Source organism: Toxotes jaculatrix, chromosome 1 (genome assembly GCF_017976425.1).
Source record: "Toxotes jaculatrix isolate fToxJac2 chromosome 1, fToxJac2.pri, whole genome shotgun sequence".
Classification (NCBI taxonomy): Eukaryota; Metazoa; Chordata; class Actinopteri; family Toxotidae; genus Toxotes; species Toxotes jaculatrix.
Window position 1 is genome coordinate 20,304,857 of NC_054394.1, and position 139,743 is coordinate 20,444,599.

General features: G+C 39.4%; 4 protein-coding genes across 5 annotated transcripts; 2 read left to right on the plus strand and 2 right to left on the minus strand.

The window, feature by feature from the left end:
• The first annotated feature begins 55,470 nt into the window (after window positions 1-55,470).
• On the plus strand, window positions 55,471-56,703 carry saa (serum amyloid A). Its single transcript, XM_041037337.1, has 4 exons — window positions 55,471-55,614; window positions 55,720-55,819; window positions 55,977-56,115; window positions 56,524-56,703. The coding sequence occupies exons 2-4, from the start codon at window positions 55,732-55,734 to the stop codon at window positions 56,660-56,662; spliced, it is 366 nt and encodes a 121-aa protein (XP_040893271.1). The 5' UTR covers window positions 55,471-55,614; window positions 55,720-55,731; the 3' UTR covers window positions 56,663-56,703.
• Window positions 56,704-59,177: 2,474 nt separating this feature from the next.
• apba2b (amyloid beta (A4) precursor protein-binding, family A, member 2b) lies at window positions 59,178-116,088 on the plus strand. 2 transcript variants are annotated; one of them, XM_041044622.1, is made up of 14 exons: window positions 59,178-59,238; window positions 74,827-74,877; window positions 93,015-93,497; window positions 93,782-94,836; window positions 97,889-97,969; window positions 99,429-99,468; window positions 100,000-100,145; window positions 106,577-106,663; window positions 109,008-109,193; window positions 111,098-111,277; window positions 112,848-113,060; window positions 113,222-113,341; window positions 113,913-114,053; window positions 114,732-116,088. In XM_041044622.1, exons 3-14 carry the CDS (start codon window positions 93,035-93,037, stop codon window positions 114,801-114,803), a joined length of 2,784 nt encoding a protein of 927 aa, XP_040900556.1. In that variant the 5' UTR covers window positions 59,178-59,238; window positions 74,827-74,877; window positions 93,015-93,034; the 3' UTR covers window positions 114,804-116,088. The 2 variants fall into 2 exon arrangements, with proteins under 2 accessions (XP_040900556.1, XP_040900548.1); XM_041044614.1 differs by lacking the exon at window positions 59,178-59,238 and adding an exon at window positions 59,492-59,661.
• A 1,115-nt stretch (window positions 116,089-117,203) lies between these two features.
• sord (sorbitol dehydrogenase) lies at window positions 117,204-120,714 on the minus strand. The gene is made up of 9 exons (XM_041035900.1): window positions 120,545-120,714; window positions 120,414-120,447; window positions 119,880-120,044; window positions 119,356-119,515; window positions 119,079-119,197; window positions 118,572-118,637; window positions 118,273-118,451; window positions 117,916-118,037; window positions 117,204-117,712 (listed from the first exon to the last, which is right to left on the minus strand). Exons 1-9 carry the CDS (start codon window positions 120,596-120,598, stop codon window positions 117,547-117,549), a joined length of 1,065 nt encoding a protein of 354 aa, XP_040891834.1. The 5' UTR covers window positions 120,599-120,714; the 3' UTR covers window positions 117,204-117,546.
• A 623-nt stretch (window positions 120,715-121,337) lies between these two features.
• terb2 (telomere repeat binding bouquet formation protein 2) lies at window positions 121,338-123,240 on the minus strand. Its single transcript, XM_041042282.1, has 7 exons — window positions 123,169-123,240; window positions 122,689-122,770; window positions 122,443-122,582; window positions 121,931-121,992; window positions 121,789-121,856; window positions 121,598-121,686; window positions 121,338-121,450 (listed from the first exon to the last, which is right to left on the minus strand). Exons 1-7 carry the CDS (start codon window positions 123,230-123,232, stop codon window positions 121,338-121,340), a joined length of 618 nt encoding a protein of 205 aa, XP_040898216.1. The 5' UTR covers window positions 123,233-123,240.
• Between the last annotated feature and the right edge of the window lie 16,503 nt (window positions 123,241-139,743).

The following is a 139,743-nucleotide window of genomic DNA, read 5'->3' on the forward strand; positions in this document are numbered from 1 at the left end:
ACGAGTGACAAATTGTTAGCGGTGTTATTCATTGCCCCCACTTCAGCATGTCTAATCTTCAGTAAGAATAACAATAACATAAAATCAAGCACAGCACAGTTCAAGTTCACAAAAAACTGAATTTTATAATTTCTTGAATTTACTCTTTTCCACATAAAGCTGTATATAAGATATCGATTTTAGTGTTCTGTAATACTGCCTGACAAATGTATTTAAATGTTTGTACTTTGCAGTTTGTATATTCCAAACTTATCAAATTGCAATTTTGCATAGACTTTTTTTTTTAAAGATGTCATATTAAGGTAAAGCTTATCTATTCATAACCAAACCTTTGATTTATACAAACAGACTTGTTAAGAAGTTCCAAGATTCAACTGCTTTGATAAATGAGGAAAATACCCATAAAACACTGCCTTGAGGGCATCATTGCAGGGTGGACATTTTACACCATGTAGGGAAGCTACAAGATTAGATTTCCAATCAGAAATGGCTCTTAAAATGCGATACTATCTCCACATCATGGATCATTTCCATATGCCTCCATCTACACCCTCCCTGACACCTACTTGATGGCTTTATTTTCTCCTCGACCTCGCACAGAATCTGGAGAGCTGGCAGCCTCCACCCCAGGCTTATTCCTCTTCCCCTGCAAAGAGAAGGAGACAGAGACAGAGAACAACGGGGGGAGACAGATCTTAGAGCCATGTCTTGATCGTTGTTTATAAAAGCAGCTTTGCGACTGAAGTGCTCATTATAAAGTCTTTAGAACAGCATCAGGTTCCAACACATGCTGTAAAATATGATGAATGAGAGAAGAGCAGCAAATTGGTTTGATGCCAGGACCACAGCCGGCTTCTGAGGATCAAAACGTGACAAGGGACCACTTAACTACAATGAGATGCAAAAACACACTCTCACACTCTCACATGCATGACGCATGCCGGAACATGTTTTTACACACAAACAAAAGGAAAGCAGACATGACCACAACGCAGAGTAAGCTTTAAGTCAGAAACTAAACGTTTATGAAACCCCAAGGAGCTGCCATATCATGGGTTATTACACCTGCAATGACTGTGTTTATGGCTGTGCTTTAAGGGGTTATGGCATAGCTACAGAGCCTATGCACATCACCACTGTAGCTAGTATTGCAGTGTTGTTATCACTGAAGTATAAATCCAGCTTAAGGAGACAGAAACCATGACATCCAAGACATTGTAAAAATTCAGTCATGCATGTAGAAAAAAATTTTTTTTACAAGTCAGAAACCCAAATGCAGTCTTCTCAAAGCAGACAAGTGTCCATACCAGCGCTCTTCTAGGGAGAAACAGGATTATTTGGAGGGTAAGAAAACATAAGAAAATTCTAGATAGGCAGCATAAATGTCTAGTGTAATATATTTACAGCTTTCTTTACTTACACTCTGCAAATTTTTACCACTTAATGGATAGTGCTTTCAGCAGAGCAATATACAGTAGTTACAGTTATTGAACTCTATATTTATTGAACTCTCAAGGGTGATAACACTGAGCTCTTTCCAGCTGAGTCACACAGACCCTTTACTCTTACATAATGTTTTCTTTTTTCATCATAACGTCACAACAAGGACATGAAGAGCACATACGCCATAAAATGTTCACTAAATAGATAAGACCTCACTTTATTTCTCAACCTGCTGTGAAACAAAATTAGACATAGCATGTTTTGAAGTGAGGTTTTCTCCATAATCAAGGAAACAACATTTTGGACTTGATCCCGTTTGGAGATCTCAGCTACACTACCATCTGTTGCTGTAGATAATTATCTACCTCATCAACTTGACTTAGTTTCATTTACATATGACATATTTTGATAAAATATGCTGTACTTTGCACATGACTCTTCTGCATTAGTTATCAGTAAGAAATATCACATCAAACCAGACAGATTAAAAAAATTAAAAGTTGAAACTCCTCTTAAAAGACATTTACCAGAAAAAAATAAAAAGTTGAGTAGAAGGGTAGATTTACTTTTTGGATGTAATAAAAATAGAAGGGAGATTAGACGATGCTTTTATTAACAACTGTAACACTTACAGTATGTACAAGCCACGGGTGGTAATAGTGGAGTTACTTTAACAGATGCGCTATTTTAACAAAACAGTGTAATGTTCACATCCTATACCTACTCGTGATGGTTTCCTTTACATCATAGGACATTGTATTCATACCAGAACAGAGCTTAGAGTTTCCAGTTCACCTGACCTGCATGTTTTGGGATTGTTGAGAGAAACTGGAGAGACCAACACACATACAAAGAGAACATACAAATTTAAAAGCCTTCAGCTGAGCAGAGGGTTCAACCCCAGGATCATCATGTTGAAAGTGAAAGTGCTAATCTCCTGGCCACTCTGCGGCCACGTTGGAGAAAACATCTCAAAATGAGGACAGTCTGACATCATGATTTGCCAAGCTGATGAGCTGAAATGTGTTCGTCTAATTATTTATGAAAGTGAGCAGAGTCACTGAAGAGCGCCTGTCACAGATTTGCAAAAAAAAATTAAAAATTAAAAAATTAAAAATTGACAATTTGATTGTATTAAAACAATGAAAACAACAGTATAAACCTGATCATGACATCATAATACCTTATAGGAGTAGAAGTGGAAACCATGTTATGTTATGTTATGTTATGTTACGTTATGTGAATGAGATCTTGACAAGAACCCACAAAGATTCTGTGACAAAGCTGTAAGAAAATGAAAACATTGAAAATGAGGTAATACACCTGAAACAGATTCAGGGGGACAGCAGAAGAGTTTTGGTACAACGTTGTTCAAAGGCTCTGGGTGGAATCAGGCACTTAACATGCAGTATTGATACATTTTAATGTAACTTCATCAATATTGAATATCTGTCTGAAAACCTTAGAACAGATGATCCCAGATGTAGACCAACTAGACTATGAGTTTATAGTTTCCTCTCACCGGTCACTTGTCAATGTGACTGCTCCAAAAACAACTCCTACATGTTTTCTGACCAAACACCTCTGTGGTTACGGTTTGGTCGAGTTCAGGAAACTAAAACTAAAAATGTCACATTGCTGTTGATGCCACCATTCACGTTTTCTGAATATTACAATGTCAAGCTACTTCAAAGCTTTGCAAGAGGGTGGTAGTTACTCCAATCACTAACAAGACATTACTTTTCAGGAAAACATAAAAAATACAAGTAGGCTGTACAAGTAAGTGTTTCCGCAAACTACCAATTCTGTTGTTTTTGTGGTGAGGACAGTCTCTATGACATTTGCTATTTTCTGCTCATTGTCTTGTCCTTAGAAAGTGTATTGTTGGAAACAAATGCTTATAGTTTATTTTTACATGACATTTCTTTTTTATATCAGACATTGATGGAGGATTTCTTTTAGGTTAGTTCCCTTATATTCGATTTTAAACTCCATGATGAATGCAACACTTGCACTCAATAAATGATTTTAAGCAGCATGCAGCCTGGAGGCTTTCAAACATAGCACAGTTGCTGATTGTTTATCTGAACACAGCTTTCAGTGTCCTGCAGACAGGTGGCCTCTTTATGCATCCTACTGTATCTATCTCTAGTGCATCCACATTTCACTCTATTATTTATCATGTCACATCTCGTACGTCAAGCTTGGTGCAAACATTTTCAATAGAGAACAAAGACTGGGGCCTGACCTGAGCTCTACCTACCTCCAGTCACTACACTGTAAATACACACATACTGTACAGTGTATACACACAGTGCAGAATAACACTAGATTCAGAGACTCAGAGAAGGATAGATTTCTAGCAGTCAAGAATATGCTATCAAGTGCAGCTCATCTATCATTAAAGACAATCATAAAATCTTCAGGAGGCTGGAGAGGAGAGGGTGGAGAAGGTACAATGTCGAGAGAGTGTGGGAGGATGTGAGAAACAGAGAGGAAGAGTGAGAGGACGGGGAGAAACAGGAGCAACTGAGTACGATGACAGAGTAGAGGGGCAAGTGAGAAACAGAAAAGACAGGATAGAGGAGGTTGGAAACAGAATTCAGAATAACGAAGGTGCAACAGCTGTGGAGAGGGAGTTAAAGATGCCACATGAGATGCTGCAGATGTGAAAGGGACAGAGGGGGATTCCTTGTTCAGAGCAATGTGGCTCTGCTTTCCTCTGGAGCGGAGCCTCTGGAGCATCCTCCTAAGTCCTGCTGTCATCATGTTTGTCACACACCTGGATGTTCAGCAGCACCTTCTCCTCCAGCCTGTCTGTATGCCTCTGTGCCTGTTTCTGCCTCTGACTCCCCCCTCCTCCTCCTCCTCCTCCTCCCACTCTCCTCCCCTCTCCACTCCCATAAAACAACCAATGGAATGAGACCAGTTCCAGACAGCTTCATCTCTCCTGGAGCAAATGCTTCTCTATGAATCTTTTTCTTTTATGGCCAGACATGTACCATTTGTATTTATGTGATTCATCATGAGAGTAAATGACTTATCTGTTGAATATTGTGAACACACAAAACTTGACGTTACCAACCCTGTCTCCTAGATATTACATTTATATAGTGCAAATTCTATTTCCGGGCAGCACGGTGGTGCAGTGGTTAGCACTGTCGCCTCACAGCAAGAGGGTTTCAGGTTCGAACCCCGGTCTGGGCCCTTCTGTGTGGAGTTTGCATGCTCTCCCTGTGCTACTCTAAATTGCTCGTACGTGTGTGGTTGTCTGTCTTTGCGACCAGTCCGGGGTGTACTCGGACTGGTCGCAAAGACCATAGTCAGCTGGGATAGGCTCCAGCTCCCCCGCGACCCTGACAGAGGATTAAGTAGTAGAAAATGAATAATTCGATTTCCCAATCACCATTTGTACAGAATTTCTACCTGGATTAAGGTCGCTGGAAACAATTAGACCAGGAAAGATCACAGTTTCAGTTAAATGTTAATAAGTAAACTCAGCCTGCCTCATGCTTCAAGTCAGTGTTGGTTTTTTCCATATTTAATCAAGACCACAATCTCTCCTGTGCTGTGAATGCTCTATCTAAGTATCTAAACATAACCATAAAAATGTAACAATGTCTTGGTTGCTATGAGCAGAAGAGCAGATATTGTGGAGAAAACAAATAAATATGTTGTGAGTGAACATTTTGCAATCTCCCAGATACAGTAATTAACAAAATTTCCTCATTATATTCCCTTCAAAACATATTTGCTGTTGCAACCTAGTAGTAATCTGATGTTTTGTTTCCCTCTTGGTTGTTTGCTATAGAAATATATGCAGTGCGTGTTTGCTTTGCCAAACTTGATAGTAAATTTTAAATCTTTGTGTTTTGGACTGTTTATCGGGCAAAACAAACAATAAGGAAATGCTCTGGGAGACTGTGATGGATGTTTTTCACCATTTTCTGACATTTTACAATCAAAATGATTCATCAAGGAAATAATCAGAATTTTAATAGATGATGAGAATAATCATTAGTCAGTATTACTGACATTTTATTATATTCTCACTTCACATTATATCTATTCTATTCTTTTTTTTTTTTACGTGTGCGTGTTTATTTATTTAACCTTTAGGTGTGACACAAGAAACGAACAAAAGATAATGATATGCAAGATAAAAAAAACAGAGACAAGGACTATGAAGGGGAAACTACAGTGGCAGCAGAGATGCGAAAAGAGAGAGACAATCTTGGAAAAAGAAATCAGTGACATTCTGACAAGGACAAGGAGATAAAGTGACAAAGGGACAAATACAAACCAGACCAGTCGGTATAAAAGGAAAAGGAGGGTGACACAAAAACAAAGACAGAGACACAGATAACTTTGAGGGTAAACAAAGATTGGTTTGTTTGTCAGGTTCAGTGGGTTTTTTTTACTTCAAAGAAATTATAGTAATTTTAAGGAGCACTTGACACACTTTAGAAATCTCATAAAAGATCGTAAATGTTAGGAAATTATGCCATTTAGCTTAGCTGTTTTTCCTCTGAATAGCCCAGTTAACTTCTGTATGTTTGTAACTGCTGTGCTGCAGTCACTCCTCAAAGAGAAAGACAGACAGAGATGAGAGAGCGGGACAAAAGGGAGGCAGGGAGGAAAGCAGGACAGGGTGTAGGAAATGCCAGGAGATCAGAATATATAGGAGGAATTACAGTTGCTCCAACAGCAGCCAATGGCTCTGAGTGATGCTCATTAGCATATGAATCATTAGCACAGCGCTGGAGGCTGGAGGCACGAAGCCATGATGCACAAAGCTCAGAGCGCACAAAGCCATGTTTACAGAGTGCACTAAGGTTTCTGATCATGTTTACTGTCATGGCCAAACATACAGCCTCTCTATGGCTCCGCTGCCAGAGAGCACAAAAAGAAAAACAGTATTCAACAGTAACAACAATAACACATAGCAGGATATCACTGAACACATTCAATTCAAGGTCACAGGATCATCAAAAGAAAACCTGACTGCCCACACACTGGACAATTTAGCTTGGATGCTGTGGTGTTGTTCAGAAATGAAAGAAAAGAACTGTAAACTGCAAAATGTAAAGTTCTGGAGACATGTGTTTTCCTGAGAGCTTTGCCCTCAGTTATAGAGCTGGGTATTGAACCACAACATTTTTTTTCTTTTTCTTTTTCTTTTTTTTTTTCAACCAGCAGCAACATGTCTGTAGAGCTGATTATCAAAAACTTAAAGAAGGCTGACAGTGACTTTCTGAGTTTGTTTATTATTTTTTGGATTTAAATCATATTGCCAAATATTTATCATGTGGGAGCTCAGATTCTTTTGTTAAATGAAAATTGGGTTTTGAAGAAAAGTATGAAAAAAACTACTTTTTTGGTTTGGGGATATAACTGACTATTATTTTCATTATCAATTAATCAGGGACACAGTTAACATCTTGATTATTCAGTTAATGGTTTGATTAATTATTAGGTCGATGCAGAAAATAGAGCAAAAATTGCTATAGGAATTTCCTGAAGCCCAAGCTGATGTACAACATCTTGTTTTGTCATAAATTAAAACACAAGCAATACATCTTCATATTGGTGAATCAATACCAAAACTCAGATATCGTATCAGCACTAATATAAAAAGAATTCAATCTGTACCCAGCCATCTTATATAACAAAATATAAGATGGCTGCATAGAGGACAGAACGTGTTTTATAGTGACACTGTTTTATGTGAAATAAAAAACAATTACTTAATGATTATTTATTAGTAATTTTTCAGTAATATCAATTGTTGTAAGTTATCATGTCAAACATGAACATTTATTTAAAGTGTACAAAGACATTTCTGCATGGACGACATTGAGGACAGTGAGCTAAAGTCTTTTGTTTTAACCTGATTAATAAATTACAACTCGACAGCGAGTGATGTAAATTTAACGAGTCTTATTAAATGATAATTTTGCCTTTGTCACAAGCAGAATTCAGCCAACAAAGAAAACGATTAACATTACATGATCAGCTGCCCCAGTATCACATCTAAAAGGCTTGCATGATCTTCAGCACCTACTGCTCTTGCTGTTTTTTTGTATTCTATTTATTCTTTGCAGCTGTGAGATGTTGGCATGTTTCAATGCTTGCCCATGGTCACAAAACAGAAAACTTTTAGTATGGACTTGGTCACAAAAAATTCCCCAAAATGTTGTGGTTCACGGGGGACACTTAATTTGGGAATGTGTGAAATTAAAGCACAGTAACTTACCAGTTTACGCTGACACCAGGTGCAGACGCCACATAGAGCAACCAGCCAAACGGCACATACTACGAATGCAACAGACACCAGGAATACACTGAGAGACACTGAGCCTGAGGGAGAGAGCCAAAGACAGAAAAGAGAGAGACAGAGACACATAGAGAGGAGGGTATTAGTGCATTTCATGTAACGCTTGCCCTCCTGAGGTTTAAAGCCTAGTGCAGCGTTGAAACAAAACAAAACTCCCCAATTTTATGGGAATGTGAAGGTATAATCAGGAGCGACGCTTTGCAATGTGCCTTCCTTCCTTCTTTCCTTCCCTTCTCCATTCATCTATGTCATCTGGCATCTGTCATTCGTAAGACACAGAGAGAAATGAAACAAGAGCGAGGGGCCAAAGACATAAAGGCAGAGAAATTGCTTCATGCTCATGTTCCCTGCATGTATCAATAGGAGATGCACACATGCCAGGAAGAGATAATATCACGGGGCCAGAAGCCATGCAATTACCAGCTTCCGTTTTCCCTCTCCTATCTCGTAAATCCTTCGGCAACTTTGTTCCATGCTTGACAGATGAAAACTTCTTCCAGATCGCTCTATTCCTCATCTCTGTTTCTTTCAATTACTGCCTCTCAACAGTGGCATTCATTCACTTGTCTGCCACCTTGTCTGCCAAGTAATTCAAAATGCAGTGGCACGCTGGCAAAACAATGTCGGCAAACAACGAGCTCATAACTGCTGCATCCTTTTTCTCTGCAATACAGTCCATCTTTTCTCAACCTGAAAAATTAATCTGACTGCAGATTCTCCCATTTATCCCTCTCTACCTGCGCACCTTCAACATTTCAAAATGTTTTGGGACCAATAAATTGAGGAAGTGGATTAGCGAAGACAACTTAATCTTCCTTTTTCACCCTCTTCCCACACAATCTCCTTTCCTCATCTCCTTGCGATGTATTACGCTGTTCCATACACGGGTATTCTGTAGAACACAGCTTTTCTATGTGTCTTCAGAAAACTACTTAAGGTTGAAAGTTGTGGTAGTTACTCCCACTAGATGCTGGCTCCTTATACAGACATTTCTAGGACATTTCTTACCTATTATCATCTGCCGTAACTGTGTTGGATTCAAACACGGCTAACTTCAAGGATACTTGTTTGGTTGCACATTGCTCCCTGTCTCTCTCTCCCCTCACTTTTCTTGTTATCTGACACTACTATCAACTTAATATAAAATGCACAACAAAACAATAGTGAAACAGAAAATCATAAACATAACATAAAAATCTGTTAATTTTGTTCATAAGAAAAGTCAAACGCTGCTTGAGCCACATGACAGCCAATGAATATTAGGAGAGGGGCCTAGAAAGTGATTTCTCATGGTTCTTTGACATTGTTTCACAAAATAAATAAATAAATAAATAAATAACTGACACAATCTAACATTGAATCTATCTTTGTATTTCTCCCAGAGGCTCTGCCAGTTTACATTCATGTTTGGGTTTTTATCATTGCATTTAGCGGTTTGATTAGAATTCCTCCAATTATTGAAGTGTCATCTTTTTATCCACCAGCCTCTCCAAGTCTTTTTGGCTATTTGATAAGGTATCAGATTTTAGATAGTGAAATATTAGGCATGGCAGAATATGGTGGCAATTAAGATCACGGGGTTGAATTTTTCCCTCCTCCTCATGCTCTGAGCCTTGCAGTCTGGAAGCAGATGGTGTGCTGTGGTAATATTGCAAAAGTGTTTAAATGATTAACAAATAAGTGGTCTCAGTCTTTCCAGTGTTTCCTTGTCAGTTTAGAGCAACACATACAGGAAAACAGAAAGCCAGCCTTTGGAGAAATAGCTAAAGAAGCTGAAATACTCTTTAGCTGGAGGGTACACAACTAGCTGCAAAGAAGAATGACTCCTTTCAGACCTTTTAGAATGGCTAGACCTCCGTCTGTGGACACAAACAAGTCTGACAGTTTTTCACTTGGTGTTGGTGGAGTGTTATTATCAGTGGACTTCATGATTTCAGTCACCAACCCACTAAAAAAGCGAATTTTTCACAGGTTTAATTAGGCAAATCATGATCAATAATGATAAACATGCAAGACAATCCTGTGGTTTTGTTACTTTTGTACTTTGCCTTCTGTAACTGAATCTCTACTTAATTGTTTTCATTGTTGACAGTGGATTCCTGGATCAAAGGCAGCGTGTGCACACATTTCAACAGGTGTGCAACAATATTACTGACCGCTGTCTTCGTCTTCATTGTTAAAACAACATGACACAATGAATTCTGTCAGTGCACAGTTTGTTTTGGCACACACAGATTAGCTGTGTGAGGCATGTCCTCAGTGATCAATACATGAATAATTTCCAGAAGAACTCTAGAACCTGTATTATAAAAACCACTGAGAACCAAATCAATCAATCTTTACAACTGGCTGATTTGGAAACACCAAATCAACCAATTGTAAAAATTGTGACTGTTAAATTAGCTATTGAGAATCAGCTGCCCCCTCTTGTTTGTCAGGGGCTAGATTCTTTCCTAGAACCATCCAACTGAGACAAGTGATTTTGGGAGGGAACTTAATTTCATGTATTGCTTGTTACTGTGGATAAATAGACCCTGTTTACACCTGTTGTTAACATGCAATCTCTGCAAGTGTCAGGATATCTTACCTGGATAAAGAAAAACACTTGTTAATTCAAAGCGTAGTACACTGAAATCAGAAGGCCATCGGTTCGGGCCAGACCACATCTGGAGACGGCCTGGCTCATACTGTGATCAGATCATAGCTGGAAAAGTAACTGCACTCTGTACAGGTTGACCACATGGGTCAGAGAAAAATCAGCAAGTAACTTACTCTTAAGCTACCTTGCAAAAAGCTACAGACAACCTCTTTTCCATCAAAGAAAAAATAAGAAGGACCCATAATGAAAGATCGCTTCCCTGGACCTGGGACTCGCCAGTGTGTTGAGAAGTTCCCCAGTCTCTCCAACCTCTTTTGCATATTGAGATCTAATCAAAGTGTGAGTGGGTATGAGAGAAATTTGAAAAGGTATTATCCAGATAACACAAGCAGCTACAGAATCCATTTTAATACCAGGTGGAAATATGATCCTAGTTAAATGATATCATGGCTGTTGACTGACTTCACTGACTTCATGTCATACACCACTCTGTGAGTTATGAAACTTTCCTGGAATAATTTAAACTCAGTGGGACTACAGTTCAGCACCATGGAGAGCGTCAATCCTCACTGGTCCTCCACCCACAGGTTAAAGTGAGAGTCGCACACCTGGTGAACAGGTTGGGCTGAGCTGGAACAAATGGAGCTCTGCAGCATGTTTGTTGTCCTGTTTGATCATCCAGTTTCTGTAGTAAATATGTACAATAAATATCAAGTCCACTGCAAGAATTGTCTGATTCCTGAGACTGATTTCATTTTGAAAATTCCTCTCTGTATCTGTATGTTTTCAGAAGCAAAAAGAAAGGTCAAAAAACCGTATAGAGTAACCTCATTGGTGTCATTCTTCTCCTGTATGATTACAGATGAGTGAGCTCTCACTTTACTATGATGGTCGGACGCAACATTCATATCACCTCAGCTGCCGAGCCCCACTAGCGATCTGTTTGAAGTCAATTTACTCAATTGGGGACAAGATCTTTGCCAAGAAGATGATCTCATACTCTCCAAAATCCAACACCCACTGCGACCTCGCTCACAAAATGACCTACTGAGCATCTGTTGCAGTAACTAGCCTCATTAAAATGTACTAATGACTGTCGAGAAGCTTTTTTTTTTTTTATAAAGGGCTCCACTGGGAACAATGGTCCAGTGGTAAGTAGTATGAATATTATAGTCAGTTTGAAACCTTAAAATGAGAATGACTGTAAAAGTATAAAATGACAAACAAAACACAGCTTCAAAACCACAGTCACATTTCAGAAAAGCTTATCTGTATTTATGAAAGTTAAAACATGTATTTCATGACTTTATTTTTCAAAAACAATCATTGTGTGTTGATACACTGCCTTTTAAAAGTACACGCTATGCTGATGGAATGAAGTAATGTCAGGTCATGGAAGGTTGAATAAATGTGGATTACCTCCAGATGCAGCACCAACTGTGTTGTGTTTGGTATCAAACTGGGTACCTCCCATGGCTCCAAGTGTAAACGAGAGTACTGCTGCTGTCACTCAGATGCTTTCTCTCTCTCTCTCCCTCTCTCGTTCTCTCTATGTATTTTGGAGTGAGTATACACATAATCTGATATTAATTAGTTAATAATCACTAAATGTAATGCAAAGACTATTTCATATTTAATTACAGGCAGAAGTGTAGTGCCATTCTCGGTATTCTCTTATTAATTGTTATTCTTGTCTCCCATCTTCCTGCTTGCAGTGTCTCTGTCAACATGCCATTATTTTCACTCATGTGGTAATTATATAATTCATAACCCAAATGATTAGAACTGCTCAGCTGAGAAATAGCCCTCATAAAACCGCCTTTTGCCCCCCATTCTCTGCCCCCACGCAGCCCCCTCGTCAAACCCCAGTCCCATGTCTATTATCCAGATTTTTTTTTTTAACTCACTGAATGCAATGGATATTATTTAAAGGTCCAAGTTTTTAAATAAAGAGAGAAAATGATCTGGTTAAGAAAACCTCAGACTCTGGTCTCCCTTCCGAGCATTATTCCAGTAATGATGGACTACTGAGTATAAACCAATGTATAAAGTTTTCTGGCATTTTGAACTCTAGACTATTAACTGTCAAGACATGACACATTAGGCTACAGTAAAACATTTTTAATCAACACACACAGTTTAATTCACCTCAGTTTGATAATATTGTGAGAATGTGCCTTGAGCAAGCTGCTCTAATACGTCATCTTGTTTGCCTGCTGTCATTTGCCACATTTTATCGACCACAGTTTAAATAAGCTTTTCTATTCTGTATTACCCTTTAATAAAGCACCTGTGGCAGCAAGTTTCACTTTCTCTAACGCAGACTCTGAACATATTCATCACCCTCTGTTTCTCGACTTACTCGCTGTTGAATGGTCTTGAAATTGACCTTCGTGGTGATGCTATTTGCTGTTAACGATTGATGATGATTTAGAAAACATATAAAAGGTTATATTCAAATTAAAGTGCAGCTTACAACACTTTCTTTATGACTCTTTCCATCATAACAAAGCAAATCACCGATAACTCAGTCTGCCTAATTATTGGCAAAAAAAACACTGATGTGACTAAACTCTTTGTGCTTAGGCATTTTCCGTAAGGTAGCCACCGGCTAAACCACTAGTGAATGTTGCTCCTTCAACCATGCATCACAAAATATAAAATATAAACTAAATTAAGACTATAAGGCCAAGCTGTAATGAACTGTAATTATCCTTTAAGGTGAGGCTCAAATAGTCTCACCCTCTCTTTCTCTCTGCCTCTCTCTCAAACACTCCCCCTCACTGTCCTTCCTAATTCAGTCCATGCTCTCTTCTCTTGTGGGCACCAGTATCTCTCTCTGTCAAATGTGCCCCTTACTCTCTCTGTGTCTCCTCTCTTCCACCTGCTGTGCTTATCTGTTTGTGCTCTGTTCACTCAGCCCCTGGTGTTGGCGCCTGGCACGACACAGAGAATAAGCACCATTAGTCACTGGAGACCTCCGGAGGAGCATCTCCTGCTGTAGGTCAGTACAACACGGAGAGGGCCGCTACCACGGGAGGTGACCCTTGACTGGCACAACAGACGCACTGCCAGAAGAGTGGCGACCAGTGGGAGGAACATGGGCATTCAATTATACAGTCAACCAAAGGGGAATGAAAGAGAAAAGCATGATTCTGTTTAAAAGACTAAGATTGTATCAAAGCTCAGTATTACTTCAGGCATCTCTGCTTTTTTTGGAGTGTTGGATGGATTGAGATACTGGGAAAAAATGGTGCTCAGCCGAAAATATCGATTGGCCAATTTTATCAGCCGATACTGGCCCATCACAGATATATCAGCACTGGCATGTATGTTGTCTGATGTTCACTGACTTGCACGTTACTACCTGTTGTTTGCTTCAGTGTCGGAATTTTTGATATAGATTTTTTTTACTCGCTAAATTCGGGTATAGACAAATCCAGTATCAGTCAGCCTCTGCTGTGAAGATGAGATTATTTACTCCTCATGACTCAGTATCAGTGGCAGAAGAGAAGGGAGAAAGCTGTGAGAAGTCTGGCAGGTAGAGCAGACAGCCGGCCCGGTCTTGAATTCCCAGCAGGTGTGTGTTTGTCTCACATGAAACCACCTGACTGTTGGCGGAGTTCGGTTTTGTTGAACCTTTCTGTCATGAGTACATGGTTAAGTTGTCAGTAAGTATTTATTAGTGTCATTTAATCATGACAAATATTGTTACCTGTGAAACCACTTTTACTATTAGCTTGATAATTACATTTCACAATGTACTGCAACCAGAGAAATAAACCTCCTTTATTTTACTACTTTTTTTGACCACCTATTGCAGATGCATTTGCTCAGACAGATCTATTCTTTAGTTCTACTTACACTTACACGTCACTTAACTCCCTCAGGATTTCTTGTTCACAGGAACTCAACAAATCTCTGTCCAAACACGCCGGTTGCCTGTGGGGGAAAGGGGGGGGTGTCTCATTCTTTTCTGGTGCTTTCCCTCAAAGTACAGCCTGAAGCATAACATTTTTACAGGTGACAGAAAAAAAAAGACTTCTCTTTGGATAATCAAAATAAATGCTTTGGTCACGATTGCATAGTGGGGGGGAATAAAATGTAGATGTCATGCACCAACTGATGCTTTGATCTGAGACTAATATCATAGACCTAAGGCTCTGCACATTGAGAAGTTTTGGAAAATTATTACATGTATACTTGAAAAATTACATGGCTGGGTGCTATATTGGTTAGCTCACAGACCATATACAACCTTGAAACTAACTGACAAATGGCTGCTAACCATTCATGGCGATGCATTCATCGCATGTTAGAGGTGCTGTTCCTCAAAATAAGCAACCTGCACCTCTATTTCCAGACAGTTCACTGGCCTTTTCTTTTTCTTAATGTTAGAAAGGGACCTAACTTTTTTGTTTCTGCTCCAAAACCACATGAAAAAAAAAAAAAAACACAGAAAAGACTGAATTAAAATGAATGGATTGGAAACAACAAAGAACAGCAGATGTAACAAAATTACAGAGGGTTTGTTTGCCTGTTTGGTTTGGTTAATTTAGACTATTGTGAAAGCAGTCATTCGAACTCCACTGTCCCTCTGGTTTCAGGCAAACTCTGTTACAGTTTGATTGTATAGTGAAAACAACACCAACCAACCACAGAATTTTTGTGATAGTAGATATATGATTTTAGTATAATTTTAAAAACTAAACTACAGTTCAATCTATTTGAGGATTGACAATCTTTCAAGAAGGCGTCTGTAGCGGCAGTGTATCCTCGGTGTTTATGCAACATAATATGGTAACCATGGAAACAGATGTGCATATCAACATGTAAGTGCAGGGATTTCGCTGATACATCAGAGGTATTAAAACAGAGGGGTGTTGTGCCCCTGTGCTACTCTGAGTGTTTTGGTAGTTCCTCATTTTAAAAAATGACTGAAATATGATCTCCATAATATTACAGTATGTGTGTTCTTCTGTTTTTTACCTGTATGCTCATGACATATGGAGTCCTGTTACAGTTTTGCATAATAATGCTCATAATTAATTATTTATTTGTGAGTTCTGAAAAGTTACATAAACACCTACGGTGCAATAAAGTGCAGGATGACTTGTTATCAGTCACTGCAATTATATTTTCCATGTAGTGCTGGCAGTCGCCAATACTGTCCAATCACTGAGCAATGAACAAGACTGTCCTATCGTAGAGAGAAGAAGCTGTCTTTTCTACCAAACAACATACATGTCTTCATGTGACATACAGCGCTTAACAAATTTATTAGACTACCACCCAGTGTAAGGTTTATGCCACAGCTGCCCTAAATTAATCAACAAAATTATTTTTTATGTTTCTGTAATGGTAAATACACCAGTATGTAGAAGCTCTTTTACCAAAATGATATTTTTGATGCTAAAATAATTATTTTTATCCATAAATTTTCAGATTGATTGTTTTACAAAAAAAAATGAAAAATATAGTAAACTACATTATTATTTCTTGATTAAAATGTCATTCTTCATTTTTCTTTTCTTTTTTTCGGTTATTATGTGTGAAAAAGGACTATTTAGTTGTTTCTGTTTATTTGCCAAATAAATAATAGCTTTTTTAGTTTTAAAAGTTTTTGAAAGACTTCTAAAATATTTATGTTTCTCGTCTTTATGAAAGGTGGTCTAATAAATTTGTTATGCACTGTACCTGTTCAAGTGACAAAGCCTTCTACTGACATAATCATGACAACAGGAACAAGGGAGGAAGTCAGATGATTATATTATATTAGATTACAGAGGATGTCAGGGTGGATGGGTGGGCCAACAAAATGTGGGTCAAGAGTTTAAGACCCCTGTTTGTTACCTGTTTCAACATTACACGGCAACAATCATTCCCTAACCTAACCTTAACCATTATTCCATTAACCTTAACCATCTTTATTAATTTAACCATGACCATGAAGGTCCCATAACCTTAGAAAAGCATTTCTTTCCTAACCAAGTTGTTTTTGTGCCTCAACCTAACCAAACCTAAACCATAATGTTGTCACATTAGGAAATGTGACAATTTTCCAAAGGTGATTTTTAATGGTTTTGGGGGGCATAGACATATTATGTGGTCCTGCTAGTCGGGGTTTCAGACCAGAAAATGCTGCTACTGCGTGTGTTGTTCTAGAGGGCATGGATGAACATCATATTTTGTCATTTGATTTCAAGGACTTGTTGAATAGGCAATAGGTGATGAGTTCATGATTATTCCTATTGCTTAATTAAGTCACGCTGAACACAAAACGGACCTGAACTGAAGGGCATTAGAGATATGAAAGTGACAACGGCGTGGGTGAGCTGTAGAATTCCTTACTGTGAATGTGTAGTGGAGGCACAATTTACCTTAATACAGTGCGACATGGCTGGAGGGTGTCATACACTGTAGTTCCATTTGTAAAAACAGGATTGCACTGAAGTATTTTTCATGTTTGTGAATGGGATATGATTGAGACAAATCCCTCTTGCATTCATATTGTTTTGAGGTAGTTTTTCCATTTCACCTGCCATTTGATTCCCCTCCTTTTTCAGGAAACCATACATTCCCTAATGCATGCCAGCAGCCTTCATTAACCTTCTGCCATACCATCATTGTGACTCTGTAACCCTGCATCTCATTCGACTGAAACGTCAAAAGCATTTGCTCTGTTGCCTGCTTCTTACCCAAGCGAAGCCCCACAGGGGATGGGCATCCAAAACACTGGCGACTTTCCAGTTTAAACAGTATTTTTTCATTTCAACACACAACATGTGGGCCTATCAAGAGAGATGTATGACTACTGCTGGGATCAAGCAAAGAGAGAAACCTCAGCCAGAACAAGTTTATCGCTACGGTGACTAAACACAGAGCACCATGTGTTTTGTTTCAGCACACGTGAACTGCAGCAAACAGGCTGTTGTTTGCTGTCTCAGAGGGGCGTACTGCTACACACCCATGACAGACTCATAACCTAATACACTTGACTGGCAGGTGCGTTTATCCAGGCAAAACATCTTAACAGTCTGCAGGCAGAGCCATCAAAGCGAGTTTCTGTAAAGACTGCGATCTGTTGTTCGTAATGAGGAGGATCCAGAGGTTTACTGTGTGCGACGAGGCAGGTTATGGGTGAATGGACACAGCTGAAGAGTCATTATGACTCACACAGAGATGCTGAAGAGTAGGAGAGAAAATGAATGCTGAGTTCTTAGGGAGAGGTTAAAAACTCTCATGAACTGGTGGACTGTATGAAAGACAAAAAGAAAAGCCTGCCTAAAACACAGTGAGAACGGACACAGCAAGCTGATTAAGTTTCACACAATCTAATTCAAGATCTCATATTGCAATTCCTAATATGCCGTAATCTGATAATGTATTATAATGCAGTTTATTACCGCATTTTTTATTTCAATCATTTAATAATCCATTAGTTCGTTATTTTCCTGTAGCAGCAAGTAAATAATAAGTATGCCGATAATGTATATTTGGATCATTGTCAACAAATCCCGTGAAAAGATCAAAATTGTCAAAGAACTGACACTCCCACTAACAAGTATTGTCTGCGTAGCCAAAACCTGATACAGCTTATTCCTCTGTACCACAGACCTCTATTGTTGTCCAAAAACTATTAAAAACACATCAGTGAGCCGCATTGTTGCTCCAGCTGACATGTTCCTTAATTACAATGAACACGGCCACTGTTTATTTTGAGTCAATCCCACACACAGCGTCCTGCTGCTGTAACTGCTCCCTATCACACCAAATTTGCAGCTGAAAACAGTCCCTGACAAATTCACTATTTTTTCCTGTTGAAGTATTGTGTTGTTGAAACAGTGTCCAGCTGTTTTAGAAATTCTATATGAAACTATATATTCATGACCTGGTTTTAAACATTAACGTCTTCAGTAAGAATGCATGAGTTTGGGGTTAACTGGGTAGGGAAGTCTGAAAGTACTAATGAGGTCTGGCCTTATTCCTTTATCTATACAAATAGTTAATTTTGATACATGGTGGTCTTGAAGATACTTCCAGTCATTTTGTAGGTGCCTCCAAAACCTCGAAAACACTTTTCATCAGCAGCAGATCGCCACACATAGTGAGAAGAAACTTTGAGAGGAACTATAACAATACTCACTCAGATACAGGTGAAATGAGAACAATAATCTGGATATTAGCTATCTTTAAATGTGCCTCTGCAGTTAAACAACAACAAGGTTTGAATCAGAATTAAAATTAAGCAGTGTGTGTAAACATTTACACTGATCCAATATTTGCCATCGGCATACTTATTAAAATACATTCTGTGAGAAAATATTATCACATATTATTAAGGGAAAATATTTGAATTTTGAACTCATTTTTCTTTTGGGCATAGTACAGTCTAGATGAACAGCTCTTCCCTAAAGCTTAGAAAAGTTACATAACCAAGCCTCTAATCTGGGCTATCATGCAAATGTAGGGCTGGAATCAGCAGCATTCACAGTAAATAAGACTGACTTAGTGGATTCATAATATGTGAATAATAACTGCATTGTCTCTGCAGTTGTTAGACATAAAATGCAACCCTGATCCTGTGAAAATAATCCTGAATGCATCTTTTTTCCTTTCTAAAATTAATTCTGTATGCAGTGTGACACCAACAAATAGCACAGGTAAGCATCTGCTGGTGCATTTTTGTCACCAAAAATTTTTTTTCATCTTTTTGAAAAATCACATAAACCTATTTCATCCCTGTTTTGTAACAGTGGATCGGCCAATTCTGTGCTTTCACACAGTTTCAACAAAATCATGTTTGATGAGTCTGAATTGGTGGCACACCAGCTACATCCTGCCCAAAATAAATGTTGGTTTGTTTTGTGGTTCGTGAATCTCTGTTGTTTGTTCATTCTGGCCAGCTCTGCTGCAGTTGCAGCTCGTGTGAGCACAATTCCCTGTTGCACTATTGCCTGATAGAGACACTGGCTTCGGCTCTTCCAACCCTGAAAATACAGACTCGTAAGCTGGCATGTTGCAACCTACTTGCCTGAGCTTGAGCTTATCATTCATCACAAAGGAAAGTAGTCCCATGAGCCCTTTTCACCGATGCAATTTCAGTCTGAAATCTTACAGAAATGTTCTGTATAGGAGCTGGAGCTCCAGCTGACTTACTGGGCAACATGATCCAGCAGTTTCCTCACTCCTGGGGCTGTGTCAAGAATAGCTGCTAACTAACCAGCCAATCTAATAACAACTCTCTGGAACAGCTGCTAATTTTAAAGCTAAGGTTTAGGAGTATTTCATGAAGCATTGTAAAACTAAGCATCCCCCCTTTTAATTGACTTCTGGAGATCTGATTATTATTAAAAATGTTTAACATATTTAGGATAAATCTTCTAATTTGAGCTGCTGAAGAACCTAAACTGTTACTGTCAAAGTTGTGATAGAAGTTACACAAGATAGTAAAAAAAAATTTCAGAAGAAATCACATTTGGCACCTTAGCATTGTCACATATACAAGGACTTCTAGTGGTAACAGGAAAACATTTTTCGAATATTGATCCTGGCAAAATTCTTAAGATCCCTTTTTAATGCCAGTGGGTATGAAACTGTAAGGTTCCCACATCAGGCACACAAAAAGTAACAGCTGCCATACGAGATATATTTTTCTTTTATATAGACAATAAATCTCAAAGCTCTATTGAGACACATTTCAATGTGTGACTTGTTCATGGAAACATTTGTTTGGCCCAGAAGAGGTTGTATTTTGAAAACCAGTCGAGCGAGTCTTTCATAAATTTCCTTTAAACTGGACAGACTCTGAAACAAGGGAGCCAGGATAAGATTAATAACACACATTAATGTCAAAGCATCTCCTGTTCCCTCTCCTTTTTCTGCTTCCAGTTCACACTCTTATTATTCTCTTGCTGTGTCCCAGTTCAGGAGCTGGATCCCCTGAAGTCCACATTTCTAGACAGAATATGTCAGGCCGACATGGCCTGTCCTATTTCAAAGACTCCCCCAAATGCTGCCCAAAAATGCAGCTATTTGATACAACCAGTATATCTTTTGCAGCCCTTAGTTTCCCACAATCCATTGTGCAGCTTTATCCATTGTTTCAATAAACATTTCATTAAACACAATCTGATCCTTGTGAGCTTGTAAAACCAGGAAAGGTCATGTGACTATACCCTATTTACAAGGTGTGAGTTTGACACAGACTCAGCTTTCTAGGATTGCAATGTCAGGAGAGAATGAACTTTTGGATTGTAAATAATAGTGCGAATTGCAGAATCTGCTATGAACTGCTTACTAAGTTATGTGAAAGGGTTTGATGAGTGAGGAAAATTCCAGATTTGTGGAGCCGAAAGCTATTACCAAGTTCTCAAATAAAAACACCATTATGCAAAATATACCAGCACCAAACAGCAGAGGATGCAAATAGAGAAAACTTTACAAACAAAACTGAATTTATGGACAAACAAGTGTAACACAAACACTGGTATTCTCTAATATGTCAGTCAGGGGCAAATATGTGCACCACCTGTACTTTTCTAAAAGCAGATCTGTGCACAAATACATCAAAGCCAATAAATAAGGTGACCCTGAAACTCAGAAATTCAATTTTGAAATTTTTACTATACAAATCCATTTGCAGCTGGTGTGGAGAGAGTGCCAGGAGACTGGCAGATAGGACTGAATAAATTTCACTGCAACAGCATGCAGAGAGCCAAGTTTGAATCTCTGGTGTGGAGAAAATCTGCCTAACAGGATGCCTCTGCTCCTCCTTCAGGCCACCAGCACACTTTATCTGGAAGAGCTTACTGTTGTTGTGTGAACAATTGTTCTCTGTGATGAGGATCCACATGTCATTCCACATGTGGCCCAAGCAAACATCTTTTTTCTATTCTGAATGTGGTCAGAGCTCGGGACCACGCTTCCACTGCAAGACTGGTGAACTAAAGGAAAGTTATGTTCTGTATGTGTGTGAAACATAATTTTTTTGTTAGTACTACCTACACAATTCCTATGACTGCCTCATTTATTTATACTGCTCTAGTGTTTTTCTTTTAATTCAATCCTAATTTAATTTCTCTGTCTTGTTTGTGTAATTCCTGGGTGTATAGTGTGGAGGGGGCTACAACTCCATTTCACTGTATAATCCTGAACCTTGAACCTTTGATGAAATACCACTCATACCCACTTATGTTCCTAAATTAATCTTGCTACCTGTAAACATTTTCTACTGGTATGTGTAAAATGTTAAATAATATTACATTTCATTGTTTTGTTTTACAAAATAATGTACAAGCTACACAATTATGGAACTGCCATGTCACTTTAAGGGTTTAAATTAAGGTTAAAAGTCTATGTGGGGGCTTAAAAATGGTGAGACATCGTTACTTTCATTAACCGATAATAAACTGTAAATAAATGTCCTTGCTTCAATTTGATTCTTTGAAGTATACTTTGAAATTGAGTTTCCGACCTGCTGATTATCTGGTGTGGCAAACTTTTATGTCTGTGGGTTAATATGCCCCAAAGTATGGCAATACCATACTTCAGAGACTGAAAACTGACTGTGGTGACAGAAGTTTAATGTCGGAACAGTCAAGGCAAAGAAATGAGAAAGATGGAGAGAGAGTTTACATTGGGTTCAGCCAGACACTCTGCCTGCAGTGCTCACACATTCTGAATATAAAATCTAGTCTAGGTTTTTTTTTTTTTTTTTTTTGCCTTGAAATAAAAGATCACTGCACACGGTCCCCATACATGTGCTGTCAATCATCCCTCCTCATCAGCAGATGGAGGAGCCAGACTACTGTTGATCTTCACGACAGAGCATCCAATTTGCTGCAAACCAGCAGGGGGCTGCATATAAATTTGATTTTTGCTCCTTAAAAGGCAGATTATATTTTAGCACAACCACTTATGATCAACAACTTCAACATTGCTGTGAACAATGTCTAGCATCATTAACCCCTATGAAAGACCAATTTAAAATATCTTGGATTAAACATTTTTTTCTTTCACTTTTTCCCCACAATACATTTTATAATTTTCCTTTGCCAATATAGTGTCTGCACCCTTAATTTCAGAGATGTGGATTTGTGCCAGGATTGAAATTCTAATCTTCTCAGTGTAACATCACTACATCGATAAGATCAGTCTTCCATCTCAGCTCTTCCGCTGTCTGTCCACTTCCTATCTGATCTGTCTCTTTCTCTGTATTGTGCCTTCTTTCCCAAAGTCACACACATACGCCTGCACACACATTTCACCTATTACGCAATATACTGTATGTTGAACATGTGACTCCAGAGAGCATCTCATGTAAGATGTGAAAACAGCAGTATATTAACAGCTGATGACTGGTGAAATAAGGCTACGTCCTCATTTACACCCTCAGCTAAACAAATGCTGCACTGTAAATGTTACAGAGCTGAGTGTGGATTTGTTATTAGGTTACCAAGTGGCACCTCCCTCCCCATAATAACCCTCTCTTATTACCAGACGCTACGGACAACCAGTAGGTCTGGACCATTATGAGCCCATGAAATGAGGCCAGTGTGCGGTCAAAAGTTCAAACTAAGAACAGTTTCCTTCTACCAATTCATATTGTTTGGTCAGCTATGAGACAAGGCCATCAGACCCAAACTACTGAGTGTTTCACAAGAACATGGGGTTCTGGTAAAACAGAGTAGAGCCTACAGCCTAGCAGCTCTGTGAGACTGTACTTTCACACAGAGGTGCGCTGAGCGAAATACTAACTTCACCACGCTCAGAGCAATGTTCTGTAAGATTTGCCACAAACCAAAATAAAAAGTGCAGCTGAGGCTGTTGAGAATGTCACTAGATTTGCTGGTATTTGGTCATAAAAATGAATATTTTGATATGATGAAGGCAAACATTGTACAAACATTTGTGCCAATCCCTACTCGTTGACTGATTGTGAAAAATACATGAAAAATTTGACCTGTTTGTAGTGCAACAGAACATGTCAGGAGATCACGAAGGTAAACGAGCAGGATTCATCTTCTGGGACCCATGGATGTCTGTGTAAAATGTGTTATCGCAATCCATTCAATAGCTGTTCAGATATTTCAGTCTGGACCGACTGATCTTTGGAGCCCTGGTGGACTGCATAATATAAATTTTCTTTTCTTACCCCATAAATCAACCCTGTCCTACAAAACTATATCCACCACACCGACCGAGAACCACTTGCCTATACTCTGCATCTACCTACTTCTCAACATCACTTAGTAGTTCCTAAACTCCCTACAGGTCTAAAAGAAGATGTCAGATTGAATGCATTCAGGCTGCAAAAGGGTTTAAGAAAACATGCACCTCCTGAAGTTTAACTCTGTCAACTTCTTGTCACCCACCTACTGTTTTTTTCAGTGGTAACGTAGCAACAACTGCTCAGTAGCATACTTACTAGCGCGTGCCCTGAAGCAGTGTGACTGGCATTTTTAAACCGTGCTCTCTGACTGTCACCTTAATCACATAAACATAACAGGAAGGCAGGAACAGAGTCAAGCAGAGCAGACTCCCAGACAAACCCCACAAACAGCAATACTACACTACTGCATACAGCCTAAACCAACCAAAGCTTTTTATTGAGGACATGGTACATGGTATGTTTACTTTGTTAGACTGAACTGAAGAATGTAAAGTCACGTAATGTCAGACAGACGGTGCAGTCTAGCTGTTGTGAAGGAGTTCAGGATCTTCAAGTGAGAGACATATGCATGCATTTAGTAGAGCCTGACCAATACTGTATTTTTGACAATGGTATAAAACATTGGTATTTGAGCATTCAAAAAATACACTGTGTCTGACACTCATTTTTAAGTATATCACTCTGTAATAAGCCACTGTTCAAAGGGTTTCAAGTCATAAATTACTAAATAGTTGTAGTAAATGTTTTATAGGTAATTATACACCATTAATAAGAACAACTTTTGGGCTGTTAGGGTGGATTAATATAGAATCACAGGTTTCTAATTCTAATTCTAATAAGCCAGCAGCAAAAGGCAGTACGTACTCTGCCATTATAGATGCTCTGCAACTCTTTTTCAAAAGTTTGGCCGGTGTTCCATTGGAGGGGACCTCCTGATTAACTAAAACTAAGTGTAAGGTTGGAGGAGGTTAAATAAGGGGACTAGTTTGGTCATTCAAGAATTGTGATCAAATTTGGGCCCTGGGGCTTTTTTGCACTGCAGTTTCTTGTTACTTACCAGCAAACACAAGCTGATAGTGATCTGTGATGAGCTAAAATTGACCAATAACACAGGCCATGCCAAAAACACACACATGAAGCATTTTATCTGCCATGTGCATCAGCCTAATGAGAGGGAGCTGGCACATGTTGCCGATAAAAGCACAGAGGTCCAGTCACCTCATGCAGACATGCAGCACAGACCTTATCAGTTCAGTCCTACAGTAATCAGCAACTGGTGGTGGCAGTCGCTGTTTCTGGCAGTGTCGTCACTTTAGGGTCCCCATGTGGAGTGTTTTATGACTTCATTACTGGCACTTAGACCTGAGAACAGTGTTAACCCTGCCCCACAGCACTATGATGGACTGCCAAGATGAGTGCCTTTGACAGGGAAGTCCATATGGACACACCTCCTTTAGCCCCTCTGTCTGGATGTCTCTCTTGGGGGGCTGACTGGGTGGTTCTGTCACTGCTCTTCTTATCACCACCTATGGGGTTTTAAGTCTACTGCCGGGTCTACCGTTTTTTTTCTTTTTTTTTCCAGTGAACTCTCCTGCTCACTGAGGAAAGACATATAAATGTCTACAATGTCACTCATGCATGAAGACAGACAGATGCAAGACGAAGACAGACACATAAACACACCTGGGTTGTGATATACAAGGACCTTTTGAGTTGGAAGCAGCTGTGCAGAAGACAGTGAGTTATCAGGAGCAATGTGTATGTGTGTGTGTGTGTCTGTTCAGGGCAACAAATCCTCCAACCTGAATGACCATATAGGTCATTTGTCTTTACCTTCTCATACAACCTATAGGAGGGTCTCCTGAAATAGCGGCCCTACATTGGCAGGCTTACTGAATTTTCATCGTTACGGTTACAAACCTAAACACAACTGTACCAATGATGGCGTGTCAGACCTTCACTGTCATGGCTAAAATAATAAAACTTTTGTAATGGTATGGTTAGGTTCAGGCACAAAAACTACTTGGTTGGGTTTAGGTTGGGATTACCACAGCCACCAGAGGTCACCTAACAACAAAACATAACTGAATTGTGAGAAGCTGCTTGCACAGACGACCTATGGGGGTCTTTTTGTTTTTTTGTTTTTTTGAGGAGGACAGACTTATTCAGGGATGTATGTGGGTGTGTGCTTCTTTGTGGATGTGCTAGTGAGTGGGCTGGACTGCAGACAGCCTCAGGACCAGTCAGGTCATCAGTCACATTGTGTTCTGTCTGTTTGACAAACGAAGGTCTTGCTCATGGAGGAGCTGTACTGTCGTCCGACGCTTTAGTTTGCACACATTAACAAGCACCCAGGACACCCTCATCATCCATTACAACAGGATCACTTTTAAAGATGGTCATGATTAGACATGGCAGAGCTTCAAGGTCAGAATCTGAGACAGGAACTGGACACACCACTTTTCTTCTGCTGACTCTGTGTCCTTATTACTGCCATACTATGTGCTTACTAGACAATGACAACATCAGAAAGACTCCCAAATAAGATAAAAATGATGTCTTAGCTTGTGAGATATGGCTTTAGGTCACAAGAAAAAATGTGCTTTGTTCTATTTTGAGGCAAGTAAAAACCTAGCTTTGGTGGAAGCAAAAATATGAAAAGAGAGAGGTGGGTTCATCCTTTGAAGAGTGGAAATCAAGTGTGTAACTCCTATCACAGATGGTTTGTTGTGTTAGACCCAAAACTCACAAAGTCTCCATAAAAAGTTGTGTTGTTCCAGATTTTCCATCCCCACTTGACACTAATCGGACCCACATTTGGCTCCAGTACTTGATGTTAATGCCTAAACCTTTATGTAGCTGACCTACAACGAACTCTTAGTAATTTGTGACCTGTCTGAACAATAATAGCTGATAGAAAGACTCTTCAGCCCACTCACTGGCTCAAAATATGAATTATACCAAAACAAAAGGTTACAGCTTTGGAGGTACCAGAGAGGAGAACATTTCTATTTGAGAAGTTTTACAAGGCGAAGTGTGGAGAAATCAATCCTCAACTTAACAGAAAGAGATTCGATGGAAGAGTGATCTCAGTTGCCAAAGACTGAAAAGTTTAAAGCTATTTCAACAAAACAGCGCTGCCTCATTAAAACATGACTGTTACCATGGAATATCTCTGGTACTGAATAGAAAAAAAATAAATCAAATGCCAAATTAGAATAAAACCATACTGCCAGCTTGTTCGCCATTAGAATCGAAGAAGCCACCTGGATGAACAGTGAAATGTCGTAAACTTAAGCACAACAGAGACAAATAGCAGTACTCCTGATGACTAGTAAATCTTCACATGTAAAATTGTTGGCGTGCTCCTTTAAAATTCAAGCATCGCTTCATTCAATCATTTCATACTGACTGCTGTGGAAGGGAGAGTCATTCTTCACATTTCTTTTAGCAGATTAATGGAGGTGAATCAACATATTTTATAATCAATGCACTGATGCAGAGAATGACTCCTTACACCCTTTGCACTTTGTCATTCTCATGAAATGTGGTGAGATTGTGAGTTTTGGGAATGTTTTATTAAGCTCATATTTTCACTGCCAGTGCATGGAAGTGACAAATCAATAGTTTACAAATAATAAAAACAACAACAACAACAATAACTATAATAATAAAGGACAAATAGGTGTGTTGTCCATTAATGGAAGCACTGAATATTCATCCACATGGTTAAACCACATTTAGGGGTTTGTCAGGCTTTAAAATTATTCGACTAGAAGGTGGCCATTTAAGACTAGTAGATCTCTCTTGCTCAGTACTTGGATCTCACACAAATCAACATACTTTCAGTATTTAATCTCCAAAGTAGAAAAGATGCTTTCTGTGGCAAAGGTCTGTGAGTTATTTTTAAATAGAGACCAGAGAAAACGTTTTTCTATGGTCAACTCACCTATTGGCATTTTATATTGGTTTTGCATTTATATTGCATTTCCCTGCATGGAGACTGTCCTTGGTTAAAAGCCACTTGGAGGCATGCCAGTAGGCATTTAAGTGAAAGTGTTGTTGCTTGAGATGGATGAACCCAGATGAGGACAAAAACATTTAGGCATTAGTGTCCCTTGTCTGTTTCAATTTTTAATCATTTCTTGATCTTAACAGTGAAACTTAAACACAATGTAATTAAAAAAACTAACAAACAAACAAACAAACAAAAGCTTAGGAGTATTAACTGGTAGATTTTTGTTTAAAATGCACTAATAAATTCTATGAAATTCAAATAACAATACTTCCAGATTTCTAAACCATAGTTCATATTTTAACCATGAAAAGCAAAAATCGTAATCCACATTTATACTTTGGTAAATAAAATCTATCGCAGAGATGTGTTCAAAAGCAGTTTGTCAAACTTTGCAGGGAAAGAGATAAAACTGTAGACAAGAAACAACCTGAAATAACTGTGAACTATGAAGAACAGAATAACTCAAATGTTACCTGCAACAACGATCAGTAAAAACTCCATATGTCAACTATATTCAGACACAGCAACACTTTGCTAATGTTTAATTAAAAACTAATTTGTATTCAACAGAAATTAAACCTACACTGCGCAGACTTGTACATAAAGAGATTTTCACATAAACGAGAGCATTAAGCCTTTTCTCTTAATGAATTATCACAAAGCATGCAAGTGAAGGTAAAGTTTGAAAATGCAACCGAGGCTCAACCACAACTGGACCAAGAGACTAAACGGCGGTTACTAATATAAACCTGATGTGGTAATGTGCCAGCACATTCACGTGGCTGTTTACTCTGCAGACCTCAAATTGCACTGAGAATGTTCAGTCAGTGAGGCTATGAACGAAAGAAGCTTTAAGAGCTTTAAATAATTTGAAAGGGGAGCAGAAACTGAGCAAGAGAACCCAACCAGATCACTCCTGAACTTGAGGACAAATAACCATGGTCTATGTAAAATCAAATCAATTTTGTGTATACTGCATAGCCCAAAATCACAAATTTGCTTCAAATGGCTTTACAATCCGTAGGAAAACAGAATCATAAATGACAACAGAAATTGAGGACGACCTGGAGACATTTCAAGAAGTCCATCCAGTCACCTGACTTCCAAAGACTGTCATACATTTGTATTTTAACATCCCCTAGATCCCACAATACTTTGTTTAGCATTTGAATAACATCCTGAGCATTATGTTATTCTTAGAGTCTTACCATTAAGACTAAGGCTAACAATGCAAAGTTTGTCCTAAGAGGGAGGGACACGAGTAGATAGTCCATTGTGCCCCTGAAATCAAAAGAATTTGTCCTCTCTTGGGAAATGTGTTCAGTGAATTTTATAGCAATTTGCCCATGAGATTCTGACACCTGTCAAAAAGTGGAAGGGATTTTGTGTTGATGGTAGTGCTACAGGTCACCTAAGCCATTAGGATTACTCGTCTGTGGATGATGACTATCCACAGGAACTGTAATAGAATTTATATTCATAAGTTTGAGAGACACCTTGCCATGGACCAAGGAGTTGGTCAAGGGGAAATTTGGCCTGATGGTGTCAGGTAATCGCCTATATATATGAGTGACATCCACTGAAAAGGCTGAATATCTGTTCAAAATTTTACACAGAGAAAATAGTTCTCAGCTAAAAAATATTAAAAAAAATAAAAAATAAAATAACAGCATGTGAGCATGTGCTGGACACACAGACTTCCCCACCAACTCACACTGAAGCACCCAGTGGTTATCCTTGGACTCTGCTACAAAAATCTATACATGACTAAGACGAGTTTCCTTTTTAGGTTTACTGTTTGAGAATCATGCAGCCTTGTCACAAAATGCAAAATGCTGAAAAGGCATTTAGCATCAACAGACTCTGATTCTGTGTTCTGATGATTAGAAGGGATGTAGCAGAGAGCAATGTTGTTGACTTTGGAAATGGTTGGTTTTGGTCTTACAGCAGAATTATAGGAGTGTGGGTGCAGCCTATTGAGAGCAATTTCACCTTATCAGTGTTGCAGAAAGTATAAGGTTTATTGTTGGAAGGCCTAAATCACTAAGGTGTTAGTGATGGAAGGTACTCACCGCTGCAATATATAACTGATGATGCATTTCCATTCACCTTCAGCCCATTTTTGTTTGAAATCCAAGCCAGGTTTCAGTGTAGGCACTGAACATACAGAACGAGCTTCATTACATCTACTGAAATTTATCAATGCTGTGCCATGAAAAACAACTCTTTAAAGATCTGAGAGGTTTCAGGGTTAGATATGCCTTAGCGCAACAGCCAACCTAACATATTTTTAGAAATCAGTAGGTGTTTCCAGTCCAGGATGGTGTATTGCAACTGTCAACAGTCTTGGAAATTTCACAGACTACACAAGTGGAGTGCACTGATTCCACGTTTGCAAATCTAATATCTGTGAAGATGCTTTTTTTCTTGCCCTCAGTCCACCTCTTTCTTTTTCTTGTTCACTTTGCTTCTCTCCTCTCAGACATCTGGATTTCACTTTGCTCAGTTGTATTTTGGATTCTGCTTACCTGAGACATGCCCTTTGAATGTGTGAGCCTTACTGAGTTATTTAATCTTGTCTAATCCCTAAAGAGGCTTGAACAGTTTAAGTGACATAACTGTGACTTAATGCTGTTTTCTTTTTTTTTTTTTTGCTATAAATAAGGATGAAATTTACCACATCGTGTTTGCTTGATCCTGACTTGGAGGGTGCTCTTAAAGACTGGCTTTGATATTGTATTCTGTTTAATCCATCAGTGCTATATTATTTCAAATTGTCCAGGAGTTTTGACCAGTGGTGTTTGTATTGACTGTATTTCTTGTCATGCACCAACACGGTTATATTCTATGTCTACACAAGCCCATTCTAAGATCTTAAACTATATTTCAGGCACTGAGGAGATATAAACAAGGAGGAATCTTCTAACATAACATAACACTGCTTGGCTGGTGTTGGCTGCTTAGCTTATATACTTTTTTTGTATTGAAGTTTAACTGGCGAGCACTGTCTTGGGTACCTAAACTCTGTGAGCATCCAGGACCTGCTTACAAACAGTGGGGAAGTACTACATAGTTGACATGGTAGTCGTTTCACATAACCTGTATCCCAACAAACTAATGTAACCTAGATAATTATTTGATTCTTTACCTTGGAATCAAGGTAAAGATTCCAAGGTAAGGAGTGTAATTAGTAGCCTAGTTAGATGGAAATGCTAATATTTGCAGCTTATGTTAGAGCAGATAAACACACTGTATAATCCATTACACTTTGCCCTTCTGCACTGGTTTCTAAAACCTGTGTGCTTTTGTTTTTTTAATTACTATTACAAATTGTATATCTTAAAATTATTGCTTTTATGTTCTTTAAATAAGTGTTTGAGTGGTGTGTTTTTCATGGAAAACTTTTGCAAATAGAAATGAACCGTCTGATACTTATGTTTAAATATATTTTAAAGTTTGATAGTGTGTGCAAACTGCATTAAGCATTCCCTATTTTTCAGACCTGCAATTTATTTTTTAACCTTGTGCACTCAAGCACATATTCATTTCATCTCCAGATGCTTTAACAGAGACCCAATTAATTGAATACTGCCGTTTAGGAGAAATCGGTCACCAGGGTGGTTACCTCTAATTAATCAGGTCGACAGCATGTAATTTGTCCAACCGACCATCAGTAATATGTCTGCTCCTGGTTTTCCTGTGGAATTAACAGATATTTTTCTAGGCTGCAACTACATTTGAATAATTAACTTCCTGTCCTTTCGATAAATATTGTTTTCTGTGATGAACACCCTCCACATTGGACACACACAAACACACACACAGACCTCATTTTTCCCAGCCTTTGCTGTAATAAAGCTCAATGAGCTGCCCACTAAGATCGTGTACACATAATACGGCTAATCAGATGTTCTTAGTCAAACAATACAGCATACTAGTATGAGCGCCATTCATTTTTGTGATTAATCAGCGTTATGAGCCGAACAGTGGCTCAGTGAGTAGTGTAACCTCAAAGCATGAGTCCTGGTCTTTGGTTCCTCCTGTGAGGGGTTCACATGTTCTTCTTGTGTTTGTGTGGGTTTCCTCTGGGTGCTCTGGTAACCTCCACATGTCACCTCTGCCTCATCAACTTTAGCACGTGCTTGTAAAATATCCACCTGCCAACTGCCAATACCATTTGACTCAAAATCCCACCCACTTGTGTCTGCAGAAAACCTATTTTTTTTGTCAGCCACTACACATTGCTGTATCATTATCTTTTATCTGTTTTTTGAGAAACTGGACACTGATATCATAGGTTTTACTAAAGTATAATAAAGGCAAATGAAAGTGAAACTTGAGCCATGCATCACTCTATTTCAAAGTAACCAGCCATGCAATGGCTCAAGTTTCACTCTATTTCAAAGTAACCAATTTGATTTTACTCACTTATCTCTGACCTGCCTGAATGTGAGTGTGAATGTGTTTCTTAGTGTGAGGATTTTATGAGCAACTCCACACTAGGAAGAAAAGCACTGCCACATCGGTAACTTTGTGACTACACCCAACATCACAGTTGGGTACCCTACACGTGATCAGCAGAAGGATTGCTTTGTGCCACAATCCACTGTAGAGCCAGCAAACACTGCCAAATCTTAGGGATTGTAATTTTACATCTCACTATTAGTTCACTCAGCTTAATCTTGGCACTTATGTCTTTTCAATGCACAATGACATGATTGCTGCCTGCAACATAACCTGAAAGCAAGCCATGATGGATGAAAGAGGTTTCACACAGCCAGCACTGTCCTGACTCATCTTTTTCTCCAATGGAAGATGACTGACAGCGACTTCTTCTGTTTTAAGTTGAAGTACACAGTTCACAAACAGTCTGTGCTACACTCTATCTTTTGTTTTTCAAATTTCCTTGTGCCATGCTGCTACTTGGGGCACACGGGTATCAGCCAATGCTACTCTGCACTCTGTGTGTTTCTCTTCGACATGTACTATTTATACGATACTGTATCATGTTTGAGATGCCACATTTTGAGTTGTCGTACAGTTACAGTAACACTTGAAAATCAAGATAACAACAAAGATATTAAGATCCATATTTAAACATCTTTGTAATAATGCATTTAATGTAAATGTAAAAATACATTTACCTAAAACTAGTCCTTTGTTTGGATCTGCTGATTTCTTTCCCTGAGTGTGTGGCTGTGTCTGAAATCACTCCTTCATTCACTACACTACAATAGGAGACTACAATTTTCAATCAACTGTGGGAACTTCATGGTGCATAAATTTCACATTTGAAATCCAGATATTCATAATGGCAGAAGGTAAAAATATAGTACTAGATATTTTGGACAAAGATGAGAATTACTGCTGTGCATCAAGTGTGTGCAGACAGCAGCCTGGGACTGAGGTAGTGATTGGTTCATTGTTTGCAGGTAGCAGCAGGCGATTGGTTATCCAGAGGACACCAGGCTATACAAGGAGCTAGACAGACCTGCTTATGTAGGGGTAAGACTGTCACTGCTCATCTCCCAGCTCAGCCACACTGACCTTCTTTGTTGCAGAAGTGTAATTATAAAATGTTTTATGTGTCACAGTGATGGCAGTTCTTTGTTGGGGAATAGTAGGAGTGGGGCTTCCACTTGAATTATCCTTATCCAGTCCATTTCTTAGTCAGAGTAAGTAAGTGCACGTTGTTTTCTTTGATGTTGTTAGGTAATTAATTTTCTGCATTATGTTCACTTTCTTTCTTATGTTGCCCACCCTGAAGCTTCTTCTGTACCAAACTAATACAGAATATATATGACATTATGAGATTGCTTAGAACAACCTTAAAGGTACTTGTATAAGAAAAAAGGTGAAAACTTTACGTTTAGCAGTTAAGTTGATCATGCCTTGTAGAAAAATTATGAAATATGAAGACTGGTAACGAGAAGGCACAAGATAAAGAAGAGTTTCATCCTGACTGGCTTTTCAGAATTTGGTTGCGTAAAATCATGACTTTGTACTACCCTGTAAATAATCAGTCATTATTAAAGGTAGACCGTTTGAATTGAGGTGGAATCCTTTGTCATGATTAATTTAATGCACTCTCTAATATGTCATCTCTAATTCATAAGAGAATCAAGATCTTCTCGCTGAGCTCTACTTTGCAACAGCCAGAGGGCACGACAATGGTAACCTAATGCACCCTTGCCATTAAGCCTATGAAGCTGCTGGATATTAGTTATGATCTTCTGTGTTCTTTAGAGCTGCGGGTGTGTCTGTGAAAATTCAGGCACAGGATTAACTCCATCCAGAAATAAAATGGCACTGACATTGAACATATAGGAACATAAAAGACAAGACTGACGTTAGCATTGCGTGAAAAAGCAGGGGTGCAACCAACAGCGTTGCAGTTTTTTTCTAAATAAATGACATTGATTGCCTCACATCAATTTTAGGTAGGCAGCTAGTTGGTGGCCCAGTAGCTGTCGAATGTTAATGACAGACACTACTGTTGAAAGCTTGCAGTTTTAAGCACATCTTATTGTGGTGTATAAAAGGAAAGTAAGGAAACTGTTTAAGATGAAAAGAATGTACTGTTGCAGTAACAGAATACATTTATCGAAAATGATAATAATAATTTTTTTCCCATTAGTTATTTTTCTAAATGATTCAGCCTAATTTTTTAAAAATTTGCATTCTTACCATGCCATGTTAATAAAATCATGCCTCATAATACTATAGACTGCTGTGCATGTATACATAATGTATGTGCTGTTTACACCTTTTTGGATCATATTTTATTGTCTATTGTCCATATTTTAATATACCAGTACCTGATTTAACAACTGTTTTTGGCTTTAGGTTATAAGGCCTATTGCAGGATGATGCATCAATATTTTGACACTGTGATCAAATCCCTCTTTAGAATCAGTGCTGCTTAACATTTACACCTAACACCTAAGCACATTTGACTGCTAATTTCTTTAAACTCTTACTTAAAAGTGAAATCTTTTGCTTTTAATTGAGGTTTCTCCAGCTTGCAGTTTGCATTTACTTATATGAATACTTCTTCCATCACGCTGAATATATCTTGTATACTAATTTTGTTTATGTCTGCATTGTTGTGCATGTGTGTGCCTGTGGATGTGTATAATTACTCAGACTCACAAGGTGACTCACCAAAGAGCCGGCAGAGCTAGCGAGATGAAGAGAAAGCAAGTAAAAAGAAGAGACAGCAGGATGGGGAGATGGGGTGGAGAAAGATTTGAGAGAAGGGAAGATAAATAATGACCTAGAAGCAGTTTCAAAATAAGAATGGAAACGTATAATCTTTCAAAGTTTGAAATGTCTCACAAATCTAACCGTGAACCGTGGCTGAGGAGAGCTTTGGTGAAGCCAAAATTATTACACTCTTAGCAGCGTATTAACTTGTAAGTGCATGTAGATACTGGTTTGTACAGTATTTATGTGGCTAAGCCAGCAATTACCACAGAGACTAAAAAAAACTACAACAGCACTAAGCTAAAAGTAGCTAAACTAATGCTCACAGGGCTCACAGCTATTTGTACTGTAACGTACTGTGAACAAACTAAGCAAAGAAGACCACTTGCAGAATGAAACATGTTTTTATAATGTCTCCTTTCTGTTTATTGTCATATACGCACACCAGCATGTGGTTACACTCCTGCCAATGGTTTCACACTGTTTCACTGATCTACAGGTTTCAAATAATGCACCAAGAAATACAGCAATGCACCATTTAAGGCAACAAAAAAGGAGAGCTCACCAAGAGCAAGTAAACATGAATATTAACAAGTTTCAGAATTTAAAAAAAAATGTTTTTCTCCAAATGATTTATGAGAAATTAAATGTATTTATCATGTTCAGTACAACTCATGGACTCATGCAATGTATTTTGGTGTGTAACACTGAATGTAGATATAAACTTTCTTCACATGAAACTCCACTCCTCCACTGCCACTTATTATAAATCACAAATATTTTACATTTCTAAAGTCCATTTTGCCAAGTATATCGTTTTCCTGAATTGTTTTTTTGGCTGACAAGATATGTAATCAAATACTCAAACCTAGAACACAATCAATAAACAAATAGGAAAATGTTTTTATTGCTTCTTGCAAAGAATTATTACATATTGGCTTCTCATCACGTTTTTCAGTTCAGTCCACACATTCATCTGCATTATAACACCAAGTAAACGTAATGCAGTGGACATACTTTACATCCACAGCAGAGAGGTCAGATGTAACAGAGCCTTTACAATGTACTTTTCTCCCTGTCAACTCATGTACAAAATGCTCAAACTAGGAATCAACCTAGGCAACGTCTTAAGTGTCTGTGTGTGTTGAAACCAAAATATATGATAAACGAACATGAACATAAAACTCGAGTGAATCAGAGCTTTGATCAACTGGATCTGGATGGATGATGTAACAAGTTGTAACTTGTTTTGGGGAATAGAGGGCAAAAGAAAAAGGATTACTGACTATTGAAGACTATGAGAGTCTTATTGAAACGCTAACTCTGAATCTACATCAGCTCAGAAGACACTGTTTCACTGCATTTCATTTTAAAGTCCACTGGTATTTACATATGTATGTTGGTGCATTTAGCTTGTTGGAAGTCTTGAACATATATGCAACTCTACAAGAGGGATATATAAAATGCTGTGCAGCTAAAGGAAAAGACAACAACCACCAGTTTATTTTGCCTCTTTACCTTTTGTCTGTCTCTCAGTTTATCCTCTATAGTGTCTCTATATCCAGTCTTCACGCTTTTTCCCATGTTATCCAGCACACTGTCCCTCTCACACAAGCCCATGCACACACATATTCACAGACACAGTTTCCTTGTCACACTGATTCTTTCTCTTTTGCTATTTATCTCTGCCCCTGTCTGTCTGATTTGTGCTCCTGTGATCCATGCAGGATGCCACTGTTTCATAATTCTGGGCCCCAGTGCCACAGCAATCTAGTATCAGACATTGCAAACACTGTGGAATACATAGATAGTGAGACACAAAGAGACAGACAGAGAGAGAGAGGGCAAAAAAAAATGATGAACAGAGAGATTGCAAAATGAAGGATTTTTTTGGCTGGCATAGTTTTAAGAAGATAAGCGACAAACTGTAATCTAATGACGTATTTTAGTTAATCTTCATAACAAATGTGTTGTCTGTCAGGGAAACTGACTGAGCATTTTTCAAATGTGACCTAACACAGCTTCCCTGCCTCAGTTCAAATTTTTATTTGCACTCAGGTGCACGTTTTCTGAGGACATTATAAACCTGACAGTGTCACAAAAATTCAGGGTTTGGTTTTGTATCCCCTGCATCCCTGCATATCCAATTTGGGAAAAGCCCATGTGGTCTCTTGATGGATCTTCTAAATTATTCAATGCATTTATTTATAAATAAACACTTACTGGCCCTGTACCCATCTGTCTAGTTTTCTCTCCTGTAACTCTCTAACCTCCAGCAACCAATCAATCCAACCTGGTGAACAACTATAAACCAACCCCTCAACGAGTCCAAGACCTTCTCTTTTTATGTGGCATTGCTCTGAGGATGGCAACAACAGTCTGCTTGCAGTTCTTTGTTGAGGAATAGAAGAAAGAGAAAAGAAGTGAATCCTTAATTTTGAGAAGCTGAAGTCAGAGAATATTTGGCATTTTCAGCCACACCAGCTGCAGTTCTCTTGGGATGATAATGTTGGTCTATCGGTCGGTCCCCTTTTGATCAAGACTGAACTATTTCTCAGCTACACTTTGCGTTTAGTGCTCTTAATTGAATGTTATCATATTAACACGCTCAAAGGTCCACTGTGCCTAAGCAGAGTCTTGCAAAGCCACTAGCATGGCTGCAGACACTTATTAGCACTTCCACTTTAGATGAACACATTACATTACACAACATGTTCACACCTAAACCTCACCTTGGGTCTGCCGTTATAATCAAAGAATCAAATCAAAGAATTACACTGTCCCTTATATAAATACTCCAGTAATACACAACAGTGTCCTGATTGTGAAAGTTGTGAAGTTAGAAGACAAGATAGCAAACTCACCAAGAAGAACATGTCATTATTAATTGCACATATATCCAGGCATAAAGTAGTGCTATAGCAATCCTGTAGTTCTTATAGTTCAGTAGTTGTAGTCATCCTTTCACGCTGAAGCCAAGCAGTGTCAAATTTATGTTAAATCCTGGTTAAGAGAAGGGTCACAAACACGTTTGTTCACATTTTGATCCTGATTTATGTGAGAGATCAGACTGTTCAAACTGATGTGTTAAACACACTTCTATCCTATCACACTGTGTCTGTCTGTCTGTAGAACTACGGCATATTTTGGGTCTCAGCTGGCCCGGCCTTGGGCTTTTTTTCCAATACTTTCATACTCTAGATAAATGCAGATACATTAACTCCTTAAGTTTCTTCAGACTACCTTGTCTTTCTTTATTTTTCCTTACTTAAAATCACTACTGCTTCGCCTACTCTCCTTTCTCCAAAATCTTCAATGGAGTGCCATCATTGCTCTCCACCCTCTTCCTTCCTCTCCATTTGCTGCCACTTTCATCACTATAATTGACGCATTTAAAATGTATGATAGATTTAGACATACAGGGAAAATAAAAACAATCCATTAAAAGCAGAGAGAAGGAAATTGAAGGAGAAAGGCGCAGAAGTGACACTGTAGCAGGGGAACATCAGCTTGACACTGATACACAAATTGATGTGGATATTGTCACACATCATTGCGAACACAGACACACATATGCATTAGCAAACACCCTCATTTACAAAGGGATGGGACCCTCCATTATGCTAACCTGTAAACAAACACACATGCTCATATTTCTCCATCTCATTCCCCTGCGGAGAGGACATTGTATAGATAGCTGACAACAAGAGTATGGCAATCACAATCATTACTGGCAGTGTGCTGGTGGTGGGCGTTTAGTTGTAATGGAAAATATTGCTGGCTTTTACTGGGAAGATGTACAGGTCACACCTGGCTTTTAAAAGCACTTCTATACGTGCATTTATACTTTAAATGTTAAATATAACCTTTCTATCTTTTCTGTGGCTCCACAAACACAAATCCACTCAATCCTGACTGGCCATACAAACAACAGACAACAAGAGCTATCCTCCGAGAGTGAGCGGACTACTGATGAGTGAAAGGAGGAGAGAATATATATTTGTAGTCAACAGTAACCTGGGGAATACACAGGTATTGCACAAATAACACATATATCAAAGGGAAAGCATAATGTGCTGTACAATCAGGAAGGAGATGTACAAGAAAACTGAAGAGACAGATGGGAGAAGTACATTTCAATGTAACCTGCTCAGAATTTTCTTAAAATAATTCACTGCCTCTGCTACAGCCTGTCCAGTCTGTTCTTTAGGAGCGAGACTGAGTCACTGCCATGCCCTCAGTGCCTCAGGAGAAGAATGCTGCTGCACATCTTCAGCTGCTGCTCAACAACCCTGAGACGGACACAGCGGCCGCACAGTGGCCAAGTGCTAAAGGCTGCAGCAGACATCATCCTCAAGGGCTCTGTCCAAGGCAAGCCACCTCATCCAGCAATGTAGACCACTGCTTTCATCAGTGGGGCAGAAACAAAAGTCGGGCTCAGCAGGCCTCAGAGCACAGTGAAACTGGCAGCTGAAGGCTGACAGGGGAAGTAGCTCAAATTGTCAGACACTATGGAGTGTGAATTGTCAGGTCAGACATTGTGCTTCTGCCTCAAACAGCAGAGAAAGGGAGGTGTTTGCATTCTTCAGCCACTTCAGCTGATTGTTTCATGGTAGGATGGGCCAGAGAGGGCAAACAGGGGGAAAGAGCCAAATGTTAGCTTCACTAGAGCTGAAACATTTAAGCTACCATTTGTTTAGGATTTAAATAATTTATAAAGTTGCAAGGCAATCTACAGCCATGTTAGCAACTCTATGAAGCTGTAGGTACAACAGTGCTTTGGGATAAATGCTAGCTTGAGCATGCTAACATGCTCACAATAACATTGCTAACATACAGGTGTAACATTTAAATATATTTAAAAGGTATAGCATGGTAAATGTTATACCTGTTAAGCAGGTATAACATTTACCATGGTCTCCATCTTAGTTTAGCACAAACTGCAGCTGAAAGATATTTCAGTCTGGACCAAAAGTGTGCTGACCAACAGAACAACATAACCATCCCTAGAGCCATGCAGCTGCTGTGGTGAAAAAATGCCAAATATGACAGAACATATTCTGATTCCAGCCTGTAAAATGTTAGGATTTTCTGCTTTTCACCATTTCATATAATTGCAAATTAAGTATTTTTGAGCAGTGCCTGTGTTTAAGTATGCTCACTTCCTGTGATGCATTAGTAAATCTCACTCCAAAACGAGCAATTTGAGGATTACACCTTGGGGATTCGTCACTATTTTCTGTTTATTTTATAAACAAAACAGTTAACTAATTAATCAAAAAAGAAGCAATAGATTAAATGATTCTAAAAACAATCAATGGTTGCAGCTCTAAACCTCACAAGTATATTGTATAATTTATTTATTACATTGGTCTGGAAAATATTGACTTAGAATTTATTGACCCCTACAGCTGGAAGCAAGATCAAACAGCAAACTGTGTGGAGTGATTTAGGTGATGACGTGACTCAGTTTGATTTTCAACAACCTCATACTGCAGAGGTAGTCAAGCATGTTTCTGCAGTTGCATGACCTGTGTTTTGATTCTGGTGCATAATGTAAGACATATTTGACATTGTTTCCAGAACAGCTACCTTGAAGAAGCAAAGACTTTCAACGGTCTAGTGAGCGGTACATTTATTTAGTCAGGTGCAAGAAAGGTTAATGTTGGCATTTCATCTCAGGAGAATACTTGTCAATCATTTATTGTACTCTCTAACTGAAAGTATACCTTTTAAAAGCAAATACCAACTGAGTCTCTTCAGAGCACAAAGATTGAAGGTTTCCACAAAAAGTATAACATTGGATTTTTTGGGGGAAAGTGCCAGAGCCAGCAGTGTGGTCAGTATGTGTACATCAAGCTGTGCTGCAGCAGGTATACACACTAACTCTCTCTGCAGGGTACTCAGCTCCTGATTATGACGGGTCTCCAGGACTCCCAGGACTCCACATGCTACCTGGACACTGGCCGATGCCGGCTTTACCCCTGGGTGATGCTGAGGTTAGGATGTCTGATGTGCATCAGACGAAGTAAAACCTAATTAACTGTGAACTAAACATTTGTTCTACATTTAATAGTCCCTGAGAGCATCTTTGCATTAGCTTATTTAATTATATTGCCTCTCTACTACCTGTAATGAATAATTTACCAGTCGAATATAAATGTTTTTGCTGGGAACTGGAATCCAAAACTGGATCACATGAAAGTGCAGGATATCATGCAGGCATCTGTGTTTGTTAGTAATCAAATGCCTTATCATGACATTTTAAATGAAACAGTAATGAAAAACTGGAGGGTGGATGGAGTGAGTAAGTGGAAGAAGTTGAGGGTTGGTACAGTAACAGAGGACTGAAAAGAAGAGGAAACAGAACAAAAGAGCAGAGAGGAAATGAAGGGCTGTGGGTGTGACAGTGACAGCAATGCAGCCTTTGAGATCATTGATGCTCCCTCATCGAGACTTTTACAAGTCCAAGACTGTGTTTGAATGTGTCTGTGCATGTACATGCTGACACTATTCTCTGTCAGTCCTGTATTGGCAGGAAGATCCTGTCTGTGCGTAGCTCTGTCTCACCATCTGTTCCTGGCTAGACTGCTGATATCTATTCTTATAATATCCTGTTCGCCTCTCTCCGTCTAGGTGGGGTTCACACATCTTGTATCTGGATTATTTCCTCTTCTTTGTCATCTATCCATCTATCCATCCATCCATCCATCCATCCATCCATCCATCCATCCATCCATCCATCCCTCTGGCCAGCAAAACATCCAGCAAGCTACCAATCCCCCACTTAAGCAATTAATTTTTGTGTCCTGTTCAATAATACAAGGAGAGCCAAGTTGTGCTCTTACTCTAGATGAGACAGTGCTCCCTCTGTCAAGCCTCCATTCTGGGCAGAAGAACAAACCACAAATAGCCCTCGGCCTCACTCATCCTGAGAGCCTTTCAGAGTCACATAAGACTACTGTGGGTTGTGACAGTTGAGGCCCAAAAAATATCTGTCTGTGCTATCCTATCCAAAATGAAGTAATCAGGCTTGTTGTTTCAGTCCATTCATAGCCTAGAGATCAACATAAACTGCTTATCAGAGGGTTTGTAAGAATCATGCCCTTATCCAAGAAGCCTCACTGTTCAATCAGCTGTTAGAAAAGCATGATGTCTGCAGTACTCCATGGAACAATTGGCAGTGTTTGCAAGTCACGTCTCTGTCGCCACAGAAGCAGCTCCTACTGGTTGGCTCACCTGTTCTGAAGTGGGGTGGGATCTGGAGGTGATAAACCTACACCTCTGCATATAGCTGGTCATTTCTCGCACAAGGGACAGTCCTCTCAGGAAGAACGATAGTCAGTCAGTTGTTTCAGTAAGTGCCCCAAAACAATATGTTTATGTTAAAGTGGCAAAGCCCTCTAGCATCCACAGGAATTAAGATGGGGATGTCGTTATAGACAAGTTGTTTTTGTGCCTATACCCTACCAAACTTAAAGACCTAATAACCATAACAAAACAGATTCATTTTTCAACAGCGATTTGTATGATGTTACCTACCAGTTCAGGCATCACATCAGAAATACCTTTTATATGTCTTTCTCTGCTCTTTTGTTCTGGACAAACAATGAATTTTGTCATTAAATTTGGAGGACTTGTCACAGAATTGCTTACGTCCCTTCTCATATGTACAACAAGTACAACCAACTCCATCAATGCCTTGGAGGAGAGACTGTACCAGTGCGTGTGTGTCAGTATCCCCATTTATATGATTCATTGCATAGAGACCACAAAGACATGTAAAAGACAGAGCTCTTGGAGACAGATTGGGGAGGCAATGTCATGCAACCAGGAGAAGTCTTTGATAGCAAGCTTTTCACCAGGCCTTCGGGAGTGGCCATTCAGATCAGGTATAAACCTTTTTTGCTTTTATACGTGGTTGGTTTTTACACACGCTGAACCCTTAACACGCAACACAACAAGAAATAGCTGGAAGACACCTGTGACACATGGTGGTCAACACCCTCCCTAGGCCAGGAGTGGGAGGAAGCAGAGAAAAAAGAGCAGGAGGAACTGGTCAAAAAAATAAAAAAAATCAAAATTACAATAAATGTAACAATAACATGAGCAGTATCTTCATGCATTTTACATGACATTGATTGTCTGAGAAAAAGTAGTGTTTGTGTGAAGATTCAACACTCTACAACTGTTCACACCCGTGCGTCAATGCTAAAAAAAAAAAAAATCAATATAAGCAAATAAGTCAATTCTATATACAGCAACATCTTTCTGTCTTGCTCTATCAGTCTTATTGAGACATCAGACTGTTCTAACTGCAAGAAATTGTATATAGTTGAACAAATTTAAAATGTGTTTAAATGCACTGTTATTGTTGTCAGCATTTTACCAAACAGAAGAGCTTGAAGAGCATCTTTTTCCATATCTGTAAACATAAATCAGCATCAAAAACAGGCACATCCAGCTTCTTGCTTCTTCCTTTCTTTCCTCTGTCTTTCTCCTCTTAATTGTTTCTGTGTACAGTGCGTGGAGACTAGTATTGCTTCAATGAGCTCACTGAATAAAAGGAATAGCGTATGTCTCTTTCTCTCTTTTGATTCCTTCTCAAGAGTACTCACTACTCAGAGGCATAGCGTAGATATTCCCTCAAAATCTACACTGTCTCTCTTTCTCTCGTCCTCTGTCTCCAATTATCTACCCTGTATTTCTCCACCAGGCCCCTATATCTGTCAGTAACATTTTCAACCCACACTGGTGGTACAGTGGCAGGCTACTTTCCTTGATGCAACCTCATCCTGATTCCAAAATCAACTCCGCCATCTCTGGCCATCTGTTTTCCTTACATGCTGCTACTTAGCAATAATTGTGAGACACACAGTAAAACCCAGACAAGATGGCAAACAGGGTCAAGTGAGACGAGAGGCAGAATTCAGGGAAATGCATAGAGCAATTAGGATGCTGTCTTTAATACGCACATGCTGCTGTAATAGAGTTATGTAAGAGCACGGGCTTGCGTCTAACCACATACCAAATTTAACATCCACACACACACAATACACAAATATACAGATACGCACACTTGCAAAACATTATTAGGATATGAACAGATATAGACAAAAAGACATAACACTCAGCTTTTCAGTGCTGTCAGTAGCTTTTTTCCCCCATCAACACTTCAAAACAAGTTTATTATCATGCATAACCTCCTTTTTTCACTTATGAAATATGACTAACAATAGGAAACTTAGGTATTTGATGCTAAGGTCTGGTGTTTTGTTGACCCATCATTACACCTCCAATTCTTTTTCCACAGTGCACTTCTTGTTGTACCATTAAGAGTCATAAAACTAAATACAGATTATGTTTCACTGACAGCAAAACTCATATGGCATAAGAGCATAATTTAACACAAAAAATGAAGCAATCAAGACATCGAAAAACTTTATACCTCTGGTATGAATATAAAAAGATAATTTTATGACATGAACAAATACAGATACAGATAGTAGCTTTGCACTGTTTGTCTAGAAAAATAGAGGGCACTACAATTTTGAGAAAAAATAAAAGCAACAGTCACCTCACATCTTGATGATTTTGGTGATTTTATTTACAAATAACGGAGTGACGAATCTGCTAACGTGTTTTGCTGTGAAGGCTTTTTTTTTTTTTTTAATTCCGTCAATTCAAATCGTATACCATGAGAGGAATCAATGTGACAGTTTTCTGAAACTATGAGGAATGTATTTGTCCAGCCCTGCTCACCACACACAAACCAATCTCTGTCCCTCTCTGTGACACACTGTGTCTTTATATTGCCCCCCTCCTGTCTGACTTTTCTATTCAGCCATCATTTTGATGTGATCTTCTATCATTCCCCTCTTTGGTTGTAAATATGTGTGCAGCTAAGTAGAACAGAGCAATATTTCCCCTTTCATGGCCTAACCGTCTGGTCTCTTGAGTCTGTAAATCTATGTGGCTTGCTTCCCTACACCATGAGTTAAACAGGGAATAAAAATCCCTTTGTCTCAGACTCTATTAATTACTGATCTGTCTCTCTCTTCTTTCCTGCAGTTTGTCTCAAACTACTAATAAGATTCCAGTTTTGAACCATAATTTTAATTAAACACTTCCCAATGAACGTGAATGTTGCTAATATTAAGCAATTACTTCTGACTGTTCACGTGCTGAATTAATAAGGATTCTCTTTTGCTCCTTGGATTGAGGCCTACTTGACACCTGACATTTATACCTAGCCTGTTCTGGCGAGATTACAACAACACTGCAGAAAGACCGCGACACAGAAACTGCAGAATACTACAGCCTGTGATCCACAATGCAGTCATTCCTCTCATTCATCACAAATTTTCCTGGAGATACAATTGGCTGTGCTCTTCGAAAGAAACACATAAAAAACCTCTTGTAGACTGCAGGTTATGTAATCTATTCTTATAGCGCAGACTAGCACAGCTTGATCAATATTTGTGAAAACGAGCAATTCAGAAACCATAGAACTTACACTGCATTATGGCATCAAAATTTAAACCCATTCACTGACATGGACACAAATGAGGCTCAGAATACTTTTGTGATTTTCAACACTGAAAGTAAATCTGTTGCAGTACTGAGACATCTGTGATAAATAATTACACCATGAGAAGCTGCCAACGGTTAAAAAAAGTAGGAACTCTAGAGCAATTCATCTATTCGCCAGCTGAGGTAGTTGAAGTAGAAGAAGTATTTGAGTCCTTTCCTTAAGTAAAAGCGACGATAACACAATGTGAAAATACTCCATTACAAGTAAAAGTCCTGCATTGATAATCTGACTTAATTAAAAGTATCATCAGCAAAATATACTTAAAGTATCAAAAGCACTCACCATGCAGCAGAAGGACCCTTGTCAGCATTTACATTATTATATATTAATTAATTATTATTGCCGATGTATTATTGTATAACCAGGACTTTAATATTGTACCAGGTCATGGTGAAGCTGATCTAACTTTAGAGCTGCAATGATCAACGATTTAACAGCGCTTTGAGCAACAGAACACTTATCAGCAACTATGCTGATACGTGATTATTATTCCAGGCATATTTTAGACAGAAATCAGCTTCGCACAGTAAACATATATCTCTGGGATTTGGTCTACATGTCATACAAAACAAAACGTGAGATCTTGGCTTTTTTCTCTATTTTTTGACATTTTATAGACTAAACAACTCATGGATTAATTAAGAAAATCATTGGCTACAATTTGATAATGAAAATAATCAGTTACAGCCATAACTACTATGTCAGCATCTTCTTCTGCAAGCTAATTAATAACTAGAATCTATAAATAACTATTTTGCAGTAAAACATAAAGTACAAGTACCTTAAAATTGTACATAATGTCCCTAAAAAGTACAGTACATGAGTAAATATATTTAGCTACTTTCCATCACAGTCATCCTCTAATCTGCTTATCATGTGCAGGGTGGCTGGGAGGGACTGGAGCTTCTCTCAGCTCACACTGGGTGATAGACAGGGTACACTTTGCACAGGTCATCAGTCTATTATCCAGCTAACATGTATAGACAGCTAACTGTTCTCTCATATTCACACTTGCTCGCAATTTAGAGTCTCCAATTAACCTAACCCGCGTGTTTTTGGACTTGTGGAGGAGAATGGACCAAAGTAAAACAACCATGGGATAAAACTAAGACCCCAGATGGAAAAAAACTTCTAATTCAGGACCTTTTTGCTTTAGAGATGTGTTGATCCGATACCCTGGATTAGTTTTGGTGCCAGTAGTGACTTTTTCACGTTACCCATGTTAAAAACAGCTTTTCTGTCAATGCCAGATTTTGTGTTTTCCTAACAATGACTTCCACACAGTTCAGTATAAAGATTTTATAAAATTTGCTGTAAAAACACTGGTATCAAATTAGTATTGATACTGGTAGATACCTTGAGTTGAGGTATCAGGGTTGACATCAGGAGAGATAAAGCTGGAATGATGAAAAGCTGATCAATAAACTGGTGGACAGAAAATTAACTGGCAATTATTTTAATAATCACTTAATTGATTAAGGCCCTTTTTTCTAGAAGAAAATTCAAGAATACATTGGTTATAGGTTTTCAATTGCTTGGATTTTCTGCATTTCATATAAATATTCTTGCAAACTTTATATCTTTTGGACTGTTGGTCAGACAGAACAAAATGTTTCAAGACGTCACCTTGTACTTTGGAAAACTGTGATGGACATTTTTCACTATTTTCTCTCTAGCATTTCCCTCTAGCATTAACAAAAACATGATTTTAAAGTACAGGAAAAACATCCACCCAAGTACTGTTAAGGAGTATTGATAACTTTATATTCTCAATTTATCACTTTATTTCAGGTAAGTACAAATTGTGAAGGAATTGAAACAACGGCTCGTTCATACTTTCTGAGCCAACAGGTGGCAAAACATATTTCACCCACCAGCCAAAACGTACACTAACAAACAAATTCTGCTGATAAAATCATATTCTCAGGAATGAACAGTCACTTTTGTTTTTAACATAAATTACAAATGCCTTAGTGAACAAACACTTCATTCTTTCCTAAAATTTATCTTGAAATAGATTGTCTCTGTGGAAAAATGTGTTAAATGTATTTCTGCATCGTCCAGACTGTCCAGGGTAATGCAACATGACAATGAAAGCTGGAGGCTGGGCTATAAGTTTTTTGGTAATGGGTCTGAGCCATTGATTTGATTCATTTTGACACAGAAGACAGCCTATAAGCATAAAACACCATCTGTTTCAGTAGAGAGTTTAAGTAGCAAATAGACTAGTCTTACAGAACATTAAATGACTTCAGGCATCTTTAATATGTCACTTGAAGTAAGTTACACTGATAGAACAGCTTGTCAGAGTTTGAGATTAACAGTTTAAATATGAGCAAAAACAATCGGGCAGCTTGTTCTTCGTTTACGTTTTTTGAGGAAACTGTTTTGTGTCATCATTAAGTCAGGTTTATGGAAAATGTACGTTAAGTTCATCAGATTGTCTAAGTGTCTTCTAAATTATTTTACTGTGTGTTTTTAATTCAGAGAAATATCAACATCTGATCTTGTGATTGTAACTATGCACTTTATACTTTTTACACTTATATATTAATCATATGTATTTTTATGGAAATGTAGGCTACTTTATGTGATAGCCACATTTTTTTTATTGCCCCAGTGGGGATGAATAGTGGTACTGAGCTGGATTGGACAGAACTGAACTTAATCATCATTTAATAAACGTGCCCTGTAATTTCTGTTAATATTATTATTATTATCTGTAGTAGCATCAGTGTCGTCAATTATTTTATTTATTCTGCTTCCAGTGTGATTAATTAGCAAAGTTTTTCAGCAGCATTGATAGAAAACTTTTACCTCACTATTTCCAATATACAAGGAGCTGTGCTTCTGTGTGGCTGGGTTCTGCTGTTATATTTCACCTCTTCATCACTGCCTTTTGACTTGCACAGCTCTCTCACACATTCCCTCTCACTTTCACATGCACAGCAGACACTAACACAGACACACATGCTCTCTATGCCTGTCACACACACTGATACACAGACACACACATACACGCCTGTCATGTAATCATGAAATCACTTCTAGTTGCAGATGGTGACTCATCTTCTGTCCCTGGTGAAACCATATCTAGCAATGAGGTCGTAAGACATTTTAGATTTGGGGGATGGGGGTTGTATAGTGTGCCGCTGTGGGGAACTCCTCACTAAACAGCATGCTTTACAGCTGGTTAAAACAAAGATATTAGCTGTCCACAAAGCTTGACAGTCACACATAAAAAATGAAATTGTATTCCCTTGACAGCAGTATCACACAATTATCAGCATGCTGCTCAGCTGCGAGAAAGGGATTGTTTATGGAGTGATTTCTGACACTTACAGAGTGATATAACTTACTTACTATTTTAACTTCCAAAATGGAATTAATGGACTAAACTGACATCTCTTGATATCTCACTTGTTTTACATTTGCATTAATAATTGGAGAGTTTCTGAACACATGCCATAGATTAGTGAATCTAATCCAAGTCTACAGGTCAGATGATGCAGATGATGGTCCTACTGTACACACTGCATGTTACTCATTAAAATGGTGCTTAACTTACTCCGTGTGGGTGTGGTGGACACAAGTCAAGTCCTACTGGTGTTTATTTAATAATGCTTACTAAGACACTGGCTGCGTCACGTCGACAGACATTCAGAGGCAAATCTCCTTCAGCATCAGGTGTTAGTCAGTGACCTCGACCTCAGTTCAAAGACTGAGAGCAAAAATTCCCCGTATGGCGCTGGGACGGGCATCAAAGGGCAATTTACTCCATCATTACTTATCCTGATGGAAGGGTTTGTGTCGTTACACACCGTCTGCTCTCTAATTCTCCCCACCGACCACAAAGGAGGACACACATCCGTGGCGACTCAATTACAGACAACAGTACAAACACGCGCGCACCGTAGCTACACAAACCCGGCGGGCTGCTCATCCATATGACCGACAATGGATGACCTTGTGCATGTATGCTCAGGTCACCTCGTGCGAAAACCACCGCGTACGCGAGCATCCACTATGGATCCAAATACAACAACGGGTACAACAAGTGCCCAAGTGGCCGTCTCACAGACAGTCACTACGTTGCCACCTTGGGTGTATGCAACATCCATTCTCGCTGCTATCCCAGGCTTTTCGGTGCGTTTTGGTCAAATGCAGACAGGCAATAACAGAACCATCACAGCAGTTAACATAAGCTTGTTGGAATGACCCCCCCAGCATCATTACTTTGACATCAACATGGCACACTCAAGGGCATCTGGCAACCAACGCGAGAGCTTTGAACTGTACAGAGTGCCTGGGTTAAAACCATCTACCGACGCCCGCCGAAATCTTTTCCTCACCTTTGCTGTTATCTTCTTCTCTGTTGAGATGCATGACTCTTCTTACAGTGTGCTCATTTAGGCTGCGTTCTTCTTGTAGCAAAGCTGTGCTGTTTTCCAAAGAGTTTTCAAGATAAACTCTTATTCCAATTTTTTTTTCTTGGATTTGTGGTCCCGCTTTTGCCCGCTTATTGTCTTGTTCGGCTGGCACGCATGGACGCGCCTACACTTGTGCGTCCTCCTCCTCTTGTTGTGCTGGAGCAGGTAGTCTAGGTGATGTTGGGAGTCTGCATGTATTTTGGCTCTCTCACTTTCTCCCTCTGTCTCTCTCAGTCTCTTCTTTTTTTTCTCAGCCCAGAGGAGCTCAAAGGGATGGTCGCAGCAAAGGTTTTAGGGAGGAGACGGCAGGCAGACGGGCGGGGTGACGTGAAGTAAGTCAGTAGGAGGTCGTCTACTCATAGCTGAGGCGAGGAAGCCGTGCGCCCTCACTATTGTTGACCATTTCATCAGAGGATCCCGTCTTCAATATCACAGCACACCGACACTTTCACTTCGAAACTACACACTGATTTGCAGCTCATGATGATATCTGAGCAGATATAAATGAGAATATTCATATGCATGATTCGTATTTTTATATGGGCCATTATCGCCCATATTTAAAAAGAACGCCCTGGGATGCAGCTTTCAGGCTTGTTGTAGCCACACTATTTGATAATAATGGTAATTATGACAGACAGCCGATTCGAATAATCAATATATACAGTATAGTATGCCGCTGCTCTGTGAGATGAAAAGCGAGCAGGTGAAAACAGAAGCATATAAAAAAAAAATGCTGGTAATGTGACAAGCAATGACATGAATTAATGTTTTTTTTTTTCCCCACAATCATTCCCGATCGTCAATCATGCTTATACCAGTGATTTCATCGTGGGATCAATCATCACTGAGATTCACGTGAAAAGCTCTTTACGCACAACCTGCAGAAGTTTTACGTTTTATCTCTCGCTCACGTGTTGAGCCTGTATCGGGCTTTTCATTAATGTCAGTGTCATGAGCAGTGTGTGTGCTTTCATTATGATGATCATGCCATTACAGCCAATAGGCCCATGCAGTCGATAAGGCACATTTACTCACCATTCACGTTCGCCCGGAGCCATGCGTGTAACACGGCTCACTGGCGGTCTCTAGCGTTACACATCAATCAGTGGCAGTCATCTGGATGTTGATATGGGGGATCATTCCTCTCGTCCATTATTATAGGCTGTTAAATAAGACAGACCAAGGTCAACATTAGTGCTAAGATTAGGTACATTTAGAAACAGATGAGTGCTAAAATTTGTGACATTGGACTATATGAATAAAATTGGACTTGACCGTAACCTCTAAGATAACTGAACTCACATGTATTTAGTGTCTCACTAGCAGTGAAAGGTAAAGGACATTATGTAACACTATAGTGAGAAAAATAAACCATTATTAAACATAAACATTACTGTACATATGTCGATTATATGTCTGCATGCATTTGGCTGAACCAAGCCTTTAACAATTTGTATTTTCTTCAGGATAGTATTGTGTATTGTAAGGCAGCTAGCTCTGGTGTACAACTTAAAAGAAACACCAAGCTAGCTTATTAGCTTATTATGGTCAGCTGATAACTGAATGTATTGCATGAAAATCTTATTTGAAAATATTTATTATTAACTATCTATTCTAAATGACATCTATTGGATGCATGTTCTATTGCTATTCCTGTGGTTTCTCAATTTTCCCCATGAGGTAGTTATTTTAGGGAGTTCATCAGAATCCAGAATCTAAGACGGTGTCATATGTGGTACAGATAAATAAAACATAAATAAAACTGATGTGACTTATCCACCGTTCACAAAGTGCATTGTAAATAACTTGTAAAGGTCTTATGTATAATGGAATGGCCTATTTCTTGCTACAAATACAGTTTGCCACAGAACACAGAAAGGAACTAGGCTTTGATTCATCATCCATGCTTTTTTTTTTTTAAATAGGAATTTACCACATCTCTAGTTTGGATTACAATAACTTCATCAGTTCAGTGCTCTGCTATGTTCAGTCTGAGTTTGACATTTGCTCCTTTGTTCTACCACCCAGATTTCTCTCTGACACCTCTCCTGTAATAGGCTTTCAGACATCTTGTATAATTTTTTGTGCATTACTGTAAAGCAGACAGTCTTCCAGGACAGCCCTGCTGGTTCTGTTTGATTGTTAGTGTGGAATCTACTTTATCTATTGCACACAGTGCATTAATTCCTGAGACATAAGACACAAAAGACTTTTCTTGTTTCAAACTTTTCATTGCATCAGTTCTCTTCCTCAACCTCACACCCTCATTTTTTCTGCCACTATCTTTGTGATGAATATTTATTAGCATGTCACAGTGTCTTCTCTGAGCTCAAAACAACACATTCATCAGCACAGCTCCAGCCATGCTTTAATCCTCCAGTGGGTTTCAGTACATCACGTAACTTCTTCACAGAGATTTGTTCATTCTCTGGGCTGTTGTTTTATTTGAAACTATAAAAGAGAGATTCATGAGCACTCAGAGACTCCAGGTAATTTTAGAGTCATTATTTGGCAATCAACACCATTTCTGTATTAAAGCAACACAGTTGAGCTGGTACACAGCAGCCTTGGGAATAATGTGCTGTATTGTTACAGCATATCTATAGCCATCAGATATGCCCAGTTCAAATGAAACAGTTACATAACAAACAGGTGGGCCAACAAATATGAGACCATACATGACCTGGCAAATTAACAGCATTTCATACCCTCTTGTTGGAGGGTCAGTGTGTATCTCATGAATGAACTGCACAATGTCAGGGCAAGAAAAAAGCTATGAAAGGCAACCACTTCCTTCTATTCTGTCGAGGCCTACCAGCAGAAGTACTGATATGCTGAAATGCTCAAGAGGCCAATGAAATCCCTTCTTCTCTGAAAAAATCCTTAGAAAAGTGTTAATTTTGGGATTGCAAGATGTAGCCTTTTTTTTATGTTTTTATGCAGATAGTCTGTTTTGTTGTTTTTTAATAGAAATCTGACTATAAAGGGTAGTCCAATGCAAAATATTCCCAAACAGAGGTCTATTTCTGTCCAAACTTCAGATGAATGAGGAGGAAGAGATTTGACAGTTAACACACGGGTGCAAATACAATGATCTTGGGGTGGTAAGAATATATATACCAGCTAAGACAGCCTTGTTTTCACCTTGTGAGTCTGTGCATGTCATCAGGGCAAAACGTGGTCCTGGAGACACCTACTGTAGTGAGAAGTACCACAGAGGTGGTTTTGAGTAGTTTGGCAGGTGCTTATATGTTGGTCTGCCTGGACTAGATAGATTCTGTCACTGTGATAGTGTCACAACATGTCCAAAATGCAGTCACGAAAACATTACAGGTGCTCAGAGAGCATTTTCAGTCAGCATGTGATAAGAGGCTTAGAGAGTACAGATAGGTCAGTGTTGTCAATCAAGCAACAGTTTCAGTGGGTTAGTGAATGGTCATAACAATACCATGACCTGTCTACTTAAATGTGCAAAATGAAACATGCATGAACTAAAGCACCACTGAACAAAAACCACTGACTCTTCTACTGCCAAAAAAGGTGCATACAGTTTAGTGATATCAACACTGACATCAGTCAGTGAGATGATGTGTCTTTTATGTAACCCGTTTTTTCTCTAAAAATACTTTATATTATAATCCAAAATGGAGGAACCTCTGTCTGTCTGTATTTCGATTTTCTGGACAACTATTCATCCAATTGTCTTCAAACTTCACATATACGTACACGTACTGCTGAGGACCCAAGGAAGCGCAATAGTAATTGTGAAGTTTTTTGGATGAGCAGTTCTTGAGGGAACTGAATGAGATTTCTCCATTTATTTTAAACTGCTCTCGCTGTCGTCATGCACTGATAGGCAAGTGGTTAGGGTTTGTACCACATAGGCATTCCCTCCATGTCATTCCTCTCATCTCTTTCCCCACAGTTCTTTTGTCTTCTGTGTTTCTATCAAATAAAGCCATTACACAAAAAAAAAAAAAAAATACTCAGTTTCATCTATTTTAATTAATTCAACTCAATTTAATTTGATTTAGTACATTTAATAGATTAAATTTTATTTTATTTTGGCCCAGCCAAAGTCCAGATTTAAACCCCATGGAACATCTGTGAAGAGACCTGAAGATGGCAACTATCCAATCTGATGTGACTGAGAGGATTTGCCTAGAAAAATGGGATAAACTGTCCAAATTCAGGTGTGCAAAGCTTTTAGAGACTTACCCAATAAGACTAAGTCATTGTGGGTTATTGAATGTAGACTGAAGAGCAAAAACAGCAATTTTATCCATTTACAGTTACATCTACAACACAAAGTGGACAAAAAGTGAAGGGGTCTGACTACTTTCTGAAGACATACTGTTTATGTTCACTGTTTAAAGTAAGTTTTCCCTATATCCAAAAAAAAAAAAAGTCTTAATTAAAATAACGTTAACAGAAGTTAATATTGAATTAAATTTTGTAGACTTCCCAGTCTGACATGTCCTATTTAACCTAAGGCAAATACTCTGTAAAAACTAAGATAAGGTTTGAGAGGAATTTGAACTTTTCTGTGTAGTGGCTTATGAAAGAGTAATTGATCCTTAGGCAGCTTATTTTTAGGCTAACTATCAGACCTGTGTTTCAGGTTTAAAAAAAAAAAACAGGTTCTGATAGCATGCTTAGTACTGTTCTTCATCTCAATAATTTCCCCCTATTTTTAACAGTTTTGTTTAGACTTTATAGTAACAGCATCCACATCAACAGAGGTAGAATGATAATCTGGTCCTTCTGCCAAAATCCAGACAGACCCTGTTTACCCCAGTATTTTAAAAGAATGTTTTAAACAGCTTTAAAACTATGACAGGATAATAAAGGGCTCACACCAGGCTAATCAAAGGTGGCAAATTAAGAAAACTTACACTTCAAAAAGGAGGCAGGGAAAGAGGTTAGGCTTTTAAATGAAGTGGTAATGAGAAAACATTGTAAGATGAAAAATACAATTAAAAAACAAGAAAAAAGGAAAATAAGGCAGAAAGGAAAACATGATCTAACAAAAAAAAGAACAAAAAAAAGAAGAAAATGCCTCTTAGCATCATTTGCCTGAGCGATGCTTCACTAGCATATGTGAAACATAAGCTGCTCTGTGCTTTATCCAAAAGACATCAGATGGTAATACAGACATGGCAAAGATGGCTGTAAAATTAAGGCTACTGCAAGGCATCATCTGAGTATATTAACTAAATATGTAAACAAAAAGACAACAGCAAAATTATTCAGTTTACAGGGTGTTAAAAAGTTGTGGTTGATGGTTTTAAGTTAAACAGGAAGACTTCTTCTGACAGCACATGTGATTTCATCCTGTCCTTTATCATGAACTGGCCTTCATTTGACAATAACAAAGTCTGTTGTAGTCTGTTGGAGAGTTCTCTATAATGGAAGTCATGCATGCACAACAAAAGCAAAAACTGCAGCAGTGGAGCATATCAACATCACCAATAAATATATATTTTTTTGTTCTTAACAAAAAACAATTTCTACAGAAATGAATAAAAAGCTATTGGGGCATATGAATTTTAAAAAAAATCTCTTCCACCTTTCTGTTTACATAAAGCTTGCTGTTGTCCCTGCCCTGGTCAGTACAGTGCAATTGCACAACTAGAGAATTTCCTAAGCATGTTTGTCCAGTTCAGATCTTTAACCATTACTCAATTGGAGTGGAATTTCCCTTAACCAAGAAATCCTGTAACTCAGCTTGTTTCAGAACAGTATAAAAGAAAGGTCCTCACTCACTATGATCTATTAAGACTTTCTATATTCTCTGCAGGAACTGCAAGGTAAGTTTAAATCTTAAGTTAGTGATAGAACCTTAAGAATATAAAAAATATGTTCACAATTTTGTGTTTTTAATGATGATCTATCTGTAACTGTTTTTTTTATAGGCCTCTATAGCCATGAAGTTGCTTCTGGCAGGAATTGTTCTGATTCTAATTGTGGAAACCAATGCTCAGTGGTACACATTTCCTTTTGAAGCTGCTCGAGGTTAGAAACATTACTTCCTTAATTAATGTCTTTACAAGAACAGTGCATAACTGTACGTCTTACATGCAGGGTTATGTATTTTACATGACGATGACATGTTTTACTTCCTGAATTCTTCCCGTTTTTTATTAACCTTGTCTGTTGTCCTTATGATCAGGAGCTGGGGATATGTTGCGAGCCTATCAGGACATGAGGGAGGCCAACTGGAAAAACTCAGACAAATACTTTCACGCAAGAGGAAACTATGATGCTGCCCAGAGAGGAGAAGGTGGGAAATGGGCAGCTGAAGTTATCAGGTGAGGAGCAAAGAGTAGAAAAGCATTATGCGTAATTGTCACATAATTCAAAGGCATTATACAGTATCTGTTGTCAATTCTACGCAGAGTACAACTAGATCTCTGCTTCATGTAATCACAAAAACATCCCCTGATAAAGCATTCTGCAGGCCTACTTCCACAGGACTCCATCTCCAAACCTGCTCAGTTTATTAAATATGAATGAATGAATGAATGAATGAATTGTTAGAAATGTATTCATCGTTTATTCATTCATTTTAAATACTATGCCCCTCTAATCTATAAGGTTTCTAATCTTGGGCTCTCTACAGCTCTTTATAACTATGCTTAAGACTATGTTTTGAAAAGTATTTTTCAAAGTACTACTTTGAAAAAGCAGTACTAATATTGTCTATTTTCCTTATCCAGTAACACCAGAGAGTGGGTGCAGGAAAAATTGGGTCATGGTGCTGAGGACTCTGAGGCTGATCAGGTAGCAAACCGCTGGGGGCGGGATGGACGAGACCCCAACCACTTCAGGCCAGAGGGACTTCCTGACAAATACTAAGGATAAAAAACACTGACTTATAATAAAACTAATGAAAGAAATTTATAGTGTTGTGGTTACTGACAACAGTGTTTTACATAACACACACTGACAACAGATGTTTTGTTATCTCTTTTGATTTGACCCTGTTGTAACTATATCTGCCATGTTTTGTTGTTATTGTACATCTCTGACCTCCAGCCACTTAATCACTAGTTATCATTACTGTAGAAGAGAATATGTTTTCAGATTATTTATCTGATTAAAAATATTTTTATTTCCCCAATTCAGACAGTTTCTCACAAAATTAATGAAACATTTTCAAAGGAGGACATTCAGAGAGGAAAAGAAGAAAGGGGAAATTCAAAGACAGATCCCTCTGGGGTGCAGTAAGAGAGTATACATTCATTGCTTATAGATCCAATACCAGATTAATTCCAACATATTAAGTCAAATATAAAAGCTCTAATATCAGCTATTAGCCATTATTCTCCCAGACAAAAAGTTATTGAATTGATGAATGAACAAACATAATGCAACACTGACAAAATGATTTGACACTGGATAGTGACAAAACAGAATTCAAAATTAAATGATAACTGGAACATAATTGGAAATGATAATACTTTTTAAAGTAAAATTGTGTTTACACACATGCACTCAGTGGTCTCACTAGGTTGTCAGATGATTGCTGACTGTGTATCACAAATAAAATTGGCTGCTGCTCTTTAGAAATTAATTCTAATTAATATTTCTCTCTTCTTCTTCTTTCTATATATTTTGGCATACTTGATTGTTAGATTATAAATTACAGTTCTTTTTGAAAATGTAAAGTGAAAACCAATTCTCTGTTGGTGAAATAATCTTGCTTTAAAAAGGGATTAAGTCTGGTTCTCTGTGGCATTTGTGGATTTGCTGTGACAGATTTCAGCCCTGTCCATCTGTGACCGTGCCCTTGAAGCTTCATTCTGTAATGTTAAGACATGGCCACTGAGTGGCAGTGCTAGCCTCCACCTGAAACCTGAGCCTAAAAAAGCTTCAGAGGGAAACCTCCTTGTTTTGTGACTTAACTGCTTAAGTTTAATTTTATTACAAAAATAAGTTGGGTTTTTTTTTTTTTTTTAATCTCAGCATGGATAAAACAAACAAATAACCAAGATCAAGGCTGATCCCCCTGTGGTCGGTTGTGGTTGATTCAGTTTCTAACAGAGATAACCCTAACCCTAATGCAATTACACTAAACCTCCAGAATGAAACAAAAACGTGGCACCTTACCATAAACTATGGACTAACTCTGTCAGACTGTATTATCCACAAACCTTAGAGTAAACACGGGTCTTTGGAACTACTTGCTACAGAAGAAATAAACCCTATGATTATATTTCTGTTAAGATGCTGCTGAATTTTTAAAACATAGTATTTCAATACCTCAAATTAAATTCCATTTACCTCTATTGTATTGAATGAACAGAGACCTGTGACCTGAATATCTCAAAACCTGCTGCATGGATAACAACAGAAGTGAGGTACTGACCCTTTAAAGGTGCATGCATTACAAAACTTGCTGCTGATTTAAATACATTTTCAAATAACTCAAAGGCTTTTCAAGGTTTTGCACACCCACATAGCTATTATCCATTATTCTGACTGATTAGGCTAGAAATTACATGAAGTCAGAATGATAAATTTGAAGGTTGTCATCAGACATTAACAGCAATGATGATGTCAGTCAAGCACAGTCTGTTCTCGTCAGGAGAATAAGTGAAAACGCCAGTGTGGGGTGGAACAAGGCTGAAATATGGCGTGTTTTTTTAAGACTTAAAAAAAAGAGTGAGGAAAAAAAAAGAAATCCAACCTTTCGACCAATTTGGCCCTCTTTTTTTCAGACAAAAGTGGTAGCAGGACGTGGCATATCAAAGTATACATTTTTGTTCTTACCTTATTATATTATTTTTTTATTGTTTTGTTTGTTTTATAATAAACATTATTTCTTGTGCCACTTAAAATTAGTTTGGAGTTGAATCACTTCCGGCTGCTATCTTTGTTTGGCTTGGTAAAAAAATATATATATATTGGCCAACAAAGGGATATTTCTTGTTCATATATAGTATAATCTTTGTGTAGTCTAGAAATGTCTTTAACAAAGTTTGGCATGTAGAAGGGGCGATCCCTAATGTTAGCTAGCTAACACGCGTTAATTCCTTTTCTCGAAAAAACAATTGGTTTAACAGGTGATGTCTGGAAATACACAGGAGGTCGTTTTAAAAACATTTACGCTACCTGGTGATATTTGCAGAATCTCTGAGGACTCTTCCAGCCATCCGGATTCAAAATATTCTGTCCACAAAATGGTTAAAAAACAAACAAACAGACGAAAACTTTCCCACGTTGCGACTTAATTTGCCAATCAAAACAAAGATGGTTGCCACTCTGCCACCTGGATAAGAAAGACGCGTAGTAACTTGGGAAACGGGCTAAAAATATTTAAATATTTATGTAGTGCAGCGGATGAGAGATTTTCACCGACTTGGTTGGAGACTGTGGACAAGTGATTTTACACGACCTTCTGGATTTATGAAACAATATCTTAGAAAAAGGTAATTATGCAAACGCATTAAACATTTCACACACTTAAAACCAGCTTTTATGCGGTTATATGTTAATTTCCAGTGTCAAGTAAGTGTATTAAAAACAATTGCTAAATTATTTGTACAACTGTTTCCAGTATAGTTGCATTTTGTGGTAACGCCTGAGTAATGGATTACTCATGTTGTACAAGTAACGGTCGAGCTGGAGCTACGCGGGTGGGGTGCCAGGCTCTCGTGCGGGCGGTGTGTTCACGGACCAGACAACTGCAGTGGGGCTCGTTTGATGTTATACTCGTTCCGGGGCGCCGCTGTCAGGCACTGTGCCTACGGTTTCAGTCGGTGAAACACACACTGAGTGATGCGCGACCAGCCAGCACCATCCCTCACGAATCTGAAAAGGAGGTGACTTGATCAGCTTATGAAATTGTCCAGGTAAGACACGGCTGTTTTAAATTGCCATAACGACACGGGTAATTATCAGTAAACATCGATGAGCCCCGCTCGTGAGGCTATAGTGTCTCTCCTCCAAGACATCCGGAGGAGCGGTGGATGGATGCCGCTCGCTCAGCCTGTGGATTTGTCCTCAGCGTCGGTGCTAACAACGGGGCGGTGAGCTTTGACCGAAAACGTGTATCGCTGTGAAAGTCAGGCGTATAATTTAGGCACTATTCCTGAGTAACTCCGTTTAAAGATTGGAGCTGCCTTTGGAAGTCTGTTCACACCTAATGCTACAATCCACGGTGATTCATCCATGCGCAGCCTTGTCTACGCCTAAAATGATCGATTGTAGTTATATTGCCATAGGCCTATAGTGTCTCATCAGATGAGGAAGGTCATTAATTTATAGACGTCCTTAATGGTCCAATTTCTTTCCTGCATCGTTTTGTTAAACGGCACCTTAGGCATTTGTAGGCTACTCTGAGATTTCTTTGTGGGAATGGATTTTTCAACCGTGATGTCTGTTCATTTTCTTTAATATATATTCTATACATCCTTTTGTGATACTATAATAATGAATAATATTTGAATGACATATTCAGTTGAATTCCTCCCATCTACGGTACCAGTCACAAGATTGAAGTTGAAAACTGTGTAAGGTACATTACACTCCTGCATCTAAGTACACCCCAATAGCGTCTGCTGAAAATACTGGTTTCAAGTTGTGTTAGACCTCAATGTAGTGTAAGGCTCATAGGTGTCTTAAGCTTATATTTGGTGGGAGGATTTGTGTATTCTTTAGAGCCTGCTGTGTACCACTCTGTGCAAGTGCCAGCCACAGGGGAGGGCAGTTGCTGACAGGCGTTGTGTCTGGCTGTTCATTGTTCAGAGGGAGCCGGGGACAGGCTCACAGGGTCTGCTTTCATGCAATGTTATGTTCATACAATGTTATGTTCTCACCATCTGTCCTCATCCAGTCATGCAGAATGCTTTTTGATCATCATCCTCCTCTTGTGATGTGATAGCCCTTCAGGCTCTTTGACGTTTCGAGTGTAAGTCTTGTTTTGGTGGTTTCTCTTTTAACAGCTGTATTTTCCCTGGAGTTGATGCGGCCCACAGTGGAACGTATAGTACATGTTAAGCTGTATTATCTTACTAACAGTGGCGTAAACCTTATAGTTTGATACAGTAATATTTAGATCTTTAAGACTTCCATTCAATATTTGGCAATATTTCAAATGATTCAAAATGATCGTTCACCTCTGTAATATGTAATCACTGGATCAACATAACAACAGAAAAAAAACCTACATTTGTATTTCACTAAAATGAAGTAAATATTTGGATAGTAGGTGTCTGAGATTAAAAAGACACATCTCGGGCTCTTTTTGAAACCTGTGTACATCTTGATCAAAAACATGAGCACTCACAACCCCTGTAGCCAAAAGAAAGAAAGTAAGCAATCACTCACTTCTTATAATTTATAATTATTCTACCAATGAAGCAAACAAAGAGGTTAATAGAATAAACATGGAAGAAGGGGTTTGTAACAGTGGGGAGAGTAGAACAGACAAAAGGAGAACAATGGCTGTAGTGCAACTGAGGGTGAGAGTGATGACCAGGGCTACGGACGATGAGGGCAGATAGAGCAGAGTAATGTATGGCTATTAGAGAAAGTGAGGGGCCCTCCAGAGAGCCATGATAGAAACCTATAAGCCCGTGGACGATGCACACAGCATGCTGACTTGCTGCTATGTTGAAAGTGGAGAAGCTAAGTTTTCAACATTTCCCCCTTCTCCTTCCATCATTTCCCCTAGGTCTCCCCCCACTTTCCAGACACTGTCCTCTTGTGCATATCTCTGTCACTACCCTGCATTGTCTCACTATTTCCATAGCCAGGGACAGCTTTCTGAGTAGCACCTGCACTGAAGGACAAACACCTTCCCTGCAGCCTGTTGGGATCTTATTGATGCTGCAGCCGGAGGATACTAAATTGGACTCCGGGGGAGGACACAGAATAGGGCAAAAGCATCCAGCACTGCTGCACAAATTATGAAGGATAATAATAACTACTTGGAAATCTGTGATTAAATCATTACCCTATCAAGGCTGTTGATCTAAACACACTTGTTACTAGATTTGTCCAAACAACAATATGTCTTTAGCAGAAATGAGTCTGCCCTATCACTGTGAATGGCAGTGCCACAGGGAAATCAGTTGTCTGTTACATAATGTCATGTGTAATATCTTCTTAAAAGCTTTTCTCCGTAAGCTATGGATGCCGCACACCAAACGTTTACATTTTCTGCTCTGCTCTCAACACTGGTGTGGGCGGAGGTACAATAACAGACTATCATGCCCTCTGGCAAAAACCAAAGATTCCAAGATAATAAAACCTATAGGTAGGGCTACAGGGTGGAGGGTGGGTGTTGATTTTCATGTTCCTAAACTGTTCTAAATGCAAAAAGGCAACTGAAACGATGAATTATGATTAGGCTTTTGTAAGATAAGTGGTGCTGCAGTGGCGTTACACACAGTTGGACTGCTGTAGAATGGCTTTGTGTGAGCAATTAAAGCAAGCTAATTTCTGTCCATCACAGGGTTTAGCATGTAGAAGATGGGCTGTGAACCACACAGTTGTTCTGTGGTAAGTAGCAAATAGAGATGTACTGAAAGATTACAGATGAGAGGAGCTAGATATAATTTACACCTTCAAACCACTGCAAATTGATTTATTTCAACAGAAATTTTGCCTGTTTAGTTTACTGTCAAAATCTATCACCATTTCCAGAGAGCAAGGAGCTATTGTTCAGTTTCTTGTTGAGTCTCATGTACACTTATAATGATATAATGATCAGATTTGAGAAGCTGAAATCAGCAAGTTTAGCATTTTTCCTATGCTAAATTGCTAAAACAATTATTTGATTATCAAATTTGTTTTGTATTAGTTCTGTCATCCAACTAATTGTCTGATTATTTCAGCACTGTTTTGGATTTTAGAGTCAGTGTCTACAAACGTAATCAACTGTCTTAACCCTGTCTAATAGAAATTACATTTATGTATTACTAAATTGTTTTACCAGTGATGTTGTGGTGACGAATGTAATCACTGTCTGGATTGTGGTCACAAGCAACATTTTTTGAATGAATGAAACACTAAATTTACCGAGGCATACAGAGTGGCAACAAAAGCACTGTGGTTAAGTTAAGGGAAAGATTGTGGTATTGGGCAAATGTACATAAATGCACTGTGTCTGAAGCCATTGTGGACGTTTTCTGTATTAAACCAGATCTTTCCCTAAACTTAACCAAGTCCTGTGATGCCTAAGCAAAACCATAAAATAATTGAATAATGCTGTAGTCAGTACAAATGGATATTGTACTGCAAGATGAGATATTTTGGTGGAAAACAAATATGCTGCCAGTTTACAGTATCAGCATTTTTGCAACTTGCCATATGTTAATTAACAGCATTGCATCATTATGTTAATAGAAAAACATAATCTGCTCCGCATTATGTTTACTTCAAAACATATTTGCATATAAACTTGATTTCTTGGAGACCAGGTTGACTTTATGTAAGGGGTCATGTAATTTTTTTAGGAGATAATATGTCCAGATTGTTTTTATGTGAATGTAAGATGCGTTGCGTTGAATCAGAAAACATTCCTCTTTTCCAGTAAGATCACTATTGTGTCATGTTGTCCTATGGGTTGTTCTATTATTCACCGTCTGTGGAGGATTTATCTCCAGATGATGTCACCACTACAGTCTGTCTTCTGCTTAGATTCACAAATAAACACTGAGCTGTACAGTATTAAAAAAAAGATATGTATGATTCTCATATATGAATTGTCATACACAAATTTTAACTTAGTCTGCCTCACTTTTTGTGCAATCCCCTCTTACACAAAGCCCTTGTAGGATTTTTCTCCAGAAATGACCCTAAATGCCAGTCAGGTTGTCAATCAGATTTAGAGGATTGTGCAGCCTTTGCAGAAGTATGTGCTCTTTGAGTTCTTTATAGTTCTGTTTTGCAGTCAGCCATATCAAGCTTAATTTAGAATAAAACCTAGACAAAAACTTTGTAATGGCAAGCTAGAGTAGTCAACAGCGAGAGAGAATTTAGAGCTGACAGAGGCATTTCACCTCTGCATGTGCTGATTGAAAATATGCTGAACCATTCTCCCTACTGGTTGTTTCGTAAGGTAATTTGAAATACAGCTCTAACTTAGTATATATACAGCTTTGCTGGCGGTTCTGTTTGCATAGTAAGGACCTTAATCTTTTGGTTTTGACGGCCTTGAGCACTCTGACATAGATATTGCTTGTTAAGGTTGCGTTTGTAAGTAATATCTGGAGAGACATAATTCTGCATACCGTAACCATACACAGTGCCAGGCCATATAACAGTTACAGTCAGTCCTCCCTAACTAAAGCATGAACATCCTGAAGGAGTTGGGTCAGCCCTTGTTGTCCAGCTTGTGACATTGTTCTAGTATCACATACATGAATATGACAGCCATATTAGTGTTACTCAAGTTGTTTTGACAGTGCTGTCTCATTCGATTTCTGTTTTTCCTTGAAAGTGTGATCTTTGTCTTTGCCACTGTCATGCTTTTTTTTTTTTTAATTCTCACTAGGCCTCTTTGATCTGGAGACAAAGCTATCGCCGATAGCTTTCACTCACTGGATAACATGGATCTGGCTTGATGGGTCTTTGAGAGGCCAAGTGTTACTCTCGAGGAAGTGTTGACTTCTGGCTCAGGGGTATGACTTGCTATTATCTTTACTAACAGGTAAAGAAAATGTCTAGAAATCCAGGTCACATTCTGTGGATCACTCAGGCATGGTTAAAGGGGCACTGTTTCAACATTTCTTGTTTCATTGTTGGTGACAGTTCTTAAAATGTGAGCCAGTCTTTGAGCTATTGTTTGATTTTTGTTTTTGCTCTGAGGGGTAAAGAACCTCGGGAGCTCTGTTATGCTTCAGCTGGTGTATAGATAAGTATAAGCCCCTTTACAGTTTGAGAAGTCAGCCTCCAGATTGCATGAAACACTTGTCTTTACTCCCCTGACATTCTCCAACACATCAGTGACCTGTGCCTTCCAGAAATCAATATCGAAGCAGGGACTGGTTGAGGCATGGAGAGGCTTGTGAGAGATGTTGCAGGCCGGCAGGATGTGTCGTTTACACTTTCCTTAGTGGCCAAAATGACACTGTGCTGAGTCAAGTGTGAAGGCCAAGGCCACGTTGTCTCTAACCAAAGGTCCTCAAAAGTAGTTTACAAAATCTCCTTTGACTGTCCTCTTACAAGACAAAACATGATATTATTGTCACTGCTACTTTAATTACCCCGTCGCCTCCACACATGCAGTTACACAATCAAAACTCCACTTGTTGTTAAAAGTGTTCCACTTCTTCCCATGGTCCCCTTTAGCATGATGATGAAATACAAATTGGCAATGCGCCAGCATGTTTGCACATCATCATGTTTACCCCATCAATCAATCAATCAATCAATCAGTTAATGATTAACTTTATTTTACCCCTGTGGGGCAATTGGGAATAGAGCAGAGGGATACATACACTCAGCACACATAAAACACAGAGCACATAAATACAACACTAATATCATAATGCAAAATACATAAATATACAGTCACACAAAGCAGTGTTAGAGATCATGTCTTAACTGACCTGCTGAGACATTAAGGGACTTAAGACATATGTAAAATGTAAATTAAGAAAAATGCAACCAACGTACCAATGCATCTTCAAGCTGTGTCTCTATGATAAACCAACAACAGATTTCTCTTTCTTGCATGTCAGCGTGGAAATATTGAATAGAACCTCGTGATACTACCTGAAGAGTGTATTCTTCCATGCTATTCCCCTGTCAAATTTATGAATAATGAGTCAGTGAATGACATAGTTTAAACTGAAAATATTTTTTCCAAGTGCGGTGGTGTCCCCCTAGAATCAATGAGGTGAAGTGTACACATCATTTCACTTCTCTTTATGGCATTAGTATGCAAATGAGTCCAAATCAGTTTCACACTCTTTGACTAAATCAGGTCACATTGGGAAGAAAGCAAAATGGCTAAGAAAGAAAGAAAGAGAGAGAAAGAAAGAATGAAAGAAACCCTTCTCCCACAGTTCTTGGTAAAAAGAGAAACCCATTCATAGCTGCATTAATCATGGGTGGCACTAAAGAATTGGTCTGAGGCGAAAGAGACAGAATGAGAAGCATTGAAACAACCTTATTCGTTAACTGGATCTCTCTGAATGACATCAGTCTGCTTTTCCTCTCACATTTGTGTCCTCTGCGGTCTCGGTATAATTTTGATGAATCAGATCGGATAACTCTGACCAGATGTATGTACCTACAGCGCTATTTTTGTATTAAGTCTTCCCTTTTGAATATTTTAATTTACTTGAATGTTTGAAGCCTCCCTGTTTCATTTTAGAGTGTATCAAATCAGAATCCAATATCAAATTTGCTTATCAAATCCAAATCCTTTTAAATCCCGTACTGACTCTATTTAGGTTCAGCTTTCAACATTTGTAGGTAAAGAAAGTTATAAATAACTTTAGAACTAAGTTCAAAGACTCAGTTGAGATCTGTAATTGCATTTTGTTGGCTGAGAAAACAGAAAAACTTCAGTTTTGACTGACAGGCGTATTAGCTTAATGCTGACAATCTCACAAGCAAGAGGAGATAAAAGATTTTGTTAGAGATTATTTAGCCTCAGAACTTAGTGTAGCTTGAACACTTTGTCAGTATGGAACTGGATCCAAAATGGCATCCAACCCTAATGTTGAGCTAGTATTGACTTTTCTGGTACAGTACATGTACTTGTGGGGTGCAAGAATGTGAAAAATAAAAACCATAAATAGATGCAAGCAGCAGTCCAGGGCACCAAGCCAGAGTGTATCAACCAAAATGGATTGCTCATAGATACAGTGAGGACATGCCAGTACTGAAAGTACAAGCTGCAGGAGGTGTGCCAGGTGTTGCTGCCATGATCATGAAGAGGTACATGTACACGCACAAACACATGCATACCAAAGTAGTCACTGATAAATGTAAAAGAGTGTTTAAAGTTGACTCAGAGGATCATATTTTGCCATTCAAAAAGTCCTCCCCTCACCAAACAGCCATTTCTGTTCTCACCGACTTCCTCAAAATGTCCCAGTTATCTGCCAGGCCAGAGGAAGCAGGCTTTAGTCCTTTTAGTTAATCGTTTACATTTTGTTGGCATTTTAATCAATGATGTACTTGCTGATTTTCCAACTGCATTTGTTTACTTCAGCAGTTCATCATTAGTTTGGCTTTCTTAGTTGTCAGCGTGTCTTTTGCAAACTTGTGGTGCGAGTGTGCATGTGTACATGTTTGCATGCATGTCCCAAGCAGCATATGGTAGATGTCAGCGAATGTCACTTTGGACTAGGATCAGTCTTCCTCCAGAGTTTGCCTTTCCATTTTTCCATGTTTTTGAGATTTATATAGATAACAGAGGGACCTGGAGGTGTTCAATATGCAGAGGCCCTAATTAGAAAACCTGGAGTTTCAGAGGAACTAAACTTGGCAAACAGTTGGCATTGTTATTTCTTAGGTTATGTATGTGTGAGTTAGTGCTGTGTGTGTATGCATGACCTTAATATACCCATTTTACCTACCTTCCTACTGTGCCGTGAGTCATAAGATGACTCCGCTCCCTCGGTATACTGTCACTTATGTCATTACTTAGAAGATGCATTCACCAAGATAGCTCATTAGCTACTGCATTTCTTTGAGGAGCAGCATGGCATTAGCATTTAGATGTGCAGAGAGCCTCACCTGCTGCTGTCATTGTTGGTCTGCGCAGACAAATTCACATCTGGTAAATTTCTTTTCTCAACAGTGAGAGATTGCTGCTATTTCAAAGAAACAGTGTTGTCTATAAGATGCAGAGATAAATGTATTTCCATATAAAATGCAGCATGATGTAGTTATTCAAGCATGACGAGTGTGAATCAGGCTGAATTTTGAATTGCTTCGGAGCACCAGCCTCTTGGCCATTATTTCTACAGCCAGACACATTTGTTGATTGACAGCACAGATGATTGTTCATCATTTGTGTGATAAAACTGATTGAGAGCAACCAGATGGTTGTTTTATCTACAGGGCGAGTCTTGCTCAGACAAGAACAGGGAAATGGGTGAGCACAGGAATAAAAAATAAATAAATAAATGAAAGTAGCAAAAAAAAAAGAAAAAGGGAAGAGATAAGAAAAAGAGGGAAGGGCAAAGCAGAGGATATGAGGACATTTAATTCTCTAACTTTTTCTTAAACAGTATGGGCAGATACATTGACATCCTGGTTAACAAGTAATTTTCAGCTGTTGATTCTCAGTAACATCAGCAGGAGTACCAATGCTTTAACTTAATTTCTCTGTGTGCAGCCGCCTAGTTAGCATCTGCAAGTGAGGCATTTAGGAAAAATTGGTGAATTGTAGCATCCACCTATAGTCTGCATGTGAGGCAATTAGTGGACATCTGTAAATTGCAGATACAGAAAATGACCTGGGTTTCACTCTGTCTCTCTAAACTACTACAAATCTCTGCGTTCACACCTGTAACCGTGCCACCGACCACCACAAGTAAATTCTCAAGCTGTGGGAAACACTGTAATGCCTGTAAATTTGACACTGCACATCCATTACTGGGGGTAAATATCCTTACTATTGCCACAGAGTCAAGCTCAGCAGATTTTTTCTTTGACTAAGAAAACCTAAATGAAAACAAATGCTGTACAAATATTTGCTTATTTCATCCATTTTAGATGATTACAGACTCTTGCCACAGCTAGCTGTCGGGCTACAGCTTGTGTCCAGACTCAGAGTTGATAAAACAGTTGCATCGATGCTAAAAACCTTGCAGTCTGACTTTTTTTCCACACAGAACATTGATCTGGAATTGTTAAGGGAATCGATAAAGAATCACACAGATGGGCAGAATCGATAATGCCAATGATATCAATAAAATCTTTTAAAATTCCCATGCCTAGACAGTTTTGGGTGTGATTCCTCAACAAATACCTTGGAAAGAGGCATATTTTAGAGCCTTGGACAGAACATTAGTATTAACCTTCTGACTGGAGGAAGGGTGATAAGGTTGTCTGAGGAAAGAGACAGCTAGGCAAGAAAAGTCAACAGTCAAGCAAAGACCAAAGTGCAGGCATCCATCTTTGCTGCGATGCTGTTGCGTGTTCTGGTGCAGCTTGAAAAAAACAGTGACATCTCAGAACCTCAGTAACACTTCAAAGACCAGACTCTGCAGGTTTTTTCCTTTATATCCCTAACCCAAGCCTTCCTCTCTGTTCTAAGCTCTCGTTATGTAGGCCATCTTTCTATTGCTATTATTCACTCACCTTATAGGTGAAAGTATTATAGCTGGAAAGATCCTTTAACACCTTAGCACTGTCAAAAAGCATATACTAAGAATGTGGCTTCTATTTCTGGGCCTATTTTGTTGTTTGTTGGTTTATGGATACAAGGTCAAAGATGGATGGTGTAACAATACATCAGCATATTTCTAGGGCAGCTTCAGTCTTGATATATTTTTAGGCAATGTCATATATATATATATATATAATATTAAAGTATCTGAGGGTGATATTTTAAGCACTAAAATACTAAGCTCACAGTACATACACTTAGGACACTCAAAAATATTTTTCATCCATTTTCAATCTCATCTTTTATTTTGTTCTCTGTTAGCTAGTATAATTTCTTATGCTTTCCCATGACCCATTGCAATGTTTTGGAATTACATTGGAATGAAGATGAGTACAGGAGTTGACAGGTCTGTGTCTAGGTGACTGTGGTGATTGCCTTAATGAGTGTCTTCACACGCATGTCAATATCCAGTCATTACTCTAGTAGAGGCTCTAGTATGTTGATATTGACATTGTGCCGGTAAACATACAATGTACTCATTGCCTCTGTGCTTTGAAACCCTGAGCAAATACTTGGAACTTGCTGACTGAAGTGTGCTTGGTGAAGAATACATTTATTGTACAGTATTTGGTTTGTCGTTCTATACTGGAGAATTTATTTTTAATATGTCATCAAATAACTTTTACGCACATAGAATACAAACATCTAATTTAGAACAAGACATAAGATCATGTAATCCTGGTCATTGTTTGTTGTCCTTTATCCATGCCAGGGTTTTCCTTATCATTCTAAGACTTAGACAAAGTGCCTAAGCATTTTTGCGCAGCACCTAAGCCACATGGGCAGAATTATAGCTGTCATAATTGACAAGCTCAAAAAGACTGAAGGGAAGTCTGGAAAATACTAACAATCAGAGGAAATGATTCTGAGAGAAGAATCAACTGGCCACAGTAACTCCGTCAGAGTAACTCCGCTGGCTTGTGACTATACCCACTGAGAAAGTGACCTGACTACAGACATCCCACTGAACATTCATTTCGTCTTTTTCCAAGTTTCCAAGTTCTGTTACACTGTCAAATGGCTATGGGAGGATGAGAAAATTGCAGTTCTAATCCATTCTCTATGAGCCTGGTTTCACCAATATGCTCCTAAACCCTCTAGAAACCTTGGGAAAACCCTGCATGCAAATGTGTTCAATGACAGGAAAAACATCCAGTTATATATTGGAGGACTGTGAGCATTCACAAATGGCTTTCAGTTTTGTGAGAGATAAGTAGACAATAAATATGGTGGGGTCTAATCTTAAATGCAGCACTGCAAGCTTAAAAGGTACACACCGCTCTAGAGGGTACACACCCACACAGGGTCAAAACAATACTAAATGATGTTCACATCAGTGGGAAGGTAAAAGTAAAGGAAAGTAGCGCTGTCTGTGTGTTTAATATGTCAACTCAGGAGTGATAGCAGGCTCCAGTCTTTTGTTTTGTTTGTGAGGTTAACTTGTTATTTACGTTTCCGTTTTGGATTATGCCTTTTGTGTTTACTCTAAACAGCAGAACAAACTAAATTTCCTCCTCTTTTGTTGTCATATACACCATCAGCACACATAATTGCACTAAATGAGGCACATTTTGAACCGGTGCTCAAAAGCTAAATGAATGTTTCACATTGTCTTTTAATCAGAGATTTAATAACCTTTAACAAACCAACAGGAAAAGCAAAGCTTTGGGTTAGCCATGAATCCAGACAGTGTTTCTGTGAGGTAGTGTACATCTCTAGGCACATAAACCCCCAGCACTGAACGTGTAGAACACGGCATTAAACTAATTGCACGAGGACTGTATCAAAGACTTTCCTTCTGATTTCAGTTCAAGATCCATTTCAGAGGTCAGAAGAGAGGTTCCACACCTCAGCAATAAACTCAAAAACAGTCTGTTGGTTCGGTCCTACACGCTGAAATTGGAGCCGCCTGTGCTGACCTCTCTGCCTCGGGTGAGTTGAGGCTAGCCGAGGAATACCAATGAGAGAATTAATAGAGGTCGATTTGAACTGAATAGATAATGAATCTGAAAATAATTAAAATAAATTAAATGTGAATTCTCGGATCAGTGTTGTGGTACTATATATGCTATAGACAATATGATGCACCATTTTCTTGAAGAGGATCATTGGAATATGATCCTCAATGTGTTTCTTGAACTGGATTTGCTTCCTCTTAGCAGTGACTGCCAAAGAGAACTGAGACATCGGCTTGTGTATCTCTTCTCTTCCTTAAAGCTCTCTCATTTCGTCCTCTTTAGATGCCTTAGGACTGTAATACAGAAAAAGAGAGCTTATTGCTCCTGGACAGGACGTCACGTCAGCATGGCAGTGAGCAACCTTGTAAAATGTTGACGGAGTGTTCAAATGCCAGGGAACAGCTTATGCAAGGTTTTGGAGTGAACAGGGTACTGTAAGCCATCGCCTGTCATGAGAGATGAGGGAGAGAGGTTTGAGATCAATGGGGACAGATTTCCGGCTGAAGATGGGCCATGACGAGCTGAGCTGTCGGTATACTTGCAAGTGTGTTGTGTAGCTGTCAGCTTATTTATTATATGTGTTTTTGTGCACACAAGTCTATACAGTATATAGGTCCGTTGACTATCGTCATTAACATGCTTTTCACAACAAAAGCATTTTTAAGAATGCAAGTCATCTTTCCATCACATCATATTTTCCCCCTACAGATTTCAATCCAACAAAACTGAGTTTCATTTACTACTGTCTATCAGTCTTCTGTATAATTACAACAGTTTATAGACTCAGTGAATAATTGATTGAGTCCTAAATAATACAGAGACCACGCCACTTGATAACGATTGTTAGTTGAAGACCTAGTTATTATTTTTGCAGTCTGGTCTTCCAGTAAAAAAAAAAAAAAAAGTCACTACACATTAAAGCTGCAATGATTCGTCAATTAATTGATTAATTGAGAAAATTAATCTGCAACTTTTTGGTAATCAGTAAATCATTCCAGTCATTTTTTTCTAGAGGAAATGCCAACCATTTGATGGATTCAGGTTCTCCAATAGCATATTGAATGTTATTGGGGTTTGGATTCTCGGTCAGACAGAACAAGACATTTATTGATGTTACTTTGGGTTCTGTTTTATAGACCAACCAATTAATCAACTGTAAGTGTTAGATGAAGCCCTACTACAAATACCAATGGTACAAAAGTGCTGTAAAAGAACAGATCAGTTCCCAGCTACATGCAAAATCATAGCTGCAGTGTGAAAGGGTTCAGACATTCTTGTATAAAGGATGCCCTTTTTAATTGGAGATAATTATACTAAACAAGCCTATTCTATCATCATTTAAGAAACTGTTTCCATGTAAGGGAGGTGGTGGGGTTGTCTCATAATCAGCCCATGGACCCATGAATTGTTCATTTTTCTCTGTAAAATTCCTGTTTCGTATTCATTTGCATGTGCACTCTGATTTCTGGCTCTAGTTTCTGAGTTGGATACTCATGGTTGGTTGTTGCAGTGCAGTAAAAGAAACTGAATAGTGTGATTGGTGAGGAATGATTGACATTGGCGAGGGAATTTGGGGAAGTGGACACAAAGACAAAATTTAGTGATTTATCTATCTTATTTATCTCCATTAAGGCTGGTACTGTGAAACAAATGTGGTTGTGCCATATTTGCCTCACAGTACCTAAGAGAGTATGCTGCTGGGAAGGAGGCTATAGAATTGTCTGAGATTCCTCGAATGCAGCAGACTTGTATATCCTTTGGATTGGTGGTAAGTGTGATCTGCTGACTGTTTTGTCTCAAACACTGTATAGCTGCAGTGTGCTGCAGTGCGAGTTGGACCTGTGGGACCAATACAAGCCTCAGGGCTGTATGCGAGCAGGAGGAGGGGAGTCATGGTGAACTACAGCAGTGGTTAGGGAGAGACGCTATCATTGTAACTACTTCTGAAGCGCTCTGTGTGATGCATTTTTCACCTTGTGGGGACAAAAATCACTTAACACCATCACGTAGTGGGGAAACACTCATCATCTGAAAATATGAATTGGGTCCCATCAAGATTAACTACTTGTCAATCTAATGACAAAGACGTTTTTGAGTTAAGGTGGAGTAAGTGACGGGGACAAGCATCTCATATTTCAAGTTGGTGGAAGCTTCCCTGGAGCCATTAAAAGTCAAACCATTGTCTTCTCAAGTACAGTACAAATTGTCATTGAAAATGAGAGAAAAACATGTCTTTAATAGTGGATGTTTTTTTTTGTTTGTTTGTTTTTGGTGTGTTTGAGAGGAAATTGCTGGAAAAGTATGTATTTAAGTGACTGTTTTCTACAGTTGCTTTGTGCTTTGTATTATGTGCTGGCATCGCTCATCTTTTCTTCTCCTTTGTATCTACCAAACTTTGTATTCCCTTGGAAGAATGAGTCAGCTCGTGTTGATCACTTCCAGTTCAAACGCCCATTTTGCTCCTCTTTTTATTCCCTTTCTCCAAGATTTGGAGAGATTAGGAATCTCTGCTGAGGGCTGAGTAGCATAGACGTTGTTGTTTTGAATTCTTGTTTAAGAAAATGATTATCTGTCACTTTGAACAGTAATTATTGCATAACCAAGTGGAAATCTCTAGATATAATTTTGTGTCATTTGGGGATCACGGCAGATTAATTCTTGTTATTTGGTAAATAGCTGCCACTGTTACTGTCATCAAGACATCTTACACCTGCTTGTTTTGGGTTTGTTTTTTTTGTTTTTTGTTTTTTAAACCTCCTTCTCACAGTACAACTTCACTCAACACTCAACACAGTCCCCACCGGCTGTTGTAAACGAGCTAACATACTGACACCAACAATGTGTGTGCTGCTGGTGTGTTTTCTGGTTCATCTGATCCAACTGCTGAGTGTGGACAGCAACCTTGAGGCTGTCACAAGGGGACTCAGGCCGTGAGGATGACATGTGGTCTTGGCTTAGTGGCAGATGGTGAAGCCCTTCTGTCAGAGTTTGGGAAAATACAGCTGCACTAATGCTGCTTTTTCACCAGGTTAGCTGTAACTCTTGCTCTTAGTCACTCTCATGTAGCCACACCTTTGCCTTAAACAATTCAAGTATAGAGAAATTTCTAGTTAAGGCTCAATGCCCTCGATCTAGAGGCTCATTAGAGCAGGTCAGATATTGTCAAATATTGTTTGTTGTTGTTTCCATAAGTTTCATTTGTTAGTTTTTGCTTGTTTTCTTTCACAATATTAATTCCAAATGGTATATACTGACTGTAAATGTATTTATATTTCTGAGCCTTTAGAAGACTTAATTGAAATTACCATAGCCAACACGACATAACTTTCAACTTCACATCTCTTCACATCATTCCTTTGATAACATTGTGTTTAATATCTGGGTAGAGAAAGGTGTCAGTCAGTGTGGATCTGTGGCAAGATTTTGGCAGCCTGTTTTCACCTCTGCCATGATGCAACTGCAAAAACATCTATTATGCATTCGAGTTCTTATTTCAGAGTCAAATGACAACTGTCCAAAGTGTCACTCTGTATTTTGTTTTGTTTTTTTCTCCTGAGTTTCTCTCACCACCCAATGACCCAACACATCCAGGCCGGAGAAAGAGATCAAAGCTCAGTCTTCTTCCTGAACTGTGCGGCTTTCATGTGCATTGTCAGTTTGATGCTCAGCTTGACGTTCTCTCTCCTTTTGTGCTTTAGGTCATCGCCTGGAGCAAACAGGAGAGCTGCTCTGCCTACCTACGGATATCAGTAAGTTAGCTTTACTGTGCCTCTGCGGGATGTTACAGTTTAATGGTATACTGAAGAGTGTGGGAGGAATTTTTTATAGTGCCACATGAAAAGTATTAAAGTTCTCTCAAACTTTAGAGACAGTTTAAACTTGGCAAAGGTGCACAACAATGATAACAGAATGAGTACTGTCCAACATTGTGTGTTTCTGCGTACTGGTACACTCAGACCTGCTGCCAGGTACTGAACGGGCATAGATAGCAACCTCTGGGCCATAGAGAACTCCTTAACTTACCTGGCTGTCCGCTGAGTCATGCCATTCTGGCATACAGAGAAACACTGAAGGCAGGAGACGGAATAAGGACTAAGGGGATGGAAAAAATATGGAAGAAAAAGGCCAAGAGATTTTGTTGTGTGGAGGTTAATTTAGCAAGGGAGACAGTGATCCTGTTTTGGTGTTAAAGGCTCATTATAGCTCATGTACGTAATGTTCTTCTCTGTATGGTGAAGGATTTCAAAAGCAGAACACCTCTCCCTGTGTGTGAGGTTACACCAGTCCTTGCTAACAATGCCAGCAACTCATAGTATTCACACTACTGTATGTTAATATATTTACACATCAGAGACAAACTGGTCAACTGATTAACTGATATCAAACTTCCCCAGAACAATGTTAATGTGTTGCAGTGGCATGCTACCATACAAACTACCATATAAACTACAACAGCTATGCATTCTTTTTGATTTTGACATGCTGGAGAGTTAATGAATTCACGAACATGCACCCCATGCACCCACTTGGTCATCATAGCCACAAAACTAATGTCAGTTTTATCTCATGTGTAAATATGTCAAGAAAACACCACAATTCACTTCACTGACATGGAGGTTTTTTAGCCAAACATAATGTAAAGGATGTTGTCTATGTCACCCTGCTCTTGATAAGCAGCAGTACAGGAGGAGATGAAATAGAGAGAGGAAAGAAGCAGGCAGCTTGTGTGCTGATGGAGGAGGAGGGAGAGCATCATCATGAGAGAGCCTGACTAAAGACATAGTGTACAGGGGTGGAGGGAGAGCATGCAAAAACAACAGTTGTAGCACAGTGTTGTGAGCTTCTCAACACTGCCTCCCCTCATCATTTATTCATCTTCTGCTAGAATATTCATCCGCCCTGATACAGGGCCATCCTCCTTGAGAGAGAGAAATTAATAGAGCTTTTTTTTTATCATCCTGACAGTCATCACAACCTCTGTTTTTTTTTTATTTCTGCTTTACTTGATGGAGACAGTGGAGAGTGACTGTATAGGCGGGGTGACAGAGAGGGCATGATATACAGCAAAGGGCCCAGGCCCTTTGTCACTGTAGTGACTTGAATATCACCCATTATCAACCTACTCCTTCCATCCCTTTCCACTTCTCTGTGTACTTCATGTTCATGCTTTTGATTTTGACCACATCGCTCTCTGTAAAGGGATTAAAGAGAGACACTGTGGGGATATTTGTTCTGGGTTTTAGACTGTGACCCACAGTGTGGTCTTAAAGGAGCTGTGACTCCGGAACCAGATTACTGACATGAGCCCCACAACCATAAGTCACACTTGAGTAGGTCCGTAATCAGCCTCAAAATAGGTCCCCGTCCATCTGTATGTCACTGATAGTGTTTATGTGAAATCCATGGCTGTTAGGATTCATACAAGGAACTTTAGCAGTAGACTAGTTTTGAAGATGGCTGCCTTTTGAATTTGTGTGTGCAGTGCAGTGAGGAGTACTCAGTCTAACAGCTGCTATGCTTCACTTATTGAATCCTTCGCAGATGAAGGGAAGGACAAAAAAATCTGGTCGTCTCCTAACTTGTTACATATCATCAAAACCCATGGTGGCTCCATTAGTGTGTACACTGGTTCTGTGATGATCCCTATGAGCTCACTTAACCAACCTTTCTGAAAATGATGTATTTTTTTGCGCTGTTAGACTTAAAATGTTCCTTGACTTTTTCTCTCCCCTGACCTGCCCCTCTCTGTCCCTGGGACCTCCAAACTTGCAAATTAAGCACTGATAATGGAAAACAGATATAAATGAATATAGAATATCAATATCTGGGATCCTCAACGATTACGTGTGCAGTATTTGCCAGGATAAAACCATAAAATAAACAACATTAACAGTGCCAGTGAGGATCTTATGTATTTAAAAAATAAATCTGAGTTAGTTATTGAATATTAGCTTGATGACATGCCTGTTCACTGTACCTCAACTCCGCAAGTGTTTGTAATGGTGTGGTGACAATGTCACCACTTCATTCACTCCTGTAGGCTGATAACAGAAGGTCAGAGTTTAGTGCCAAAAACTGAATATCGAATGTGGACCTGTGGTGATTTTGTGTCATGCTCGTTGAAACCTCAGCAGGTGAACCTCCAGCTGAAGGGCAGCATTTTTATCCACACGGCAGCTATACTGACCCTTAATATTTAGCAACTGAATAAGGGGAAATGTCTGCAGTGTAGCATTAGAGCAGCGCGAAGAGACCAGATACAGAGTGATGTGATGTAAGGGGATTCAAATGAGAGCTGCAATAATCCAGATTTCTGTCATCATGGGATCAGTGCTGCTGTTAGCTCTGTTTGGTCAGCCAGCTCTGCCGAGCTCTGTCAGACCCTGCTCTGTCCTTGCTGTCTCTTATGATCCCTGGCTCTATCCCCAGGGGCAGTGAAATTAGTACTCAGCACACCACAGTGAAATGACTGAGGCAATGTATCTACAAGCTGCCATCTTTGGCATTGATTTATTTCTCCTCCAATCTGACCTTTCATAAAAATAAATAAAAGCACGACAGTTCTCTCAATGAGCAATTTGTACATACTGATGGAATGTAAACATCGCCAGTGAAAACATAATCCTGCATTTACAACGGGACTTATATCTTCTCTGCAAACATGCGCAGTCATTTGTCCTTTCATCTCAAGTCAAGTTTGTATATATACCCAAAATCACAAGTGTGTGAGGAATTTGCAGCCTATACAACACCGTGTATCATTAGGCAAAAACTTTGTGCCCTCTCTCTCACTCACGCTAAAACATGGAAAACAAAGTGTTAGGTAAAACATGTTTTCAGAATCACTTCTTGTTATTTTAATTGTAAACCAAAGTATTTTTGTGCAGATGACAGATGCAAAGTTGATAAAATAATGTCCAACAAGTGTCAGTGATTTTGGTCTGGACTTAGCTTAATTGCTCATGAACTTTTTGCTGCATATATTATCTCATGCATTTCATAGACTTGAGAGCTTGAAAAGAATTAATGCCTTATTGCTACAGCCAAGAAACCATCAAAATCTGCAGGCGAACAGGCAGTGTCTTTTTGTGTGAAGTTCTAAAGTCTGTTTGTCTGCAGTGCCCAGATTTCTGGTGTGTTTACTGTTTACTGGGATCTGTGTCTCTATAATCTGTGCAGCCTGCAGTCTACTTCATTTTTCTGTAGTTTTTATATTCCACTTCCCGTTGGTTTATGCATTTGCTGATTTTATGTTTTTTGTGATGCAGAAACCATAAATACAGTTCTTATGAATACAGTTATTACTGTAGACCAGTGACTTCATGATTTAGTTTCTTTCAGTGGTCTGGCATTTCTCTACATTAATTTGCACATGCGACACAATTCAGTAGTCCCCTTTTTATTTCCTGGCACTATGCTTCAGCATTTTTTTTCCAACCCACCCCCCTTTTCCTCTGTCCCAGCAAATATTTATCACTCTTTTCCTCTCTATTGTGTTGAGAATTGGACAGGCTGTTTTGCTTTTCTGTCTACAAATGATTACATTGCTAGAAATGTTGCTGTATGAAGAGGGAACTTTTGGTAAGAGCTGGATGTCTGAATGTGGCAGGATGAAAGCAACAAACAAAATGCACAACAAACAAATTGGTAAACCTTGCCACTCTGTATATCAATTATCATATGTAATTAGCATTTTACTCTAAATTTAATGCAAATTTGACTACATGCCCCAGTGTATTTTCATATTAATCTAAAAGAAATTGACAGATCAATTGATAAAAAAATAAAGGCCAATTATACCTAGACTACTTGATTGACAAGTTTTTAGGCCACAAATTCCAAACAATCACTGGTTCCAGATTAATTTCACCCTAAATCATAATATTTAATGTGATCGTTCTGTGATTTTGCCCTATCAAAGGGTATTAGTCAGTCTTAGAGGTTTTTTTTATCATGAAATGACATGAAAGTCTCCTACTTTGCTTATTTGATCTTAATGTATTATCCAGTTTGTTATCTTTCGACTCATTGGGGATTTACACTGAGATAGAAGAGAAAGACAGAAGCGAGAGATGTATCTAGAGACAGCTGTGATCAGGTCGAGTCCCGGATGTCTGCATGTGTTGCCTTGACACTCACCAGGGCTAACAGGAACAGACTCAATGTGATGACACCAAATGTGAACAGATACATGCTCTCCCACCTTGTCTAGGTATAACACTGAGCCAGAACCAGCCTCATTACCAAACCGAGGCTCTCAATGCGTTCTTGTTTGGCACAGTTTTCACCGAGCACTGTGAGTGAGATTTCCCCAAAGAAATCTAGGTTTAGCAATCCGCGATCTTAAAATAGCTTTGAATCATACATTATTACATAGCAGGCCTGGCTTCTCTGTCAAACCCGCTCTTGCTGCTATGATTATTGTCTCCTTGTTTTCTCCAAGCTTCCACATCTGAAAAGATTCCCCAACCTAATTAGCATAGCTTTATAGTTGATAAGAAGAGACTCACAGATGGTGTTTCTGTCTCTCAAAAGTAAATGCACTTAAAAAGAAAAAAAAAACAACTTTGTTTATTATGTAACACACGAGTGGATGTTATAGTTTGAAGTTTGAATGTAAAAAAGAACAGTTGCTGGGGAATACGGAAAACATACAGAGCTGCTTTTGGGGCATAAGGGCGTGTATTATGTGTGTGTACGTGTGTGTGGAGTGGAGGTGGGCCAGTTTCAAATTCCAGCCTGACTCTGTGTGTTTCCCTTGGGTTCATTAAAGCATAAAGGATGCTGGGTGGTGTGACACCCCCTCCTCAACCTGCCACTGCTTCGCGAGGATTGATGTGACAATTTCACACTTACAACCACGCACACACACACATGCACCCACCATACTCAGCCAGTTAGATTCAACAAACCAATATGTACTGGTTGACTGTGTCAACCAGTACTCATTGACTGTGTCACCCAGTACACATTGTCATACAGATCTAAGACACAAACACACACATGCACACATTTGTGCACACACAGATAAGCAAAATGTCAGTGCAACACGGGACCAAGCTTCTTTGTGTCTGTCTGTCTGTCTGTCTGTCTGTCTTTTGTTCTTGTCAGGAGCGATGCTGCTCCTCTGTGTGGCCGAACAGGCGCTGTCCATGTGATTAATCCTCAGCCTGTCAGCTGGCCAGCAGTGATACTGAAACCAAACAAAAACTCACACAAAGCTTAACAGCGTGCATGCTCTCATGGTCCGTTTCAGGATGTGCAGACGTGTGCAGGTTGGACCGGCAAATCACATCAATGCAAAGCAAAGAAGAGGTGAAGCGTTTTGAATGTTTTTTTCAGGGGCAAACATTGACACATGGGATGCCTGAGCACCAAGCGTGCTTTGTTTTCAGTTTACAGTTAATTACAGCCGACACTTTGGTCTGTTGTTTTCCAGGTGTATCGATCACAAATGCATGTTGCCTAAGTTGGTATGTATAGATGTGAGAGAAGGCAGGATAAGGCTGATGGAGAGTGCAGTACAGTATGTGTGTGTTTGTGTGTGTATTCACTTGTGTGATGTGAAAACTGATGAATATTTTCCTCCTGTTTTCCCTGAGGGGTTGTGTGATTGACTGAACCCAGAAGTTATTTCATGTGCCTGCCACCAAACTGCATTAGCGGGCCCGGCCGTTACCGCTCAGCCTGTCTGTCTCTCAACAAGATAAGGGGATATTTCCTGGCCCAATATTGCTTGCTCTGTTCTGTGCTGTCACTGAATACAATGACCATCACCACATTCAATGAATATTATTAGCATTTTTCTCAGGAATCTGACAGTGTGGAAGACAGCTCTGTGGGAGTAGAAGTACAGACTGTTTTTGCCGTGGTCTGATATCTGAGCCGACTCTTGGAGAATGGAGTTGATACTGCGGTGCATTGTCCAGTCTAAATGCAGTTATGAGGTAGCTGTTGAACGTCCAATATCGCCAATCATTAGCAGGAAGTCACCTGGCTCAGCAGTTTCAAGCCGCTGCCATTGTTCTGGTTCGAAAGGACCTGTCAGAGGTTAGGAGAGTGAAGGCTGCTGAGATATAACTGCCGTTGATTAAAAGTTGACAAAGAATGAGGATTAGGGGCCCAAGGAGAGAGCTGTTACTGGAGAAGCGGGACTGTGAAAGACCTCTAACTGAGGGATCAGGTGGACCTTTGTGTCAGCGAGGGAGCAATTCTCACCTTCATCTCTCCAAACTGTAAGTGACGATTCATAAAGAATGAAGTGGGAATCTCAGGTCAGGGTAGCAGACCAGTTTGGAATAGTGGTATTGTCTGTTCTGCTGGCAGGCTGTTTGCCAAGTTCCATGCAATATATATATATATATATATATATATATATATATATATATATATATATATATATATATATATATTTTTTTTTTTTTTTTTTTATGTAGTTTTAGTCATTCCAGGATTGGAACTAATGCTAAGTGAAAGCCACAAAATCCTATTAATTGCCAGAATTAAGACAGTAGAATATATTATTATCTGGAGTTTTATAGCAGTTTCATAATTAGTCAATGTACTTGTGCCAACACTAGAACAGTACTTTCTTTTTGGACTAGATTACTTTTTGTCTACAGAACTCCTTTTTTTTATTTATCAAAAGAAGCCAACGATCTCAGATATTACATTATAAAAAAGTGACACATTTGTCAAAATCCATATTTGCTGATGTACTGAAAAAGCCAGTTGATCAGCACAGATAGGAAGATTATTATTGACTGTTTTTAACAGATTTCTGCAATTCCTGTTAGTAACAAATAAAATGTAAATCAATGTGGCTTTTTGAGAGTGCAGCAACTAAGACCTTCTCCAGGAAAGTATCGTCAGCTTACAATGTATGCTGTTCAGTCTCAAACAATGCTGATGACTGAATAAGCATAGCAGTGAAAGACTTTACACAAACAACATCTGTTTTAATTAATGCTGATTATTCAAATTACTAATTAGAAGGTTTTGTAAAAAAAAAAAGAAGAAAAAAAAAGCTGCAATTCTCATTTCCTGACATTTACCAATATATTGTGCTCTGTTTTGTTTTTGTCAGGACTCTCTTTTACACCCATAAACACACACACACTTGTACCCCTGTCTTTGTGGGGACACCCATTGACATAATGCATTCCCTAGTCCCCTAATCCTAACCACATACTAAACATCTAACCCCAATCCTTACCCTAACTTAAACCTACTTCTAGCCTGAACCCTCAAACAGCCCTTTAAAGGTGTCTCAGAAAGTGAGGACATTTTGTCTGGTTCTCATTTTATGTCCCCAGTCCATAAGGTCTGTTATTCAAACTGGTCCTCACAAAAATATCAGTACAAATACACCCACACACAAATGACTAATCCCCTTTTAAACAAAATCAAACAGTTGTTTTTTTTATTTTTTATTTATTTTTTTAATCCTGCATGTTCTCACTCCACATTTTATTAGCAGCCAGAACAAACAACCATAGTTTTTAATTAGCAAAATCTCCATAATCTTTATTGTCTCCCTTCTTTTTTCATCTGGCTGTTGGATTAATATCCATTTATTTTGTTGTCAGATTTCAGCCTGGTTGGGAGAGAGTAGTGTGAGAGGGTTTCTTGTTAGATCCGGAACAAAAATGTTTTCCTCAGTGCTAATGTTGATGTGTGTCCAGTGGTGGCAGTGCCAACAATGAATGGGTGTTAATGTGATATCAAGGCTGCTTTTACTGTTTTACCCCAAGTTCATAATTTTACATATTAAAATAACTTAATGCTTTTTATCGCTCTCGCTCTCACTCGCCCAAATGCAGTTGACAGCTTCAATTAAATTCTGTGAAATCACCCCAGTATCTGTCTCCCTCCGGGGACATTTAGCCGTGTTTAGCTCTCTACAAGCTGGGGCTGTCGCCAGGCAAACTTTACAGAGTGTTTCATGTTCCTTCTTAAAATGTAGGCCAACCTAACCCCATGGGCCACTTGACCAGCCTCAGAGCCCACAAATTGAAGTATGTGTTAGCACTGCGAGTTAACCTAGGTAATGGCTCTGGTTTTATCACATGCCACAAGTTCACATGCAACAAGTTTTAAAAGAAAAAAAAAAAGGCAAACTGAGTGTTATTCTCCTTCTGTTCTTTATCCAGCTTGTTGACTTTGGCATGCTGTGACAATCATATCCAATCACATTCATTATTTTTTTCCCCTTAAGACTTAGAACTATCCCTGTCATGACACATTGACAGTTTGGGAATCCTGTGGAGAGTTTTCCTCAGAGGAAGCTTATTATTGTCTGGCACATGCAGAGTTTCAAGCATGAATACAGCAGCTCAAATATCCTGCCAAGAGCAGATGATGACTCTTTTTAAGTTGAATTAATGTTTTTTGATATGTTGAAGATTGTACAATAATTATGTTTTCCGTATGTAAGAGTGCATGATTTTATTTCTCATTGCAATAATCTGTACAATAACCATCTACAGTTCAATACCACCTTCATGCCATAAATAAAATTAAAGTAGAATGAAAAATGTGAGCATCACTATAAAACGAAACCTGAACAGTCTCAATCACATCGAGCTCATTGCAACCAAATGTCTGCCTGTATTGCTTGTTGCACAAAATGTAACCAGCAGAGCGGCTGTGCGTATTTGTGGCTTGTCAGTGGGCAAAATAGCTCCAATTATAATAGATACCTTCATCCCTTCAGAGGCCTTTAAAGAAAGTAAAGGGACGTTCCTCAGAATAGGCTGCTACAGCGCTTCTGCTCCCACTAGGGTGCAAGGGAATCACCAAAATACCAAACCAGTTGAACAAATAACATCAGTGCGCTCCAGGAAACAGTTTGTTCCGCACCATGAGTCAATAGGAAAGTAGACTAAGCCAGGCTAGAGGCTCTGTGAGGCTGTATGGAGCAGTTCTTTGAGCTAAATGCTAAGGTCAACACGCTAATATGCATATAACAATAGAGCAAACATGCAAGTTTAGCAGGTTTATGAAGGCAGGTATCGTGTTCATCTGGGTTTAGCATGTTATCAATTTGCTAATTAGCACGAAACATGAAAGTGCAGCTGAGCCTAATGGGAATGTCATTAATTTTGCAGGTGTTTGGCCATAAACCAAAGTATTAGACAAATTAAAATGTTACCCTGAGGATGCTGCTAGAGGAATTGTCACCAAAGGTAATACAGCTGGTGGACTGACCCTTACCATCCCTAGAGACTAAAAACAAATATCATCGGAAAAACAAACACCAACAGAGCAAAAGAAACAATTTGGGTAAACATTTCTTTGTTTACTTCCTTAATGTCCAGGTTAGCTTTAGTTTTATCTGGTTCTGGGTCTTGGATACTGTTTTACACCACTGTGTATCTGTATGGAGACTTGTTGCTTGTGTTCCTGAAGCTAAAAAAAAGTGGCTCGATGATTCAGAGCCACCCAAAGAGGAAAATGTCCATCAGTGTATCCATTCTGCCTTTGTTTGTTGTGTGGGAGCAAATTTACTCTACACCAAAAAAGAATCAGTTTCTTATGTTTACAAAACTGCTAAAAAAAAAAAGGCTACATAAGCACAGTAACACTTTGAATAATGTGTGCGTGCGTGTGTATTTGTTCTGCAGAAGGGGTTATTTGATGATTGGCTGAGACGGTTCTCCTCTGAGAGACTGCACTGGAAAACAAAGAGTTGCCATGGTAACACTCAAGGGTGAAGGAGGAGGGTGTGTCTGTGGTGTTGTTCTTGAAGTGGCGAGATGGACATTGGCAGGCAGAATGGCGGGGGAGCGAGCGCCGCGTTCTGTGGTCCTGTGCCATTCGTGCAGCTCACCAAGTCTCTGCTTCCCTTCTCTTCCTGTCTCCCGCATCGCTCTCTTGTTGTCGTCCTGAAGTGAGTGGGAGGCTGTAAGGAGAACAAACGCTGAATCTCAATGAGACAGCTGAGAGGAAACTCATTTTCTCGCTCTCGCTCTCTCTCTGATAGTGCTTTTATTCTTTATTTACAAGCCACATAACTCAGCACGGTCAGGTTATTACACAATTTATCAAGATCATGTATGTGTAATGATGTGTAAGAGTTGTAAGGGTAGTTCATTTATTTATTTATTAGTTTCTACAGTTAAATGTTTACAAGATCACGTGATCAGAGCTAATAAAGATGATGGATGATTGGCAGTAGGATTTCATGGACCGCAGCATCTTTTTTACATGCCTGGTGTCTCCGAAATTCGGATTCTCTCCATCATTCTTTGATGTGCTCCTTATGGACTCCTCATCAGTGTGGTCCATTAATGGGTATGTTGCAGTCTTGCTACGTTCAGTGACAGAGTACACAGGATGGACATCCCATCCCAGTTTGACTTAATCAGTTGGAACAATGTTTGACCAAAAGAGTTAATGTCTTACATTTTTCTGTCTGACACAATTGCCCATCTACTGCAGATTCTTCTGTCTTTCCCCTTCTAGAATGAATATAGTAAATAAGATAAAACTGGATTTATTGCTTAATAAGGAACCATGAAATGGATGCAGGATATAGTGTCAGATACTTTATAGTGAATTTGATTGACTGATTCAGACCTTGTGTGACATTTCTTTTGGTGCTAACAGGTGCCAGGCCTTGTACTGATTGATTCATATTGACTATTTGGGACTAAATGCCAATGCATCACATTAACACAACTGATTTCAGGGAGATTTGAGGGATATTTCTGATATTGACACTGATTGATTTATGCAAAATATTTTAAATAATTATTGAAATAATTACTGTTCACCATTTCAACTGGTGAGTGAAGATTGTAAAACTGTCTAATTTCAATAGCTGTTCATCCCAGGTATATGCACCTGTCTTTTGATCTTCACAGACAATTTTACTTCAAGTAATGTAAGAATGACCTGCGTACGGTGGCCCTTAAGGACAAAGCACATATAAGAGTCAAAGCGTAACAGCAGTGACTTTAGGACAGCCACATCTGATACTGAACACCTGCCAAAGCACTTTGGACCTTTGAAGAGCCTATATTAAGTCACTTACACCATTACCATAACCCAGTGCTAAAATGACATCTAATATGAATTTATATCAGCCATAAAGTATTGGTAAATTTATTCTACATTTACTGAATGTGGTCTAACTGAGTATGGATGAGTTTATCATCCAGTAGAGCCCTGAAGAAGAAGAACATCTGGAACAGATGTGTATTTATGCAAGCATCTGTGTGTGTTGTCAGTTTTTTAAAGCACAAAATTGTAAGTTCTGTACATAGTTTTCTCTGGAAGTGTGTGTGTGTGTGTGTGTGTCTCTTTTGTGACAGAGAGAGAGAGAGAGTGAGAGCACCAAGCAGAAAGCACTCTTCAATTGAAACAGCAATTTCCTCTGTAGCAGCAGGTAGCCAGGTCTTCATTTGTAAAAGAAGTGAAAGAGAGAAGATTCTTTCTCTCCATTCTCACTTTCTCTCAGGAAACTCACAGTGAACTCCATATTCCATCCTTGCTTGTCTGCTTTTAACTTTATATTCACCAGACAGGTCTCATTTTTTCCCCTTTTATTGTGAAACATGAGTCACAAGCAGAGGTAAGATTTAACTCTAAAGGCACAGGATGAAAATGTGTGATGTAAGGATTTAGACAATAATATGTGTGTGCATATAGGCACCTACGGAAACATAGCAGAATGTATTTAGTAACGGTTTCATCATGATTACTAGATCAACCTGTTAAACAAAAGAACAATTTTAATATCATGAAACAGAATTACTTAAACCCTTACAGACTACCATTTTCACACTGAAGACAATAAAAGGTGATATGACGCACTAATTAAACAACAGTCCACAGACATCGACATTACTGTTTAACTGGTGTTACAAGAGGGTTTTTTGTTGTTGTTTTTTTTCAGAGCACAGCTAGCAAATATTGCTTTTCTATTCTTTAAAGTCCCTTCAGCTTATGTTTGGTTTCTTTGGAAATCTGCGCTGCCTGATTCTGTCAAAGCAACATGCTGCTGAATCACTTTGCCTTCAGTCAGTCAGTCACAACAGCTACAAGTTACAATTATTAAGTATTTTAATAGAAGACTATGTAGTAAACTTTAAAAAAATAACAGCGGTCCAAATAATGATAGCAGTGTTTCTTAAGTCCACCATATAGCAAAAGCAGTGAGAGTGAATCAGAACAGTAAAGTTGTGGGCCACACAGCGAAATACTGAGCTGAAACTTGGTATAACCAAACATGTTTTTTGGAGAACTTTTGTTTACGTAGCTTTTTGTCTGTTTGGCTAAACCTCAGAAAAAAAAAGAAGAAATGGAAAATATATAATATATAAAAGATCCAAAAAAAAAAAAGGCAGAGCAGATGGAACAAGAAAGACCACTTAAAAGTTTGAGGCTCACAAAGAAGCCGTCAAACAGTCATAATGCAGAAAAATTGAGGTATTTTGTAGAATATGCAGATAATTTTTCAGTTATGTAGAAACTTTAGAAGACTTTAACTGCAGGGTAAATGAATATTACCAAAACTACCAAAAAGAAAAAGCAGCTACAGCTAATGGCATTGCGTGTGGCGACTGGATTTTGCTTGTAGGATGCATCGGTACTGAAATTAACTTGAAATAAGAGAGAACATGATGCTCCACCTTTTCAGAAAGCTACTGCCTTCACTCCCACTCCACCACTTTTACCACACACAGTGTACATACCCTTTTGCCATTAAATGATGACACTTGTAGTTACTAAACAGCTGAGCCTGCAGCAAACATACATCAGAAAAGGAGGCATTGGGAATTAAACAATGCACATGCATGTCTACAATTTTGTAATGGTTAGAGTGTGAAATCTGGGCATGGTGAACATTTCTTACTATCAGTTTAAACATGGAATTATAACCTCCTTGAAGAAACTGGTCCTGGCTGTGGAAGAGATTGGTCATTGCTGTGTCATGTTTTCACCCCTCCACCTACTTTGAATGTGGGAGACATCACTGATTTTGATCATCACTTTCCCACACTCGAATAGAATTTACTCATTCATATGCAAAGGGGATCAGTGGAAATACTTATTTGTCTCTTACTGCATTTAAAGAAGACCTGAATTGCTATGTTAGAGCTTGACTGATGCTCTTGTGTCCTCATGGTTCTTTTCCACTGTGATCAGTCCTGTCTTCCCTTCTTCTTTTTTTCTGTTGAGGCCTGAGTGTCTAATGCACTGGTGTGAACAGAGGTCATAACTTAGAATTCAAGGCAGAGAGACATTAGTATTCCCGAGGCCCACACTCTGACCCAGCCATCTGCTGTTTTCGGACTACTTCTCTCGCCCTCTGTCCTCTCCTCAGCCCTGCTTTTAGGCACATACACACAATACACACACTACACATACACACACTACACACGCACACTTTTAATACATGTGTCTGGAAAACAGGGGGAGTGGCTGAAGGTAATTTAAAGCTTTATCTTACTGTAGCTAAAGCGTTTTGTGGCAGACATGAATAGGTCTGTCCGCGGAGACAGCCGTGCGCAAGTGGTCCCCAGCTGCAGCTCAAAACAGACAATTGGGATACTGCAGGCAGGCAGGCTGCTATGCTGCTGTTAGTACTGCCAGTGTGTGTGTGTGTGTGTGTGTCAAGCCTTTTTTAGTAACGAAGGTAACAGCATGAATCACTGCCTACATTTCAGTGCATTTATGTGGGAGACAGATACTTTGTGTGTGTGTGTGTTTGTGTGCATGTGTGCACATACGGGTGTTTTCTTTAGCCTCTACATTTCTATTCAGGTTCCCATGGGGCTGGAGCATATTCCTGAATGCATCAGGTAGAAGGCAGAGAGACAACCTGTCCAGGAGATACTCACTCAGATACAGTCTTTTAAACTTACATCCGCAACCATGTGCAATTAGAGACCTTGCAGGAGGAAGCCACAACGTACCATTCTTCACGCAAGACTTATGTTGACACATTAAAGTTGTTGAAGAAGAGCCATGACAGTGACCTAGGGTTTAAGATGCTGACCATGTAATTGCAGTATCCTCAGGTTGAGTCTGACCGAGTTTCTGCCAGTTCTATTAAAAAAAAAACTGCCCAAAAAGCAATCTTTAAAAAGAGTTGTAGTGCAAGAAGAAACTATTTTATGCAGCTCATCAGTAGCAGGGGGTGGATGGGGAAGGTAAAAAAAAAACCCCCATAAAACCAACTCTCAGGAGAAACTCTGAATTCCTTCATGATTAAAGTTAGAGATACAATCCAATAGATTTAATATTACTTCCAAATTTGTCTGCAGTGCATGTCCCCTAGAATTCATCTGAGACACGAACAGATGCAAAAAGGTGTCATTTTGGTCTAGGCTGTGAGGATTTAGATGAAAGTCATGGTCAAAGCCGATTTCAGCTATCAGATGCTGATTGCGTTGCTCCACATCACCTAACGTAACCTAATGTTGCCTAATGCTTCCTGTTTGAAGTTGCACAAACCACAGAGACTACAGCACAGGGCCAGCTTACTGCAGACATCCACATGTGTTTTTCACCTGCATCACAGGAAATTACTAGTCAGTAGCCTGAATTCAACTCCATACAACATTGCAGAGACGATCAAAACAACCGAGGCAACCATTCCAGTGGAAATATGATTGCAATTAATCTTGTTACAAATTGAGAATGTGTCAATATTAATATGGTAAAATAATTGGTAGGTAGGGCCCCGTTACAGACTTCCTTCTACGGCAATTCAGCATCAACAGCCGCTGGCTTGAGCTGATTAGAGCCACCTGTGTGGTTACACATGGCCTGATGGCACAAGAATGCCAGCTGCTGGCTTAGAGGGTTTTCAAAACTCTATTATCATTTAATCACCAAGACCTTAAACCAGGTGGGAAGATCTGGTTGTTTGCAGTGAATCAAAAAAGCTGACAATGACCCGATAAGCAAGGCATTGAGCTTCCCTTACCCTACAGCTTCACTTTCTATTTTAAATTAAGGATGTTTCGTTGAGCTGCGGGCATCACTACTAATAATTAGGATTCTCTCTGTAATGACAATATTTTGAAGAGGATGATTGTAAGCATTGATTAAAATGGACTAATAGATAAACAAATTGAAAATAATTATGAAAGCCTGGCTGTACTTTCTAAATCTGTTCTAATGGTACTAAACATGTGGGGCAGATCTTCTGTATGTCTTCTTATGATGGCATTACCGTTCTTGTACAAACGCATGCAAATTCAATAAACACAGTTAAATCTGAAGTACATGCCAGACAAAGCAGATTTGGGGAAAAGCCACCTGGCTAGGGACTTATAGGATTTCCAAATTTACATGGAAATCGTAGTGGCACAAAAAAAATAAATAAATAAATAAATAAACAAAAATGAGGCAAGAGTCGCAACGATACCATACCAGAAAACGAGGCCTCATGAATCTGGGAAGCCAACAAAGAGGAGGTCAAAGGCTATCAGTCCCCAGGGGATGCAGTTACCCATAGTTACCAATCCTCACCCTCAGCTCTAGGGAATTGGACGAGGCGGGGCCGGGTCTCTACAGGAGGATGCTGGGATATAATGTGGAGAAAGAGGGAGGGTGGAGTCAGGGAGGTCCATGCTGTGTAGCAGCTGGTGGGGGAAGGGAGGAGCGAGGAGCAGTGGGAGGGAGGGAAGGAGGGAGGATGGGGCCGTGGTTACAGAAGCTCCTGGTGCTATTGTATACCACATCCCAGCTCAGGACCTCAGGTAAGAGACACTGTCTATACACGGTTTCCTATATGAGAAGAAGGTCATTTTAAAGTCATTGGCTAAAGTTTGGAGTGAAAAGCTTTTATGAGCTCTTTTAAATAAGGAACAGATTTCTTCATTACATGTACATGTTGCTATATTTCATCAGGTGTATTGAACATGGGTGCCCATGTGTCTGTGTGTGCATTCACATATACTGTGATCAGTAACCTTCATGTTAGTTGTGTTGTTTAGAACCAGTCAGCCCAGTGCATGGATGTTGTGTGCACATGTGATCTCAGTCCCCTGACTTGGGTACCTGAGGAACAGCCAACTGCTGTGTATGTGTGTGTGTGTGTTTGTGTATGTGTGTGTGCTTCTTTCTCTATTTGTGTTTTAGGGCGGATGTGTTTGTCCCAGGTTGTGCAGAGCTAATTAACTGGTGTAATCACAGGTGATGGAAAATGTAATTATGGTGAAGTAAAATGGGGGAAAGTAGCAACAAGATCCCTCTGAGGGAAGTTGTTTATGGCAACTGGATGGCACAGCAGAGTGAGGATGGGGACAAAATGGATGACAGGGCACCGAGGGCACACCTGACATGGAAATATACAAAACACATCCTCTGAACTTTTTTTTAGTTGGTTGTTAAAATGCAGCAAAAGTAATATAAATGTGCTCTTATGGGTCTAATCCTGTTATTTGTTTGGGTGTGTTGATGTTAGTTTGCATGTGGTTTTTTTTTTTTTTAATCTTGTTCATGATTTATAGGATACCTTTATCTTGTTTGGGTGCCTTTTTTGTACTGGGGAAAGTAAACCTAATACTTTCTATCCATTTGTTTTTACTTGTCACAGTTAGGCCATTCTTGGTTGCTCTGAATATAAATATAACCAATGCATGAATACCTTCTTGTTCCTTTGACTGTATCGTCTATTTAAAAGACTGGCCTTTTGGTCTTGTCCTATATTTAGCCTTTTTTGGGAGAAAGTGGTACACTTAGTGCTAAGGGTACTGGGCTTTAGTATTGCTAGTTTTGTTTTGTTTTTATGCTTCCTCGCCGGCGACAGCCATAGCCAGAGGGATTGTGTCGTGATTTATTCAAATTAGGCACAAATGCTTACCTGGACACAAGGACGAACTGACTAGATTTTGGTGTTCAAAGGTTAAAGGTCACTGAACTCACGTCCATCCCATTCATGTGAGTGTGATATCTTGGAATGCACTGAGGGAACTTCATTACATCTGGCACGGGCATCTACCTGGACTCACAGATGAACTTATTAGGGTTTGGTGGTCAAAGGTCAAGGTCACTGTGACCACACAAAACACGTTTTTTGCCATAACTCAAGAACTCACATACTAATAATGATAGAATACACTCAATAACTTTTATTAAATTCCTTCAAAGTCTTTTGTCTTTATTTTGGAGACGTGCCTAAAGGTTTGCCAAATAGTAACATCTACCCTCTGGATATTGATGCTTCAGACCTTGTATAGGAATAGTCTTCATTGTCTCCCAGGTTGACCATTCTCACTCAGAAAGCAACTGAAGAATCAATAAAAGTCTTTATTGATTGATCATCTGCAAGCCCTGTGGTATCAGTTCACATGTGGAGCACCTGCAGTATGTGGAGATGACCTTGATTTAACTATTGATTTTTTGTGTGGCAGTGTTCTACTAGATTTATATGAAGGAGGTATGCTTAGAAAGGTTCCATTCTTTGTGTCCATTGTTCTAAAGTGGAGCCTGTGCAATATATTGAGCACACTGTTTTGTATTTGAAGCCAAGGTTGTGCTATGTAGGCACAAAAAAAAGTTGCTCTGATTGTGGATAAAGTAAACCAGAGACTGTCGTGCTCAATTACAGGAATAGATTGTTTCATCAGGCAGTGAGAATATGTTGCAGCTGTATGCAAAGTGAGTCAAAAAAGAGTGAGAGAGATAAATGGAGGACCATGTTTGTAACAGTGTACTATATGCTCCAAAGTATATGAGGGGTGATACACAAGAGATTTAGAGTTTTAGTCTTTGTACTTAAAAGCTTGAAAGCTTACTGGCTTTAGCCCTAAACGTTTTATTTAATTCAGTTCTGTTGTAGTATGTTTCTCTCTTGTATATGCAGTTGCAGTTGTATTTGATATTGCTCTAAAGCTGTGCCCCTGTGTCTCTGTCTGTTTCCCAGGATCACACCAATAACAATGCATGGCTTGTAAGCCGCCAATCATGGCTCATAGGAAGAGGCCAGGGACTAGCGGAGGAAACAGCATGGCTGCTCCAGGCCCTGTCTCCTGCCCCCCCCCTCATCCTACGGAGCCATGTGATCTGAAAGCCCCTCCCCCTCGGCAACGCCCTGTCCGCTATCCCAAAGAGTCACATGATCCGAAACCCCTCCCACGTTCCTGCAAGGCACAATATTCTTCTCCCAAGTCTCAAGATGTGGGTCGCAATCATCCGGAAGTGAACGTAGACACAGAGGCTGAAGTGAAGCGATACAGCAACCAAGCAGATGTAGAACTGGAGGATCAGCGGCCAGCAACACCCTCCACACCAGAACAAGATGACCATGACCAGGCGGACTTCCACGGTGGAGCTGACAGCCTAGATGATGACTCCAGCTCTGACTATATCAACAACACCTCAGATGACGAGGAAGACTACGATGACGGTGAGTGCGACGTCAATAGTCATCCTTATTGTATGCATTGAAAGAGCACGGCTGCTCCCACCCTTGCTATAAATCATGCAGTTTGGTAAAATGCACCTACAATATGTTTCTTTTTGAGCATACCTGATGTCCCACATGAAAACAAACTTGGAAACCACGCCTCCCAGTGTTATGTAGTTGTTTGAGATTAATAGACAGCATCAAAATTTATTTATTTTTTTATTTTTAATAATCAAGCCCTAGATGTTAAAATACATGTCTGTTTACGATAATAAATTCTCCAGGACTGGCAGAGGAGGATGAGGGTGTGACTTACTACATCCGCTACTGCCCAGAGGACGACAGCTACCTGGAAGGTATGGATTGCAGCAGCCAGGGAGACTGCAACCACAGCCACAGCCATAGCCATAGCCAGGGAGACTGCACTGGCACCATGCACCCAGTCGGACCCCACACTGATGAATGCCAGGAGGCTGTGGAAGGATGGGTCGAGGAGGGAGAGGGTGAGGGGGAGGTGAGAGAGGAAGAATGGGTGGAAGATGAGGAGGGAGAGGAAGCAGTGAGGGAAGAGTGGAGAGAAGAGGAAGAAGAGGTGAGAGAGGAGTGGAGAGAGGGAGATGAGGAGGCGAGGGTGGAGTGGAAAGAGGAGGACCACGTCAGGCAGGAGCAGTGGGTGGGACGAGAGAGGCACAGGGTGGAGGAGTGGGGTGAAGGAGAGGGGGAGGTTCGCTGTGAGGTAGTGGAGCAAGATCCAGACGAGCAGATATACAATGGAAGACCAGAACCCATCCTGGACCATCACCATCATCACCACCACCAACCCTCCCTGCAAGACACCCTGCACACCCGAGAGGAAGAGGAGGAGGCAGAGAGCGAAGAGTACTGCCCTAATGAGGATGAAGATGAGGAAGGTGAAGAGGAGGAGAGACATGGAAGAGCCTACACTGGAGACTACTATGCTCCCGAGGACAATGGTAACTCAGTGCGAGTCTCTCCATACCGTAGCCGTAAAGTGCTGGTGGTAGAGGGGGAGACGGGGGAGGAAGCAGAGGAGGACATTGACCAAATTGTTGCTGAGATCAAGATGAGTATGAGCATGGGTAGTCTAAGCAGTGGTACTGACCAAAGTCCAGAGGAGCTGGTGCAGGACCCCACACCAAGTGACTACCCTCACGCTAAGCCTGACGCAGCCCCCTACCCACCGGCTCACCACCGCCACGACAGCAGGCCCAAGTCCCTGAATCTCCCCTCCATGCACCACAATAACCCCGACCTCCAGAGGGGCCTCAAGGCACATCCACGCTCCCCTGAAGACAGGCAGAGATGGTCACAGGAGCAGGTGAGCTGTTTTAGAAGCAGAGCATTGCTATTGTTTTACATGGTTCACATTCACTAAAGCTAGAATTATACTTGTGTGTCACCAAATATGGAGCCTCTTGTTTGGAATTCATTTAGAGTTCAGCATCTGAGATCACCTGTTTGTAGCACCACCGCAAAACTAAATGGATGTCATGCGTTATCATGCTACATTGTGGTTTAATCATAAGCATCAGAGTGACTGTGTTTACATTCTTTCATCCTTTCACAAGGTACAGTGACAGTGGAAAGGTTTGCCTTGTCTAGCTATAGACAAGCTGTAATCATGTTTACATTTCGTCCATTCAGTGTTAGAGAGACAGAAATGGTGATCAGATGGTTTGCTTTGGAAATGGGCTTTGGTAGATTGCAAACTTTTTCTAGCGTTATGAAAAAGGAGAAGATTACTGAACCTTTTTTTAAGCTTTTCTTGAAATGGTCTTTACTATCAACAGTCTTCACAGGCACCATAAACTTGTGGGAGAGAACACAAAGTCTCAGTTTCCTCATGGTATTTTTGTAGCCACCATAGCCCCATGTATTTATACATTTTGCAAAACGATGCATGAAAGTGCATATTAGCTGTTGTGTGCATAGACCCCATTGCGACGCTATAATCCCTAGCGTTACTATAAATACAGCTTTACTGCAACAACATCCCAATAAAGATTTTTAGAAACAAAATTATTCAAGGAAAAACAAATTTGGTAGCTGATGGTGATTAATGCAGTCAGTAATAAAGGACATTGTTCCCCATTCCCTCCAAAAAAGATTAAATTTTAAGCTTATGCAGTTTAAGTCATGTGCAAAATGTATTTGTGGTTACTTGAATATAAGTCTCATTAAATTTCCCACTGCAGGCTGCACAGTCACAGAAGTCAAGGTACAAAGGCTTCAAGATGAATAGGAGCAAAATGACACCATAACAGCAGTGTTAATATGGTCAGAGCCTATGCAGAAGATGTACTGTATACTGTATATTCAGGCTATTGTAATGCTGTGTAGCAGAGACCCTTGTCACTGGAAATGATTAAAAGAGCTTTGTGGTGTGGAGCTGGAAATGAGTTACAGGTGACATGTTACTCATTGCCATCCAGAGGATAGCTGGAGCCTCACCCCTCCCCCATGTTACCTTGAGATGTCCCCCCCTCCTCATCTCTCTCTCACACACAGACCTGGATGAGTGCACACACACTGTACAGACACATCAATACACTCAAACACACGCTGAGCTCCCCCATCTTCTAAAAGTCAGATGGTAAAAGGAGAACAGGGATAGTCTCCTGTGGGCATCCTGCTGATACACACCTGCTCCACAGTGTGCACATGTGCTTGTACATTTGCTGTGTGCAACTCATTTGTAGCACAGAACTGGGTCAGTCAGTGTAGCTAGATTAAATTGGAAGAATGTACAGTACACTGCAGATCCAGATGACTCCCAGACTCACTAAGATGATTCTGTGGTTTTGTCCTCTGTTATGAAATGAAATGTTCTCTGTGCTCCACTTCAACATGATCCACACGCACAGCGTGGAGCCAAAAGATTATGTTAAAAGAAGAGTTACAAAACAGAGGGAGGTCATCTATGCACAGTCTGCTGGTGTGATGTGTTTGACGAAAGCAAAGTATTACATAGTACTTCAATCTCATTTTAAATGGTGCTACACCAGTATGTCAGTGTTAAATAATGTGTTACCGTGTGTTACATCTTTTGCAATTCCCATAATATCCTGTATCAAATGAATGCTTTACTTTTTTCACACTCTCACTACCATAAAGGAATCCATTTCATTGGGCTTAGTTCTGCTAAAAGCAATTAATTTGTTATTTAAAATGTATGCTGTTTCTTTGTTTTTTTTGCCTAAAAGCTTAACATGTGTATCCATCAGACAGACATACAAAGTGCCCATAGGAATATAGTATTAATATCTTTAATTTTAAAGATTAGATGAATATTTTATCCTTATCTGAAGATGACATAAATTTATTTGCCAGGTGCAGCACATTTAAGTAAAGATTGCTCCAGTAGCGCTTGTCGGTCAGACAACGGAGCACTTTTGTAGATGGATGTAGTGGCCTCAGAGCTACTATTACCTGAAGATACTATATGGAAAAATAGCATATGCCACATAATGTTAGTTTGAACTTAAAGTTGATTTGATTAACAGTTACATGAGTGCAATAGCACACAGTTACAAAATATCCTGTTAAATTTGTCCTGTTCTGTAAACATTGGTAGAAGCTGTTGGATGAATTAAAATTGATGTTTTACTGATTTATCGATGATAAAGTTCCACATGTCCTGTTTGATATTAGCTATTGCAGATGAAGGCATGTACACGGTTTGACTGGATCCACTTGGGAAAGTTTAGCACTCCATCCCACCAAACAACAACACAAATCTCATTAATGTAATGGTTGTTTGCACAACTGAGTTGGGCAGCATGATGAATATTGATCAGGACTTTATGTTTCCCTCTCTTTTTGCAAAGGAGGCCACTAATGTCATGTGGTGATTAAATTTCAGTTCCAGATGCGTAACAGCATGGCCTGTTCCTCTGAATTTCACGTTTTCACTGCCACTCCGCAAGGAGATGGAGGTTTTACTGGCAGCAGGATGTTCATATCAGCCAGTAATACAATTGAATGGTAATGTTCAATTGTGGACTATATAATGGATATCCAGGGGAGTAAATGTAATCCTCCCTCTGTGTGATTACATGCTGGATATAGTGTATGTCCATATATGTGATGAGAAATGAGATGCAAGAAAGAGCTGGCTGGAGGAAAAAGTGAGAGACAGGACTTAACTATGTGCCAGTCCACAGCAACCCAGACTGCTTGTGTTCTAGTCCTACTAACACATTCAAAACCGACCACATCAGAGTCACATGACCTTTCTTTCAACTTGTGGCCCGGTGGCCCATTCCAGCTAGCAACAGAACCAGAAAGGAGATGTTGTCCATGTCTTATTCTGTTTTTCCCTGTTCGGATTCTTATCCACTCACACGTGTTCTTCTGTGTTCACCTGCCAGGTGAGCAATGGTGCAGAGCAACCCAGAAAACAGCAGCGCTCCGACCTCAACGTTCCCCTGGAGAACAACAATGTACCAGAGGTAAGATGTTGCTGGATATTCTGTCGCAGTGTTTCCTTCATCATCATTTTGATCTGTTGTGAGGTTGTTTACAGTTTAGACAGAGGTTGTTGTTGTTTGTGTGTGTGTGCATAGATGTGTGTGTGACTATCTGAATAAATGAGTAATTGTGTAATTACAACCTCAGCTCATGTCCTCTGCTTACGGCGTGATATCGTCCTGGTAATTGAGCAGCGTGTTTGCTTGCGGTTTTATGAGAGCCATTTTTCACTGAGATGTCTGCAGTGATGGCTCCTTGTACAAGCTCCACCCATATCACTTTGTCCTTGGGTGGAGTAAACCTTATGAATGTGCAGTGAGCGGTTTAGAGGATCCAGTTGATCCAGTGGGGTGAGTGTTTGAATCTCATGAATAGCATCACAATTCACACCCCTCTCTGTGGCCATTTTTTGTCTATAGCTTCCTCCTCCCTTCTTTACATGCTCTCTCTTCAGTTATGTCAGTGAGGGAAATGGATGAGTAACGCTTTGTCACCCTCACTACACCCACTTTTGCAGTGCCCTTGAGCAAAGTTCATGTACCCAGTTTCCGCAGCAGTAATGCAGGTGTAAATGCATGTAACTGTGTGAATGTGGGGCAGAGTATTGCTGGAAAAAAAATAGAAATGTTTGAATATTTATGATGTCTATTCTGAGTAAAAGCACCAAAGGGAATTTCTCTACAGGGATCAAGAGTTCAGCTGGTCTTGTGTCCATACAGTGCGTGACTAAATTTTAAGAGTATTTTGCCTCATCGATCGTCTAAAGCAGGTGAGGGGGATTGTTTTGCATCACTGCATTCAAGCAGAACCGCATTTAACCTGCTGCTGAAAGTGATATTGATGCCCATGATAAAGTCATAAAAACAACAGTCATTGATGTAGCAGAATGACATCTTAAACAAGTACTTTCAAATTTTAAACGTCAACGTACACATGCTGTTCACACAGGATTTGTTGTCATGGCAGTTGAAAACCACCTACTGGCCGAAATAGCAGAAGGCAATCATGTCTTGCACAATTTGAGGGTCAACCTGCATGTTTGTGGAAGGTCACAGACGAATCACAATCACTGTCTCAGTAAAGAGACAGAAATGGTTTTTACACGATGGGGTGTTTCTTTACCTTGCGGATTCTCTCCTCATCCATGTTTTCTTATCCTGGGGAGTAAATCAGCAGGCTCCCCCCGTGCATCACGTCATAAATTCAGTCAGATGCATCAGTCAAGGCCTGATACAGACCAGCTGAAAAATAAAGGAATTACTGCTTGATTCCATGATCTGACATATGCTGTTTGAAAACAGTATAGCCTAGCCAAACAACATTTCACAGCGTGAAACGTAAAGCTTTTGATTGGTTTATTTGAGACTGTAGAGGCATGTTTAATTCATTGTAAACCTATTCACAACAGTTTATCTGCCATATCCTGGTTTTGTCTTCCAGCCAACAAAGAAGGTTGCGTCGTTCCCCAGCTTTGTCGATGGTAAGTTAATCTGTCCGCACACCTGTTTGGTGATGAAATCAAAATATTGTAATTGCATGGAACGACTCCAAGTATTGCTTTGCCTTCAGCCTGTCACATCACAGGCCTGATATAACTCTTCCAGTGCTCTTTCCCTACCTCTGGGCGGATGCTCGGCCTAATAATATGTGAGGGGCTTAGTTGCCTGTCTGCTCCTTCAGATCATGACAGCACATTGTGTCCCTGAGTGGGTGTCTGAGAGTCCACATCTACATATCACAGACACAGATTAATCTCAGCCCAGCCTCCCACCAGCACTGCACTTCCATTAGCTCACAGCCAGTGGCCATCTCACTGCTCAGTCCCACCCAGCCTGTTATCTCTCCATCTCCAGAGCAACAGTGTTTGGCTCTGTTTTTCCACACAGCACGTCGACTGTGGTGATTACAACACCCTCTCCACTGCACACCCGACCCTTTCAGTCCAAACACATTCTGTCCTTTTCTGTGTCTCCCCGCTAATCACCATCTTTTCTGCCTCTCCCTGGCCCAGTCCCAGGACCCTGCGAGCCAGAAGACCTGATTGATGGAATTATCTTTGCTGCTAACTACCTGGGTTCCACTCAGCTGCTGTCTGAGAGGAACCCCTCCAAGAACATACGCATGATGCAGGCCCAGGAGGCTGTCAGCAGGGTCAAGGTATTCACAAACACACCCACTCACACCCAGGCACATTGACTCAAACATGTAAACACACACAGCTTGGGCCATGTTTTTGTCCTGAAGGTATCCAGTGGTCAGAATCATGCAGAGAAACAGACCTCTCCTTAATCAAAAGGCCATTTTTTTTTTCAGTTATGCTGTCGTTTTCCCTGGAGGACCTATACAGATCTGAATCTTTCGTCCTTGTTTAGCCAAAAAGTTCCAGGAACTAACTTCAGGGACTGAGAGGGCATTTCCACTGCACAATCTTTCCGAGGGGACAAGTGACCTTTCAAGGAACTCAGGAACTTTACCTGCATTTTGACCGGAGCAACCAGAGACTTAATTTAGCTCCTGTACAACAGTTTCAGGTGAACAAGAGTCTGTGGTCCGGGGGTAATATATTCCAGTGGGGGATGGAGTCTGCAGGGCCTCATTCACAAAATAATGAACTAATGGGTGCTGCTAATATTAATAGTATTAAAAGCAAAAAAAGAGTGATATGGAGAGAGTGAACGAGCTGAGAGCGAAACAATTGAACAAGACAGAAAGTCAGGGTCGAGAGAGCCAGTGAACGAGTGTGAGAGAGGGAGTGGCAGTGAGAGAACAAAGAGCATAAAGAAGAAAAACAAAACTTTGTTCTACATCAGAAAAGAAATAACCAAGTCTATCGTCTGTGTGGAGTATTCAGTGTCCTTTTTCTTAATTTATTACAGTGCTGTATTTTTTATTTCATTGGTCCAATTTTGCCTAATTTTATTGATATTTCTCAAAAAGTTTCTTTTCGTAGTCGTGGACTCAGAGGCCAGGAGACCTAGTGTGATCAAGTACGTTGTTTCGTGACATGATGACTTCATGCAGCGCTGATGTTTTGGTGCACAGTTGCTGCCCCAGACCACAGTCTCTTTTATCTGCCTCTCATGTGAACACAGGCTTGGCTGTATTACTAAATATTGAATGACCTCTTGTGTAGTGGTCTACTTTTAGAAACTTACATGTTGTAGTCAGACTTGTCACTGGTGCAATGGATACATGTGAGTATGGCTGTCCAGCGGGATATGTCAGGAATTAAGTTTGAAATGTGAGGTCAGCTTTCATGATGAAGTTCCAGGTGCATGATATCAGCAAACATCAGAGTGGCCTGAAAAAGTAAATAGGAGCCAGTATCGGTGACCTGTACTCTGTGTCCAGTGATAAGATCTGTTTCAGCCTCTAAGATTGGGCTTATTGCCTTTATTTTAGCCACATTTTGCTGGTTGCTTATTTTTGTATAATGTTAAGTAAATAAACATGTCATTTTATCCTTTAATTAAAGGACAGACTCAGATGATTAAGACCCTGTCCTTATACTTCACTAGTCCCAGCACTCATCCCTATCCTTTAATTTTACATGCTTCAGCGTACTGTAATTTGTCCCACTTGCACTTAGGATCGAGGGTTAGTGCTTCTCATGCCGGCTCAAAAATGAGTCTTAATATATATCAAATTGTGGCTGACGAGGGCTAGAAACGGCTACTGATGCTTGCAAGTATTTATATAATCATGCAGATCTGTTGGAAGAATAATGGGGATGCGACTGTGTAGGCCAATACAACACCAGAATTTTGGTACAGATGGAAAAACAATTTTCAAATGTTGCGTGTTGTCAAGCACATTTCCCGTATGATACATTGGATAAATCTAAAACTGGCAAAATGAATAAATTGTTCATTTAAGTAAGTAAATATCTTATTAAAGAGTAGGTAAATACGACTATAAGTAGGACTTATGCATTCATGCATTATGGTACTTGACACTTTTACATGACACTTGTCTCTGAGCTGTAAGCATTAAGTATATGATCAGGATCATAACCATGAACATAACATGAAAGACTGCAACTGAAAGTCTGTTACAAAGTTATTGTAATCCACTACTTCTGATTGAAGTGGAATTTTGTAGTTAAAGATCCAACCCCAAATCCGTGATAACTCCACTCTGAAGGGTCACATTCCGATCAAAGGGCACTCTGAAACAAAGAAAAAAGGGTGACAGGTGAAAGTGAGGGGCCAGGGTCTTAAAGTCTTTTGGCTGGTTTTCGTCTAAAAGCCCCTTTTTCACCATAATCAGGATGTCTGCCGGCATCATTTCACATCTGTCCAACCCGTGTTTGATTCACTTGCTCACTCACTCTCTGTCATGCACAGTTGCCTTCCCTGCAAAAACTCTTGCCAGGATGAAACCATGGCAACTGCTAGCTTTCACCTTTTAGTGCTTACCCCGTCTTGGAACAAGTCCATTGAACAAGGAGTCGTCCATTATCTCCTTGATTTGTCCCTCGTGGACAAATTAATAGCTGTACACCAAACAACATTTAATCTTTGACATTGAAATGGACACAGTCAGCTGCACACAAACCCGACCAACCACGCACGCAGTGTATATCAGTCATACTTGTATATTTGCTTCAGAGCAGTTCACACCCAGACAACTAGTACAAGCACAAGAAGGCACTTAGACCTCTCAGTGTTGAACTGAGCAACAATAAGTATGCCAGGTAAATTGTAGCAAGGCTGTATAGGTTTTTTATGCAGATCTTTTTGGCATGTTGCTCTCTCTGTTTGATGTAATATTTATGCAGCTTCACTCCCCCCTCCCCTCCCCTCCACTCACACTTTCCTGCTGTCTACTCCCCCTCCTGCTCAGCTCCTCTTCAACAGAGCAGTAGATGCTGCTGAAAGCCTCAGATGTCTCTCTTGCGTGAGAGCTGATCACGGAGGAGTGAACTCTACAAAATGAAAACCCAAAAAAAGACTTTGGGCTGTTTACTCTGCTTTTTTTTCCACTAATGCTAGTCTTAGCAGTCACAGCTCCGCGCGGGGGGCTCGGGGCAAACAACCAGCCTCATGCTTGGAAATGTAATGAGGGTCAAGATAATTTCCTCTGGTCGATGGCAGAAGGAAAAGGGGGAGGGGGGCCAGTAGCTCAGCTTGAACTTTACACAGAAGGGGCTGATTTTGAAAGATTATAAAGTACTAAGAGTACTCCAAAAGATTGCTTATCTAAGGCCAACAATTGTAGGGCCACCTCCAATAACAGAATTCCTGATGAGCTAATCAAAAACATTAACTGCGTGAAGCTGCCTCCGTTTAGGTCTAAACTGTTTTAGTGATTCAGCCTTGTAATTTTTTTTTTCTTTTTTAATGCAGCCCAGACAACAAACCCCATAGGGCACAGTTTAAATTCTTGTTCAGACCTTTATCCCCTCCCCTGCGTCTGTGAGTGTTGTTGATTGTTTTCCTTCCTGGTAATGGTGTTTAGACAGTGACATGAGCATGGAAGGTGGTAGAAAGAGGGAACCAGACACGCAACCTGAATTATTGACAGTCGTCTTTGTAAGCTGTGGTGCTTTTAGAAATGGGAGCCTTACCGTCTGTCTTTCTTTTGAAAAATGTTCTAACCACAAAACTGATACTTGAAATGTTAAACTGATAAGAAGAAATAAACATCCAAAAATCCTCTAGGCCATCCTAACTGAGCTTTATATAGATGTCAGGTATGCAGGAACCTTGTCAGTTCATGTCTTCACGCTTTTGATTTGCTGTGTTTAGAAAAAGCAATTATTACCTTCTGTAATTGCTGTTTTGATTTGTATTTGATAACCAACACGGCTGTGCAAACGCTATCTCCACAAACACACACACACACGCATCTTCAGGTACACACACACACACACCTCTCCCTTTTTTCCTCTATCTCTCTGTCACACTTTCTCTCTCTGTTTCTGAGAGCAGCGATAGCACACCGGCTGTTTGGTTTGAGGCTTTACTGTCTTACCTTCTTTTATTTACTTTCTTTATTTCCTCCTCCTCTTCCTCCTGTTTTTTGTGCTCCCGTATCCGCTGACCTTGTCCCGTCCCAACGCCTGCCTGCCTGCCTGCCTGCCTGCCTGCCTCCCTGCCTGCCTGCCAGAGGGTACAGAAGGCTGCCAAAATCAAGAAAAAGGCGGTGTGTAATAAACAGAGCAAAAAGAAGACCCTTAAGCCACTTTCCCTCCATTCTCCATCTTTTCTTTTCCATTTCATTTGTGCCTGTCTGTGTCTGTGTATCCTCTCCCATCTGTGTCTCGCACCTTTCTGGGTTCATTCATTAAGCTGAGCAAATCTTTGTCGGGTTCTTCCAGAACATTTTATGTGAGCGTCTATGCATTTTGGCAGTGACAGTCTTTCATAAGCTTAAAGGTGGTATCATTTTTCAAACTGTGGTCACACTAAAGGATTACAACTCTATCTAATATTTTATGGTTATGGTCAGTCAAAATGTCTCTATATCAGTAAAACTGGAATGGCAGATTTTAACCGGGTACATCATAAAATGTTTTTGTAAAGGGGACTTTTTATATTATAGGAGTTGTGTTATAAAGCAGAAGACTGAGGAACCGCTGAAACCGAATTTAGTAACAACTCATGACATGATTTTATGTGTAACCACAGTGACCACAAGGCAACAGGAGACGAGTGAGCTGGACACTATGGGAGAAGCTTCAGCCTATATTCTTTCTCAGGTTTCTCCTAATACAGTTATCACCATGCAATAACCTGTGGGAGAGAACTGTAAGAACTGTTTCATGTGAGCAGAAATGTATTTTTAAAGGTGTAGAGGCACATTGTAAGTACAAAACATTTAGGTATTGTACAACATTAACAACTTACCCAAGCTCTAATATAAAAGTTCTGTTTGATGTACAATTGATTCCTGTTTTTTTCCTCTCCAACTGAGAGGCAGGAATGATTCAAGTGATACAAGTTCTATTAATAACACTTTTAGTTCATTTATTTTTCTTCTCTTAAGCAGAAGAATCAGAAGCTTTGGAGGATTTGGTGGCGTTGTGATCGTGGTTTTTGAGCCCACAGAATCACATTATGAATATAGCATCTGGAAATGATATGAGAAATGACAATACTTTGTTTAGTTTAGGTTTTGCTTGCAAAAAAAAAAGCACAACATACTGAATATAATAACCTTTTTCCGCGGGGCTAAAAACATACAACTTCATTTCAGATAAGAGAACAGCAAGAAACATCACTTAACCCGAGTAGTTTTTCATACTTACATCGCCATTACCCATAAGTAATTTAAATTATGTATTCAGGAGATCCTAATTCAGTGCATGCCTAATTTTGTGTGATTAACATCGTTTACACCAGCTAAAGCAGAAGATAAGTCTCACTCTAATTCTTATTCATACCTTGCTTCTTTTCACTCTGGTGATCCTGACACGGTGGAGAGAGGGATCAACCTCTGCTCTGACTAAGGAAAGCTCAAAAGAAGAATCATACAACAATTCAACAGTGTTTAAAGAAATGCTTATTTGTCAGGTGCCTCATGTTTGTGGTCTCATTTTCTTGTTTCATTGTACACTTGTGTTATATCTTTGTGTAACAACATTGCAACTTATCTTTAATCAAACATGTCACTTCTAAACATCAGGTTTTAGGATCGGCTTTCCGAACTGCAGAATGGACTTCTGTCTTTGTCATTTGTACAGGCAGAAGTCCATCAGGAGAAGCTGATTCTCATTCCTCCTCTAACAATAACCTCGGCAGAATGTTACGCATTAAATCCACAGGACAAGTTGGATTTTGAATTGGGAGCATGGCTGCAATCGTAAATGCTCGCCAGTGTTCATAAATGAGCTGACTGTGCCCCATATGCTAAGCGCTGATTCAAAACTACAAGTTCATATCTGTCTTCAGGCTAAAGGCACCCCTGGAAACTTGAGCTTCTGAAATGAAAATAGACAAGGGAAAGATGTTGCACCCAAAAAGTGAATTACAACATCTAATCACATCTTTTTCTAAGCTTTCCATTTCCATTTTCAGATACTTCGTAGGGATACAAATTGAACTACTAATGTTTCAAGCCACAGTCTCAAATAAATGGTTCACTATTTATTAAATGAAGTATTTAATTACAGCTATGTGTGCTTTATTAATATTTTTAGGACTATTCCCTTATTTTAAATGCATTAGGGAATTTTTATTAACGTGAATAAAATACAATTTTATTGGTCTGCCGCACAAAGTGATCAGAAGGAAATGTGCACAGGCTTGTTCTGTGCTGAAGCTGCGTTGTTCTCGCTGGTGTAACAGCCAGCTGGTAAGGGTTTAGTGTTGAGCCGTTTCTCGTTTCCATGCCAGCTCGCCATCCTCGTACCAGGGACAGCTAATGTAAACGAACACCACTGCCAACTGCTTACTTTTTCTGCCTTTTCCACCTCACATTAAAACTTGAACAACCTGTCCATCTAACAACATTAACACAAACACCATTCAGGCAGTTGTGAACAACCATTTACCCTGAACGGTCAAGTTTGGTACAAAGACCTTGAACAGTCAAAGTGAAAAGGAGTTGTTCCTAACCAACTCCTGTTTTGTATGTTTCTTCAGAGTGCAGACGGAGATGCTCAAACCCTCACTGAGGTTGATCTGTTCATCTCCACCCAGAGGATCAAAGTCCTCAACGCAGACTCACAGGTGAGTACCGCCAATCATGTATACTTCATGTTTCCGTGTGTTTTCTCTTCAGCTTTTCTTGCCGTTTTATTTATTTATTTAGTATTTCGGCTTCCCACTGAGCTATACAAGGCCACACAGCAGGGGAGTGTTGTTGTGTCATAGCTATCATAAAAGCAGCTTAAATGTTGACACACGCTGCTTCTTATGAAATCCCACCACTGATTGTTATTTGGTTATATTAGGTTATTTGTTTGTTTAATCTCGTGACGTCACTGTCAGAATTCCCTTTAACCAGAGATAAGAATAGACCGTGCCAAGCCAAAAAATGTTGCACAAACATCTGTTCACGGAGGGTGACTCAGAGAGCGTGTACTGAGCAAGCTGTTTGACTGCAGCACAATCTGCTCTTGTTGTTTTTGTATGTTTCTTCATAGATGAAGAAACATGTTATGAATATGTATATCCAGCTAATGACCACACCTCTATTCGATTACCTATTTGATGATGCTGGGTTAGAATATGAAGAACATAATGTTTTATTCTGTTATTTTAGTGCCATACCCAGTGAAAAAGTCAAAAAATTCAAATTGAAGTTTGACTCTCTGAAGGTCTTTATGAATGAAAAATCACATTTTCCTGTCAGATTTTTTTTCTTATTCTCTTTTTTTTTGTTAACCATGCTTGTTTCTGCTCTTGCAGAAGCTTTATCAAAGTTTTTTTTTTTTTTTTTGCCTTTTAGCTTTAAAGCAAGCAGCTGTGTGAAGCAGCAGCACAAGTCTTCACAGGAGGTGGAGTCTTTAATACAAACAGAGATACTTCTGAGAGCTTTGCAGTTCATGAATAGAGCTTTGTGCTCACACTAACATTAAATATATAAGTGATAGATGATTCATTTGCAGTATTTCAGTCTTAGCCGCTGTCTGGCCGTCTGAGCAGCGTCAGATTATGTGTGTGTGTGTGTGTGTGTGTGGGCAGCCGCCTGGCAGAAACTAACGTGCTGCAATGCAGAGTCTATCTTCCTCTCTTTTCCATCTGGTTGCCACTGGTCCTGGCACTCCTGAGAAAGAGAGGTTCTGAGTAAAACGCCTTCTTTCTGCAATTAAAAGACTTGAAGCAGCTTATATGGGGTTTCTGACATTAATACATAATAGGAACAACTCCAAAGGTGGGCTGGAACAACAACACTAATTAGGCTAATGTAATAAAACCACCAGAAACAGTTAATGAGGCAAATTTAACTAAACTGAAATTTGATTTAGCGTATTATCCTAAAATATGAATAAATATAAGTTCCTTTCAAGAAACCCACAGATTCACATCCATGTCTTCTCTCAGTCATTAGGCCGAGTGAACAAACACGATTACACCATTCAAATCACTTGTTTCATCGATACAAACACTCTGATCTCCAAACCCCTTCTGAGTTTTTTTTGTGCACCTGTTCATTATTTCCAGATGAAAATGTGCTCAAGATCTAATTTACTGGATGTTATTGGGCTGTAATCAGATTATGCAGCAGTTTTGAATTCAGTCACAAGTGTTCCTGAATGTTTTCTAACAGCGGTACTTTCATCTCACACTCTGCCCTATAATGATTGTGCAGCATTGACAGAGAAAGGCATGAAATATGGTGTGCACAGGTACTTCTGTTCTCAAACATTATGCCAGACAGGCTGTTGGCTGAACCAGACGGATAAGGGCTTGTGTTGAAAAACCAGAAAAACAGTTGCAGAATATTCCCCACAGAAATGTTCGTACCAGATCAACACAAATAAAAATATCAGTGTGGAAATGTGCGTTAATACATTTTGTTAGTGTGATGCAGTGATTTCCCTATGTGCTTTGTCCAGGACAGAGTCACCAGAACATATTTGTAACACACACAGTTTCACCAACTTTATAAGTTGTAGTTTACTTTTTATAGTTTAGTGGTTTTCTTTACTGAGTTGCTTTTTCATGTAAATAACAAATCATATTTTCACAATTAAAAAAAAAACTTCTTGTTTATTCTTCTTGTTTATTTATTAATGGAAAAATACATTTGTTATATAGTGTTTATATTTTTCTAGGAGTTCAGAGACACTGATTTATTAAATGTCTTTGTGTTCACATATTCTTTGTTTCAGATGTTAGGTCCTGGTGAATTTTATTAGATTTCAGGGCTGCAAATCAAATATTTGTTTGATTTCAGTAAAATTAGTACAGTTCATACAATTACAGGAGTTTTTCCATTTTCTTTTTAGCTTTTAAATTCACAATCTGAAAGTGTGTTTAGTTGTAGATTATTATAAAAACACTGTGGTTGGTGTTTGAAAGTTGATTTTGCCTTTGAGATATGTGATTCTGCTTGATGTGCCTGCAGGAAACGATGATGGACAACGCACTTCGTACTATATCCTACATCGCTGACATTGGGAACATTGTGGTCCTGATGGCGAGACGCCGGATGCCACGCACAGCCTCCCAGGACTGTATTGAAACGACGCCAGGGGCACCCGAGGCAAAGAAGCAGTACAAGATGATATGCCATGTCTTTGAGTCTGAGGATGTAAGTGTGTCATGCGTGGTTAAGTCCACAGTCCTGCCTTGTCTGTTTATGAAAGAAATGATTTATTATGAATCTCCTTGACTTGGAGCAGGTGAGAGGTTACACAGATGAGAGTCGCCAAAGGAAGTAGTGTTGTTATTTTTCTGTTATTATGTAAGAGGACTCATTTGGTAGATGAATCCTCTTAAGATATTAAAGAGATGACACTTGTAATTGCTTTATAAGTGTTATTTGATTGTCACCAGTATTAATATTTTTCCTCCATTTGGCTCCAAGACATCATTTTATTATTATTATTATTATTTTATGTTTGCTCCATATTATTATAAGAGCTGTTACAAATATTCCGAAAAATGTTGTTGTGCGACCTTTAATAACCAATTAGAGCAGCCCATGGATGTGAAATGATGTAAATTGGCTGGGCATTTTTGATTTTTTATTTATTTTCTTACCACAGAGCTGCTGCTTGTCTTGTTGAAGCAGATTCAGCAAGACTTGGCAGCATGAACAATGTTGCACAGAGGAGCCAGCAACTCAGCGTCTGTGCCAGTCAGTATAAAGGCTGGACTCCAATCTGTCCTCGCTTCGTCTAATTTTGCTGCCAGGTTTTAAAGGCCGGCCAGAGTTATAATAGAACTATTCAGCTGCTCATCCATCAACTTATAAACTCTTTCTGTTATTGTAGCTCCACCGGCTGTATGCAGTGTTTGCCTATTTTTGACTTTTTTAGTGCTCTGCAAAACTAATTCACAGTGTATTGATTTTGACAGTTTGGGACATTAGTGTCTGCAAATTCTGCGTAAGATTTATATGTAAGTATAGAATTCAATTAAATAGGAAAATAGGGAAATATATCTTGCAAAATGAGGTACCCTTTTTACTCTCTTGATCTATATTATCTCTCACAGCCAGGATAAGTCTGCAGGTTTTCACTTTTACATGTTCATTTTACTAATTTCACTTTTTCCAAACTTTTTACTTTCCTTTGTAGCAGATATCTTCTGTACTGAAAGTAGTTTAAAACAGTATAGTGCATTCACCGTTTCTTTGTACTCAACCCTGACAGCCTCCATCAGATGAGCTCAGGTACCTCTTCGTCAATACCACCCACTGTATTTAAAAAAAAGTGTTCATCTGAGATTATTTTAAACTAGATGTTATTTTCAGTTATCTGATTGTCGGATATTTTGGTTATTATACAAGATTGGGTATTTAAACAAAATTGGATGTTGTTACAACATTTTTTGTCACATGGAACACAGCGATCCAGGGAAGCATCTGTTTATATTTAGTCCCAATTTTTTTTTTTTTTCAGTAGGTTTGCATAGTGCTAGTTGGCTGAGGATGGTTGCAGTGCAGTCCTCCTGTCGTGGCTGTTTATTGGTTTTTCTTACCATACTGACAGTCTCTGATTTGTTTATTGTTTTTTTAATTATCTGATCTTCTCCACTATATGTGCATGTACTCTCTGGTGAATGCAGACGTACCCACCGGAGCACTGCTGGTTAGGAATAACTGCTTTGGTGCTGGAATATCTTTGTATCTGAAAGCTGACACTTGATAAACTTAAATTGTGGATCATTCCAGTGCTGTTACTTTGTGTAGCTTTAGTTTTTCTGCTCATAGCCTTCATTAATTCCTTTTCATTGAAACCAGAGCAGCAAAATGTTCCTGAGTTTTTTTTCTGCTCGTCTCTCTCAATGGGAGCAAATAGTTTATGACAGTGAAAATCAATTTAGATTATGCCTTAACATATTCTTGGCACACTCAGTGCCGCTATTGTTTGATGCCACCGGATGTTTTTTTTTTTTTCTCCCCCCACTGTGCTGTTATTTATACACAGCTTCTATTGGATCTCCCAAGACAAGATCACAAACACATTGCTGCTTTTTCTGCACCTACAGGCCCAGCTTATCGCTCAGTCCATCGGCCAGGCGTTCAGCGTGGCTTACCAGGAGTTTCTGAGGGCCAATGGCATTAACCCCGAGGACCTGAGCCAGAAGGAGTACAGCGACATCATCAACACCCAGGAGATGTACAATGACGACCTCATTCACTTCTCCAACTCTGAAAACTGCAAAGAGGTTGGTTTATATTAAGTGTACAATATACACACAAATCCCTTGCAACTTAAAGACAGGGTCTTTCCTCTGCACGTCCTTTTTCACGTCCATTTTCTTTTTTTGGTTTGTGTCAGTGCAGAAAAAATGAGACATAAACGTCTCAGTCATAAACGTGTGGCACCCATCAGACTCATGCTGCAGGCCCATTGGAGAAACACACAAGTATACAGTAATTAATTAGACAGATTGAGAGGCAGATGGTACAGTAAAATCTACTCAGAGCATGTCAACTCACTGTTTAGTTCCTGTAGAATTTCTCCTTTATCTAACACTGCGCCCTAAAAGCATTACCAGGGGTTTTAAGAGAATTAGAAACCTTGAAACAGTATATGCCGTATGAGCAGAGAGGCTGCATGAGCACCACTGCACTACAGCTGCTATATCAGAGGCATGTGAGTAATTTGTAGTGAAGGGGAAACTGGGCTTTCTTGAAGCACTTAAGCTTCCTAACCAACTGTGTTGAGAATAACTTCATTTCTCAAGGATCCAAGGGTATGTACGTATACAGGAAGACAGGATTAAGATGTGCACAATAGCTGGCTGTGTAAAGGTCTGTGAATTAAAATACTGATGGAATAAATCACTATAAATAAATCACTTGTAATCTTTTTGTGTTTATCACCAACATAAACACATGTTCATGCCTAAACAGAGCTTGGTTTGTTCACTGAGATGACACCTTGGGAGGACGTTTGAGGTGCAGATTCAAATTGTTCATTAAGATGCTGCAGAAAAAAGGTCTGATATGGTCAGTGGAAAGTGATCAGGACATTTAGTCAAGTACTATACTTAAGTTTAGATTTGATGTTCCATTTTCTTCTTCTTTATACTTCTACTCCACAGAAATGTAGTACTTTTTACTGCACTACATTTATCTGACAGCTGTAGTTAGGTTTTTGCATACAAAACACACAAAGAGCTTATTGTGCCTCCACACGGGTGACAGCTGTGGCCGGAGACATTATGTTTTATGGTTGTGCAGCCATCCGTCCCATTCTCGTAAACGTTATATCACAGAAACTCTGCGACTAAATGCTAAATAGGGCGACTTAAGGTGAAGTGAATTATCTCATGTTACTGCAGGTATCATGATATTTTCCAGCCCTCTTCTCTGAGCTGCGGGGCTGCTGTTACACAACAGATTTCTGCTCTGATTTATGGAAGGGAGCTAGAGAAAGTCAAATTGAGTATCAAAAAGGAATCATGTTGTTGTAAGTGAAAACGGGTTTTTCACACAGTCACCAGCAATTTGTAGCTGAATCAGGTCCTTCTCAGCACAGCAAATACCTAAGGGAAAAGAGGCTGAAGCACACTGATGCAAACAGACTAATGTTTTTGACTTTATTGTGTCCTTCATCAGAGTAAAAGAGAAAACTCAGAGGACTCAGTAGTGAAAAATGTTTGTCTTTGCACCATAACATGCTCAGATCAATCAGTTCATAATGGCAGGTTATCAGTTTATGTACACAATAAAACATAAAAATGACTAACAAACTGTTTGCTCCTCCTCCCTCTCGTTCCCTCTCCACAGCTGCAGCTGGAGAAGAGTAAAGGGGAGATCCTGGGTGTGGTGATCGTCGAGTCCGGATGGGGCTCCATTCTGCCCACAGTTATCTTAGCCAACATGATGAACGGCGGGCCAGCGGCTCGCTCTGGCAAACTCAGCATTGGAGACCAGATCATGTCCATCAACAACACCAGCCTCGTGGGGCTGCCACTCGCCACCTGTCAGGGAATCATTAAGGTACGGAGGCACTGAAGATGAACACAAGAGTGTGGCTGTAAGAGGCAGCTGAAGCTGTGAAATACATATAATTTACGATTGCTTTGAAGCATTTAACCACATAATTAATGTGTGAAAATGAACAAGCTTTTTATGTTTGTGTGTTTCTCTGTGTGTTAAAGGGCTTAAAGAACCAGGTCCAGGTGAAGATGAACATTGTCAGCTGCCCTCCTGTTACCACCGTCCTCATTAAGAGACCAGACCTTAAATATCAGCTGGGTTTCAGTGTCCAGAACGGCATAGTAAGTTTTAATCTGACTTCTTTCTGACCACCATGAGAATGTAGGTGGATTACTTTGATATTAGTACTATTAACAAAAGATGTAATTAAAAAAAATTAAAATTAAAATTGACTGCTTTGTTGTGTTGTTCCCCTGGACAAATTGTTAACTTTGTGGTTTAGTTTGGTTTATTTTTTATACCATACAATACCGTACAGCACGTGCATGTTTCATATTCCTGTCTCAGTTAAGATTAATCTTCTCATTATTTTATTTCCTCTGCATTAGGTACACTGAAGAAACACTGTCAGTGCTGTGATAAATTGCTGTTTTGTCTCAGACAGTATTTACGCAACTTTTGCAATCACCGCTAAAAACATCCCACTTTTCTTAGCAACAATTTAACGTGCTGTTCGTTTTCCATTGAATGTTTAAATGTAGACTCTCTCCTGGCCTTACAGACTCAGTTTAAGATACCATCCCCATATTTTACCCTTCCAGTGGCATTAATTTCCCACATGACTCCATATTCTTGCAAAATGCCTGACTTTTCCTTTTGCCTTTGTGTGTGTCTGTTTGTTTTATCCTTCAGATATGCAGTCTGATGCGAGGAGGCATTGCTGAGCGAGGCGGGGTCCGCGTGGGTCACAGGATCATTGAAATCAATGGGCAGAGTGTGGTGGCCACAGCACATGAGAAGATTGTCCAGGCCCTCTCAAACTCTGTTGGCGAGGTGAAACTGATGCACACACACACACACACACACACACACACACAGGTGCACTCACACACATAGGTGCACTCACACAGAGGACAAATGCACATGTGTAAATGCATAGATTATTTGCTGCTGCTACTATTTTATAATGATCTGTAAATCACTGTGCACAGCATAGAAAAGGAATGTACACAGGTTGCCTGTCTAGTTTAAGGAGCTTTCCACTGATTTTACACATGAAGTTCAATTTACTAAAATAATCTTGGGTTGTTTCAGTTTATTGTTGGAGACTACACATGAAAACCTACTGTACAAACCTGGACATTGAGTTTGAAATACGCTGGCATTTATCAGGCAGAACAAGTCTAACAAAAGATGCGGTTCAGTAGCATTATGGGAAATGTAGGAATATCTAGGAATATCTTGGTCTGTGTTGCTTTGCATTTATTTTGATGTTTTTTTTTTTTTTTTCATTCTATGTCTGGCAAGTACACCACAGGTCACACTACTATAAAAAAAAACAAACAACAAAAACAAAATGCTGGACATGGATGCAAGTATCCCTTATTGTGGAAGGATGGATTCAGCCTATCACCACCCTTAAAAGAATATGTTGGGTTGACATAATTTAAACATAATTTTCTGTTTGAAAATACATTTTTGAGATTGTGTTGTTATTTCTCCCACTGGCAGATTCACATGAAGACCATGCCGGCAGCCATGTTCAGACTTCTAACGGGACAGGAGACACCTATGTACATATGAACGATGGCCAGGCTGTCAGCTGTAACTGGTCATGTGACAGGGCAAACCAAGCTGACCAGTGACCGGGGGGGAGGGGGAGCACGGCTTCTCACTGTCGATTCACTTCTCTCTCTTTTTTTTTTTCTCTTTGAGCTGATGACTTCAGTTCTTCATCATCTCTCCCTTGTCTGTGCTTAACATGCAACAGCCATTTTATTGACATGAGATGCTTTTTCCGTCCATCCAGCTGCAGAGACAGCGTGTGTGTATGAGTGCGTACGTGTGTGTGTGTGTGGATACTGTTTGTTATTTATTTGTCCTTGTCTGTGCTTTTCTGTGTGTGACTGTGTGGATGGACTTATCAAGTGACTGCATCACAATTGATCTTTTTTTATTCATGTAATGCAATATGATACTTCGACTATACTTCTTGTATAGTTTCATTTTCTTCTCTGTTTATTTATTTGTCATGTAAATACATATTTTGCTAATATTGTGACTGAAGGCAGCGGGGAGGGAAGGGCCACAGCTGCAGTGTAAATATTTATTGAATCTTGCTGTTGAATTGAGAGCAGAACAAAACTAAATGGCGGATGTCATAGTAGTTGCCAGTGAAAAGGGGAATTACTTTAGTGTTTGAAATGTTGGTAAGTCGACATAATGTACATGTGAATCAAACCAATGCTTACAGCAAGGGTTTATGGGAGAAACGCCATATCCTTTTGATTTACTTCATTTTATGGCAATACAGGAGTTCAACCTCTGAATGGCAAAAGTCTTTTCTAAGTCTCATGTACAAACACTCACACACATTTAAATAACATGCAACCGAATAAAACTATTAACATGCATTAATTATGCTTTTGATATCAAAGTCACATGTATGAAAAATGAAGTTTCTTTTGCGTGTTACTCTACTCTGTGTTCATCTTTAGTGTTCCTGACTGAAACTCATGAATACTATGAGTGGATTGTGAATGTAACTGTGTCGTGTGAGCCGTCCCATTGCCATAAGCAGTATTAGAATGTCTGTACATAAAGAGAAACTTGTCTAGTATTGTGCTCATGTTAAAAACAAAACACAACAAAACACACAGGTTTAGTCACTGCAAACATCTTCCCACCTGTATGTTGGCTTTCGGTCTGGAGAGGGAGAGAGAGAACTGTGAATCACACACTGTGACAGAAAAAAAAAGCCTTACCACCGCGTAATGGTTTTACAATGCATTGTAGTAAATTTTAACCATATGAACATTATCTGTGTGCATGCCTCGTAAAGTAGTATCATGTCACTGTGGCAAGATAATAAAATCTGAGCTAAACCTGCCTGGTTTTGTTGGATTGGATCAAACTGTATATAATATGTTTGTATAGCTGTATTATAGCATGACCTGTTCATCTACCGGAGGTTTTCTCTTTTACTTTCACAGTTGGCCTGTTTCCTGTGGGAGCCCACTGCCACCAGGACAAGGAAAAAATAAAAATTGATGTTCTACATGATCCTCATGGTAAGTCAAAATGATGAGAATGGTCAAAATTTTGACTTACTGTCCTATTACTTTAATTTAGTGAATAAAACTGTTGACTCACAGCACCAAATCAAACTTACGAGAGCAGATTTTAAGTATGTTTCTTTCATAATCTTGACTTGTCATGTGTCTCAGTTTCATGCCACAAACTGACTCTGAGCAGATTAGGTAACAGACGATGTGCTCACAGCTGAAACAACAGGGCAAATTGCTGAAGGTAAGACAGCTCCAGGTCTCTTCAGTTTAATGGGCAGGTGGCGCTCCTAAGTCGTACATTGATTGATGTCTATCGGGGCATGTATTGCATCATTTCCTGTACAAACTGTTGAGTACATTGATTTTTTTTTTTTTTTTTGCTGCAACAGTATATCATTGCAATCATTATAATGTATATACAGCACACTTCTGCTATGTTGTATGGACTAAACTCCTTTTTCATAGCAGATATTTCGACCTGTCACAGCAGGAGAAACACAGGCGTAAATAATAACATTAACATCAAGTGTCCCTTTAAGCCATATTGGTACCTAAATGGAAAGAAGCCATCATTAATGCTACATACACTAACTGCAAATACTACAATATTAAAATGATAATATTGTTCATACTGTATATTATTATGTTGTGTGGGGCGGGAGCAAGTTTTGAGTTTATGGTGTGTTCATACTGGAAAACCCATGACATTAATTATACTTTGAGATGTTAGAGTGCATAGTACATTTGATTGTAAGGTGTCACTGAGCAGCTCAACTGAATTAAAAAAAAACTTTAAAATTAAATTAAAGGTGATTCCAGTTTGAGACTCTGGTTCCCCCTAATGCCTACAACTAGGAAATGCAGGTTCTGTAAAAAAACAAAAAAAACAAAAAAAAAAAGGACACAAAATGCAACACACTTTGTAATTTATATTTTATTATTAAAACAGTTTATTTACTCTATGGCAGTGTTTAAAATGATCCTAAAATCCAGTTGCAAAAAAATTGCTAATCACATATTAAGAAATTAAAACAGGCTATATAACAAAGTTGAGCATCATAAAATAATTACTCGTACCATTTGATGTTGATTAAATGTCTGAACTGAAGCGATAGAGCAGTCAGTGCTGTTATTCGTTTGTCTCTTTGGACTAGATCTGTTATCTTTCTCAGGGTCAATGTCCAGCAGTTTGTGGAAGTCTGCCTGTCATGCTGAGTCGCTCTCACTCGGCCTGTTTTCTTTCAGTGCACAGGGTCACATCAGGGGTTCTGGTCATTCTGGTCACACTTTAACATGACCTTTATCCCAAGACCCTGACGCGTGGTCTCAAAGGCCTGCACTGCCTGCTCCAGAGGGAAACGGTGGGTCACCAGGGGCTTCACATTCACTTTACCTGACGCCAACATTGCTATGGCCATCGGCCAGCTGCAACACAGCAAGACGAACGTTTCACTCAAGGGTTTGCTCTCTGTGATACCTGATAAGGACTTTATGAGCTGAATTTCATCCAAGGACGTGGATGTCCTAAATATTACTGCCTGTAAGTTAACTCAAGTGGAGCTGCCTCCAGCTTTGCTTTAAACATTTGTGCACAAATCAACTAGTGAAAATAATGGATATTTTCTTACGTGTTACAATAGCGGAAGACTCCTCGGATGTCCACTTCTCTCACAGCGGCATTGATCAGAGGAACAGTGGCCATCTCAGAGCCAAGACCCACCAGCACCACCACACCTCCTGAACGTGTTGCCTGAAAAAAATCGAATATGACACAGATTATTTTATGAGTCTGCAGATACTGAAACTCTCTGGTGTTTTTGCTTCACAGTGACAGACAATAAGTGTTAAGATACATATGGTGATGGATAATAGGCGGCGGTGGAGAAAGTAATCACATCCTTTACTTCACTCTAAAGATACTAAATTACTAGTAAAAGTCCTGCCTTCAAAGTGTACATTAAGTATCAAAAGTAAAAGTCACCTACATAGATGGCAGTTTGGATGCTGCTCTCAACACCAGTGCATTCAATAGTGATCTGAGGCTGAGCTCCAAGCATGTCCTCTACACTCTTGGCGAGCTGCTGAGGTCCATCTCCTCTCTTCACTGTGACCTGGAAGTCTGCACCCAGCTCTTTGGCCATTGTTAGACGCTCTGGAAACAGATCTGAGCACAGCAAAAGAGGTGGATTAGAGACCAAAAAAATCGAAAAAAGGAAAAGAATTTTTTTTAAAAAATCTACCAGTATCTAGTACGTTAAGTGTTTATAAACCCGGTGTGTGTTACCGGTGATGACAACTTGTGAGGCCCCCATTGCCTTGGCCACAAGCAAACAGACCAACCCGATAGGTCCTGGAAATAAACAAGATGTGGACTGTAGATACTGCATAACAATACAAGCAAAAAGAGTCACTTCAATAATGGCAAATCGAACCTATACTGTATAACGTTGCTGAGCACATGTATCTTAATATTCATTAGCTTGTTTTCAACGCAGTGGATTTGTTAAATATTAAGTCTCTTAGGAGCTGTGTTAAGCTTCACTGGTTTTGGCCTCACTTGAGTTTTGTTGAGTCAGAGTGATTTTGACTTTTGCAACTGATTGCTGAATGAGATTCCTTACTTGCACAGGCTTGCTACTCAATTAAAGGACAATCACCTCTTTTATATTAGTTTGCAGCATGTCCTGAAATGCACTCTGCAGCATCTCATTAGAAAAATATTTCCTTTAGTAGTCAGTGATTCAGTTCTCAGTTTTTTGTGCGATTTTAATAGTTTTCGGCTCATTTCTACCTGCACCACAGATTAGCACGGTGCTGCCGAGGGTAACGCCGGCTCTGCGACAGGCGTGGATCCCCACAGACAGAGGCTCAATCAGAGCTCCCTCCTCAAATGTCACATTATCAGGCAACCTTGCAAAAAAAAAGAGAGAGTAAAGGAGAAAGACAGAAAAGGATTTATGCCAAGGTTAGGCAAGAGAGTCAGTTGGCAGTCAGAGATCAGGCGGTTGTTAGGTAATATCTGGGGTAAAGCCACATGATCCTGAAAAAAAAAAAAAAAAAGCTGTTACTTGTAACAGAAGTTGGCACTGTGCTTGTAGTATCTGCACAGGTTTCCATCGTCGGGGGGTGTGGCACAGAAGAAGATGGTGGGAGACAAGTTATATCGTCCGTTTTTGAAGAACTCGTCCATCTCGCGGGGCACACCAGGCTCAATGGCCACTCTGTCACCTGAAAAAACACGTCAGGTTCACAGCACTGGATAAGTTTGTCCAGGTACCTTTGTTACAGTGTGAATCAGAGTGAACTTGTTTTTAGTAAAATAACACGATGTACAGTGTGAGACATTAGAGTGCCCTGAATGTATATATTTATATTTACATGTCACTATAAGAAGACATAATCCATATGTCCCAGTAAGTATGCTTTGTTAGATAGTATAGTTACATAGTAATATAACTTTTTTAAATTATTTGTTTGAAATATAAAAGCTAAAACAGAAGATTTCTGCTGTGCACATTGCATGAGACACTACCATTGGTACCTTACAGTTCTGAGCCACACACACATACACCCACACCACTCACCCACTTACCTACTTTAAGGTGCTGGACTGCTGATCCGACCTTCACCACCCGCCCCGCCGCCTCGTGCCCCAACACCATTGGTTTTGTGACCACAAAGTCTCCAATTCGACCATGCTGCCAGTAGTGAACATCTGATCCACAGATTCCAACAGAGTGCATCTGCAGCACAACATCTGGGTACAAATATGATGGGACACAGGACAGGGACACAGTGACACACACTGATTTTCTTGTCACAAAAGGACACCACAAACTATCCTGATTTCAGCCTTGCCAAAATGTTTTTCTGACCCTGCAAAACTTTAACAGCCATAAATTCAAAGGGTCGTTTTCCACCTGTTTAAAATACATTAATGGAGGAAAATGACTGGAACTGCAGCTGCAATTCAAATTTAATGAATTAGAAATAATATCACCTTATATAACATGCACAGCACTTTCATATATTGTGCATGCTTTGAAAAGTGACCTATAAATTGTAAATTTCACCTTAACGTAGTGTATTTTATTTTCTAGAAACACACACACACGCACACACGCACCATTAGGTCCTGGTTCCGGGACGGGGCGCTTTTCCTGTGAGAAACGCACACAATGCAAATAGGTGTTAGTCAGTTTCATTCACGCAGAGTGTGACTAACATGCAGGTATGTGTTTGTGGTCGCTCTCCTACCAGCCTCAGGTCTCCCTGAGCGTGCAGCACCACGGACAGATTCTCCTGCGCCATCACCAAATACGGCACTGAGCTGGAAACAGGGCGACGACGAAACGATACGAAATACAGACAGAGTCCTGGTCCTGACTGAGATCTCCGGCGTGTCCCGTGTTTCAGTCAGTGTCAAAGTACAGACGGCAGCAGATAGCTTCCTGACAGTGGGGCTGGTACCAAAACAAAGCGTGTGATTGGCCAAACGCATATGGGACAGTCCACTCTGCAGGGGTGGAAGCTACCACACAACAAACCGTAGCTACACTCAGGAAATGACATGAAACATCTCTTGTAGCTGCTGCTCATTACTCTTACAAGCGTGTATGTGATGTGTGTTTTACATTACTAATCAAGAAAAGAATCAGCAGATCAATCCATAATGGATCCAAATAACATTTTAAGTGCTTATAAAATAGTGTAGATTACAAATATAGACCCATTTGTACCATTCACCTTTTTCAGAGAAGGTTAATTTCATTGGGCAACATGAACATTTTAGGACTATGTTTGAAAAATAAAACAAATAGCAGATACATTGAAATAATGTGGAATAAATTACAAAATCAGATCAGAATTATTGATGTTACACCTGTTTATTTAAAGTCAGTGTATATATCTACACTGCAAACACAAGAGAAGGAAGGCAACGCAAACATAATAAACAAACATAACAACTCATGTGCCAGTATCATTATCTACAGCTTGCAACTGTGAGGAGCACAATTTACTACTTGTTCTTCTTTAACATCGATTTCTCTTAGTTCTTGTTTGCTGATGTGTGGACTTCACAGCTGGAGCATCGGAAACACGCAGGATGGAAATCACACAGGTCTCCTGAATATTTCTGCAGGTTGTCCATGCTGACATAACCTTAAGTGAATAAGTCAACAGGAAAAAATGTGTGATGGTAACAGAAATAACAAACACCTTCTTACATAATGAGTGTCTCGTTATGTAAAGATGGACTGCAGTACATTTTCTCAAAGAACGTACAGTGAATTATGATAAACGCTTCACCTGTAAGCCTGTTACCGACTGGATAATCCTGCAAATGACTGCACAGAGTGGCTTCACTTTCTGATGGCTCTGTGTCAGATGGTTCACAACTGTAAAAACAGTAAGAAGGACTTACTTACTTACTTTACAATTTAATCTATATCTATCTATTTGATCTATTTCTAAACATTTACATTGGAAACTTAACATACTTGCCTCTGCTGGCTTCTCCTTCACTGTACTCATCTTCTGTCTGGCAACCAAAACTACTAATGGAACTCTGTGAAACAGAAACCAGTCCAACTGAGGTGATTACAGTAATTTATATGATTTGCCTCTGTGTAAATTGCTTACCTGTGCTACTGACAGCTCATTTTCACACTCCCAAATCAACCTCCCTACCACGTTTCTCACTTCTGAAATTACAATCAGAGGAACAGTGCATGAGTTGTAATTCATGAAATTGGTTTACTTAGAAATGAATCATTCATTAGAGTGGTTCCCGGTGTTTTTGGCTTGATCTGTGAAGCAACAACTATTCACAACCCTTTATCACAAGCTGATTAATATGGCCTTGCCTGAGGGTTTCAATGTTACGTTACATTTAAGAAAAATTAAAGCAATTTGATAAAACACAACTTTTCAAGAAGACTGGAGCCACATGATGGAGGATGGATGACCTGTTATAGCTGATATTCTACATCAGTGTTGCAAATTTTTAATTCATTTGCAATGAATCAAATTACATAGAAATAAAGTAAACCGGGGTCTTTTGAAACCTCTGAGGGGCCTTGAACACCGTGGGCACTTAGCACAGTTGGTAATCCAGCCTTGTTTACAACAAATAAACACAGAGCAGGCCTCACCGTCCTGTACTGAGGCTGGAGGCAGCACATAATGACCAATGCACACAGACTTTACACTGCGGCGCTTCTCACAGGTGGACAGAAACAAGCTGTGAAAAACTGTCACCTTGTTCCAGAGATAATCTTTGCTCTGAAATATCCTGAAAAAAAAAGCATAATAAATAAATAAATAAATAAATAAATAAATAAGTTATAACTTTGAAGGGATTATTAGAGAAATGACCTTTGCTGAATTCTGCTCTTCACCTCAGAGTATCTGGACACGTAGCATCCTCACTGAAAAGATAATCTGCTGTCCTCCAACCAGCAACGGTCCCACCTTCCAGCACTACAAGAAACATACGTTAGAACCAAAAATCCAACTCAAACTACCAAAACAAAGTGCATGTGTGGGGGGAAATGCCAATGTATGCCCAACTTGTGCCAAGTTACAGAACCTAAACTAGATGTGTGGCAATACATTTATTCTACTTTTAATACAAATCTTTTGTCAAGTCTTTTGTCAAATTATTATTTTATTATCTCAGTTGGATGTATCCATACACACACACACACACACACACACACACACACAGCATTTTATATATGCAAATACTTATTTAAATATATTAGATTCATATCATAGATACTATTAAGCACCTTTTTATCAGGTGATTAATCTAACTAGTACTAGTAGTAGTATTAGCTCCAAAAGAACCCCATAAACCTAAACCTGACAATACTTACTCCAGAAGTTGCCACATGCCTGTGGCACACTACTTGAAAACCAGGCAGACTTATTCCTAAACATAGTCACAGTCTTACTTTTACACAAAAACGTAGTTTGCTAGTTTCAGCCTGTAAGTACGGTTCTGAATATCAGGCTAAGTGTAATAACTCTCCAGCTAGACTGCTCTCTTTATTATATTTATTTATTTATTTTCCTCCAAAAATGGCGGACGCCGTAGAACTCAACGCTCCTTGTGGTTTGGCGCCCAAACGGCTCAGCTGCATTCAACTGCTGGCAAAAAGTGTCGGAAATGTTGGTAACTGTTGCAAGGGTGGCGGCAGGTAGAGGGGTGGGGCAAAGATACGGCGTGAGGTGAAGGGAGCAGGGACCTGCAGGAAGTTAGTTGTTGCAGTTTGACCCGCTTATCAACACCATCATTAGTTACTGCAGGTAAGCTACTTTAACACCCTTCAGGGCCCGACTACAGCAGTTTGTGTCAACAATCAGTCATCACTGTCAAATCTCAGCACACAGACACAATACACGTATTTTTAGATTTAGTGTGACTTATACTATACGACGATATTGTTATCTCCCGTGTCCATTGCAGTTAGAGGTCCTTAAATCCGTTTAGACCTCATAGAGAAAAATCGCCAAAACTTGCCTCAGAATCATCACATTTTTACGTTGTCTTCAGTATCAAAGTAAAGTATTGAAAGTCCACAGCATATATAATGTTACGTAGCAAACAAGAACTCCTAATAGTGAATTCGGCGTACATAACTTTCAAAATTGTAAAAAAAATATAGGCTAAAAAACCGGACTCAAGTTATATCCCAGAATGTGATTTATTTAATCTATGGCAACGTTTACGTTTTACGTTAAGTCCCCGTCCTTGTAACAGTTTGGTTAAGGTTTTTAACGTTTAATTAAACATCCAAAATACTTTGTGGAAAAAAATCATATGCATGTTTAATATTTAACAGTTTTATTTACAATATTACCACATAATTTTATGAGGGAAAAATGTTAAGTGCTTATTTAATGTGTTTCTTCAGTGTGACCTTCGCAGTCATGGCAATGAAGAGTATCCAACAGACTGACAGCAAAAAGCAGATAAATGTGAACATCCCTCCTCCTGGACTGTCACACACTCAGGTCTCTGAATAAACTGGGTGTCCACAAACCAAGGTATTTCTTATCCCTATGTACGGTATGTTGTCTTCTCAAAAGTCAAACAAGGAAATCCCACTGTTTAGAGCTGCAAGGAGATGGATTAGGTTAGACCCTTTTAAAATTACAGTTTATAAAGAAAGTGATTCCAATTTTCCAGGGCCACCTTCCTTACCATTTCCCCTGGTGACATAAGACTATGATTTAAAAAAAAATTATCTTTAACAGATATACACATGAAATAATGAAAGCATATGGACTGTGTCGTAAAAGTTACATTGACAGCATTTCTCTCTGTCATCTGATCTGATGATATTATTTTCTCCTCCTGTTTTCACATTGATGATATGAGTAAGGATTCTCCTCAGGCATATGCTGTGGGCCCTGTTCACTGTTCACCATTTAGTGATATATCTAATTTCCTCTGTGCATGATACTTGAATTTCAGAGATGTAGATTTAATCCAATGGTGGCAGGTGGCACAGTCTGAAAAAGAGTTTGGTTTAGTTAGGTTAAAATTTGGGCAAAGTAAAGATCATAGCATGATTCACATAATTTTCATGTTCATCAAGCCATGCAGTGCCCTATGAATGGACGTGTTTGCATTTGTTGTGTTTCTCCACTCATTTGTTGTCACTTTAGCTTGTCTGTGGTATGCCCTGCAGCAGTACTACATTTTACCACCAGGTGGTAATATTTTGCAACATATTACACAATTGAAAACGAATTCATATTCCACTTTATATGGCTTATATCAGTTCGGTCTGACAGTATAATTAAATTAAAACTCTGTATTGATCGAATAGTTTTGACTTAAGGTATTTTTATTTTCTTTATGCACAGTGCAGCTGTTATTGAGTAACTGTGAGTCTCTTAAGGAAGTGAGTGACCGAATCTTCTAAATGCAACTGCCTTTGCAAAGTAAATCTATGATGGGTGCAGTGTTGAATTAGAGAAATATTGGATCTTGATTTGAAGCTTTCAGTTGGTGGAATTGCAAAAGGGTTTTCCTCAGCTTTTAATTAGCCACACCTGGTGAGAAGAACTGTTAGCATATTAATAAGCTACTTTTCAGGCTGATACAGTTGTTATATTTAATGTTCAGGAACTAGAAGCATTTGCTGTGGGTAAATTCATTCTCTTACAGATGAAAAGCTGATATTGTCAGTATTCACTTGTTCTCAGTTGTTCACAGAAACACTGTGAGGTGTGCATTGACTGGTTGAGGGGGTTCAAAGCAGCGATAACTCTGTTGCCATGACAACAGTGAAACCACACCCTGTTTCTTACACCCAACCCCCCGACATGGTCTGTTCAGAACAAAGCACTGGATAGAGGGTCTGGTTTGTGGTACTTGCACTGAGGTTTACTATGAGCAGGAGGACAGGAGACAACATTAATCATCTATGGGCTGTTGACTGACCTTCGCAGGAGACAACAGCCTGGTTTTTATAATAATATAACAAAATCAAAATTTTTGTTGCTTACCCCTTTTATTTTTCTTGCGAAATAAACAGTATATCATCCATGGAATATGGATTTTACTGTGTGAAAATCATTGTGTGTTCAGTTCCTATTAGGCTAATTATTATTAAAATAGTAGGAACTGTATTTCTTCAAAGGATACATGAAATACTGTGAATGTTAAGTGTAGTGCTGAAACAACTAGTCAGTAAATTGATTGGTGGTCTGACATAAAAATAATGAACAACAATAATTGGTTAAAGAAAATCCTCTGGATCCACATTCTCAACTGTATGGATCTGATTTGATGCTTTTCTCTGTCTTATGTCATTTTAAATTGCAGATATTTGGGTTGTGGACTGTTGGCAAGAACAGTTTTTTTTTTTTTTTTTTTAGTCATCAGATTGCAGTTTGAAGACGTCACCTTGGGCTAAATTAGATCCAGCACTAACTAAATGTTGATGTTGCAACCGGGCATAAATTATCGTTGTACATTCATCATCCAGCTGTTATATTTTACATGTCTCTAGCTCTTTTCTTTGACTCTGGCCTATTGTGCGTTTGTGTGTCCTCTGATACCCAGGAATTATTCACATAATCTCAATTATGTAAAAACTACAGGATCTGTCCTCTTCCTCTGCTTTGTTTGCTGTTGTGCTGATTTTGTCCTTTCAGCTTCCCTCCTGCTGGACAGGGAAAATGGCCTGTGGTGGCAGAGCTGGCTGCCCTGGCCTCATCCATCTCCCCTCTGTCCCCTGTGATATTGTTCCATTGTGTGGTAGACTAGAATATTGTATTGCCATTGTTGTTGTAATATAGCTGTTGGTGGTAGAATGTTTTAGGGCGGCGACTAACGATTAGTTTTGTTTTGATTCATTTGACAATTTGTTTCTAGACTAAATGATCAATTGATCTATAAAAATGTCAGTAAGTAGTGAAAAATACCCATCACGTTTTCCCAAGGCGTGAAGTGGCATCTGGTTTTGTTAAAACAATAACCCATAACCCAAAGGTATTTAATTTGGTATCATAGGCGACTAAGAAAACCAGCAAATGTTCATGTTAGAGAGACTAAAATCAGTAATTTTTATGCTTAAAAATGACTACTTTTTGTCCTTTTTGATTTTTCTCAGAATTGAAACTCTTTCATCACAGAGATGTGGTTTGGGTCTTCCTGTAGGCTCTGTTTGCCCTGGTTTTGGTTTGTCTTGGACTCATTTGGACTCTTTTTTTTTTACGCCACTAGTGCGGGCTGTGTTTCAGATGGAATAATAATAATACAGCAAGTAGAACCATGCTTCATATGTTTTAATTGGACAGTTTTGGTCAGGCAAAGGCTACATTCACAGGGGAATTGAATCCAGTACACTGACTCATCTATGCGATCTTTAATGAAACACATTCACCAGAAAGCAAATTCTTAACGATTTCCCTACCATGTTAGGGCTGTAGAGGCATTTGTGTGTAGTGTCTGGATCAAGGTGGGATATGTTTAAAATAATGTCCAGAGCTCCCAGGCAGCCTCAATGACAACCGGTGTCTGTATGAATTGCTGCTGGCTTTGAATTCTATGTATTTACTGCTTCCAGACATCACCAGATAGCCAGTCAGCATTCTCATACAGTACTTTGTCAGCGAGATGGAGCAGTAAACCTTACTGGAGTTATATCATTGTAGAGTTATAGAAGAGTTGATTCGCTATCCGCACCAATTTGTCACCTTAACTTGCATTCAGTTTAGTTCTGTGTTCAATGAGCAGTCTATTACCTCCCCATTTCTCTTTCTCTTCCTCTGTTTCCCTGTTAAGTCTCTTTCTCTCCAGCTGAACCAACAACATCAAAGGAGTGTGCTTCAAATCGCAGGTGTTGAAGGATTAAGGCCACCGCAGGATGGGGTTTTATTCTCAGCCTCATCTTTGATGTAGTCTCTCTTTCACTCACTTGTGTCTCTAACCTGTAACATGGATTGGTAGCCCACAATGTCCATTGCTAAAATTAAAATGTGGAGTTTCTTCATTCTCACACAGTGACATGAAGTGGGTTCAATTAAAAGAGGCTGCACTCAGGAAGTGGCAAATATGTCCTGAAATGATTAATGTAATTGCACAAAGACAGAAATATCTCAATAGCTGTTGAGTGGACTGCTATCAATTGTGTACAAACATTCATGTTGCCCAGAAGATGAATCCTAATGACTTTGGTGATCCTCATGGGTTTCCTGTAGTGCCAACAACTGTTGTATGGATTGCCGTAATATTTGGCACAGAGATTCATGCAGAATTTCAGCTCATATTTTATCTAGTATTTGGTCACAAATACTTTTAATCAAATTTCTGCAAAACTAAAAACATTCTTATACGCTTCAGCTGTGTTTTGCATTTAGTGCCAATAAGAAAATGTTAGCATGCTAACATGCTAATCTAGGATGGTGAACATGGTAAATATACCTATTAAACAGCACATTAGCATTGTCATTATGAGCAAGTTAGCTTGCTGATGTTAGCATTTAGGTCAAAGCAGAGCAATGAGAATGGCTTGTTAAATGATTTTGGCACTAATGTGATGAAGTACTTTGATTTGCATGTTGAATTACTTTGTCCCCAGCAGTTTCTCAATTGATTTTATACAAAATTGTTCACAGTGTAGCATACAGCATCCATATCACCCATCCATAGCTGGGACCTGTCATGGATTTTTTTTTTGGTCTTACTTACATGTTATTCATAATCTGTCATAACTTATATTTGACTGTTTAGTGACAGAAGCACAGAATGCACAAATCCTCCTGCTTATTCTTTAGCTTATCATTGTTGTGTTTCATAGCCAAGTTTGAGCTGATTTGAATACACACAACCAAATTGGCCACCATAATAATGATAATGTGATATTTAAAGTAACGCTGCTGTTTCCCTCTTTATGTTGTATTAAAACAGAAAGTAAGATGTAGGAAGGCAGCTGTCACACAGTGTTAGCTACAGAGAGGTGTTGGTGGAATTGTGTTTTCTCTGTTTGTCAGACCTGCAGAGAAAGTGTAATACATATTAAAGCCAGAGTCTCTTCAAGGCACATGCACATTTCAACACTAAGTCCTGCCACCAAACTTGAATTTGAAACTGCTTCCAAATTCAGACCCGTTTTGACTTTACTGACCTTTTTTAAATTCGAAGCATGCAAATGACGGTAGTAAAATGGAAAATCCTCTGTGACAACATGGAAACATCGGTTGAAACCCAAAATGCTGCACTGAAATAATTTCAGTGTAAAAGTCACTATGCACATAAAGTCATTGTTTTAAAATTACACAGTGATCAAACAAGATGTATCTTATCCACCATACACAACAGATGCATATTTTTTTTTGTCTAACTGGAAGAATCTCTACAAGGTATTGTTATACATTCATCAGATCCTCACCTACCTAAGCTACTTTATCCCATCAAAAGTTAAAACCAAATTGAATGTGAACATGTCTAAAGTTGCAAAATATCAGAGGCACATTTTTTTTTTTTCACAGCTCTGTAAACTCACAAATACCTCAGCGAAAGTGAATCAGAGGAGACAAGGAAACTTTTCCAGAGTGACCGTTGCTGGTGCTAGCTGTAGGCTCTATGCTGACCTTTAACCCTGGTTGGGTCATCAGGGTGTGTTGGTGTGCTGAGGAGGGACAGGAGGGTACATTGCTCCCCAGACCGTTAAGAAACCATGCAGGCAACAGCTGAGCAGCGTCCGAGAGTAGGGTGAGAGGAAATGTCGCAGGCTCCACAGGCTTAGCTTTGGGGGAACAGGCTCACTCTTAGGCAAGCATATACTTTAGACTCAGACATGATTCACACTCACGTGCACATGAATACACGTGTTTATACATTCGCAAGGCTGCACTGAGGTATCGGTTAGGCAACACACTGAGTGAAAGATGTATTTTAACAGAGGACACCTGCGAGACAGAAACTGCCAACAGAATCAAAGTTTTGAGTGACTGTAGCCAAGTTTGTGTCTCACCAAGGACTGTCGTGCTGCTATGCCAGACCATGTGTGAATGTTATTTGCCCTCTTAGTTACTTGGGTCCACAGTGAGTCATCTTTTAGAGATGGCATCACTACGAAATGGCTGTTCCCTGGGGTTGACACCCCGCTGTGCACCAGCCATCTAGATTAATGACCTGACCTTCCTTTCTTTCTTTACTTTATTCCCATCATCTTCTCTAACTTTGCCCTCTCATTTTATGAAGCTACATTTCATCCAGATCTTTATTTATTTATTTTTTTCCTTGTGGACAGTAGTGTTTATATACTTTATATGAAGATCCCTATGGAGTTTTCTTGTAACTAAATAAATGTTATATTTACATTCAGTGTCTCTCACCAAAACAGTCTGTGTGTATCCTTGCGGTCTAACAAACGTGTTGAGTGTATATCCCTGCTATTAAATCATTTAGATTTCTTTGAACACTTTGAAACTCTAGCACTCTTCCTTTTACCTGCCTTTGTTGATGCTTTGCAACAAGTTTTGGCACATTACTGTCACCTGTTGATCAGTTGAATAGCATGAGACCTTTGGCAGGAATGTGTATCGTGCCGTCAGTGTACATGTGTGAAGACGGGTGCATCCTTGTGCACAAAAGAGAGTTCTGGAGTGCCTTTAAGTAAAAGCAGCAACACCACAATGCAAAAATAATAAATTACAAGTAAAAGTTATAATTCAAAAACTTAAACTCCAAACTCCATCAGTTTTACACATAAAAGCCACTTTACTCATTATGAGGAGGACTTTGATTAGAAGGATATTTCAGTTTCTGTGGCTTTGACTTTGACCGTTCTTTTTGTTTAATCTGTCTCTAATGAGTCCCTGAACTATAATGAAGTGCAATGCTAAATTGCTAGAGTACCCTACTGTAAGTATTATCAGAGGCATGTCCTGAAAGTATAAAAAGTAAAAGTACTTATTGTGCAGCAGAATGGCCCCTGTCAGTTTTATAATGTATATATTATAATATTTTATTCATTATTACTGATTACTACATTTTAGTCTTGTAGCTGGTCAAGTTATTACTAGCTTATTACTAACTCTGAGCATCAAATAAATTCAGTAAGGTAAAAAGTACAATATTGAGCTCTTAAATTTAGTGCAAAAGTCTGAGGAAGCATGACATCAAATTACGCAAGGAAAGTACAAGACACATTGCCCATAACTGCATCTGTTGCTATTACCACTGATTAATAGCCACTTAAATGTTTGAAAAGTTCTCATATGAACAAAGTTTACAGATAACATCACTGAAACAGAAACAAACTTCAGTGTCAGTTTTTTTTTTTAAATTATGAAACGACATAAACAGAAGACAGACACGAACAACTTAAAGAATATTATTGGATGTCTGGCTTCTTTCTTATTCTCTGAGGCGCTGTGATCTTGAGACCTGTTCCCTCTTGTTTAACCGTCACAGGATGCCCCTGTCTAAACACAGGCCCCGTCCTCCTCTTATAACACTCACGCACAACTTGTGTTTTGGCACTGTCTCTCAAACTTACACCGATCAGACACAGCATTAAAACCATTTACTGCTTTTAATGCTGTGTCTGATCAGTGTAAGATAACAAAATCATTTGCAATAATTACTATAATTATAAGAAATATAAGAAATAGTCAACCATTAATAGTGTTGTGTAGAAGAAATGCCTATAGTTTACATTTTTTAAAAAAAGTTTATACGAATAGTTTAAAGAAATGCTCTGGTTTTTATAAGGTTGCTTATTTTATGAGTTTTCTCTTGCTTGCCAAGGCCAAATAGCAGTGAGGCTGAGGCTATCATTATTGTGGCAAATTCTAAACTGTTGAGACTAATCTGCCAGTTTGTGTTACTGCTGTAGATCTCCCCTAAGAGGCAACGAGAGCAGGGGACAAGCAGACCGGAGTTTTGCACAGAGGAGCGGCATTTGGTTAGTGTTTCTGACTGTTGCTCTGCGTTCCTCCGTAGGGCAGGAACATACAACGTGAGTCACTCCACAGTCAAAATCCCTGACTGAAATGGCCCTCTAATTTACCTTGGGTCATTTATGATTTCATCAGTAATCTGCCACTGCCAAACTTTAGCTTTCTTTCAGTGATGATAAAGAAGCTGGTTCACTCCAGTAAGGACAACCCTTTGTTGGCATTTTTACTCTTTGACCATAAATTGATGTACAGCATGTACATTATGGATTAATCTCTGGATTCCGCTTCTTTATTTATTTAGGACATTTTGGAAAATATGTGTATTTCTTTTCTTCATGTCTATATGGTGAATATTAAGCTACAGCCAGCAGCCCATTAGCTTAGCATAGCGACTGGAAACAAGTTTTTAAACTCTGGTTTTTATACACATTAAACAAATGAAAAATTATGTGTAACTTTGTGAATTTTGTGTTTTAAATCTAGTTTGCCTTCTTTGCTAGTTGTGTGTAGAGAGGATCAGTGATGTTTTCAGGAATTTTCCAATCTGGTCTCAGTGTGATTTTGAAAATACTTACAAAGCTGTTTTCCAAGACAGCTTGTGGGAGATACTGCAGAGCACTGGAGTCTTCCCATATCTGTTGTGACAGCTACAGCATGTTTGAATTCTAAGCATGAAGTCAAACACTTCCAAGATAGGCAGGGGAGTCTCGACAAGGGGGCTTAGTTGACATCTGGAGATAAGTGACATTATGTTGGCAACTTGGCTGTTTGTAGATGATTTTTTTTTTTTGGCTTTATTGTCACCCAATCTATACCATCATCAAAATCTCTCTCAGCTATTGATGGTGTTAGTTGCTTTGTCTTCCTTCCTCCACTGATATACTATAATTTGCTTTTGATTTGGGTCCATGCCATATCAAAGTTAGGTAATCGCAAGTTTCAAATTTGTTAACAGTGTTCACGTCAACATCCAGGTCAAAATTATAAGTGGATACAACAACCATAACTACTGTCTACCAGTGCTCTGTTAATAGCCGTGCCCTGTCTAGCATTATTTGCTTCATGTCACTGTTGTTTTTCTGCACATTATGTATGTATATACACGTGTGTCCGAGAGTGTGTGTGTATGTCAGTGGGCATGTATGTGCAAGAAATGTGCAATGATTGTGTGGGTGCGCAATGTGTGTGTGTATGTGGTTCAAAATAGTTTGTGTGCACTATACTGTATCTGTCTTGTCTCAATAGTTGTGTATCTCACCAATTGTTCCCGGGGGAACATTTCATCTCACTGTATACTATGTATATGGCTGAAATGACAATAAAACCTACTTGACTTGACTTGACTTGACATTAGCCATAGTCTGTCATTTAGTGCATAGTGTTTTTAACCCTCCCATGACCCACTTTGTAATCACACAACTGTCTTAGGTTGTCCGTTTAAATGAACACTCGCAAGCTGTGGGAACCTGGGAATCTTTCTTATCTCTACCATTCCTCCCATATCACACGAATGCAGCATTTTCTATTTATTTTGTAGTTTGCATTGTCGTTGTCTCATGTTTTTGAGTGAGAAAAAATTTGTTGTCTCCTGCTCCTTGTCGTTACTTGTGTCAGTACTCGATACATGGATCCTCTGCAGTAAGCCACAGAGCAAATCTCACCTGTGATCATGTGCTGTGGGTATTAACTGAAAGAATAAGACCATGGAGGGGAGTAGACGAAATGAATCTCCTCAGCAGGATGACTGGCCTCATTCTGAGCTGGGATTCGGTGATTCAGTGGAACCTTGTTGCGTTGCAGCTGTTTCTCCCTGCTCCGTTCACCCAAGGACGCAGGATGAGAGATGATATGTCTAGATTTACTGTATCGTTTCTGATCTTTTATATTTGGTTTTGAACTGTCCGTTGTGACTCTGACAATGGTATAAGAGTGCAAGGCAAAATTGTTAGAGTACTCTTTTGAAAGGGCGATATGTAAATATGGATAGACTAGTTTGAAACAACACTTTCTTCACGTATTAATCAGTATTCTGTGCTTGGGGTTTATGGATATTTAATGTCTAACTCTGAGTTCTGTTTTACTTCATGCGTTCTGGTGCCTCAGTGGCTCCAGGCAAACTGTAGCATTCTGGGTTTAAATCCTTGGAAGCTTGTTGAATATAATTTCCTTCTCCCTCCAGATCTTCTCTGAAATTCAAATAATTTACCAGCCAGCTCATCATATCAAGAAAGCATGGAGCGAGTATGATTAACGAAATCCAAATCCTCCTTGCTAGACAGACATGTTGCAGTTTAAAAGAGATACTCTGAGTGAGAGTTCTTGGGGAGCTGATTGCAGCATTGCTAAAAATGTTTTATCTCTGGTTTCACACATATTTTCTTCCTTCCGTTATCTGCATAAAGCCCTCTTGGGTCATTTCAACTCGATCCAAAATGAGCAACCAGCCCATGAAAGTAAATTGCTAATGCCCAAGGTTTTACTTTAGAAATTAAAGCACATAAATGGGCGACTTAATATCATTCGTACAGTAATGTTTTGATGTGTGTGATACATCACTCTAAATGATACTACTACTTTGCACACAGATGAGGAACTCACTGGGATGTTTCACTGGGATATTTCTGTGTAGGGTGAATTAAAAAAGGGAGTTATCGATGTCTCAGTACAATAACGAGTACCAGAAGTTTTCTTTATGATTATTTAATGTATGAGTTGATCAATGAATTAATCATTTAGTCACTTAACAAATGCCTCACCTTTCAGAAATGCCAATACAAAACACATGAAACAAGAACTAATGGAAAACACTGAAAAGCATCACACTACGTACAGTACAATCTAGTCTGTGGACATAAGATGTAAAATTCCTTTTTCTTCTATTTTAAAATGTGCATATGTTTTCTCTGATCTCCATTCACACCTGCACAAGGGCAAGCCTTTTTTTTTATTTCACACCCTGGCTGGATATTGTGAGTGCTGTCTTGTGTTGCAGTTGTTGGTTCAGGTTACCTCTGCCTCTGGCAGGGTGTAAGCCTGCTGTGACCTTGACCTTGGCCCCACAGATCTGCTCGGTGCAGCAGAATCTCTCCCTCTCTCTCCTACACACATATGTACCCACATACTCATCCACCCCTGTATACACTTTATCATTGTGTTTCAATATTTTAGCACTTTTTTTTTTTAGCATCACATCCCTGACCAAGTTTTCTGCATGTATTTGATGTACGCTACTGTTAAGAGTGTAAGAGGAGACCCCAGAGTGAGTCCAACAGAAATTAAGATAATAAAAAATTCCAGTTGCAAACTAAATTTAATTTGCAAACACTGACCTTGTTAGGCTGATATGAGCAATCAAAATGTTGATACTTGTAAGCCAAAACCTATATATGGTATTTTTGACCACTGGTGTAATTTATACAAAACAAGTATTTGAGATAAAGCTGGCTGTGGCTGCAGACCAGAGCAGACTGTCTCCAAAAAGGTAAGAGTGGCTTGATGTGCCACTGGAGTGCCACTGCAATGTGCTCAATTGCATTTTGGCACTCTGTTCTCAGTGCAAATCTAATAAAAGAAAAAAAAGAATGGCAGTGATATAAATAAAAGTCAAATTTTGAAAGGCTAGAAATATACACGGCGATGCATCTTGTTACTAAGTTGACCAGGGGATGTCTGATTCATAAGTTCAGGAAAACTTGTTTTGTGTCTTTGCTTAGGACTCCGTGTCCATCCTTGTCCTCCTTTAGGCATCCCAGTACCATGCTGCTGATGTAACAGGCTACTTGGTGCACATTGGTGTGCGTGTTCTCTTGTTGCATGTCATGGCCTAGGAAGACTTCTCCTGGAGGAGTGTGTCTCTCAAAAGTACATCAGTTGTGTGTGTTGGGGAGTACGTTTTACATTTCATGTGTTGTTATGTAAGAAATGCATCACCCAGTGCAGCCATAGCAATAAAAGGCAGAGGACTCTATGATGCACATACATACAGTTGAAGCTTGCACACTCCTGTCCAGTGAATTATCACAGGACTGTCTCATCGCTCCCTTCTCGTGTTTTGTCTTTGACACGCGAGCTGACTGGCCTCGCTGTGGTTTGGCTTGCCTGCTCACTCCGTTAATTGGTTAGCAAACCACGGCATATCACCACTTGAGGATATAAAGCGCAACTTGTGTGCTGTGTGTTGTGTCAAACTGAGGTTTCTGTACTCCAAAGAGAAAAACAAATCAATATATGGTGCTGCTTTTATTTGTTTTATTTGTTTGTCAGTTACTTATTTTACTTTACAGGCCAGTTTTACAAAGACAACTGTTAGAACAAAGGCTGATACAAGAAAAATATCAGCGTTCAGAAAAATAACCCTCACACATTTATTTTGCAGATAATGCATCTGAATGTTTGCCAGAAGTTACTATTAATACAACCTACCAAAGATCAAAATGTCTCGTTACTATTTTGTCGACTCCATTTCAAACCTAGCATCTAGTACATTTATTGTGCTACTGTAAGTCTACAGTATCGGTTACTTGGTGAGTAGGTTGTTTGAAGAGGATATCACATATCAGATCATCACATCACCATCAGTCTTTAAGAAAGAGCAATCAATAGACTGCACAGTTCTTTGGCATTTGATTGTTGTGAAGTACCCATAACATAAACAGTACTGAAATGGCATCTTAAAAATAAATAAATAAATAAATATGCATATGCATATTTATGTTCATATTCATTTTTTATCTTAGCAGCAGCACCTCCAACAAGAATTTATTTGGTGAGCAGTAATCTTTATATATGAGACTTCATTCCGGATTCACGCAGTGAGATGCAGGATATCTGCTTATTTACAGTTGAGGAAGTACAGCACATTTACAGCAGCAGATTGCCACTCTGTATTTCTTGCTTACATAGATGTGGGCATACACAGATGGTGTAATACTCTGTTTTCACTCTTCGCTGAGATTGCTGTGATAAGATGCACAGCGACAGCCTACAGAGCACACACATGTAACGCTGCATGGCAGCACCTACAGCCCTGAACTATATACAAACACGCAGTCAGCTGTATGCATGATTAGTGGAGAAACAAATAAAAATGCACGCATGCCTCATGTTGAGAATTTAAGTGATTTCATTTATAATAAGAAATAAAGTCATTTATAGTACTGAGCAGCTCTCAGGTGTGTGTGTGTGTGTGTGTGCGCGCTGTGGGAATGTCAAGTGGGGCATCATTGGGAAAAAAAGAAAGTCTGCTAAGTCAACCTTCACTAAAGTCTATGGATTGTAACATTTATTTTTCCAGTCATCCAGCAGATGTTTAATACCTCAGGAGGGTTATTTGAAGGTTGAGCCAAGGGGGTTTGACTAAAGACCAGAAGCTTATCCCATAACGCATCTATTACTTATTCTATACTCTTTGTCTTTTTTCTCATGCTCTCTACATCTTCTGTGGCTGCAGCTGCATGTTGACTTATAAATAAGACGCTCTTGTAACTTTGTACTGTGACTTTTTATTTGCCATGTCTTTAAAAGCCTGTCAGGAGTTGTTAAATGGCAATGGCTAAACTGAAAATGCCACGATTTAATAGTGTCTTTCAGAGAAACAAACAAATGCACCAACACTCCCAAACGTTTTTTAACCTTTTATCATCCACTGTTTCTGTGGACGGTAAATGGGTGTTAAAGTGAGAATTTTATCACCTGACATTTTTGAAAGCTTTATTTTTTAATAAAATGAATATGCAAAATATAATATGAAATTAAGCCATTTAAAATGCTAACTGAAGAGTTCTGTTTTGGTGGATTTGGCGACTCATGCATACCACAAAATATTGTATTTCTTTTTCATCAAGTCTGAAGCAATAGCTGAGCAGATCTTGTCACCAGTGTCACTTCCTATGGAGCACTTGTAGAATGAAAATGACCAACCTTCAGATAATGGACTGAAAGGTAGCCATGTTGTAGACCACCTAACACTTAGGTACTTTGTATTGTGATGTGTGTATATGGTGTATATTGCTGCTGTGTGTTACCTATAAACACTGCTTTTTTTTTTACAGGAGGGAAAGCAGCTCCCTCCCACCGGCTTTTCGTGCCTCTGTTCATCACTTACCTCAGCAAATCCGATGCTACAGTGGGACACTTAGGAGAGAAAGTCTCCACCTGGCAGACTGTTAATAAAGGTGACAGCGGGAGGGCAGGAGGGGAGAAGGCTGCAGGTGTCTGCTGAGCGGAGACACATGAGCACAATGCTTCACTTTACTGTCGAGTAATACCGTTTATAAACACATCCCACTGTATAAACTCACACACACGTATCATGAAAATTCTGTTTTCTCAACAACTGTCAGGCAGAATATCTGTTTACATGTGTATCCCTCCTCCTGTGGAACCGTCCTTGTTTTCCTTCCCTGCACCCCCCACACCCCTGAAGCTCCACCATAAATCACTGTCCGAGCAGCAACAGCAGTCATTTAGAATCCAGCGCTCCTGGCATTCATTCCCAGTCTCTCCCTCTGTTTGCCTTCCGCTCAACCTGCAGCACCTCACCACCTCCACCCTGAAACTGTGTGACGCTGAGTGTTTTTAAAAAGTCAGCTGTGTCCACCTGTTACTTAGCAACAGATGGAGGGGACTTAGGAGCTAACATGGCTGCCACAGAAAACTGTGGGCCTCTTTCTGTAGCTTTGTCCCAAGATAGAGCCCAGGCAGGCTCTCAGAAGTAGACTGAGAGAAGCACTGAATGGCGTGCGCATGTGTTCTCGCTGACTCATGTCCTGTGCGTTTCGCATGCAATTTTACAGCAACAGCAGCAAGCAAATTCATTTCAACAACTGTTTCATTTACATATTGCATTACCCTTGGTTGGATTCATATGTTTTATGGATCCTCTGCAGCTTCCATGTCTGGCGGTCCATGTGCGCCTTCTTATCACATCACTGCTCTCTGGCAAGTCTCACACACGTCACAGGCAGGTTTTTATCATGCAGATCCTGCTGCTTTTTCTACATTACATTACAGTACATTACAGTGCTGACCGGTACTTCATTTCTCTTCTAGCATCAACAATTTGCCCTTACTTTTCCATTATTCTACATATAAACAGCTGCAAATTAGCTTTAGCTTGACCACCTACTTGCATTCTGTTGTTTTTCCTCTTTTTCTTTTATCTGTATTGGCTCTGTTAAATCATCAAATGAAATAAATAACTGCTTTATATCCTATTGCAGTACAGCATTATACTACTACGGTAATATACCATTATTAGATGATCTTGCATTTCAAATCAGTTTGGAAATGGGCCCAGTGCCATCTTAGATCTAATTTTAGCTCACCATTTACAATCCAAATTAAAAAAGGATGTTCTCCATAGTGACATTCTGCCGCTGCTTATATTATTTAATTCAGTGTCACATTTTAGTAACACTTCCATGTATGTATAATTCTGTGCCAAGCTTCATGTACAGGAACAGTTCTGACCTGCAAGTAGGTCTGCAATGAATGATTATTTTTGTTACTGTTTCATCTATCAGCTGTTTCTCAGCTAATCAACTAAGATTAATCTGATGCTGGTCTATGAAACATCAGAATAATCAAGTTTTTTTTGTCCAAAACCCAGAGATATCTTGTTTACTATAATGTAAGACAAGGGAAAGCAGCAAATTTTCACATTAAGGAAGCTTGAAACATTAAAATTTTGTATTTTTGCCTGAAAATTGACGTAAATTATTAATTCAATATTTAAATGGTTGCAAATTAATTTTTTCCTCATTGACTGATTGAATTAACTGAGTACTTTCTTCAGCTCTACATGAAAGTAAGGGGCTATTTTCACTATACCTGTTCAGTTTACATCATGTTCCTATTGAATATGAAGGCATATAATGTGTCAGGGCCACTTTAGCCAAGCCCAGAGCCAGCGTCGTCGTGGAGATGCAGGTCTGGCAGTGAGAAATCAAAGCTCTGCAGTGAAGTGTTGAGTTACAGGACGCATATAGCATCCACGCTGCACTGACTGAAAGCTACAGCCTGCA

Coding starts and splice junctions, on each gene's coding strand:
- saa (XM_041037337.1), top strand. CDS start 55,732: ATGAAGTTGCTTCTGGCAGGAATTGTTCTGATTCTAATTGTGGAAACC. Junction 55,820..55,976: donor TCCTTTTGAAGCTGCTCGAG/GTTAGAAACATT, acceptor CCTTATGATCAG/GAGCTGGGGATATGTTGCGA. Junction 56,116..56,523: donor TGGGCAGCTGAAGTTATCAG/GTGAGGAGCAAA, acceptor TTCCTTATCCAG/TAACACCAGAGAGTGGGTGC.
- apba2b (XM_041044622.1), top strand. CDS start 93,035: ATGGCTTGTAAGCCGCCAATCATGGCTCATAGGAAGAGGCCAGGGACT. Junction 109,194..111,097: donor ATGTCTTTGAGTCTGAGGAT/GTAAGTGTGTCA, acceptor CTGCACCTACAG/GCCCAGCTTATCGCTCAGTC. Junction 113,342..113,912: donor TCAGTGTCCAGAACGGCATA/GTAAGTTTTAAT, acceptor TTTATCCTTCAG/ATATGCAGTCTGATGCGAGG.
- sord (XM_041035900.1), bottom strand. CDS start 120,598: ATGGCGCAGGAGAATCTGTCCGTGGTGCTGCACGCTCAGGGAGACCTG. Junction 119,516..119,879: donor AGTCCAGCACCTTAAAGTAG/GTAAGTGGGTGA, acceptor GTGTTTTTTCAG/GTGACAGAGTGGCCATTGAG. Junction 119,198..119,355: donor AGTGCCAACTTCTGTTACAA/GTAACAGCTTTT, acceptor TTTTTTTGCAAG/GTTGCCTGATAATGTGACAT.
- terb2 (XM_041042282.1), bottom strand. CDS start 123,232: ATGTTTAGGAATAAGTCTGCCTGGTTTTCAAGTAGTGTGCCACAGGCA. Junction 122,771..123,168: donor GGCATGTGGCAACTTCTGGA/GTAAGTATTGTC, acceptor TGTTTCTTGTAG/TGCTGGAAGGTGGGACCGTT. Junction 121,993..122,442: donor TCCAGCCTCAGTACAGGACG/GTGAGGCCTGCT, acceptor TTGTAATTTCAG/AAGTGAGAAACGTGGTAGGG.